Source organism: Polypterus senegalus, chromosome 17 (assembly GCF_016835505.1).
Source record: "Polypterus senegalus isolate Bchr_013 chromosome 17, ASM1683550v1, whole genome shotgun sequence".
NCBI classification, from domain to species: domain Eukaryota; kingdom Metazoa; phylum Chordata; class Cladistia; order Polypteriformes; family Polypteridae; genus Polypterus; species Polypterus senegalus.
In genome coordinates this window covers 97123886-97268064 of record NC_053170.1, presented here as the reverse complement: position 1 = coordinate 97268064, position 144179 = coordinate 97123886, and the positions used below count along the sequence as shown (strand labels likewise).

At 44.8% G+C, this 144179-nt stretch overlaps 3 protein-coding genes across 13 annotated transcripts; all 3 read left to right on the top strand.

Moving 5' to 3' along the window:
- The first annotated feature begins 12208 nt into the window (after positions 1-12208).
- Positions 12209-41197, top strand: rsad1 (radical S-adenosyl methionine domain containing 1). Of its 6 annotated transcripts, XR_005631100.1 has the most exons (11): positions 12209-12419; positions 18305-18438; positions 21627-21831; positions 24403-24768; positions 29118-29181; positions 29806-29953; positions 30506-30560; positions 33473-33576; positions 37452-37637; positions 40692-40885; positions 40997-41197. XR_005631100.1 is itself a non-coding variant. In XM_039740237.1 (9 exons), the coding sequence occupies exons 1-9, from the start codon at positions 12288-12290 to the stop codon at positions 37567-37569; spliced, it is 1326 nt and encodes a 441-aa protein (XP_039596171.1). In that variant the 5' UTR covers positions 12209-12287; the 3' UTR covers positions 37570-38394. The 6 variants fall into 6 exon arrangements, 4 of the variants coding, with proteins under 4 accessions (XP_039596171.1, XP_039596172.1, XP_039596173.1 ...); XR_005631101.1 differs by lacking the exon at positions 40692-40885; XM_039740237.1 differs by lacking the exons at positions 40692-40885; positions 40997-41197 and having other exon boundaries at positions 37452-38394.
- A 7333-nt stretch (positions 41198-48530) lies between these two features.
- On the top strand, positions 48531-99452 carry LOC120517737 (mycbp associated protein). Of its 4 annotated transcripts, none has more exons than XM_039740197.1 (19): positions 48531-48977; positions 60974-61095; positions 63820-63979; positions 65570-65676; positions 66704-66884; positions 67116-67231; positions 67774-67924; positions 73714-73820; positions 77438-77547; positions 79022-79130; positions 83376-83568; positions 89248-89435; positions 90899-91045; positions 93028-93126; positions 93228-93355; positions 94081-94196; positions 96485-96612; positions 97824-98000; positions 99119-99452. In XM_039740197.1, exons 1-19 carry the CDS (start codon positions 48629-48631, stop codon positions 99209-99211), a joined length of 2781 nt encoding a protein of 926 aa, XP_039596131.1. In that variant the 5' UTR covers positions 48531-48628; the 3' UTR covers positions 99212-99452. The 4 variants fall into 4 exon arrangements, with proteins under 4 accessions (XP_039596131.1, XP_039596129.1, XP_039596133.1 ...); XM_039740195.1 differs by having other exon boundaries at positions 96482-96612; XM_039740199.1 differs by lacking the exon at positions 48531-48977 and adding an exon at positions 53647-53808 and having other exon boundaries at positions 96482-96612.
- A 3548-nt stretch (positions 99453-103000) lies between these two features.
- LOC120517336 (epsin-3-like) lies at positions 103001-143359 on the top strand. 3 transcript variants are annotated; one of them, XM_039739571.1, is made up of 11 exons: positions 103001-103210; positions 106285-106531; positions 109191-109968; positions 126660-126778; positions 127017-127094; positions 129696-129770; positions 132871-133051; positions 135040-135234; positions 135679-135762; positions 140358-140558; positions 142269-143359. In XM_039739571.1, the coding sequence occupies exons 3-11, from the start codon at positions 109362-109364 to the stop codon at positions 142574-142576; spliced, it is 1848 nt and encodes a 615-aa protein (XP_039595505.1). In that variant the 5' UTR covers positions 103001-103210; positions 106285-106531; positions 109191-109361; the 3' UTR covers positions 142577-143359. The 3 variants fall into 3 exon arrangements, with proteins under 3 accessions (XP_039595505.1, XP_039595504.1, XP_039595506.1); XM_039739570.1 differs by lacking the exon at positions 106285-106531; XM_039739572.1 differs by lacking the exons at positions 106285-106531; positions 127017-127094 and having other exon boundaries at positions 103002-103210.
- The last annotated feature ends 820 nt before the right edge of the window (positions 143360-144179 follow it).

Genomic DNA, 144179 nt, shown 5'->3' with positions numbered 1-144179 from the left:
TAATCATAATCTGTGTCTTTAAGCTGCCCCCAATGCACGCGCGTGTGACACCCTTTATGGCTTTCACCTGTTTACCTGGCTCACTCTCAAGCCCAGTCTGCTTGTAGACATCACACTATTATAATAGCATTCTGACCTTTATCTGTTTTTTTGACAATGTCCCTACTCATTCCTGTTGTAGTTTTTTAATTTCTTGTATACGAAGTGTAGGGAAAATATTGTGATCGTCCAAAAATTCGACCTCGAGATTGTGATAAATCTTTTGACATTTTAGACCTCCCTGAGCCTGATTTACTTTCTGGTAGGGAAACTATTGGAATCGTACAAAATTTTAATTTCGAGATTTTGATGAATCTCGGCGTTTTAGACCTCCCTGAGTCCAAAAATATCATTTTTTCTTTCTCGTATACGAAGTATAGGGAAAGTATTGTAATCGTCCAAAAATCTGATGTTGAGATTTTGATGAATCTTGACATTTTAGACCTCCCTGACTTTCTTGTATATGAAACACAGGGAAAGTATTGGAATCCGGCAAAAATTCTATTTCGTGATTTTGATGAGTCTTGACATTTTAGAGTCTGAAAATACAATTTTTGGAATTATGTCTGTGCGTGTGTGTGTATAAACACGATAACTTGAGTTCGCTTTTACTTTGGTCAACCAAATTTTGTATACAAGTGTTAGGTCCAAAACATACATTTCTGTCGACTTTCAACTATTTCCGCTAACCGGAAGTGATACTTTTTTATTCATGTAGTTGCAGAATCCGATTTATTCAACTTTACCTTTAAAACAATTGTTCAATATATTATTAATTTGATTTGATTTGTTGTTGATGGTTCTTTAATGTACATAGTATAAAAATAGAATCATTGTCTTGCGGTTTACTCCTCAAATATCCATCCCCATCTGAGTATACGAGAAAGTTGAGGGGGAGACCACTCCTGATTTTTTAATTGTGTTCAGGTGGTTTATTCAGAGCGACGTTGCTTTGTTCCCATTGCCTGGGTAGCTTTTCTTGTCATTCAAGGGCAGGTCTCCCAAGTCCTTAATTGTAATGATGGGTTTAAAAGGTCACCCCTTTCACCTGTGGCTTTATCTGATAATAAACGTTTGTCACACCTTCTATGACAGTTCCTTGCTTTTGAAGTGATCTTTTAGGTTCTTGACTTTCACTTTTCATCCAGAGCTTTGACTGTGTTATTTTGGTTCTTTTCAATCTCCCGGTTTTGATCTTTTCCAGTTTTGTGTCCTGCTCCTGGTTTGCCCTTTAATTCTTTTGTCGGTTCGCTGGCATCATAGCCCTTGTACATATAGTCTTTACATTTCCTGGTGCCTTGAATCCCTGCCATCATAAAATGGAGGAGGACACTCCAGAGGTGAGATTAGAGAGCAATGGGGAATTTTAGGGAGGAGTGTTGGCAGCAAGCCATCCCATTAGACACACGGGGGACTATCTTGTGTATGGAGACTCTGAGGGGCACCCCGTTTATTGCTTCTCCATCTGTACATTATGTACATTGTGTTCTCCTTCTGTTTCTCTGTACCGTTCCCTAATGTTTTTTATTGTGTATCTTTTATTTTTACGTACTTTGCCTTCTTGGTCTTACTCTGGGTTCCAGAGAATTTCCCCTTGTGATTAATAAAGTATCTATCTATCTATCTATCTATCTATCTATCTATCTATCTATCTATCTATCTATCTATCTATCTATCTATCTATCTATCTATCTATCTATCTATCTATCTATCTATCTATCTATCTATCTGACCCCATTTTGTGCATCTCTGAGGTGGAGCACCACAAGGAACAATCCTGGCACCTCGGATGGTGAATATAACAGCAGGTTGTGTCATTTGCTGAAATTCTCCAATGATTTTGCACTAATGGGGTGTATTGATAAGGGTGGAGACGCCCGTACACACCATGCCCACACTCCTGAGTGGTCAGTTTAGAATCCCAGATTAATCTAACAGTAACGACTGTGTCTCTGTGCCCCTCAGGTCCTTAAAGCAGTGCTTCAAACAAGAATGCCATCTGGCAATCCCTTCCATCTTCAAATGGAGGAGGACAGTCCAGAGTTGTGATAAGAGAGGTATTAGAGAGGAGCCTGTGCTTGAAACACAAAGAGCTAACAAGTTCTTCATTTCAGTCGCAAACAGATCTTGCCGCCAAGTTAGACCACTAAAATGTAAACTTTAAACAAAAAGGGCCATAACTGGTATAACTAAACTTGCCAAATGTAGATTCCTGGGGCAGCTGAACGCCTGACTTTGTTTTCCCAATAAGATCTTCTATACAACAGCAAATGTATCTCTTTTATCAGAATAATAACTTTCTTGTGCGTCAGCGCAGTTTAATCTGCCAGCGAGTGCAAGTGAAAGTTCATGTCGTTCACATGGGTGTTCAGTTTCAATAAAAAGCTAACATACTGTACATGCGGCAAGCAGGCGACTGGAGAGCCGCTGGTAATGGCGACTCTAGCTGTTTGGAGGAGGTGATGTGTGTGGGGGGTAGGAATGAGGGGGCTGCCAGGGAATTTCAGTGCCGACCTGGCCAGGCAGAGGAATAAGAAGAAGCAGAGTAGAAAAAGATGTTGTTGTTGAGTTCAGCGCCGCTCTTAGTGAGTGGCAAATCACAGCAACACCTCGCCTGGCCATAAAGGTCAACTGTACCCGGCGCCTGTCGTAATATATATGTTTATATGTGTGTTTTGGGTTTATTTTTGGTTTGAAATTACCAGGAATTCCCTCCCGTGGTTTACTTTCGAGTCATGAAAATTTCAAAAAGTAAATATCTGTTTCGCGGACTTGCTTTCAATATTTGTGTGACCTCACATCATCGGACATGACGTTTACCTAGGCGTGCCATTCATTCAGTCGTGTAAGTAAATTCTACATTTTGAAATTCATTGGAGTATATGGCTGAATTTTACGTACAGTAGGTCACCGTGATAGGTTTCATTTTTGGGTTTTGCCTTTGCTTTTCATTTTGATTCAAATTGTTCACAAGTGCGTGATTAGGGAACAACCAAAGGGCCTGAATAAATGTAGTTCCACTCTGAACCAGGGGGTGGCGAAGTGCGCTAATTCTCTCTCTTAATTCCTTACAGAACATTCTCGAAAAATCCCGCCCTGTTCTGGGGCAGCCAATGGCTTCACCTCTCATTCCGGTCCTGATGACATCACTTCCCCTGCAAGGATTTAAAAGCCGCCATCTTAAGATGATACTCAGTTCTGTTTTGGACTCCATTGTGTGAACATATCTTTGTTTTTTGACAGATTTTGCAGCCGGGAAATACAGTCATATGGAAAAGTTTGGGAACCCCTCTTAATTCTTTGGATTTTTGTTTCTCATTGGCTGAGCTTTCAAAGTAGCAACTTCCTTTTAATATCTGACATGCCTTATGGACACAGTAGGAGTTCAACAGTGACATTAAGTTTATTGGATTAACAGAAAATATGCAATATGCATCATAACAAAATTAGACAGGTGCATAAATGTGGGCACCCCAACAGAGATATGACATCAATACTTAGTTGAGCCTCCTTTTGCTCCTTTGAGCCTCTCGACGCTGTCCTCCTGTAGCCTGTGATGAGTGTCTGGACTCTGATGGAGGGATTTCTGACCATTCTTCATACAAAATCTCTCCAGTTCAGTTCAATTTGATGGACAGCCTGCTTCAAATCACCCCACAGATTTTCGATGATATTCAAGTCAGAGGACTGTGATGGCCATTCCAGAACATTGTACTTCTCCCTCTGCATGAATGCCTTTGTAGATTTTGAACTGTGTTTTGGGTCATTGTCTTGTTGGAATATCCAACCCCTGCTTAAGTAACTTCAACTTTGTGACTGATGCTTGAACATTATCCTGAAGAATTTGTTGATATTGGGTTGAATTCATCTGACCCTCGACTTTAACAAGGGCCCCAGTCCCTGACCTGGCCACACAGCCACACAGCATGATGGGACCTCCACCAAATCTGACAGGAGGTAGCAGGTGTTTTTCTCTGAATGCGGTGTTCTTCTTCCACCATGCAAAGCGCTTTTTGTTCTGACCAAATAACTCCATTTGTGTCTCATCAGTCCAAAGCACTTTGTTCCAAAATGAATCTGGCTTGTCTAAATGAGCATTTGATACAACAAGCGACTCTGTTTGTGACGTGAGTGCAGAAAGGGCTTCTTTCTCATCACTCTGCCATACGGATGCTCTGAATTGTAGAACGATGTACAGATACACCATCTGCAGTGAGATGTTCTTGCAGGTCTTTGGAGGTGATCTGTGGGTTGTCTGTCACCATTCTCACAATCCTGCTCATATGCCGCTCCTGTATTTTTCTTGGCCTGCCAGACCTGCTGAGTTGGTTTAACATCAACTGTGCCTGTGGCCTTCCATTTCCTGATTCCATTCCTTACAGTTGAAACTGACAGTTTCAACCTCTGAGATGGCTTTTTGTAGCCTTCCCCTAAACCAGGAGACTCAACAATCTTTGTTTTCAGATCTTTGAGAGTTGCTGTGAGGATCCCATGCTGTCTGTCACTCTTCAGAGGAGAGTCAAAGGGAAGGAAGCACAACTTGCAGTTGACCACCTTAAATACCTTTGACCACTCATGACTGGACACTCCTGTCTATGAAGTTCAAGGCTTAACAAGCTCATCCAACCAAGTAATCAGCATTGAGCAGTGACAGGCATTCAAATCAGCACAATGACAAGGGGATCCACATTTGTGCACAGCCAGTTTTTCACATTTGATTTCATTTCATACAACTGCTTCACTAAAAATCTTTGTTCAGAAAACACCGCAGTACTCCTTCCTAGTAGTTCCTAGGAAATCAAAGACATACCACTGATATCTTTTATGTTGAAAGGAGAGTCAATTATTATGCAGGCCGAGAGGGGGTCCCAAACTTTTGCATATGACTGTATTATACTTGGTGGCTGCCCCAAGCCTTCCCAATGTCTCTGGGTTATTCTTGTTACAAAATATTTTGCTCATCTCACTCAAGGGATTTGCCGCTGCATGGGAATCAACTGGGATGACGATCAGCACCTTCAAGTCTGAGGTCATCGTTTTCCTTTTGGAAAAAAAAAGGGGGATTCCTCACTTGAGCTACAACTGACCTCAAGAGGAGAAGTTCAAGTATCTCAAGATCTTGTCCACTAGTGATGGGAAGAGGAAACACGACATCGACGAGTGGATTGGAGTCGCGACAGGTGTTCTGTGGGTGAAGCGGGAGCGGAGTCTACAAGAAAAGACTGTCGGTTTACTGGATGATCCACATCCCTGTCCTCCTGTCCCATGGTCAGGAGCTGTAAGTAATGAGCAAATGAGCGAGGCATGCGAGGACAAGGAGCCGAAGTGAGGCTTCTTTACAGGGTGGCTGGGCAGACACTCCATGATAAGGCGAGGAGCTCAGTGGTTCGGGAGAGTCTCAGAGTAGTGTCAATGCTCCTCCAGATCGAGAGGATCCAGTTCAGGTATTTATTTATTCATTTATTAAGCACTTGAAAAACGCGAAGATAAGATGAAGATCTTGACTTTGCGGACGATGCTGTGATCTTCGCGGAGTCAATGGAGGCTCTGATTGGGGCACTCGAGAGACCGAGTGAGGGGTCTGAGTGTCTCGGCTTGTGAGTGTCCTGATAAAAACCAACATCCAGGCCTTTAATGACCTCTTAGGCACGGCCATCGGCAGTGCGTCTGTCTGCGGAGAGAGTGTCAACTTCATCGAGAGGTTTACTTACCTCGGCAGTGACATTCATGTCTCTGGTGACTCTTCCTGTGAAGTCAGTAGACAGATTGGGAGAACATGGGGGGTCATGAGGTCACTGGAAAGGGGTGTCTGGCGCTCCTGATATGTATGCAAAAGGACGAAGGTCCAAGTCTTTAGAGTCCTGGTGCTCCCTGTTTGTGAGACATGGCCACTATCCAGTGACCTGAGACAAAGACTGGGCTCCTTCAGTACTGTGTCTCTTTGGAGAATCCTTGGGTACCGCTGTGTTGCCTTTGTGCTCACGGAGTCCTGAATTGAGGCACATGACCTGCATTGTGAGGGAGTGTCAGTTACGGCACTACGGCCACGTGGAGCGTTTCCCCGAGGGTAATCCGGCTCATAAGATCCTCATTGTTGGGGACCCAAGTGGCTGGACCAGGCCAAGAGGTCGCCCACATAACACCTGGCTGCAGCAGATAGAGGGTCATTTCCGGAGGGTGGGATTGGACCGCGTGTCTGCCTGGGGGGTTGTAAACCGGGGGGGCCGAGTTGTTTCGTCGTGTTGTGAGTGCGGCAACACACTGTACCAGTTCATGCTGCCCAGCTTGACTTGACTTGACTTTAAAAACGACATCAGGGCTGACCAAAGTGCTGTACAATAAATTCCAACATACAAGACACACAATAACCAAAAGGGTAAAAGAAACAGAAACACATAAGAAATTCATAATAAAAAAAGAACACAGATAGTCAACATCATACTTCAGCAGAATTCAAACCCTGCTAAAACCTATTTTTGTCTGACCTTTTTGTAATTCCTTTCTTTTCTTACAATAAAGTATTTAAATGTTAAGAAGCTTTTTTTTTTTCTTTTTTGATCCATTGGACCGTTTTCCCACTCCTCTCTAATAGCCTTTTTTTTAACCTTAGAAACCTTACTCCATTTCTGGGCCAGTGCAGGCTGAAAGTCTGGCTTTTCAGCTAAGGTTAGGCTGCCTGGGGTGAAGCCTATCCAGTAGGCCTGGACTTGTAAACAAGGCAGGTCTGGCCTTTTCTGTTTTTTTTTTTTTATCTTATTTCCCCTTCTTGTGTTGTGTTGTGATATTCAACAGCCCCTCATGCTGACCACTGCCTCAGCTAACTTGATATGTGTTCTGATTTATTATTGTCTGGCACTGGTGGGGTTTTACTAAGGTCACCAGTCAGTGGCAGATATGCTGGTTAAGAATTTCATTGAGTCCTGGACTTGTGACGCTAAACTTGAAATTATAGTTAACTCTTTCAGGGCTAATTTTTTTTTTCTTTTTGTCCCAGGGTCCCTGACTTGACCTGACCTGACTATCCCAGGACTGAGTTTTCTGAAAAGCTCACACAGCAATGGTTTCATACATAAATCAACATAAATGCTTATTTATGACAAATTTCACTGTTCCATGAGCCTCTACAGTATGTAAATTCACAGACTTTTTACATACCTGTTGGTCTCAGCACTCATAAGCTGAAAGGCCCTTCCTGGAAACAAACAGCTTGAAGTAGTCAAGTGTCTGGTAATCTGTAGAGTCCACTAGCACGCCATGTCGTTTGATGAAGCCCAGTGTCCAGCTTGGCTCCCACAGATCTATGTCTGCGAAGTCCTCCCGGCACTACGATTAGCTGGGGATCGATCACCTGATGCAGTTACCTGTTTCTTGTTTTCGATTTCCAGATTGTATGCATCAAAATCAGAGTTTGAGAAATGTCTGTGAAGTTCTCCCAGGTGAATGTTGCCATAGGGGCGTCAGCTACACGAGCTGGGGAGCGATCAGTTGCTGCAAGTGCCTGACTTTCGTTTTCGATCTCCACATCATTTGCATCAAAATCAAGAGTTCAATAAGTTAGAGTCTGACCCAGGAATAATACGCAACAAATACAAAATAAATGAATAGTACGCACAGAGTATTTCGCTTTGCACATTCACTTTGCTCTCTCGCCCGATGTCGCTGCCATTTTGTAGATGTTGTTTACGCTACTCACGCACACGCAGGGCTTTGACGTCAAGTCAACGAGTTGTGACAAAGGCGCTATATAGGCGCCGGACCCGACACAGACGGACACGGAGGCACACATATTTATTTTTCTTCAACTGGGGACACGTCTTCCCCATGTCCCTCAGCCCTATTACACACGCCCAATTACAAAGCAAATGCAGTCTTCATCACCACTCCTCCCGGCGAGCGTTCTCCTCCTCCTCCTCCTCCCGCCTCGAGTAGGGGCTGCTGGCTGCTCTTATAGCCCACCCGGATGTGCTCCAGGTGATGACTGACCTTATTCAGGTTGCACTTCCGGGTTTGGCCCACACAGGCTCAGGAAGCCATGCAGCTCCCCCTGGTGGTGGCGACGGAGCCCCACAGGGCTGAGCTCCAATGTTCCATGATTGTGGCCGCGATGCAACCCAGGGGGCTGCCACCAAGCGCTTTCCGGGGGCCGTAGTGTGCCAAAGGGGCATCCCGGCCGGGCATGGGTCCCAGCCGTCCATCACAGAGTCTAGCAGTCAGTCCTCTCAGCAAAGTTTCATCGACGTTTACAACTTTTATTGCTCTTTGCCCCTGGATCGTTGACTTTAGTCGCCCTCAACAGCAACAACAACAACATTTATTTCTGTCACACATTTTCATACAAACAGTAGCTCAAAGTGCTTTACATAATAAAGAATAGAAAAATAAAAGACACAATAAGAAAACAAAATAATACATTAATTAACATTGAATAAGAGTAAGGTCCAATGGCCAGGGGGGACAGAAAAAACAAAAAAAAACTCCAGACGGCTGGAGAAAAAGTAAAATCTGTCGGGATTCCAGACCATGAGACCCCCTGACCAGTCCCCTCTGGGCATTCTACCTAACATCAATGAAACAGTCCACTTTGGATTTAGGGTTCTCACGGAAGGACTTGATGATGATGATGGTCACGTAGGCTTCTGCCTTTTAATCCATCCATCATTTCTAGAGCATCATGAAGCTTTGAGTAGGTGGAGGTGGCCACCACAGAGAAACCGGAAAAAGAAACAGAAGAGAGAGTTGGGGTCAGTACGGATTTTAGAGCCACTATGAATAGTTATTATGATGAACTGAACATACAGAGTATCAGGATTAAGATAAAGTGAAGTTATGAGAAGGCCATGTTAAAGTCATGTGTTTTCAGCAGTGTTTTAAAGTGCTCTACTGTATCAGCCTGGCGAATTCCTATTGGCAGGCTATTCCCGATTTGAGGTGCATAACAGCAGAAGGCCGCCTGCCCGCCTCACCACTTCTTTTAAGTTTTGTTCTTGGAATTCTAAGGAGACACTCATTTGAGGATCTGAGGTTACGATTTGGAATATAAGGTGTCAGACATTCCGATATATAAGATGGAGCTGATTATTTAAGGCTTTATAAACCATAAGCAGAATTTTAAAGTCAGCCCTCAACCACTTGTGTTGACAAAAGCTGACATCCGCCCTAAAAGAGTCAACTGGTGTAGATGGGAGAAGCACACGGGAACACAGGGAGAACATTGAAACGCAACACAGACAGTAACCATGCTGGGATTTGAACCCAGGTGCCTGCCTGCTGCTCCTTGCAGATTACGTCTAAACCTGAGCTCTTGGTTTGCGCGCACAATCACGAGACTCTCCAACCACGGCCGCAATAGTAAATATCCCATCCGAAAAGAATTCAGAGACGCCATTTTGTGAGTGCTGAGACTTTTTTTTTTTTTTACTGTTGTGAAACTGGCAGCTGCTCCAGCATAAAACAGCAGGCACAAGAAATTATGGGATCTTTGTCAGTCACTCATGTAAGGAGCCATTTGTGCTGGCAGGGCAGGCCCACAGGAAGCAGCCAGGGGAGACGATCCATCTTGTGAGGAAATTCAACCTGCCTGCACAATAGCATTTGATTTGAATTATCTGTTTGATTTGCATTCCCTTAAGTAACTGTAAACTGCCACATCGCCTCTGCTGGCTGCCTCGTCTCGATAGTGGGCTGCTTTAACTCATGTAGAGGGGTTTCATTTGATGAAGAATGGGGGTCCTGGTGTAAACGCTCCCAGAATGAGGATGTTTCTGAAATATTAAAACCCTTTACAGTAACGTATACTAAACGTCAAATTAAAAAATGAAAGTCTCCAAATTTATGGTCATTTTTGGGACACACGGTATCAATTGCACCTTCGAATGAAGGCTGTGCTACTGTTTGTGTCTTTGTCTCTTAGTAAAATGTTCATAAAAATGGAATGCTGGCCATTTTGTCCCACTTTCAGTGTGGCCAACATTTCAGTTACTCTGCGGTGTATAAGAGTTATCAGTCGGGGCCATCACAGTGGCAGCGCTACCATAATGTGTCACACGCTCAGAACGCTACACAAATCCTCAAGTAAAATGGGTTGTGGATTTGGTGACCCGAGTTCACAGCCACCATAGAGCCGTGGATACAGAGGAATAATCTCGAACCCGGGCACAGACCCAAATACCCGAAGGGAGAGAGAAAAAAAAAACGGTTTAAGGCACCATATAAATGTGAAAGGGCACCATATGATACATTTTAAAAGGCACTATATGACAGATAAAAATGAAAGAAACCATAGCACATGATTCGTATTGTAAAGTACTACATGGCAGGTAGATATAAATGGCACAGTATGAGATAGATATGATAAGTATGAAACACACTCTAGGATTAAGTTAAAAGGCAAACTGTGGCAGATACTGTAGCTAGATATAATGAATACTATATGAGAGAGACACTGAATGATAAATTTGAAAGGCACAATGTGATTTTTTAAAATGAACTCTATGACAGGATAGATAGATAGATAGATGGATGAAAGGCACTATATAATTGATAGATAGATAGATAGATAGATAGATAGATAGATAGATAGATAGATAGGAAAGGTGCTATATAATGGATAGATAGTGTGACAGATAGGGGGCGCCCTTGAGTCCTCAGATCAGTCGCCAGACACCAAGTAAAAGTCCAAAAGTTGACTTTATTAAAGTAAATAAGTGCACAAAGCACCCTCCTGTCCACAGTACTCATATAATACTCCACAATACACAATAATACAATCCTCCACTCTCCCAGACGCGTTGCCACCCTGCCACCCAGCTAAGCTCAATATCTGGGATCTCCCACAGTCCTTTAATAGTCCGTGACCTGGAAGTGCTTCTGAACCCCTGTCCATGTGACTTCCTAGCACTTCCAGGTCAGATGAAATCTCCTTATTCTTCTTCAACCTGGAAGCACGACATTCCCTTTGTCCATGTGACTAGGTCGCACTTGCGGGTTGTATGAAAAATACTCGTTGCTCCTCCCTGCAGCTCCATCTAGTGGCCCCTGTGGTATCCAGCAGGGCTGTGGATGAAAACTCCATTGTCCATAATTCCCTGCTAGTATTTGGGGCACCACCATGCTGCAGGAAGGGCTCCACCTGGCGGCCTGGGGGCATTGGCCGGGCTGACTGGCCGGCCATATACAGCAATAGATAGAATTTGGTATAGTAGGCAGGATTAGATAGATAGATAGATAGATAGATAGATAGATAGATAGATAGATAGATAGATAGATAGATAGATAGATAGATAGATAGATAGAATTTGGTATAGTATGCAGGATTAGATAGATAGATAGATAGATAGATAGATAGATAGATAGATAGATAGATAGATAGATAGATACTCCCAGTGACAGCAAGTCATGCTCTAATGTTCTAAAACGTTTTGGGAGTTTTTTGTTTTCCTCTCCTCCGTGTCAGCTGGTCAGACATTCACATTCAAGAATCAAGAACTTCATCTTCATCCTAAATCAACAGCAAGCTGGACAGGACTGTTTTATTTACTTTTGTATCGTTTCATTAACTTTAATAACATCAAACTGTTTTTACTAAATGGGTTGTCTAGTTAAAATGTAGATATATATTAGATCTGGTTGTTCTATTGTCAACCTTTTTCCTAATAACAGTGAAGGTTTCTTTTGCACTTTAGTGATTAAATTTTGCTTAACAGTACCTGGTTGATTTCGTATTTAGTATGCTTACATTTATTACAAATGTTCAAAAATCGTAGTATTAATTAATGATAGTAATCCAAGTAAATGTGGTACATCTTTGTTTTTGTCGATTAATCTGTGGAAAGCACCTTGAGTTGCATATGAAGCTCATCAACTATAGAAAAACCTAGCATGTCACATCTTTCAAGTTACCTGTAATTAACAATCTCTAGATTCCATTTTTTCCTGATCTTCGCGTACACAATATTGTTTTTTTTTCACGAATCAACAACACATGGCATTTAAATCAGCAGTGGACCTTCTGCAAAGGGCTGAACAGTCCCGTAGCTCCACGAATGCTAATCCAGGTTTATAATAACGATCAGAATAACATCTGCAAAGTTGGTCGAGCGCGCCGCCCAGTGGCCGCGCTCTGAAAAGGCGCACATCGACGGTCACGCGCCTCGACTTCCGCGCCTCAGGCGGCACGTGGCTTACACGAGCACTAAGAGGCGCGGGAGAAGGAAAGCACGAGCCCGTCACGGCTGCCGCGACTTGACAGGATGGCCCTTTCTCGGGGGAGAGGCGCAGGAGGCTGGCCTGTTTCGCTCTGCAGGAGATTCATGACCGTGTGGCGAAAACTCGAGAGCGGCTCGGAGGAGAAGGAGGAGGCGGCGGCGGCCGTGTACGTGCACGTAAGTGTCAAAGCGCGACGAACGATCGAGAAGCTCGGCCGCGTCGGTTTAAACGACAGGAACGGCCGTGCTGATACGCGGCTCGGGGTGCAGCTGATCTGCTTGACATTTAAGGAGGCGGGCCGGGACTGTGAATTCGCCAATGTGTGGAAAGCTGGGCGGGACGAAGATTAAACCGGACGTGAAAATAGAAAAGCGAGGAGTTTTGAGAGGCGTGTCAATGGGCGTGTCAGCCTGACTCAGCACAGGGTGTTGCTCGGAACAAACGTGAAAGGAGGCGTCCCGACCGAGGAGGTGACCCCATGAACAAGGTTTTGAAATTGGCCTGATTACGTTGGGTGCAAGAGGGTAGTTGACGACTCATGCGGTGCTCTTCACAGCAGTTTTGGGGAGTTTGAAGTATATTGGCCATTCACTCTTTTCGAGCTACTTTGGAGGCCTCTTTTGAGATTTTGTAACACTGACGTCTCATCTTCTCGTCTCCCACAGTGCAAAGCTGCCTTATTGTAGGCAGAACACAGCCCTGCAAAGTGCCAGTCCATCTCAGGGCCTACTTACTCACACACTTATTCAAAAAGGGATGGTTTAGAGCAGTGATCTGTAACCTTTTTTGAGTCACGGACCCCTTTAAGAATCTGATGAGAGCTATGGAGCCCCCTACCCCAGAAATATCCACATAAACACAAATTAGCATGCCGTGAATATAATGAACTTTATTTATGGAGATCTGGTTGTCTCATACATGATGTTAACACTAATGGTACTGCTATGTATATACTTATTTTTGTGGACAATTTATGGCGAACAGGTTGAGACATTCCTGTAAATCAATTTGAACATATGAAGTATGTTTTGTGAATAATTTGTGTTCGGCATTCAAATGTTAACAGGGTAATTTTGACTCCCTCAAAGTGTTATTAAACTATCAAAAAAAAAACACTCCTTTTTTATGCAAAAAGTAATGGCCACTCATTATAATTCTGAATTACAATCCTCTTGTGCAAATTAAAACAGGTCTACTACTACTACATTTTCTACTACTGTTACTACTACTACATCTACTCTAACTGCACAGTGAATATACATTTGACTTTATATCTGACCCTCATGGACCCCCTGAAACCCGTCCATGGACCGTCTAGTGCAGGGGTCCTCAGTCCCAGTCCTGGAGGGCCGCAGCGGCTGCAGGTTTTTGTTCTAACCCGGTTGTTTCATTAGAAAGCCATTCTTGCCACTAATTTCATTTCATTGGCTTGTTGGTGCTTTAACTCTGCTGTGTCAGATTTTCTTCCCGTTTCTAAGGGGATCATCCACATGATTTGAGGGCCAAAATGGAGGAGTTATTCTCCGTCCTTCACTTTTTTCTCTTCGCTTTCCTTCCAAGTATTTCTTTAAACCCAATAGTGCCTGATAAACACACACCGGTGCAAATGGAAACCAGTGAAATGCTTTGGTCATTTGCATCTTATTGCTAATTTGAGCAATTAAAAACCAAGAATACAGCTGTTTATGACTAAAATAAGCAATGAGGGTTCAAAATCAAAAACGAGCGAGACCACTAAAGAGAAGCAGGAGTGTCACTTGAGCAATAAGGCCTTCTTATTAAGCAATTGGGTTGAAACAAAAACCAGTAGCCACTGTGGCCCTCCAGGACCGTCATTGAGGACCCCTGATCTATATCAGTGTTTCCCAAACTCGGTCCTGGGGACCCCCTGTGGCTGCAGGTTTTTGTTCCAAGCAGATTCCTAACCAGTGACAACACCTGATAACGCTCATCTCATTTAACTAGCTGGTCTTATTTGTCTTTTATTCTACATTCAGAAAAGCACAGCAGTGTGATTTTTACATTTATAAGACATTTAGAAATAATGTTGCTCTAGATTTTAATGTTTAACTCCCTTGTGTTGATTGAATTATATTTTGCCCTTTCTCTGTGCAGTTTTATCCCCTTCGTTGTATCTTATTAATGACAACTAAAAATGAGCAGAGCAGACAACAACAACAACATTTATTTCTATAGCACACTTTCATTCAAATAGCGTAGCTCAAAGTGCTTTACGCAATGAAGAAAGCGAAAAAAAGACAAAGTAAGAATTCAAATAAGACAACACTAATTAACATAGAATACAAGTAAGGTCCGATGGCCAGGGAGGACAGAAAAAACAACAAAAAAAAAAACTCCAGACGGCTGGAGAAAAAATAAAATCTGCAGGGGGTCCGAGGCCACAAGACCACCCAGCCCCTTCTAGGCATTCTACCTAACATACAGTACAGGCCAAAAGTTTGGACAGACATCCTCATTCAATGTGTTTTCTTTATTTTCATGACTGAAGGCATCAAAACTCTGAATGAACACATGTGGAGTTATGTACTTAACAAAAAAAAGGTGAAATAACTGAAAACACGTTTTATATTCTAGTTTCTTCAAAATAGCCACCCTTTGCTCTGATTACTGCTTTGCACACTCTTGGCATTCTCTCGATGAGCTTCAACAGGTAGTCACCTGAACTGGTTTTCACTTCACAGGTGAGCCTTATCAGGTTATTTAGTGGAATATCTTGCTTTATCAATGGGGTTGGGACCAGCAGTTGTGTTGTGCAGAAGTCTGGTTAGTTGGACGATCATTTATTTTTCAACAGGACAAGGACCCCAAACACACCTCCAGGCTGTCTAAGGGCTATTTGACCAAGAAGGAGAGTGATGGAGTGCTGGAAATGGTCATGAAAATAAAGAAAACACATTGAATGAGGAGGTGGGTCCAAACTTTTGGCCTGTACTGTACGTGATCTCAATCAGTCCTCATTGTATTCAGGGTTCACAAGGAAGGACTTGATGATGACGGTCACGTGGACTTCTCGCCTTTAATCCATCAGTGTAGGGACATCACGGTGCTTTGATCAGGTGGTGATGGCGCAGATCAACACTGAATAATCAAAGGCTGCAACTACTTCAGCATCAGACCCACTAATTAGTAAAATAGTAAAATTAGAAAAGTAAAATGAAAATCAAGATGAAAATATTGTTAAAAAGAAAAAATACATTATTCCCATATAACTGCTTGGAACATTTTAATATATATACTCAGCAAAAAAAGAAACATCCTCTGACTTTCAACTGTTTTTACTTTCAGTAAACTTAATGTGTAAATATTTGTATGAACACTAAAAGAGTCAACACCATAAGACATAAACTAAAAATGTTTCACAATATGTCCCTGAATGAAGGGAGGGTCAAAATCAAAAGTAACAGTCAGTATGTGGTGTGGCCACCAGCTGCTTGAAGTACTGCAGTGCATCTCCTCCTCATGGACTGGACCAGATTTGTCAGTTCTTGCTGTGAGATGTTACCCCACTCTTCCATCAAGGCACCTGCAAATTCCTGGACATTTCTGGGGGGAATGGCCCTTGCCCTCACCCTGCGATCCAACAGGTCCCAGACGTGCTCATTCCTTCGACGATAAACACGAATCTGTCCATCACCCCTGGTGAGACAAAACCGTGACACCTCAGTGAAGAGCACTTTTTGCCACTCCTGTCTGGTCCAGCGAAGGTGGGTTTGTGCCCATAGGCGGCCTTGTTGCTGGTGATGTCTGGTAAGGAGCTGCCTTACAACAGGCCTACAAGCCCTCAGTCCAGCCTCTCTCAGCCTATTGCGGACAGTCTGAGCACTGATGGAGGGATTGTGTGTTCCTGGTGTGACTCGGGCAGTTGTTGTGGCCATCCTGTACCTGTCACGCAGGTGTGATATTCGGATGTACTGATCCTGTGCAGGTGTTGTTACACGTGGTCTTCCACTGCGAGGATGATCAGCTGTCCTTCCTGTCTCCCTGTAGCGCTGTCTTAGGCGTCTCACAGTGCGGACATGGCAATTTATTGCCCTAGCCACATCAGCAGTCCTCATGCCTCCCTGCAGCATGCCTAATGCACGTTCACGCAGATGAGCAGGGACCCTGGGCATCTTTCACAGTCGGTAGACAAGTCTCTTTAGTGTCCTGCGTTTTTAGAACTGTGACCTTAAATGCCTACTTTCTGTAAGCTGTTAAGGTCTTAACGACCATTCCACAGGTGCATGTTAATTCATTGATTATGGTTAATTGAACATGCATGGAAAACATTGTTTAAACCGTTTACAATGAAGATCTGTAAAGTTATTTGGATTTTTAAAACATTATTGTTGAAATACACAGTCCTGAAAAAGGGACGTTTCTTTTTTCCGGGTGTCCCTGGTCTTCTTCCCCTCTGAGGGCCAGGGCTCCTCAGGCATTGGGGTGCCCCCTGGTGGTGACCACGGGTCCCTGTAGGGTTGAGTTTCTAAGCTCTGTTCCAGTGGTCCCCAAAGCCACCAGGGCGGTCGCCCCCTCGTGGTCTGGAGGAGGCGTAATCCCTCCTCCGGTCCTTCTGGGCATCCCGGCTGGGTGCCAACCCCAGCCACTTGCCACAATAGACAGAGGGGAGCCACTTGGACCACCCCCATTGTGTAGCTCCCACCTGGTTGATGCGACGGGAGCCATTATTATACGTTCACCACATAATAGCTATCATATTGTGAAGGGGTGAGAGAGAGAGAGTTAGAGACGGGGGGAAGATTAGGGGGCTAGAATAACCGACCCATGGTGGACAGTTTAGCCAGGACGTCAGGGTACTCCCTACGCTTTATGAAGGAGGCCCAGGGATCTTTAATGACCACAGAGAGTCAGGACCTCGGTTTTAAGTCTCAGCTGAAGGACGGAGCCATTTTTACAGCACAGTGTCCCCGTCACTGCACTGCAGGCATTGGGGTCCACCGGGTAAGTGCCCCCTGATGTCCACACCAACACCTCTTTAAGGGCAGAAACCCAAGCTTTTTTCCTAGATGGTCTCCCATCCAAATACTGGCAGGGCCGAACTTGATTACATGACCTGTTCTGGAGTGCAGGCGGTATGGCTGCCAACAGCAAATGTCACAAACCTGCCAAAATGACAAAGTCACAAAGAAACTTTAATGAAGATTTAAAGAGTTTCTGTAAATGAGATGTAAAAGAAATGATCTCGGTGTTTACTCTTCCATATGGTGCCGATAGGCCTTCATCTCCGACCCCAACTCCGATTTATGGTACCACACTGACTCCGACTCCTGCTCCTCTATTTCTAATTTAATTTCACTGTATTCTGTGCACCTGACCCTGTAAACCGGTACTGTGTGGGTTTTCATTCTATTAATATCAATTTAAGCAATGATTATTTTTCCATTTACTGAACCGAAAATATCACAAATACATCAAGTGTGCACCCACGAATCACGTGATTATCGTGTAATCCATTATAAAGCCATCAGTGAAATCCTCCCCAAGCCGAGAAACTCCTCATGTTTTCGTTGCACTTGTCTCTCCCTCCCTGCCGAAAACGAAATTCAGATTATTCATTAGGGTAAGGAAATAATTGGACTTTTGGATGAATTATTCCTGAGAAAGGCAGAAACGGGACAAAAGGAATCGGGACCAGGGCTTTCATACCGAAACGAGGACATCAGTAAGGAGCAGTGGTCGGCGTCTGAGTTACATTATCTGTTGTGAAGAAACCTGGGATGAGCAGCCCAGCTGGAGGGATGCATCACGCTCCACGACTGCCTGGATGGGTGGTGACCGACCTTATCTAGTGTGTGGGCTGCACGATAGTCTTGTGTGGCTCAAACATTTCACAAGCTATTAAAAACCTTAATGATTCATAAAACTGAATTGTCATCGCACTGAAAACATAAACGCAAAACTGATGCCTTGAAAAATTGTATCATGGGAACAAAATGTCTCACGAGCGGCACACTGAGGTTTGCTGGGTTGCCCACCAGTGATGCCCAAATGTGCTTGTTGATTTGTTGCCCCTCACCTTTTGTTTGCTGTTTTTTTTCAGTGGCCCTACTGCCAGAGGCGCTGCACATATTGTAACTTCAATAAGTATGTTAAGCCAGCGGTGGATCACGATTTAATGCAGCAGTGTCTGGTGCGGGAGTCTGAAACTTTGCTTCATCTCAGCCAGATTAAAAGGTGAGCCATGGTTTCCATTAACACCAGCCATCTTAGTAACCATAATTATAAATACACTAGCTGTGTAAGCCTGTTGTGTGTAAGCCCAGGGTCCTAGAAACGATTGAAATCGTCAGAAAAAAAAATGAAATGTAGAGATGTCAGGTTAATTGGAAGGAACTGCTAGGCGTCACTCTCCTAGGAGGACTCGTGTTTTTCTGATGTGCTCACCTCACTTGTGTACTAGCAACGGAAATGGAAATGTAACAGGGATACGGTTTTGCCGATGTGTAATGGCGGTTAAGCCACTGTCTTTCTTCAGAGGTTTCGTTTTGCCGATGTGCTGGCCTTGTTTGTGTATCCTCGGAGGTTGAAGCCCTTAACCCGACTCCACCCCTCACTTCCAGGCCGGACAGAGCGACAGACACACACACACACACTTCCACACATATAAGATAAGTGGGCTACTTTTTCCCCAAAGGCATGGACTCATTTAACAGTTGTGAAAGGAATAGACCTTGACACCAAACAGGAGGTTAGGGGCAGCCACCCGTATCTTATACTAATAAAAGGCAAAGCCCTCACTCACTCACTCATTCACTGACTCACTGACTCACTGACTCATCACTAATTCTTCAACTTCCTGTGTAGGTAGAAGGCTGAAATTTGGCAGGCTTATTCCTTACAGCTTACTTACAAAAGTTAAGCAGGTTTCATTTCGAAATTCTACGCATAACGGTCAACAACGTCCGCCATGTTGAACTTTCTTATTCATGGCCCCATCTTCACGAAATTTGGTAGGCGGCTTCCCTGCGCTAACCAAAACCAATGTACATACTTATTTCGGTGGTATGATGCCACTGTCAGCCGCCATATTGAACTTTACAACGTCACTAATTCTTCAACTTCCCATGTAGGTAGAAGGCTGAAATTTGGAAGGCTCATTCCTTACAACTTACTTACAAAAGTTAAGCAGGTTTCATTTCGAAATTCTACGCGTAACGGTCATAACTGAATCCTACTTACGTACATATATACGGCCATAGCCTGCAGCTCGGTCGCCGTGTGAGGCGGAGTTGCGTCCCCCATACCCACGCCTCCCACGTAATTGAGTGCCTGCCCATATAAGGCCGTCCGTCAGCATCAATCCAATAGACACGCTGCCGCTAAGTATTCGCAGGCAAATCAAAAAGTTAATACCGGGAATGCCTGTTAAACATTTTAGATTCACGAGTAACGATTTGGGTGGCGAGATTATGACCGTTTTGAGGCGTTTGTCATGCCTAAGACGAATACGATATCCGCAAGATACAAGTTTAATGAGAAGACGCAGGGTATAAACGAGACTTTTGATCACTTTGTAACGGAGTTAAAATTGCTGGTGAAGGACTGTGCTTCTGCAAACGAAGATGAGATAGTCAGGGATAGACTAGTGTTTGGCACAAACTCAGCGAAAGTGCGAGAGAAACTTCTAAGTGCCGGGTCTTCGCTAACATTAAATAAAGCCGTGGACATCGCAAGATCGCACGAGATAGCACAAGCACAGCTGAGAACCTTCGATGCATGTACTGCGAGCGGCTCACGCGAACTGACTGAACGCAGTACGCAGACAACAAGCAAGAGCTCCAAATAGCGCTGAACAAAAAACGCATTACACAATTGAGAAGGCAGCAAAAGAATACTATATGCTCGTGTATAAGTTGGGTCTTGAAACCCGAAAAAAAAAATCAATCATAAAATCACACCCCGACTTTTATGCCTGTTCAAAATTGTGACACTTAAATTTATTTTTACATCCTCTTGCCTTCTACAATCTGTCATCAGTTTCTCAGATGCATCAAATTTTGTTTTAGCAGCGCAGTTACCAATTTCTCTTGCTATTTCATCCATCCATTATCCAACCCGCTATATCCAAACCAAAGGGTCACGGGGGTCTGCTGGAGCACCCGGAGGAAACCCACGCAGATACGGGGAGAACATGCAAACTCCACACAGGGAGGACCCAGGAAGCGAACCCGGGTCTCATAACTGCAAGGCAGCAGTGCTACCACTGCGCCACCGTGCCAGCCTTTTGCTAATTCAATGACTTTTAATTTCAAACCAGCTTCATATTTTCTTCTGATTGAACGCTCCATCGTAGATAAGGGATGCTCTTACGATAAAGGTGTAGAAGGGTGTGAGACACAAAAAACACTAAACAGTGCAAATGTCACTTCGGAATAGTGTTGGGTATTACCGTGTGGTCACGTAGGCACAATATAGAGAGAGGGGGGTCAGGAGTGCCCACTGATACAGAGCATTGCCGCACCCACATAGAAAAAAAAGGCTGTGTGCCCGGTGGTTACTTACTCTCTCAGGTGTGCGTTGGCATATCATAAACTCTTGGACCAATAGCATTCGACTTATACGACCGACATTATAAAATACCAGAAAGTATACAGTAAAATTAAGTCCCGACTTATCCACAAGTGTATACGGTAGGTTATTTGTTATAGCTGCAGTATAGTTTATGGTTTGTTTAAACGAATACTCCACCAAAAAATGACATTTTTTATATGATACCTACCACATTTAGTTTGTAATGATGGCTGAGAAAAATTTTTAATCTCTTGTTTTCATGGAGTGGTGGCTCTGAGGGTAGAGATCTGCACTGGCAATCGGAAGGTCGCCGGTTTGAATCCTGTAAACGCCAAAAGTGACTCTACTTCGGGGGGCCCTTAAGCAAGGCCCTTAACCTGCAATTGCTCCGTCCTGGGTATGACGTTAATCTGCATGTAGGCAGGGAAAAACCTGGGGCTTGGTGGTAGAATTGGCACTCCAGCCACCATAATAAATCTCAGACTGGTTCCATTCCAACTGAACTAGCGTAGTGCTGAGGTGTCACCCGTTGCATGGCTGCACTCGAGTCCTAATCTGGGATCCTGAGGTGGTTTGTCATGTGGTGGGTGAGCAGCACCTTGAATCAACAAAAAATATTATATAATACAGTAGAACCAGTGCTGTACAACGTCCATGTAAAAAAGAAACCTCACGTTACTCACGTCACATAGTCCACTTGTCTGATATCCACTTGTATGCTGAAAATGTGTGAAACTGCACGTGTTTTTTTGCTAAAATGTCTCGTTTTAATGTAACCTTTTAACTGCACATAACATGAATGGATGTAAATGTCGCAGGAGCTCATTTGTTCTCTCCTGTGTTCGACTCAGGATCTCATCTGTGTACTTTGGAGGTGGCACACCAAGCCTGGCTAAGCCCGCCACCATAGCTAAGCTTTTGGAAACGTTTAGCAAATGTGCTCAGCTGCCCGATGATACGGAGGTGACGCTGGAGGTGAATCCAACATCTGCCGGAGCTTCAAAACTGGCTGAGTTTCGATCTGCAGGAGTAAACCGTTTTTCTCTCGGCATTCAGGTGAGATTCGGCCCCTCCTAAAATATTACTAAAGGGAACTCGTATCCATAAATTAGGAATTCTGAGCAAACTTTTGAATGTTGCTTTTTCCATGAATCTGTTACTAGATGACATTTATTTATCTAGCTGACACTTTAAGACAAAGTGGCAAGTGGACCAGGTCAGGTTAGAGTAAATATTTACACATTTCTACAATTGGAGTGCTGATAACTTAAAAGAATGGGGCACCCAGGGTAAACAAATTCAAAGTTATGTTAGTGCTTTGAGGAATGCCTGTGGGTGTCCGAGGAACTACATCGTGTTATGTAGAACAGGGTGACTTGAGGACAGGCTTGGGAGCCAAACTTGTGTCATTCTAGCCTCCTTCCGAGGTCTCAATGGGGGCTTAGGAAAACACAAGACCCTTATTATTTAAATTTTAATGATACTTATGTTTGCTGTAATCTTCTATATAAACGTCTACGCGTGAAAGTGTGTGTGTCTGTCTGTCCGGCCTGGAAGTGCGAGGCTACAGCGCGAAGCTCAAAGAGCTGGAAAGGCGGCCCTGAGGTAACGAGTCGGAAGAAGAAAGAAGTATGAGGCTGCAGCATGAAGCTGAAAGAAAGTGACTCCGTCGCCAAAGTTAAACCTCTGAGGAAAGACAAACTCGCTTAGCCGCTGATACATAAGGCGGGCGAGCACATCGGCAAAACGAAACCTCTGAGGAGAGAGAACCTCGCTTAGCCGCTGATACACAAGGGGGGCAAGCACATCGGCAAAACGAAGCCTCTGAGGAGAGAGAAACTCACTTAGCCGCTGATAGACGAGGGGGGCAAGCACATCGGCAAAACGAAACCTCTGAGGAGAGAGAACCTCGCTTAGCCGCTGATACACAAGGGGGGTGAGCACATCGGCAAAACGAAACCTCTGAGGAGAGAGAAACTCACTTAGCCGCTGATAGACGAGGGGGGCGAGCACATCGGCAAAACGAAACCTCTGAGGAGAGAGAACCTCGCTTAGCCGCTGATACACAAGGGGGGTGAGCACATCGGCAAAACGAAACCTCTGAGGAGAGAGAAACTCGCTTAGCCGCTGATAGACGAGGGGGGCGAGCACATCGGCAAAATGAAACCTCTGAGGAGAGAGAAACTTGCTTAGCCACTGATACACAAGAGAGGCGAGCACATTGGCAAAACGAAACCTCTGAGGAGAGAGAACCTCGCTTAGCCGCTGATACACAAGGGGGGCGAGCACATCTACAAAACCAAACCGCCGACTCTGCATTTCAATTTTTTTTCTGATGATTTCAATAGTTTCTAGGAGCCCAGGCTTTTTACATCACGGGCTTACGCAGCTAGTGTTCTATAATGTCTTCACAAACAAGTAAGCACATAATGCTTATGTAGGGTAACTTTGTTTACAATAAATTTTCTTGGTGACCAACGACTGGAAATAATTTATAAACTGTAACATGCATTATAATAAAACTACGTTCCAAGCATAATAAACATAATAACTCGTAACATTATTTGATTGTACAAATATTAATACACATACAAAGGGAGTAGATAGAAATGCCAGAGCAACAAAGTAATGACTTGTTTGTAACGGGTACTAAGATTCCAGCAGATAAACTGATTGAAAATGTGCAAGATAGATTAGTGCTGCTGTCCAAAAATAAAGAAAAAACAATTTGATCTTACTGTTTTAAAAACAGTGCTCACTTAGTAAGCCTGAAGGTTTGCTGTCTTTTTTGTGTTTAGATTTTTATCAAAATGTAATCTTCTTTATAAAAAATAAATCTTCTTCTTCTTCTTTCCCCTGCTTCTGTTAGGGTTCGCCTGTCCTCGTCATCTTGTTGTGTTACCCCCGTCACCTGCATGTCCTCTCTCACCTCATCCATAAACCTTCTCTTAGCCCTTCCTCTTCTCCTCTACCCTGGCAGCTCTATCCTTAGCGCCCTTCTCCCATAATACCCCTCATCTCTCCTCTGCATGTGTCCAAACCAACACAATCTCGCCTCTCTGACTTTGTCTCCAAACCGTCCCATCTGAGCTGACCCTCTAATGTCCTCATTTCTTATCCTGTCCATCCTCATCACACCCAATGCAAATCTTAAAATCTTTAACTTTGCCACCTCCGGCTCTGTCTCCTGCTAACAATAGCCAGAGGTCAAATAAACACAGAGCCAAAAACAAAGGCAATACCAGAATAAGAGGCTAGAAAAGACTCTCTGACAAAATGTCACTCTGTCAAAATCTGAGGGAATTTGAACAACACCAGCAGGCCTAAAGAGCCAATTCCGAGGCAGGCGGGTCTGTATCACAGTATTATTATGTCATGTGCATTCTTACAAAATGGTGGGCTGGGGTTATTAGTCACTGGATTTCTCATCATTTACTGTAATGACATTTTAAAGACCTGACAGCATCACCGTAATAATTTCTTATACCACTGACTTAGTAAAACTTCATTTCTCTACGTAACTGGCCTGTTTTTGTGATCTTTTGTTCTTTTATGTTGTTGTGATGATGGCACATTTCTGCTACACAATAGTTTAGCCTTATCTCTTTGACTTTTTGACCTTTTCAGACTCTAAATGATCAAGACCTTGTAACCTTAGGAAGAGATCACAATTCCCAGGATTCATTACGGACGTTACAAGAAGCCAAAGAGCTGTGTCCGGGGCGCACATCAGTGGATGTGATTTTTGGCCGTCCGGGCCAAAGCACAGACTTGTGGGAGAGGGAGCTGGAGGAGCTGCTGGTGGCCTGTGATGACCATGTATCCTTGTATCAGTTGACTTTGGAGAGAGGAACGTCTCTTTTTAAACAGGTGCACTCTGGGAAACTAGACATGCCTACAGAAGAGCAAACAGCTGTTATGTATGAGACGGCAAGGGAGATTCTGAAACAGCATGGCTTTCAGCAGTATGAGGTCTCCAATTTTGCCAGAAATGTAAGTGTTTTCATTGCATGAGTTTAATCGACCATAGTTAAAGTCCCTCTATTATTTTTTTTGTTCAGGTGACAGCATTATGATTTTAATCAGTGTCCTTGATTCAGGCCACGGTTCCTTTAAAAATGACTACAGCCGCGTCCTCTTAATAACTGAACATACTGATCTGATCTCTTTTTACACTCCACGTTCACACCCACTCATTTACAGACACACACACACTTGTGTAGGTGGTGATTTCATGAAAATATGAAGGGCTTCTTTTATTAGGATGAGCCCCGTGACTCAACACACAACACGGGGGGAGATGTTTATGAATCGACACCTGGGGTTTCGCAAGGAATTGGTGGGGGAAGGGGGGGGGACAATGACTTTACATGTGTGTGCTAAAAATAATGGAGCAGGATTTCAAAAGAGAATCTACTTCACGTTCTGCTCTTCAAGAGGAGGGTTGTATCTCGAATATGGCTTTAGATGGACGTGTTTGTGGCTTTCAAGCAAAATATATGTTTTACATACAATAGATACATTCTCAATTCTGCTTGAACTTGTTCAGGATTATGGGTGACCAGAGCCTATCCACCGATCACAAGGTAAAGTTTTATACAATGTAAGCGAAAATTATGATAACCGTTAAGTAATTGTTTTGGAAACATCAGACCAGTGGGCAATTATTCTGGTCTTTAATGATTTCTATTTCTGCTACCTTAGTAGTCAGCATTTTACTATTCACAATGTCAGTCAGTCAGTCATTGTCCAACCTGCTATATCCTAACACAGGGTCACGGGGGTCTGCTGGAGCCAATCCCAGCCAACACAGGGCGCAAGGCAGGAACAAACCCCCGGGCAGGGTGCCAGCCCACTGCAGGGCAAACACACGCCAATGCACCTAATCTGCATGTCTTTGGACTGTGGGAGGAAACCCACACAGACACGGGGAGAGCATGCAAACTCCACACAGGGAGGACCCGGGAAGCGAACCCCAGTCTCCTAACTGCAAGGCAGCAGTGCTACCCACTGCACCACCGTGCTGCCCTATTCACAATGTGTACTAATTAATTAATAACTATATAATATATATATATATATATACAGTATATATATATATATATATATATATATATATATATATATATATATATATATATATATATATATATATATATATATTGTGGTGGATTACTGACATTTCACTCCGGCCCTCAACCCCAGGCCGCCAGGAGGAGCTCTCCCGACAGCATGATCATGCCCGAGTTCCAGCAGGGCATTATGGACTATGTAGTGTTTGTACACAGCCCTGCTGGATACCTTGGGGGCCACCAGGCTTGCTGTAGGGGGCTCGTGGCTCTTATGTGCCCTATGACCGGGAGTGCGTCACGGTCACGTGACAGGAAGAAACGACGTGCTCCCGGGTTGAAGAAAGGGACTATTTACCCTGACCCGGAAGGAATAAGGACTTGTGGACTGTTGGGCAGGAACACCTCCGGGTCAGGGAGTATAAAAGGACTGTGGGAGCTCCCAGACAATGAGCTGAGTTGGGAGGCAGGGTGGCTAAGCGTCTGGGAGTGGAGGATTGTGATTTATTGTATTGTTATTGAAGAATAGTGGAGTGGTGGTGCTTTGTGCACAATTATTATTATAATAAATAATTATTGGACTTTTTATCTGGTGTCTGACGTGTGGTCTGAGGGTACAAGGATGCGAGTGCGAGAAAACCCTAATCTGTCACAATATACAGTATATATATATATATAGTGGAAGTCACAGGGACGTACAGCTCCCCAAAGCTGAACACAGACAGGCTCAGAGACACACAAGTGCAAAATAACACTCTTTTTATTTCTTCGTGGGGCAGCTCTATTTCCCCCTCCCCACTTCAGAGCACAGTACACAGTTTCTAAGCACAACACTATTGATCAGTTTCTTTCTTTCTTTCTTTCTTTCTTTCTTTCTTTCTCCTGTGCCACCTCCACTCCTCTCCATGCAAGCTTTGTCCTCCACCTTCCGACTCTGGCTTCTCGAACGGAGTGAGGCGGCCTCCTTTGTAGTACACCCGGAAGTGGTCCAGGTGCACCCGTCTCCTCTTCTGGCAGCACTTCTGAGCTTATTGAGAGGGCACAAGGTCAAAAACAAGCCCAGAAGGAGCACAGGGCTGTCATAGCGCTTACTGACAGTGGGCTCATTTACATTCACTGATCAACGTCTTTAGATTTGGGGTGAAAGCAACATCTCCATTTGATCATGGAAACAGCATTCAAACTCTGCACACAAGATTACCCCAGCGGAAAACTGCCATGGTTTTCGGGCTTTACAAAGAAACAGTGCCATCCTTGGCGTCACCATTCAACTCTGTATAAAGCTGTGTGTTTAATAAATATTTTTAATTTCATACATGTATTTAATGGCAGGGCTTTACACACAAAGTACAAATAAGCACATATATTAATCAGGTCTGAGAAGAGAAAATGCCTGGCCTCTCCGCTTCAGGATCTACTAAATGTCCTGGATTTTTAGTGCAGAAGACGTGTTAGTCCTTTCGTTTTTGGAAGTTGCTTCAGTCTCATCAATTTCAAAGTAGGCGTCATATAATACTGGCTGAAAGAAAATGTTTATTTTTCTAAATTATAGCAACAAATTCTGCTGAAAATATTTATGGTCTTTCCCGTAAACATTATACGATTTATGAGTTTACCAGTCAGCTAAATGTGTTCAAATAAATCTTTGGAAACTAGACAGTCATTTTATTGAGAGCATTTACTCAAACGGAAGATATGAAACTGCGGAATGAATTACATAAGTAGATATTTAATATAAATTGACGTGAATGAGGGACATAAATAGAATTAATCTGACAAGTATGCTACAGAGTACATGCCATACACAAAAGTGTGAATGATATTTCTTGTTTTCAGTCAGTCAGTCATTTCCCAACCCACTATATCCTAACTACAGGGTCACAGGGGTCTGCTAGAGCCAGGCCCAGCCAACACAGGGCGCCAGGCAGGAGACAAACTCTGGACAGGGCACTAGCCCACCGCAGGGCACACACACCAAGCACACACTAGGGACAATTTAGGTGCCAATGCAACTAACCTGCATGTCTTTGGACTGTGGGAGGAAACTCACACAGACACAGGGAGGACCCGGGAAGCGAACCCAGGTCACCTTACTGCGAGGCAGCAGCGCTACACACAGTGCCACCTTCTTGTTTTCTACTCCAAGAAATGTTTAAGTGAGTCTCGTATTTTGCAATTGCAAGGTTGCCTGCAAAATGGATTTTAGTGCCACTTTCAGTAAACTCTTTGTCCATTTCACTCCTCACTTGATATGACAGTATGAATACATAGCGATGATGATTTGAGCCATTAATTCAAAGTATCCGGATACTAAAAACATTGGCAAACTGAAATGCCTCCCTAAAGCTGATGTCACATTATGGGACCTCTAGTCGTGGCATATGTCAGACTTGCCGACTGCCGTTGCTGATCTTGTCACTCAGTCGTGTCAGTTTATGCGACTGAAAATCACTGGGCATGTCAGATTCCCTGACTGTGTGCCAATCTTCTAACACAGCCCCCTTTTTGTGACGTGCTGCCTGACGGAGCTGTTGCTGTGTAAAGGGTTAATAGGTACAAAGGTTTCAGCTGGAGACTTGACTTCTCTTTTTATTCCCTTCTGGTATGCAAAACACGAGACATCAGACAGACGAGCTTCTGTCCTGTTTGTGAAGTCCAAAACACCCCTGCCTCCCTTATTCCTATTTCCTGTATTATATGAAGTGTACCTCTGGATGAGCATTCATTGGCTGTCAGCTCTCATGCACACAGAGCCCACCCCTACGATCTAAAGATAAAAACATTTTATCGGAGCGGGTCACAGGCCAGTTGGAGTGGGTTGCAGAGCATGTCTGGCCATGTGTCTGCCCTGCACAGGAACGCGCCCCCGACTGTCGACTCCCCAAGATTAGGTAAGTGAAATGGCTGGAATAACCTTGTAATGTGACATGGCCTTAAACCAACAGTTACGTTCCCATTAAAATGCTCATACGCATCTCCGGAGTCAGAAAAATGATCGGAAAAATCTCACGCTATTACACTCTGGAATGAAGAGAATTGTCTGTCATGCTTGCTTCTTCTTCTTCTTGGCTGGCTGTCTCAGTTAGTTTTGTAGAAGCCTTTTAACTCTTTCCAAACCCCTCTATAAAATCTGATAAATTTCTTTTGCCGTTTGTGTGGATTTTCTGACCAGTAAAGAAAATGATCGTCCAAAAGCCTCTAGTGAGAGGGGCAGAGAGGGGAAGATGGAAGATGATTATGGATGTCATTTATGATTTCATTTTTTTCTCCTAGGATGCTGTCAGTAACCATAACTTGATGTATTGGAGAGGCAGGCAGTACATTGGAATTGGACCAGGTGATGAAGTTTCTTTGTTTTTCATTTCTTATTTGTTAATTAGTGTTGTTTTCCGTTAGTTGCTGTACAAGTCGTTAGGGATGTTCTGCATGAGGGGTACATTGGGTTTGTGACTTGTGTACTTTTCAGGCTGCTGCCTAATGCTCAGCAGCAGCTCACAACCCCGTATTAGAATGAGCGTATTCTCAAGGTGGAAGGGCGAATATTCATTGCAGGTTAAAGACGATTGACTTTAGCACATATCCGTTAACAATATCTACTGTCACAAAAAGCACGATGAGACATGAAAAGGTTTGGGGCAGCCACCCGTATATTATACCCTGGCTGCAGAGGGGTCAATGGTCAAGAGTTCTTTACTCATGCGAGTCTGAAGCAGAACTGAAATGCTGCCTTAAGATGGCGGCTTTTAAAGACAAGTGGAGGAAGTGATGTCATCGGCAGCGCCAGGACCAGAAGTGCCGTCATCTTTGGTGCCGGAACCGGGCAGGATTTCCCTAAAATGGTCAGTAAGGGATTGAGAGTGACAATTAGTGCGCCTCGCCACTCCCTGGTCGGGCATGGAATTACTATTATTCAGGCCCTAATCGCACGTGTGTGACACTACCTAATATTTTAATGTCTTAGGAGCTCATGGAAGGTTCCGTCCGAGCACTGAAGACGGGGCACAGAGGGAAGCTCGTGTGCAGACACTTGAACCGGATGTGTGGATGATGGAGGTAAAGAACTCCGGCCATGGAACCAGGAAGAGAGTTCGCCTGACGCAGCTTGACGTGTGAGTTATCGGTTCTTTGCTGTAATTAAATCTGTTGCCTTTTAGCTTCACTGCGTACTTCATTGTTAAGCCTTATGTTAAACAGCCACTGGCTGTCTTATGATTTGCGCTCTTTAAAATAACAAATTCTAATTTATGTCCTGAAATGCAGCGTACAGCACGTCTTCAATTACCACATTGGGAGAACCTGTGCCTTCGATTCTGAGTGATGATTAAAAATTGAAACTGCAGTCTATCTAAGCTTTACAATATTTGATTTTGCAGAGTAAATGCCTTAATTAAAAGAGCCGTCTTTTTTTTTGTGTGTGTGTGGATCCCAAGCTAAAAATAATGACTGTTGACTTTACAATCACTAGCTGGAGTGTAATATCCTGGTAAATGACCTTGGCTGAGATTGAAGATGTTATGTTAGGCTCTCCTAACACACGATAAACGTGACCACCTCAGGATGTGTTTGTAGTTTATGTTTGATTGAGATGGCTGATCTTTTCTAACTTGTGCTTCTAATGCTTTCTCTTATTTATTTTTTATTTTTTAATCTGGACTCTTAAGTCTAGAGGAAGCCTTGGCAATGGGCATGAGAATGACTCAAGGAATCACCCATGAGGTAATTCTCTTGTTGCTTTTTCCTCTCTCTAACTCTTAATACCATTTAATATACAGTACACCAAATTTGGGCAAGAAGTCATATGCTTCATAGCATCATTAATTTAAATTATTGTCAATTTGTGGGCCGTTCCTATAAAATGTGCTGCTGGGAACATCACACAGCAAAAGCCATATGGACATGTAGTGCATGAGGTTAGATCCATAATTATCCTGTGATCATTTTGTTTGGGTTGGCAGTGCAGCTTTCCCCGTGCGCTTGTGCACACATGGTGTGTCTATGCTGACAGAGGTGACATTTCCACCTTGATCAGACAGTTTGTCTTATTACTTTTTATTTACAGTGGTACCTCGGTATATGTCCTTAATCCGTTCCAGATCCTTTGACGTATACCAAACAGGTTCTCATAAGAAATAAAGGGAAAATGATTAATCCGTTCCTATTAAAAAAAATCCCATTGTTATTGGCATATTATACATTGATGGGGTTGTATAAAATAATTTAAACACTGCTTAATACTAAAATACATAAATACAAAAGCAATTAGATGAAATAAATGAAAATTTAACCTCAATTTACTTTTTAATAACGTTTTTGTTTTTCACAATCGTAGATACCGTCGTTCTCGGAATACAGTATGCAGCAGCCAAGTCCCGGATACGTATGCCACCTTCATACTTTTCAACAATCAATTCAAATTTACGCGAAAAAACACAAAATCACGTGAAAATTCACAGAGAGTTATAGCGCGGGTTGTTCACTGAATGCTAGCAACTGGCACACTGACGCTCATGGGCAGTCGTGGCTTTGTCTCGAGAGAGGTTAACAAGGGCAGCACACGAGTCGTATTCCAAACAAAGGTCGTATACCAAGCAAACTTTTTCATGTCCAAACAGGATGTATACCAAGTTGGACTTATTCCAAAGCGGATGTATACCGAGGTACCGCTGTATATGGAAAATATATTTTATTTTTAGATGCGACCATAGGGGGCAGCAGAGTGGTGCAGTGGTAGCATTGCTGCCCCACATTAAGGCCAGGTTTATACTTCATGTGACGCGACTCATACTGCAGTGGACACTCCTACTACACAAACGTTGTACCGTTTATACTCGCGCGCGTATTTTACGTAAATCTGGAGGAATCCACCAGGTGGCAGTGCGAGATACCATCACGCTGAGAACAGGTTCGGCTTCGCTGTGTTGTGAATTGCCTGGAACACCCATTAAATTCTGATGACACCTTACCGCAGTATCCCTGAAAAGGATGTTTAATGATTAAATCCATCAATCCAGGGATATGTCCATTCAAGCAAGCATTGGGCGCGAGGCAGAAACAATCCTTAGACGGGGCATCAGCTCATCGCACGGTGAATACAAGCACACACACACACACACACTAGCGTCATTTTAGTGTCACCAAATCTGCATAACTTTGGAAGGAAACCGGAGCCCACTGTGGAAACCCAGCAGGAAAACATGCAAACTCCTGGCAGGGAATACCAGCAACGTGACTCCCTGCGAGACAGCAGCGCTAACGCTCCGCCACCGTGTCACCCCCATCAAGTGTGTAATTGTTAACAGTGTTCATTATTTAAACGAAATTAACAATTTACAGTATCTGTAAAATGTAACATACATACTGTAGTGCCTGTGATATCAAGTATAAATCTAATTCTAAATATGCAGAGAGTTGGAATATCATACATGTAATGCGTTCTGTGTGCTGATCTATTGCTGTTTGCCGCTGCTGTCAGGTCAGGAGGAAGTCCCAGATAAAAAAGATGGCACAGTAGATGGTATGTGAGACTTTTAAAACGTATTGTGTCATTACGATCGGGAATATGCGACGCTTGAATATAAAAGCACAATGAATGCATCTGTATGTCGTTATTTTGCTTCACCACATCGAACCATTCATCAAACATCGAAGCGCGCACATCGATCCCGTAGGATCTGCATAGCGGCTTTCTGTCACATGTGGATAGTAAACAGAGACTCTGACATCACGTTACGACTTTTATCACACTGTGCCCCTGACTTTTTGCTGGTAATAATAATAATAATAATAATAATACATTTTATTTATATAGCGCCTTTCCCATGCTCAAGGCCCTTCACAGAGTTTAAGATAGAACAGGGTATACAGTATATAGCATTGAAAAAAACAGATAAAGAAGAAGATAAATAAAGAAGATTAAGACAGTAAATTCAGAGAATAAACCTAACAGACAACATAATTGGTGGTACAGCACACACACACACAGGTGACATGAGCTGGTACTGAGACTCGCCCATGCGTTGTGTTAAATTCTGAGGACCTGCTCAGGGAACGCGTCAAATGAACGCTGGGAACGCGTGGCAGCCATGATGTGTCCGTGTTCTGAGCATGAAGTATAAACGAGCCCTAAAGAGACTAGGGTTTGCAGCCCAGGTGCCCTCTGTTTGGAATTAGTTTCAGTACAGGTAGGCCATATTGCCAGAGATTATGAACTCCTTTTGATCTTTTGTTTTGGCTTTTGTACCTCAGTCTCCTTGTCTTTATGGTTTTGGCTTCTGCCTGCCTTTTGATCACATTTTTAATCTCCTGGTCCAAACTTATCACTCACAATTATTCAGACAGTTATATAGGGTAGCATGTTGGCACATTGTCTCATCCTGCCAGTCTTGTGCGTTGCCCTGTGTGGGGTTTGCTCATTTCTCTCCACGTCTGTGTCTGTGGTTTTTCCTCCCACCACACAAAGACGTGCAGACTTTATTAACTGCCAATTCTGATTTGGCCCCAAGTGTGTGTATGTGGGCACCGACCTGGACAGGCGCTTCATCCAAGGTTGTTTCCTGCCCTTTTTCTGATGTGACTAATGGATTGATTGGCCTCGACAGTAATGTATGTTTTATGTCTTGTTTGCTTAGCACTGGAAGAAATGTTGTGCAAGTTGGGGTCTCCAGGACGTTTTCATGCAGTCTCAGGAGATTCAGAGTTTAGCCCAACAGGGTTTGCTTATAATGGACAACAGGTATGAAAATTGTGAATCCCAATAAAATGTCATTGCCATCCACTGTTAGTTCATGTTACCTGAAGCCGAGAGAGGTTGTGCACTGTAGTGAAGATAACTGAATGATTTGCTGGAGATCTCGACTTAACAAAGTGTTTCTCAAAGATGACCATTAGGGCCTAACATTTAGATTATTGGATCTCATATGATGAGTGGACTGAGGGTCACTAGAGAGCTTGTGTATGAATTACAATCACGTTTGGACCCAGAGGGCATTCAGCACAGAAGGTGCAGGAGACACCGTAGAAGGAGACCAAATTACATTTGGCGCATAGACAGCTGTGGTAAACTCACACCCTTTGACGTCGGAGTAAATGGATTCAATCCCTGGCTCCTGGCGCCATTTCATCTGCAAGTGGGCAAACTTCACTGACAGTCTAAAGTTGTTACAGTGGTTGGGGGGATTGCCCAAAAACAATCCGATCAGATCTCGGTGCTGCCAGTCATTGCAATCTGACACAAAGCAATGCAAAGCAGACGTGCAGCAAGTCAACCAACGTGAACGTACCTCAAGCAAAATAGGCTTACGTTTGAGAAAGAGAGCATGGCCGGCAGAGTAAAACTTAAAAGCTAGTAAAAATAAGTAGATAGATGAATGAATAAATGAGTAAAGATAAATGGAGAAGAAAAAGAAAAGAAGAGAGAATCTGCTTCTTCAGTGCTTTATAAGCTTATTCTAAAATGTCAGTGATCAGATCCTGCCAGGTTTTGAAAAAGTTCTGCACAGATCCTCTAAGTGAGAAGTTGATTTTTTTCCAGTTTCAGATAATATATAACATCAGTTACCCGCTAACTCAGAACAGGAGAGTTAGGATTCTTCCAGTTGAGCAAGAGAGGTCTGCGTGCCAATAGTGTAGTAAAGGCCATTGCAGTCTGTTTGTCCTTCTCCACTTTAAGCCCCTCTGTGGGCCCACCAAACACGACTGCTAGTGGATTTAGGGGGATGGTGACACCCAGGCTCTCTGAGAGGCATTTCAAAATTTTGGTCCAGAATGATGTTAATTTGGTACACGCCGCCCAAAACATGTGGCCCAGTGAGGCTGGAGCTCGATTGCAATGTTCACAGGCTGGATCTCGCCCTGGAAACATTTTGGACAATTTTAAATGAGAGAGATGTGCTCGATGAACAATTGTATGCTTTGCACATATGGAGCTCCTGTTTTTTCAAGATCTCAAAGAAATTATTCCACTTTATCAAGAAAACAAACTAACAATATTGCATGTCCTCTCTCAGCTTCCGTACCAATTGTAATCTTGACGTTTTTTAGCTTTGTCGGTCTGATGCACATTTATTTTGAACTTCTCTGCATGTTTACCTTAAAAATAGAAATGTATTATCCTTACACTTACTGTAGTTGTTATCTTTATGTAAAGCTTGCAGAGTGCTGTGCTATTGTCTCTCCATCTCTACAATTCGAACGCTGGCAGGTGAAGTGAGAGTCAGATGTGGAGTTTGAACCAGCAGCCCTGCTCCTCTACGTGTCCATCGTGTAGTGCTGTGTTTTTCTCTAAACTGTGTCAGCTTTCTTTTTAAAATGAATTCAGCTTTAAAGCACAGCGCAGCAATTAAAACATAATTGAAATCAAAAATACAATATTCCCAACATCCTGTGTATAAATAATGGCTGTCTGGGCATCACATCGAGAACAACCCAAGTGAGTTACGTGAACTTTGGTTCAGCATATATACTCATCTTGGTCCCAGTCACCGTATATATAGAGACTTCTTTGAGAAATCTTGCTCTGCAGCACATTATTTTCTCAAATTTCATGTCTATCGTTCTTTCTGTAATGAAAAACTTCCTAATGTTTGTACGAAACTCCCTTAACAAGTCTCCAGCTGTGTCCCCGTGTTCTTGATGAACTCTTCATCATTTTAAACACTTCAGTCAGGTCTCGTCTTAATCTTCTTTTGTTTAAACTGTAAAGGCTCAGCTCTTTTAATCTTTCCTCATAACTCATCCCCTGTAGCCCTGGACTCAGCCTAGTCGCTCCTCTGTGGACCTTTTCTAGTGCTCTTATGTCCTTTAGATGTCCTGGAGACCAAAACTGCACACAGAACTCCAGATGAGGCCTCACCAGTGTGTTGTAAAGCTTGAGCAGAACCTCCTGTGACTTGAACTCCACACGTCAAGGCGCTATATAACCTGTTAGCCTTCTTAATGGCTTCTGAACACTGTCTGGAAGAGTCCACTATGACTCCTAAATCCTTCTCATGAGGTGGACTCTCGCTTTTCCGACCACCCATTGTGTATTCAGACCTCACATTTTTACTTCCTTTGTGTAATTCTTTACATTTACTGACATTAAGTTTCATGGTCCACAAATCTGCCCAAGCCTGTCTGCTGTCCAAGTCCTTCTGTGATGATATAACAGATTCCGAATTATCTGCCAATCCACCCATCTTGGTATCATCTGCAAACCTCACCAGCTTGTTCTTTATATTCCTATCTAAATCATTTTTTATTAATTAGCAATAGCAGCAGCAGCCCTAACACTGACCCCTGTTGGTCACCACTCTTCACATCGGACAATTCTGAAGAAGTTCCTCACGCCAATCTCTGATGTTTATTCACGTTGGGTAAATTTTATTTAAATAGCAGAATATTTATTATTTCAAAGTAATTTACTTGTGTCCATAAATATAATATCAATGTACATTATAAAGTGGAATACAGATGTATTTATTCTAGAAAGTAAATCAAATGCTGTTTATTCTTGTACAGTTTTCAAGTTGTAATCTTACCATAAACGGGTAACTCAGCTGGTTATAAATACAATCAACCCCAACTTAGCCAATTCAGAGAGTCATTTGGACCAAAATCCCGTTACAAGACGGGTCCTCATGAGGGGGTAGAGGCACGATGACAGCTCTGAAGAGCGCCAAGCCATTATTACTTTTACCCACTATAATGTGAAAAGAATAATGCGTTTTCTAAATCTGCTTTTGGTGGTTTTCGGTTGAAGCTGAACACAAGCTGAATGGCTCGTATTCCATGACGTTGACGCTTGTATTCTCACTCAACCCAAAAATGGATTTGAAAAACCCTGCGAGGGCTTTGGCTGAAACTGAGAGTCATTATACGGCATTGTGGTGGCCAGGCTTGGGGCTGGAGAATACATTTCTCACTATTATAATAAAAAGATCTTGGGACGAGACGTGACTCTTTGCGAGGCTTTTTCGAATGAAGTCCCGTGAGACGGAGACTTTTAACACGAGATTCTTTCAAGTCACGCCCTACTTATGACCATTTTCAAACAAGAAAGTCCACAGTCGTGTGGATGCTTTTGTCAGACACACTTCCTGCGCTCTCAGCTCTTATGAATTTTATCAGGACAATAATTGTATACGTTCTAGATGATGCGTCAGCGACTAAGTGAAAAAGAAAGAGCACGGACAAACATTCGAAAAAGTCAGATAATTTATTAGAGATAAATGATATTCACTCACACAGTTATACGTTACGTTGTCACGATGTAACTCCAAACATGGAATTGAAATTCAATGCGATCTTTAAGGAAAAGTTAATTCCAAATATTGTTTTTACTGAAGTTTTAAAGTAAAAGTGAAAATAATGCATATGAAACAATTCCCATGAAAATAACAATCTCTTGAAATTGTATATCCGGTAAACCAAACCTGGGGGTTGGCAAGCGAAGCGAGCAGGGGGCAGAGCTCCCTAGTAAATTTATATTTATGAATAAGGCTTCTAAGAAAATTGCTTTAAATGTCTATAGACTGTGTAAAGGAAGATTACATTGTGCATGAGTGGGATATTCCCTGAATAGATGTGCTTTTTTTTTAAGAATTTATTTGTACGTTTCTCTGTTCACAGGGGGCTCAGGTGCTCCTGGGAGGCTCTTGCTGTCCTTGACTGCCTACTCCCTGTGCTGTTAAATCAGTTGCACGTGTTTGCATCCGACAGACTTGTGAACAACTTTGAAACACCTTAACTCGTGGTGGACATATTGGTGATTCCACTTACTCTTTTTTAATGGCACTTCATCCTGGACGAACGTTGGTAAGTGCTCATACTCTTAAAAGTGGCACACGTTCAAGATTTTATCCTATGTAATGAAGGAGAGAGGAACAAGTTGTTGGGTTGGGGACCACCAAGGTAGCCCCATTTAGTTGAGGCAAATGAAAATTCTGCAAAAAAAGGAAACAAAAATTTTAGGATGTTCAGATGTCCAGGCATCCCAGTTCTCTGTTCAGGAGGCGCTGTTTGGAATAGCGAGATCGGCCTCATGTAGACATGACTTTCAGTCTGACGTTTCCTTAAAAAGACGGTGGGACAAAGAAGGTGGGATTTCCGGGACAGCACCAGAAGTGACATGGGACCTCCTCACAAGAGTCGTCTTCTGGTCTTTGGACAAGCTGTGTCATCCTTATCTCAGATTTCGGAGACAATCCCTTGGCGACTCTGTCACTTCTTTTTGTTTAAAATGGCGTATGTGGGTTTCAAAGGAGCAGAATGCACTGTTATGAAAGCACTCTGCACGTCCTGTGTTTTTGAGCACTCATTTTTGTCTTCATGTGATAATTGTGATGGACATGTCACAGCTGTTCGTCTGATGTAAAATATCAATAAATAATGGGGACAACACAAAGAAAGATTAGTCTCTTTAAAGGAAAACTCCACCCAAACTTGATGCTCTTTATATGTTACCTACCCCATGTGGGCAGCATGTTGGGCAGTGCCAGCACCGCTGCCTCACAGCAAGGAGACCAGGGTTCACATCTGCGTGGAGTGTGCATGTTCTCCTTGTGTCTGCGTGGTCACAGTGGCCACAGTCCAAAGACATGCAGGTTGGGTGAGTTGGTGATCCTAAATCGGCCCCCGTGTATGTGTGTGTTTGTCCTGTGATGGACTGTCCAGAGTTTGTTCCTGCTTTGCACCCAGTGCAAGCTGGGATACGCTCCAACAGACCCCTGAATCCCTGTTCAAGACTAAGAGGCTCAAGACATGTGGGTTAGGTGAGTTGGTGATCCTGAACTGGCTCTCGTGTGTGTGTTTGTGTGTATTCGTCCTGTCCAGGGTTTGTGCCTGCTTTGTGCCCAATGCAAGCTGGGATACGCTACAGCAGAATCCTGCAACCCTGTTCAAGACTAAGCAGGTTAGAAAATGACTGACTGACCTGCCCCATGCTGTCTGTAGTGTTGGGCGAGAAAAATGTTTTAATCTCACGCTTTCATATAAAACGGACATAAGAATATTTCTAACAGAATGGAAGCTAAGGGCGACCAATCTCATGGACAACATATTTCTGTTAATATATTGTTAATTACATCGGGCGACACAGTGGCACAGTGGTACCGCTGCTGTGTCGCAGTTAGGAGACCCGTCTGGGTTCGCTTCCCGGGTCCTCCCTGTGTGGAGTTTGCATGTTCTCTCCGTGTCTGTGTGGGTTTCCTCCCACAGTCCAAAGACATGCAGGTTAGGTGCATTGGTGATTCTAAATTGTCCCTAATGTGCACTGGTGCCCTGCCTGGAGTTTGTTTCCTGCCTTGCTCCCTGTATTGGCTGGGATTGGCTCCAGCAGACCTCCGTGACCCTGGAGTTAGGATATAGTAGGTTGGATAGTGGATGGATGAATAATTACATCTGGGGGTTGGTGGCAGAATTGGCACTCCAGCCACCTTTAAAAACCTCACACTGGTTCCATTTCCATCTGAACTAGCGTGGTGCTGAGGTGTCACCCGTTGCATGGCTGCACTCGGGTCCTCACCTGGGGTCCTGAGTTGGATTGTCATATGGTGGGTGCGGCAATGCGCTGTATCAACGTCTGCTCCTAACCTCCTCCTCTTCCTCTCAAAAAAATGTGATCGTCGTTGTCTCTTGAAAATCTGCCAGGGTGGCTTGGAGGAAAAAAAAAAAATCACCCAAATCAGGTGCACATTTGTAGAATAAATGCCAGAAACGCGCACTCGATCAGCTCGGCATGATGCCACTTGGTGGACTGACTAACCAGACTGTAGGCATACGACACCTAGTGGCATTTTGGAGAACTGCAGTCCCGTGCTATTGACCGATTCTGGCAACTTTTTGGTCCCCCCTCGTATTTGGATTTTTGAGTTTGGAATACGTTATGGGACTTCTTTGCTTTGGACTTCCTTTTAGCCTTCTTATTTTTTTTTTCATTTTTTGACTAACCAATCCTCAGTTGTAAAAATGACTATGTGGGCTGAGTGGGCTGTGTTTACAGGCCAGAGTTTTATCGTTTTCTCTCCCATGTTAGGGTGGAGTGGTGGCTCTCAGGCTAGGGATCTGCACTGGCGACCAGAAGGTTGACGGTTTGAATCCCGTAAACGCCAAAAGTGACTCTACATCATTGGGCCCTTTGAACCTGAAATTGCTCTGTCCTGAGTATGACGTTAATCTGCATCCAGCCCTGCATGTCGGCCCTCCAGCCTGCAGGGAAACACTTGAGGGTTGGTGGCAGAATTGGCACTCCAGCCACCGTAAAAAACCTCCCACTGGTTCCATTCCATCTGAACTAGTGTGGTGCTGAGGTGCCACCTGTCACTCGGGTCCTAATCTGGGATTCTGAGGTGGTGCCCAACATGCTGTATCAGTGCCTGCTCCTAACCTCGTCTCCCATGTAAGACATCCATCCATTATCCAACCTGCTATATCCTAACTACAGGGTCACGGGGGTCTGTTGGAGCCAACACAGAGAGCAAGGCAGGAAACAAACCTCGGGCAGGGCGCCAGCCCACCGCAGGGCCCACGTAAGACATTTTTGTAAGGTTTTGAGACTTTTCTTTACTTTTGAAACTTTTTAAGCCACATCTTCATTTTGGGCCTGAAAACCTGCAAGTAGTAGTTAAGGACTGGCTGCCTGGGGTTGAAGCTTCGTCAGGACAGGCCTGTGATTGTCCTGGCCTGCTTGGTGGGACTTTTTGGAGACCTCGCACCCCCTTACTCCATATCTGGACTACCTTTTCATAACAATGTCTACATTTTATTTTTCCCTAATAAAAATAGCTTTTGTCTCAAAGTTACTGTAGTTGAAAAATTTAAAGATAAATTCAAGGCATTTCATCTGGTGGCCTAACTTTGTTGGGTTTTCAGCTTTCTTAGTCACTGGTTTCAAGGTGATTGCCATTCCAGATGAAGCAAAACAGAAACCTTGCAGACGGACTGAAAAATCCCTGAATCACGATGGCCACGATTTACTTTGTTTTGAAGAATAACATTCGTTAGGTGTTTAAATAAAAGCAATGAGTCACTGCCAGCTCTGGGGCCTCTTCAGAAGGTCGGTGGAGGTAAGAAAAGAATTCATTCATTTCAAATGATTCTTGTGACACAACAATTACAAATATAATTTGAAAAGCGAGTGACATTGTGTAATTTAATTCAATCTGCTGCTCTTTCAGGATAATCGCAGAGAATGAACAGGAGAAGACGGAGTGAAGAGTGCAAAAGATGAAGGCCCGCAGAATCAGGAATGGTCCTCATGGTGTCCGTTACCGGGCCTTAATCACAATTCAAAACGAGAGAAGTGCTTCACGGATTTAGATTGGCTTCTTTTCATAGAATTTGCTTGAACATTCCATTTGATTTTGTGACTTCTGTCATCCCGCTAAGTGTCATAGTTCACTTGCAGGAGCGATGTATTCGCGCTAATCTGAGACAAAGGGAGGTGGGGATGTGTGACGTCAGGAGTGGGGCGGGGCCTCCTCACTGTCCTGTTTCACTAATATGTGGGCGGAGTCCTTAAATAAATTAGAGCAGGCAGGCCGTCAGGTGGGGACCGTCAACAGACAGGTAAGACTTAGCCTTCGATTTACAAAGGGGAGGAATGACGTTTTAAATCTTCAAATTTGGACTTGTCCTTTTTAGTTCGTTGTTGAAGAGTTTTGAATTTCTTCCTGTAGGTTTGGTGTTGCCACTGTGATGCACAGGGTCACTGGATTGGTCTCCTTGCCCTGAGCTCCACGTAGAAAGAGATACCTGAACACAATTGTGTTGTAAAACGCCTTTTGAAGATAGTCTTTTAAATGTCTTTCTTTATGCATATGGTTGTGAAAAAGTTTTTGCCCCCTTCCCAATATCCTCTATTTTTGTATTTTTGTCACAGCTTTAGCTAAGCAGACAAAATTTGACTTTAGATTAAGGTGTGGACACCTGGGGGCGCCAGAGAGCCACAGACACAGCAGAACATTCAAATGGAGGCTTTTTAACCTGTCCAGGCACTTCTGTCCTATCCTCTCTGCAGTAATAAACCACAAATATATACTAATAAAAGGCAAAGCCCTCACTGACTCACTCACTGACTGACTCACTCACTCACTGACTCATCACTAATTCTCCAACTTCCCGTGTAGGTAGAAGGCTGAAATTTGGCAGGCTCATTCCTTACAGCTTCCTTACAAAAGTTGGGCAGGTTTCATTTCGAAATTCTATGTGTAATGGTCATAACGGTCGACAACGTCCGCCATGTTGAACTTTCTTATTTATGACCTCATCTTCACGAAATTTGGTAGGCGGCTTCCCTGTGCTAACCGAAACCGATGTACGTACTTAATTTGGTGGTATGACGCCACTGTCAGCTGCCATATTGAACTTTTCAACAGTCTTTGTTACTTATACAATACAATACAATACAGTTTATTTTTGTATAGCCCCAAATCACACAGGAAGTGCCGCAATGGGCTTTAACAGGCCTTGCCTCTTGACAGCCCCCCAGCCTTGACTCTCTGAGAAAACAAGGAAAAACTCCCAAAAAAAACCTTGTAGGGAAAAATGGAAGAAACCTTGGGAAAGGCAGTTCAAAGAGACCCCTTTCCAGGTAGGTTGGGCGTGCAGTGGGTGTCAAAAGTAGGGGGTCAATACAACACAATACACAGAGCAGAACAAATCCTTAATACAGCATAATAATAAAAATTTTAGAAGTAGTAACAGTAGATGATATGACATAATAAGATTTGGATATTTTTAGAGTCCTGGAGACCTCATCCATCAAGCTGCCTCCCCATTTGGCCATTCCACGGCTGAAACGTTGCTCGCCAGCCAATCCAATGAAAGGACCCCTTTTCCCATGATTCCTGTGATCCTCCATCAGGGATGACTTTACCATAGGCAGGCAAACAACTTGGCAGGTGGGCGTGGCACCAATTGCCACATTTGAGTACCGAGAACAGAAACAGAATAGGTGAGGGTTAGTATTCAAATTATAACATCATGTTACTTATGTTTTAGTGCTAATGACTAACAACAGAGATGCAGTCTGTACAGTTAATCAGCAGCTCTAGTCAGGATATGCTAAACTGAAGTAGTGAGTCTTCAGCCGAGATTTAAAGGCTGAGACGAAGGGGCATCTCTTATGGAAGCAGGAAGACCATTCCACAGTTTAGGGGCCCTGTAACTAAAAGCTCGACCTCCCACTGTTATTTTATTAATCCTTGGAATCCTAAGCAGACCGGCATCTTGAGATCTTAATGTGTGCTCAGGTTTGTAAGTCATGATAAGTTCAGACAAGTAAGCCGGACCTTGGCCATTTAATGCTTTATATGTTAAAAGGAGGATTTTGAAATCTGCCCTAAACTTAACTGGGAGCCAGTGTAAGGATTTAAGAACTGGAGTTATGTGTTCATATTTTCTTGTTCTTGTAATAATTCTTGCAGCAGCATTTTGGATTAACTGGAGGCTGTATAAAGAACAGTTTGAACAGCCAGTGAACACCGCATTGCAGTAGTCAATCCTACTAGAGATAAATGCATGAATTAATTTCTCAGAATCCTGTTTATTTAGAAAGCGCCTTAATTTCCTAACATTTTTAAGATGGAAGAAACATGTTTTGGACAACTTTGTAATATGTGCTTTAAATGACATGCTAGAATCAAAGATAACTCCTAGATTGTGGGCTGATTCAGTAAAATTAATTGGGATTCCAACTGAGTTAAATGATGACAAAATATTGCTGTGATCAGCGTCATTCCCTCCAACAATTAACATCTCTGTTTTATCTGTATTTAAAGACAAGTAGTTCTCATTCATCCATTCCTTTAATTCACTAACACAACTAATTAAAGACAACATCGGAGAAACTTCATTTGATTTAAATGAAAGGTATAACTGGGTGTCATCTGCATACGAGTGAAAATTAACATTATGTTTCCTAATGAGAGATCCCAGTGGAAGCATGTAAAGTGAAAACAGTAAAGGTCCCAGTACTGAGCCCTGCGGGACACCATATTGAACTTCTGTGTATAATGATGGAGTACTGTCAGCACATTTCTGTACATATTGGAATCGATTTGATAAATAAGAACTAAACCAAGCGAGCACGGGCCTGTAAGCCCAACATCGTTTTCTAGCCTGTGCAGTAAAATAGAATGGTCAATGGTGTCAAATGCTGCACTTAAGTCCAACAACATAATTACAGTGGAGTTTCCTTCATCAGAGGATATCAGAATGTCATTTACAACCCGTGTTAGTGCCGTTTCTGTACTATGACTAGTGCGAAAACCAGACTGGAATTTCTCAAATAAATTGTAATGCATAAGGTGTGACTGAAGCTGACTGGCGACTACTTTCTCTAGTATTTTAGAGAGAAATGGTAAATTTGAAATAGGCCTATAGTTATTTAGTATGTGTGGGTCTAGGTCTGACTTTTTAAGTAAAGGTTTAATGACTGACACTTTTAGTGTATCAGGTACGGTGCCATGCAGTAATGAACTATTGATAATGGTTAGAATAGGCGGTGCAAGAATATCCATGGCACTTTTACTAGTTTTGTTGGCACTGGATCTAGGGAACAAGTAGTGGGCTTCATTTTAGTAATTAAAGTTAAGACTTCCTGCTCAGTTACAGGATTAAAATTATTAAAGTGCTGAATGCAATGTGAGGCAGGGTCTGCTAAGCTAGTATTTGGTTTGTACTGTGATGCTGAGATCTGGGATCTTATATTTTTAATTTTCTCATTGAAGAAGTTCATAAAGTCTGTACTGCTAATATCTGTTGGTATTTTGCACTGTTGATCTGAATTCCCATTTGTTAATTTAGCAACTGTTCTAAAAAGTACCCGAGGATTTGTATTATTGCTATCTATTAAGATAGATAGATAGATAGATACTTTATTAATCCCAAGGGGAAATTCACATAATCCAGCAGCAGTATACTGATACAAAGAAACAATATTAAATTAAATAGTAATAAAAATGAAAAGAATTCCAGGGAGCAATTCCACATAAAAGAAAGTGGTAGAAGTGATCAGTGAGATAGAGAAAAATAGAGATAAAAAGGTAAAAAGATAAAGTCGTATACTATCTATTAATGTAGAATAGTATTCTGAGCGAGCTTTAAAGAGAGCTTTTTTATATTTATTAACACTCTCTGTCCATGCAATTTGAAAGACATGTAGCTTTGTTGTTCTCCATCTGCGCTCCAGTTTTCGACACTCTAATTTAAGAGCTCGAGTATTTTTATTAAACCAGGGAGAGTTTCTATGCGCTTTGATCACTTTTGTTTTAAGGGGAGCCACTGTGTCCAGAGCATCTCTCAAGGTCACATTACAATGTGATATTAGCTGATCTAAATGGTTTTCCACAATTACACTCGACTTACTCAAGGTATCTATAAATTTTGAAGCAGAATTACAATCTAGATGTCGCACTGTCTTTATTTTAATCTGTGAGTGCGTTGGCAAGGACAGGACTAAATCAAATGTAATTAAGAAGTGATCGGAAATAACTACATTTAATGGAGTAATATTTAAATTTTAAATTTCAACTTTATAAGTTATAATTAAATCTAATGTGTGGTTATGATTATGAGTTGGACCTTTGATAATCTGACAAAATCCTACTGAATTTAACAAATAAGTAAAACATTTGCTAAAAGTGTCAGTTTCCACATCAATGTGTACATTAAAATCCCCCATCAGAACTACGTGATCATAATTTATAGCCAAATCAGGTAGAAGGTTGCTAAATTCAGTCATGAACAATGAATATGGCCCTGGTGGTCTGTAGACTAGCACTATAATTGTGTTGGAATCTGTTTTAATATTTAAAATGAATGCCTCAAAGGATGTAAAGTTGCCTAAATTTTTAGAAGTGATTTGCATTTTGTTACTTATAGGCCCATCTTCAAGAAATTTGGTACGCGGGTTCCCAACGCTAACTGAATCCTACTTACGTACATATATACGTCCATAGCCTTCAGCTCGGTCACCATGTGAGGCGGCGTTGGGTCCCTCATCCCAACACCTCCCACGTTGTTGGCTGCCTGCCTATATAAGGCCGTCTGTCGCTCCGGTCTCTACATTCCCTTCCTTGCTTTGCCACGGGATTCACGTCTCCCTGCTGATAACTACAGCCTTTTTATTTAATCCACGGCTTCTCTGCTGTTTTATTGTTCGTTTATTACAATTATAGTTATTGTGTAGGTATTTTAGACTTACTTTACATTGTTCAGGTCCCCATTTCCTTTATCGTTCCAACCGTACCCCCATTAACATGTCTATCGAGGTGATCACCATCGATCAAAGAACTGTCACATACCGAGTGGTTTCCATGCCCGGTGATGGCGCCTGCCTTTTCCATTCTCTTTGTTACATATTGCGCGGCCATATCAGGCTCACTCTTGATATCCATTGTGTCTTATGTATTGAATGACTGGGACAGGTTCAAGGTGTGGACTGATGACGGTACAGGAGATAATTAGACTACACAGGAGCACTAGAAGAGTGAAATGCTTAAGCCCTTCACCTATGGATCTGCATGCGAGTTGATGGCTGCCGCTGAATTGTTCGGTTGTCGCTTTCAAGTGTACCGAAATGGCCAAATATTTTACACCTTTCGACAACTGCCAGTGCCTCTTAAACATCTTAGATTGACAGGTGACAATTTCAGTAGTGGACAGTTTGATGTTTATGAATGTTTAAACTTTCAAAAGCTGGATGTGAAGTTATCGATGAAACCGGTTGTATACTTACAATGCTTGACAGATGCCGAATGTCACTTCAACACAAGTCCTACAAATACTGTCGTCATTGAAACAAACCGTGAAACTCAAACCGATTATGACAGCAGCAATCCAAGCTGTGAGATTTAAGACAAGATTACTGTTCACATGGCCGACTGTACGTTGCATGCTCAAGAGTAAGCTCAGCGCACAGCTTGGTCAGATTACAACCGGAGGGCCGAACTCACAATGTGGTATACAAAGAGATCCTTAACAAATAATTATTGGGATATTTTCCCTCAGTTTAAAAAGGTTTAATTTTCTACTTAATTAAGGCAGTACTTCGCCGCTGTGAAGCACGGGTATTTTGCTAATATACAATAAATCAACAATTCTTTCTCCTTCTCTCCTCCAGCTGAGTGTTGCCCGCTGCCTCCCGACTCTGACTTGTCCGTGTGTGGCAGTGGGCTTCCTTTTATGCCTCACCCGGGAATGCTTCTGGGGCCATAATGAAAGTGGCGAGGTCCTCCCCCGACAGTACCCTCTATCGCAGTGGTCTCCTAGAGGGCTGCAGTGGCCACAGGTTTTCATTCTAGCCCTTTTCTTAATTGGTGACCAAATTTGGCTTCTGATTAACTCCTTTTCCTTTCATTTTTATTGAATTCCTTTTTTAAGATTTGTTCCCCCGAATTTCTTTACAGTTCCTCTGAGTTGCTTCATTTCTCTCCTTAAATGGCACCCAAACAGAAATGAAACGTGAGGCGAGGGAGCCAACAGAAGACCACCTAAGTAAGGGCCTCAAACTCCAACCAGTTGCTTCATTAGGCGCCGAGTCTTGTCGTTCATTAAACCCGTTCTTTAATTCCGTGGCTCGTTGCTGCTCTCATAGCAGACATTTAAGTTTTGTTTATATTGTGTTTTTTATTTATTGTTTGTTCGGTGTCCTTGAGTGCTTAGAAAGGTGCCTTGTATAAATAAAATGTACTATTATTATTATGTCTGAAAATGCGGATTTTGTCATTTTCTCAGAGGGGACCTGAGCAGATCAGCATTCCTGAGACCTCCATCTTTCTTCATTTTCAGTTATTGCATGATGGACACCAGTTGTTTTGGCTCATTTTCTATCTCGTTATTGTTTGGCCGCTAACAATTACAGTAAAGGGTCTGAGTCTTCAAGAGCAAGCCAGTTATAATGAATTCAAAAGACGTCAATTAGCAGGAAAAACAGGTCACTAATTAAGAGAAGAGTTAGAATGAAAACCTTCAGCCACTGCAGCCCTCCAGGACTGGAGTTTGAGACCACCGCTGTATTGGAACGTAAGGACCCCGACAGGGCAGCACTTCAGGGCTCCAACTACAAGGACCACTGCCACCTAGTGCATGGGGAATGGGACCACTCCCAAGTTCCGGGTCCCATTGGTCCATCCATTATTTTAATACCAGCTGGGCACAAAGTTATCTTTTCGTCCAGCCGGGCAATTCCTACCTCCCCCCCCAGGTCATATGCCATACTCCTCCCTGAGGTGTATTCTTCGCCCACAGAGTAAACATAGAACACCATATTAATATATTTTAGTCATAAAGCTATCCAGTGCCTGCATTATTAAGTTTATGTACATTGTGACAAAGTGGCAATTAGAAAGACACAGAATGGTGACGGTGGACGTTCACACTGAAAGACACACAGTGAGCCGCTTCCTTCAGCAGTACATCTAAATGACTTTATTACCATGATAAAAAAAAATCAAATTGCAATAATGTAATTAACACAATTATCATGTATAAAAATACAAAACATTCGGTCTTCTCACATTGGATGGCTTGTTTCAATTTCAGGACCAGCCCAAATGCCAGTTACTCTTGTTAATAAATCACTAACTCGACACACTTGTCTAAAGTGTCTTATGTAAACACAGAAGCCCACCGAGCCGCTGAGACTCCCATCCACAGCCTCACTTCTTTCTGGGCCTGCCGGACCCCAAGACCCGCTGTAGATCACTGCTGAAGCTCGGGCGCACGGCACTGGGGTACAGCACGCCACACGGTGCCAAGTCTCGCTGGCACCGTGCCTGAAAGGAGCGAACGGAGACCTTTCTGTGATGGGAGGGGGCAGCTTCACTGGGCAGCCCCGCGTGATCCACCAAAGCCTGGTACACGGCGTCCATGTTGAAGTCATTCTTGGCGGACGTCTCGAAGTAGTCGGTGGCCTTTCCGGCGAGGGCCTGCAGCACTTCTTCTCGGCTCACGGCCCTCTGGGATGTCTGCCCGTCCACCTTATTTCCACACACCACGCTAGGGACATGAGGGCACCAGTTGGATTTCATGGCTTTGCTTTTAGCCTCGTTGATCTCGTCGAGAAGGGAGCAGACCTCTTCAAACGACTTGCGGTCATCGAGGCTGAAGACCAGCAGAAAGACGTCACCTGCGAGGAGGGACAAATGGCACAAGGTAAGCATCAAAAAATAGAACAGCGACAAAGTCAAGAAAATAATGCAAATATAAAGGGTTTAAAGTCTCTAGTTTATATAGTGCCTTGCAGGCAGTTGGTCTTCTGTTTAACTCGATTGGAAACCAATTTATTCTTGGTACTTAATTTTTTTAAAACCCTAATTATGTTTTTAAGCACCCTGCCATCCCTTCGTAATTTAAAAGTGGAGAAATGTTACACCATTGGAGAATTCTTGATTCAATATAGCGCCTTGACTAAGCAGACTTTTACCTGTGAGGTTTATTGTGTTATTAGTGGAGTAACTTAAGGGCCACTCATAAGCAGCCTGCTCTGGTTTGGCAATTTAAAGTATAAGATATGTGACAGTAACCAAGCTTGTTTATTATATAGCGCCTTGCAGTTTCTGTTTAATATGACTGTTTGTTTTTTTGTGCTGCATGTTATTAAAGTGTAAAGAAGTGCATTCATAAGGAATTTGCAGTTTTGTAAAGTGAAGAACTAGCCGGTCATACATCCATCCATCCATTTTCCAACCTGCTGGATCCGAACACAGGATCACAGAAGTCTGCTGGAGCCAATCCCGGGCAGTGGTGCCAGCCCACCTCAGCAGGGACAATTTAGGATCGCCAATGCACCTAACCTGCATGTCTTTGGACTGAGAACATGCAAACTCCACGCAGGGAGGACCCGGGAAGCAAACCCAGATTTTCCGTACTGCAAGGCAGCAGCGCTACTACTGCACCACCGTGCCACCCACCAGTCATACAAGTGACCCTAATTCAATATAGCGCCTTGGACTTTTGTCTAACATGACTAAACTAATTTTTCCTAGTGAACCGCATTGTGCCATGACATAACGTAAAGTCGGTTCATAAGTAAGATTCTCTCTTGATAATTTAAAGTTGAAGATAAAAACAATAATAATGCACCTTTCCTATGTGCAAAGTAATATAGTGCCTTGCAGTTTCGGTTTATCTTGACGATTAAGTCGTTTTTTTTATGCTGCATTTTATTATAATGTGAGTCAAATCCCAAAAAAGATGCAGTTTGTTAAAGTGGAGAAGGATCAAGTTGATATAGCGCCTTGCATTCTTGCCTAACTTGTCTCATTTTTCTGTGCCCCCTGCATTGCTTTATGGCTCATAAGTAGCCTGCTCTTAAAGCTTAAGATGTACACTAATTTAGCGAGGCATTTGAATATAAAGTGCCTTTCGGTTTTTGTGGAAATGGAGTCGTTTAATAATAATAATAATACATTTTATTTATATAGCGCCTTTCCCATGCTCAAGGCACTTACAGAATATAAGAAGGAACGGCAGGGTATACAGTATAGTCCTTCATATGCCACGTTTTATTATAAATAAGCAAGTCACAGACTGCTGGTAATGTGAGAGTAAAGAAACATTAAATCATAAATAAATCTTAATGTTATATAGCGCCTTGCAATCTTCTGTAACATAGCTAATTATGTTTTTTTTCTCGTGGGCTGCGTGGTATAATCGGTTCTAGGCAACCTGTTCTCGGTTGATAATTTAAAGCTTAAGATGTGCAGTAAAGCGGTGAGCCCTTTGATGATATGGTGTCTGCTATCAGTGTCTCTTTAACATGGCCGTTTATTAGTTCCGTTCTTCGTGTCCATATTTTACCGCAGTGTGACCCATTGCTAATTCTACTGGCAATCTGGCAGTAGAGACGCGTCAAGTGTTTAAATAGAAAGCGATTCGATATAGCGCCTTGCAGCTCTCATTTGCGCGTCTAAACGCGGCGTTCCTTTTGAGCCGCTCTGCGTTGTGGTGTCGCTTGGGTTCATAAGCAGCCTGCTACGTCCTGACATTTTAATTCTTTAAAGACATAAACCAAATGAATCGAGTGTGTTTGCTATATAGTGCCCTGCGAATTCTCTTTGAATAACGGTTAACAAGTCCTGTCCTTTCTGTGCCGCGTTCAGTTATAATATTCCATTCCTAAGCAAGCTGTCGTTTTTTAGCTGCGGCCGGTCGATACGCACCCCGTTACATCTTAGGAACACGGTGCTTGACGTATAGACCAACTTTTTTTTTATACTGTATAGCGTCCTGCAGCACGCACCGCACCCCTAGAAGGCAGAAATGTGGGAAGCGGCACACGCACCTGTTAAAATGGACAGTCGTCTCCTGGCCGGAAAGCCCCTCTCCCCGGTCGCGACCAGAACCTCCAGTTGGTACCGCTGCCCCCTGATTTGGTACAGCATTCTGTGGAAGTCCTCTTTGGTCGGGACATAGACGTCCTCGAAGGTGCCCCTCAGGAATCTCCCTACAATGGACGACTTGCCCACCCCGGGGGCCCCCAGCACCACCAGCCGGCGGCACCTCTTCGGCTTGACTCCCCCCGGGGAGGACTCGCTTTGCGGGCTGGGGTCGGTTCTCCGCAGAAGGCTCGTCTTGTCCAGGTGTTTCCAGTTCTCCGAGAAGCCCCTGAGGATGGTCATGCTGCTCTTGGACAGGACCCCCCAGCTTAGCGCCGGAGCATTCCTCCCAGAGCCCAGCTTCCCGTTGCAACCCTTCTTGAGGTTCTTCGGAGAGCTGCCGCCTCGAGCAAAGAGCAGCCTGCTAAGCGGCACGACGGCAGAAGCGCTCAAGTCCTTCACGTCCAGCATGTCGGCGGGCGTCCCTCTGGTGTGACTCTGCAACGCTTGGCGTTCGGCGCTTTATATGGGAGCCAGAAAGCGCGCGTCCCCGGCTCTGTGAACGCGCACAGTGCCAGTCACTCACATTGGAGGTACACAGCCATATAAGGGAAACGTTGGGGGGGCTATAGACGGGCTGTTCTGTAGAGGCAATCAGACCCACTGTTTTTATAAGGAGATCGTATTAAAAACGAAAAAATTTAAACAGAATTAGAGACGCCATCTCTGCGTTCACTTACACCGCATGGTACCGAGCCCAGAGTCAGGGGGACTGGGGATGGACGTGCTGCAATGAGTCACCCGTGGCTTCAGGTACACACGAGCCGCTTCATCCTTCAAGAAGATCGTTCGGATTCAGAACGTGCCGGGGCGGAGGGTTGTATCTGGGGAGAAAAACGAACGGTCATAGGTGGCGAATCGATCCCGTTACAAATATATATTGCCTCTCCTAATTTTTAATCATGCGTTACCTTTCATATCTGTCACATCGTTCTTCTTTCATCTATACATAATGTAATTGTACTTTGTGCACATGGCAATAAACTCTGCGGGCGGCTGACGCCATACAACACGGACATGCGGTTGGTTTCATTTCTTTTGTTTTTCCTATCGGAGCCCAGGTAGGTGAAGTGGCCTGCTCAGGGTCACACAGTGGCAGGATGTGAACCCGGGGTTTTAAGTCCAAAGCCATCATCACTACGCTTCACCGAGTAAACGAACACTTTTAAATGGGAGTCTGAATGTACCCTCAGTAGGGTGTACAGTCCAAGACGTAAGAGTAGTATATATAGCGCCTTTCATCCATCTTTGTCCGTCTGTCCGTCTGTCTGTCTGAGTATGGTAGCTTCTTTAATAATAGCCTTAATTGAATATTTGGCATCTTTTAAACGTGATGAGTTGAATTTCCAAGCCCGTTTATGAGTTAAATATGTTCAGATTTGCTTTAGTTGTGATGAGGATGGACAGGAATAGAAATGAGGACATGAGAGGGTCAGCTCAAGTTGGGAGACAAAGTCAGAGAGGCGAGATTGTGTTGGTTTGGACCTGTGCAGAGGAGAGATGCTGGGTATATTGGGAGAAGGACTTTGATGATATGCTGCCGGGCAAGAGGAGAAGAGAAAGGCCTAAGAGAAGGTTTATGGATGTGGTGAGGAAGGACATGACGGTGATGGGTGTAACAGAAAAAGATGGAGCGGGCAGGAAGATTTGGAAAAAGATGATCCGCTGTGGTGACCCCTAACGGGAGCAGCCGAAAGAAGAAGAATTTTTGAAGCTTTTCCAGACCCTCACATCCATTCAGTTTACCTGCATACGGTTTAATGAGGACACCAGGAGCACTGAATTACTTGAACATAAAACAATTCATTGAGGACATGTAACGTTCACTTTTCAAATTTTCCTTTTGTTATGATCGGGGCCGGACTTGCTGTATAAAAGCGTCAGGTTTTCGGCCAACCGAATTGATCAAATGTTTTTAATTTAATAAATGTAAACTGTGTCTTGTGTGAGTAATGCAGCACCTCACATGATGCGCGTTGTCACCGAATTTATTAATTAATAGTAATTATCATTTATTATATTTTTTTTAATTTATTATTTTTCATAATATATTATGTCTAAAGAAATGGCAGAAGAAACATTTTGGGTAGAGAGAGATTCACTCTTACTCAGTTCCAAGCAAAAATATTTTTTTTTCCTCAGAAACGCATATAATCCCTAGTAGCAGATTTAAATGCTGCAGAATGTTAAATGGAACAAATAGCAGAATTTATTTAAACAATTATTAATAACTTTATTTTTTTTTAAAAAAGTTTAGCGACTACCGCTCACGAGTTTTTGGGTGAAGATCGAACTCGACTCAGACTCAGACTCCGCTCGCAGGACACCAGAGAGGCACACGAGTGGTGGGAATGAACAGTTAAAGCCCCGCCCCTTTAAAGAACGCGTTCCCATTCGCCGTGCGGCCTCCGTATGTTTACAGCGGTCGCCATGGAGACTCGAAGCGCGACTTTCTGTCCAGACGTGACCTGCAGCGGCGGTGCACTGATTTGTGAGCCGATCTGCGAACCGGGCGTCCGGCTGGAGGGTCCCGATGATGGCGAATGCGGGGAGAGGAGGCTCGCAGAGACCGGGGAAGAAGGAGGCGAGAGACGGGACGTCTGCAGGTGAAAGTCGTGAGTGAAAGTGACGACTGCTTTCCTTGTTGTTGGGGGAGGGGGGGGTCTAGGGGGCTGTGTTATTCGCTATTCCGGTGCTTCTTGTCGTGAAGTACCATGAATTAAGGTGGGGGTGGAGTGGGGGGCTCTGACAGGGCTCAGAGTCCTCAAGACGTGAGTCAGGGTCAATAAGGTCCACCAAGTCCTGCTGTGTAACGTACTCTTGGGGATTATAAAGACCAGATGGGTGACTGAAGTTCCAGTTTAAAGAGAGTGTAAGACACCCATTTATCCATCCATCCTTCCATTCATTCATTTTCTAACCCACTTGTTCATTTCTGGGTCATAGGGAACTGATGAGAACACCCAAAGGCAGGCAGTATGGCGTAGAGGTGAAGACACTGAACTTCAAACCTTGAGCTTGTCCAGGGATCAGAACTCGCAACCTCTACTGTGTGACCCGCACCAGGTCACCTCACCTGCCTGTGGTCCAGCTGGACAAACATAAGAAACGTGACCAGTTGTATCTCAGATGTTGTAAATCACCTGGGAAAAAGACGTCTGCCAAATAAGCAATGTGGTTGTGGGATTACATCAGGCTGCTGACAACACTGGAGATAAAATAATATCATCTTAAAACATAACATAAATTAAATAAATAAAGTAAATGCTACTTAAAAATTATGTTAAACCACATGTGAATAATTTCATCAAGATTATATTCAGGTCACTTAAATGCATCTTGTGTAATTTACATCCAAACTATATCGATACTGCTCTATTTATCAAGTGTGTAGTGAGTAGTGTGTCTATCTATTAGATAGATGTGAAAGACATTACTATCTATCTATCTATCTATCTATCTATCTATCTATCTATCTATCTATCTATCTATCTATCTAATCCTGTCTACTATACCAAATTCTATCTATCTATCTATCCAATCCTGCCTACTATACCAAATTCTATCTATCTATCTATCTATCTATCTATCTATCTATCTATCTATCTATCTATCTATCTATCTATCTATCTATCTATCTATCTATCTATCTATCTAATCCTGCCTACTATACCAAATTCTATCTATCTATCTGTTATATAGTGCCTTTCAGATCTAACTACAAGAATAGGCCATTCATCTCAACAAGCCTGACAATCTTCTTCCTCTAATTTCTTCAGAATTGCACTAACATAAAAAGGAAAACAAAAATCGATTTCAAACTTACATAATATATAAAGGCGGCACGGTGGCGCAGTGGTAGCGCTGCTGCCTCGCAGTTAGGAGACCCGGGTTCGCTTCCCGGGTCCTCCCTGCGTGGCGCTTGCATGTTCTCCCGTGTCTGCGTGGGTTTCCTCCGGGCGCTCCGGTTTCCTCCCACGATCCAAAGACATGCAGGTTAGGTGGATTGGCAATTCTGAATTGGCCCTAGTGTGTGGTGGGTGTGTTTGTGTGTGTCCTGCGGTGGGTTGGCACCCTGCCCTGGATTGGTTCCTGCCTTGTGCCCTGGGATTGGCTCCAGCAGACCCCCGTGACCCTGTATTCGGATTCAGCGGGTTAGAAAATGGATGGATGGATGGATAATATATAAAACAAATGCCAGTCATAACAAGGTAACACCTTATGAAAGACCCTTTTGTCCTAGCTGGTGATTAAAGTGAAGAAGCCGAGTCAGAGGTAAATAGGCTACAACCTCTGGTCTAAGTGGTGCAAAAAGGAGGCAGAAGACCAGCAGGCTCAGTCCATCCAGATTGTCATGCACTATGTGTCCCAAAGCACAAAAGTCCCAATAATTTGCAAAAGCACTTACAAAAATGCCCACTAGTGGGGGATATCACTATCAAACCCAGGCAGGATCATTATACAACATAAAACATTTATTCTTAACACACAGTGCTGTATAACAAAGGAAAGCTCTGCAGAACACAAAAGGCAAATTGTCTGAAGCAAAGGCAATCCACGTTGAACAAAGTCTGAAAACGAGATCCATGGCAAGGTCAAAAAAATAAAAAATAAAACCGTGCAAATAGGTGAAAAAATCCAAATAACTTACAATAAGCACCGGAAAAAAGGCACAAACACCTAGCGACTCCAGGGTACAATCACAATGAATCATCAGGAACTGTGAGGGACCCTCCGTGCTGTGATTGGCAGGTGGCTTTGCACCTTGGAGGTCCACCTGGGAAATAAGAGAGGCTTAGAGACAGATATATTAAATATTTAGAATTGAATAAATCATAAACAGAAGAAATAGTAACACATACAAGTAATACAAAAATGGACAACAAAGACACAAACCAAGCCTGTGAAGCCCCCTGGCGGTGCTACGACACAGGGGCCGGTCAACTTATTAAGAAAAATGGCCACCTGGTAGTCAAGTGTAAGTTTATTGAACGCTTCTAGCGAGATGAGCTGTCGCCTATCCAGGTTGTGATGGTCGTTGTTATTTTGTCTTTTTTGGAGGAGTTTAAGTTATGAGTAGCAGCGTAAACCTTCTGCCCTGCTCGTTGCTTGGGGTCCAAGATATAAAAAGAAAAGGGGGGCATATGTGGCTACTGTAGCAGCCGACCCTGACGGTGACCCGCTGGTCAGAGTGAACAAACGAGGGCAATGGTTGAGATTCAGGTCTACGTAATAAAGAGTCTGAAAGTGGGAATAGTTTACCACAATAGCAGAGGTGTCCGGCAGGAAATCTGGGTTGCCATAGAAAGAAAAAATGGAACTGCACCAGAGAGAGGAGCAGGCCGTTCAGGGCGAGGTGGACTTGACGTGCAGGTGCTTTACTGGAAAGGGGGGGCTTCACTTGTAATAGAGAAGAACATTTTCAGGGGGGTTGACAGATTGCAGGAACACATCACATACAGACGTCAGGTTTTATGTTACGCGGGTGACTTTGTACAGAACGCTTAGTAAATATCAGGCAGGCATCGGAGAAGAGCACAGGCTGCCTCTCCTGTGGCCATTGTGTTCTTTCTCTCTTTGTGCGGCTCGCTGCTGTGGTGCGTTTATGAGGACATCTGCCTTTTGATTCGAGAACAATCGGGTATAACAACACCGGGACTTTGTGCGAAGGATCGGCCAGCCATCCACATTCCCAGCAGGACCACACCAGCCTAACTAAAAGCACGCAGCAGACGCAGCAGACGCCGCAGTCGGGGTCACCTGGGAGGGAGAACGTCGCGCTCTCTCCATTCCAGCACGGCGTGTCCTCTGAGGCAGACGAACAGACAAAAGGCGGGAAAGAAAACAAACGGACCCCCTTTGTAGTTATGGAAACCCCCGGCCTCTTGAATGAATCGAGGCGGCCCACGCAGATTCCCGTGCCGTTTCAGGTCCCATAGTCTCATGGCAGAGAGTAACTAATTAGTTTATGCAAATGCATTTTACAAATGAGAGCCACCTGGCCCTCTAATGAGATAAACTGCCTGGACGTCGGATCGAGCCGTGATGGTCGTGACCCGTGTGGAGACTCACGACCCTTTAAATCACATTTGCTTTGAAGTTTTTCCAATCGGCATTGTGCACGAATTTCAACTCAAGTGATTTTTAGCAAAACCTCTGAGAATTTTGACGACTTGAAGAGGACCCCCGCGGTGGTGCAGTTCCCTTGGTCCGTCTGAGCAGGACAGGCCCTTTGGTCCAGGGATGCACCTGCTAGCCCTTCTGTGCAGGAATTCAGTTGTGAGCTGTCGATGGTGAATGAGGCCCACTTTTGACCGCATTCAAAATGGCCGTCGATGGCGCTCGTTTCTTAAATGAAGCCAACACACGTGATGAGGTGCAGATCAGTTTTCAAGCAGGCGTTGTTTTATATTTGTTGGTGGGCAGGAGGGTGCCTTTCGTAGCCATGTGACTGGCTGCTGTTTGAAGAAGTGGGTGGGTGTAATAAATCCACCCATCCGTCATCCAACCCACTATATCCTAGCTATGGGGGTCTGCTGGAGCCAATCCCAGCCAACACAGGGCGCAAGGCAGGAAACAAACCCCGGGCAGGGCGCCAGCCCACCACAGGGGTGTAATAAACAACAACTACAACAACATTTCTTTCTAGAGCACGTTTTCATACAAAGAGTAGCTCAAAGTGCTTTACATAATGAAGAATAGAAAAATAAAAACAAAATAAGTCAACATTAATTAACATCGAATAAGAGTAAGGTGGTCCGATGGCCAGGGGGGACAGAAAAAACAAAAAAAAAACTCTAGATGGCTGGAGAAAAAAAATAAAATCTGAAGGGATTCCAGACCATGAGACCACCCAGTCCCCTCTTTATTATTACCGAATAAAGTGCTCGGTAAAGCCGGAGGTGACATTACACGACTTGTGGCGGATTTCCCGAGTGCAGCCGCTGATCTTGTCATCGGACCAAGTCACTTGAAATGACTGGGAAATCGCAGGCCGTGTCTGCTTCTCCAGTAGTGTGCTTCCTGGTGGAGCGGCTGCCGTATGAAGGGTTAACAGCGGCCGTCTCAGCTCTTTTGTGTTTATTTTAATTCTTTCATTCCATACTGTCGTGGTACGTAAAACCCAAGACGTCAGAGAGACGAGCCCCTCTCCTTTCTGTCCAAAGACCCCTGCCGCCTTCCTGATTCTTCATCGCTGCCTTCTGTGCAATGCGTTACACTTCATTGGTCTCACGTGCACGCAGAGACCCCTCCGTACGACTAAAGACCTGTTTGATTTTATCGTATCGTGTCATGGACTAGCTGGACCGAGTCTCCGGTTATGTCACATTAGGTGAGTCCACTGCCGACCACCTTTGACTCACTAAGACTACAAACTGAAAAATTACTGGAAAAGTCCCCTAATGTGACACGGCCTTAAGCTCACTTTTATCTGTCTATGACAATTAGGGGGGTCCGGAATGGAAAAGGCTGATGTGGGCAGTTTAATCTGGACATCAGGAAACACCTCACTGTCTTTTCGAAAGATGTCCGGGGACCGAGTCAGGACCTGAGTTTTACAGTGTCCTCGTCACTGCACTGGGGCATTGGGGTCCACACACAGACCACAGGGTAAGCGCCCCCTGCTGGGCTCACCCCACACCTCATCCAGCAGCACCCCAAGCTGTTCCAAGATGGTACTGGCCGGGGCTGGACATGCTGAGCGCCAGGTGGGTGAGCTCTTCTGAAGTGCAGGTGGTATGACTGCAGACTTATACTATAGCGGGGGGTCCAACGCTGGTCCTGGAGGGCCGCAGTGGCTGCTGGTTTTCATTCTAACCCTTTTCCTAATCAGAATTCGCTGCTAATGAACTCCTTTCCCCTTCATTTTAACCGCCCTGTTTCCAAGGATTCAGTCCTCTGCATTGATTCGTTTCTTCGTTAAATGGCAGCCAAACAGAATTGAGACGTAAAACGAGCCGACAGATGAACGTCAAACTCCTGCCAATTTCACTCCAACCAGTCCCTTAATGAGAAGCCCATTCTTGCTATTCATTAAAAGCCGTTATTGAATATCAGGACTTGTTGCTGCTCTCATTTCTTTCTGAGACCACCGTCCAGATGTTTTGGTGACCTGAGCAGACCAACATGACCGAGACCTTCACCATTCCGTATTTTCAGGCGGCAGCTCGTTTTGTGTCTCATTATTGTTTGGCTGCTCATTAAGGAGAAAGAAACAACTAAGGGGGTCTGAGTCATGTCAAATGAAATCTGAGGCAAAGTAAGTTAATGGGCAGCAAAAACGGCTCACCAATTAAGAAGACTGGGGGGCTTTGCCCCCTGCTTGCTTCGCTTGCCCAACACCTCCAAAGGGGGGCGCTACGTGCCAGCCACTTTGTGTCTCTGCCGCTCGCATTGTGAAGTGGGGGGCTGAACGCACGCTAAGGAGATGTGGTCGGATCAGCTGCTGTCTTGCTGCGTGTTCTGCTTGTCATTTAAAAGCCTGTGTAGCAGCCGTCCTTTTGTCTCACTGCCTTGATGCTCTGCATATTCAATTAATTATCATAACTATCCATAGTGGTTCCAAAATCCGTACTCACCCCTACTCTCTCTTCTGTTCTTTTTCCGGTTTTCCTAATCAAAGCACCGTGATGTCCCTACATTGATGGATTAAAGGCCAGAAGTCCCCGTGACCGTCATCATCAAGTCCTTCCATGAGATCCCTGAATACCATGAGGCCTGATCATTTATGTTAGGTAGAAGGCCTATAAGGGGCTGGGTGGTCTTGTGGCCTCAGAGCCCCTGCAGATTTTATTTTTTTCTCTCCAGTTGTCTGGAGTTTTTTTGTTTTTTCTGTCCTCCCTGGCCATCCGACCTTACTTTTAGTCAATGTTAATTAGTGCTCTCTTATTTTAATTCTTACTTTGTCCTTTTTCTCTTTCTTCATCATGTAAAGCACTTTGAGATACATTATGTGTATGAAAATGTGCGACAGAAATAAAGGTTGTTGTTGTTGTCTCGCGGGACGTTAAAGTGTCTCAGAGAAAATCACGTCTCCTCTCCTTCCAAGCCTTCCAAGACTTTTTTTATAATAGAGAGGTGGTTAGAATAAAAACCTGCAGCCACTGCGGCCCACCCTGCTCTAGACATACCAATCATCACGTAAAACAGTCAAGTGATGCCTGGACAGACAGACAGACTGACCGACCGACCGACAGACAGTCAAACAGACAGACTGACCGACCGACCGACCGACAGACAGACAGTAATACAGACAGACAGACAGACAGACAGTAATACAGACAGACAGACTGACTGACAGACAGACAGAAAGACAGACAGACAGACAGACAGACTGACCGACCAACCGACAGACAGACAGTAATACAGACAGACAGACTGACTGACCGACCGACCAACCGACAGACAGACAGTAATACAGACAGACAGACTGACTGACAGAAAGACAGACAGACAGATATACAGATAGACCGACTGACCGACCGACAGACAGACAGTCATACAGACAGACAGACTGACCGACCGACCGACCAACCGACAGACAGACAGTAATACAGACAGACAGACCGACTGACCGACAGACAGACAGTAATACAGACAGACAGACAGACAGTAATACAGACAGACAGACCGACTGACCGACCGACCAACCGACAGACTGACCGACCGACAGACAGACAGACGGGCATCTCTTAACTTAATTTCCACAGGTTTATCTCTAGGCAGTATCTAAATAACCTCTCTCTGTATTTCTTTGTTTCTCTTTTCCAGATAATAAACTGTCCGGTGTGTATAACGTCTTCCCTTCTGTCTGGGAGGAGCAGCCCAGAAGTTCAACAATCAAAGGAGACGAAATCCAAGCCCTTGAAATCCGAGACAAGGACTTAGAAGAGGTAGAGCGATGGCCTCCCTGTGTCTGCCGTTCTGTTTATTAATAACCGCTGATTGGTGTTTAGCTGTTTATGACCTCAAACACGTAACAAGACAGCATGGGACAAAGCAGGGGACCGAGCAGCGAGAACTCAATTGTGAGCTGTCGACGATGAGTGCGGCCTACGTTTGAAAGCAAAACCATCTGCTAGACAGTGGCCGTCGATCGCATCCGTTTCCTAAATGAAGCCAATACATGGTGGGGGTTTTGCGGGTGGTGGTTGGGAGATAGTCTTTATTTGCTTTTGAACCATTTTAGTACTGGTACTGGGATACAAGCACTGGTATCGATATGGAAGTGAAAATTTGACTACCAGACCCACAGACACTAACCAGCATACAGATAAATGGTACACACTTTGACACACCTAAATATTTGGCATATCTGAAGGCCCCCAAAATAGTTACAAGTCTTTCTAAGCAGAACCTTCTTCTAAAGAGGAACTTCTTATTTACAAATACAGGACTTTACAAGAGTCCTGGTGCGTCCTGCCTTGCTATATGGTTGTGAGTCATGGATGCTATCCAGTGACCTGAGACGAAGACTGGACTCCTTCATGTGTGTCTCTGGTCCCACTGGTTGTTGCTCATGGAGTCCTGAATGAGGCACATGACCTGCATTGTGAGGGAGCGTCAGTTACGCCACTACGGCCATGTGGTGTGATTACCCGAGGATGATCCCGCTCGTAGGATCCTCATTGTTGGGGGCCCAGTGGCTGGACCAGGCAGCCAGGCACGTGTGGCAGATGGAGGGTGGGACTGAACCGCATGTCTGCCTGGGGCAGGTGGGTGCGGCAACTAATACAAATACTAATTGTCATCATCTCATCATTCCCTTGGTAATGTCCAACCACCCATTATCCAACCCACTATATCCTAACTACAGGGTCACAGGGGTCTGCTGGAGCCAATTCCAGCCAACACAGGGCGCACAATAGGGACAATTTAGGACCACCAATGCACCTAAACTGTGGGAGGAAACCCACGCAGACAAACTCCACACAGGGAGGACCCGGGAAGCGAACCCAGGTCTCCTAACTGCGAGGCAGCAGCGCTACCCACTGCGCCACCGTGCCGCCCCTTGGTAATGTGCTGGGTACAAATGGTCCAGAAGGTCACAGTCAGAGGCTCTTTACAAATTCATACAGAACGTGAATTCAAGTTGCTCGAGTCCAGCGCCTGCAATGGTTTTATTGTCCAGGATGCGATTTCTGAACTGCATGCGCTCTTTGCCAAGCCCCAGATAGCGGGTTGCTTTCTAAATCAGGGCATGTAAGCCGTCTGTTTTTGAGGTGGGCATTTAGAGGAGTCTCGAGATGGGGCTCAATATGCATAACATGAACATACAATAACCGGAGACCGCATAGCCGTGTGGCCTTTCGCTTCTCAGTGCTGCCCCCTAGTTAACTGGCATGAAGTTAAGCGGCTGCTATGACAATTCCTGTCATTTGTACGAGTTACTCTTTGTTTCTCACTTCCTGATTTGCCAGGTCATTCCAGCACTGAGACTTGGTACAGGAAATCACCCGTCCATCCATCAGCAGAAAGCGATGAATCCAATTCTGGGTCACCGGGAGTCTGAGTCTGTTATGACAGCACTGAGCACCAGGCAGAGACAACCACATACTGTATGGGGTTCCAACTTTTCAAGGAGAAACCTCACGCCAGCCCACGCAGTGCTAGTGCTGAATCGCTAATCAGCCTGATCTGTACGTCTCGGAAGTGTTGAAGTAAACACCATGTAGACGTGACGGGAACACACAAAGGCGACCGAGCAAGAAGTCGGAGCTGTGAGTGAGGCAGGCAGCAGTCAAACTGTTCATTAATCTTTATGGCTCAGATTACATCATAGCACCATGAGAAGTGATGATCCATCCCAACGTAGGCATTTGCACGGTGGTAACTGCCAGCGGCTGCCCACAAACCCACCGTGCCCGGATTACAATAGCAGGCTGCTGGAGGACCTTTGCAATGTGGACATTGTGGGTTTGCAGCTGGCAACTCACTTGTCGTGGTGCTATGATTTCATCTCTCATGGTGGCGACTCCGTGCCAATTACAATCCAGTGTCAAATATACAAAATGAGCACCTGGGTAAAAAAGTAGGGCTAATCCAAAAAACGAGTTTCAGTGATGGAGACCAGACGTAGCCCAGATGCATTGTGGACACTTGCTTGGGTTTAGGTGCATTTGTTTAAATGTCGGGGGCTCTCAAGGGTTAACGCTACATTCTCAAAGCCTCATGGGAGCGGAGGCGAACCTCGGTGCACGGCAGGACACTGAGCCAGACTGGGGGTGCCCCTTTTATCCCCACCCGGATGTGCTCCAAGTGCCTCCCAATAATCTTCCGCTGGCACTCCCCAGTGTGGCGGAAGTACCGGCTGCGCACCTGGAAGCACTCTGGGTGTCCCTGGTCTGCAACCCCCCCCAGCACTTCTGCCACACCCGGAGAGGGCACCAGGGCTCCTCAGGCATTGGGGCGCCCCCTGGCAGTGACCATGAGCCCCTATAGGGTTGAGCTTCCAAGCTCTGCTCCCGTGGTCCCCAAAGCCACCAGGGTGGTCACCCCCCTTGTGGTTTGGTTGAGGCGCAAGCCCTCCTCCGGTCCTCCTGGGCGTCCCGGCTGGGTGGCACCCCCAGCCACTCACCACACATGGTATCGTTATAACAGTTTTGTTGTTTCTGTAGCTTCATGCACCCCGTCCTCCAAAGGAAAACCAGAAACCTGCTGGGGTCACCAGATTCGTCGTTCGCAAAAGCAAACCCAAAGAGGAGAAGAGGACCGTGCACCTGACGGTGGCGAGGCCTGCACCAGAGGATGCTGCAGTTCAGACTCTGGACTACACAGGTACGGCGTCATGAGGGCATCACTGCGCATTCACGGTATTGTATGTGGGTGTCCAGTATGGCACAGGCAGCACTTTGTTACATTTTACAACACTGACATTTTCTCAAAGTGAAAAAATAATGCGGCAGACTGGCAGGCAGACTCGTCCATTTCATCGCAGCAACTCCAAATCGTACTCAGTAGTTTGTATGCCCCCCACCACATGCCTGACAACGTCCTAATGAGACGATGGATGGTGTCCTGGGGGATCTCCTCCCAGATCTGGACCAGGGCATCACTGAGCTCCTGGACGGGCTGAGGCACTGGATGGACCAAAACATAATGTCCCACCTAGAGATGTTCTATCAGATTGAGGTCAGGCGGGTGAGCGTGGTGGGGGAGTGGCAGTCAATGGTATCAGTTTCTACATCCTCTCGCCAAATGAAGCTGGGCATTGTCGGGCACCAAGAGGAACCAGCATAGGGTCTGACAATGGGTCTAAGATTTCATCCTGATACATAATGGCAGTCAAGTGTCTAGCCTGTAGAGGTCTGTGCCTCCCTCCTGGATATGCCACCCCAGACCATCACTGACCCACCACCAAACCGGTCATGCTGGATGATGTTACAGGCAGCATAACGTTCTCCACGGCTTCTCCAGACCTTTTCTTGTCTGTCACATGTGCTCTGGGTAAACCTGCTCTCATCTGTGAAAAGCACAGGGCACCTGCCAGTGGTGGACCTGCCAATTCTGGTATTCCTATGGTAAATGCCAATCGAGCTCCACAGTGCCCACTAGAGGATGTCAGGCCCTCAGGCCATCCTCATGAAGTCTGTTTCTGATTGTTTGCTCAGAGACATTCACACCAGTGGCGTGCCTGCCTGCTGGAGGGCATGTTGTAGGGTCCTGCCAGTGCTCTTCCTGTTCCTTTTTGCCCAAAGGACCAGATACCGGTGGGTCCTGCTGATGGGTTAAGGACCTTCTACAAGGGGCCCTGTCCATCTCTCCTAGACGAATGGCCTGCCTGTCTCCTGGAATCTCCTCTATGCCCCTTGAGACTGTGCTGGGAGACACAGCAGACCTTCTGGCAATGCCACGTATTGATGTGCCTGCATTCCTGGAGAAGTTGGACTACCTGTGCCACCTCTGTAGGGTCCAGTAGTGACACTGAGCGTAGCCAAATGCGAAACGAGTGACAAAACGGTCCAAAAAGATGTCAGTGGCCTCCCCTCCACCTGTTAAACCATTCAATCCTGTTTTGGGGGGTCGTCTCAATGTTGCCCCTCTAGTGCCCCAAAGCAGCTGAAACTGATGAACGAGCCCCTCTGCTACTTCACTGAGCAGATCAACAGCCCACAAGTGTCACTGACGTGATGCCATACTCGGATCATAAAGTGGTCCGTTCATTTTCTTGAGCAGTTTATATAAATACGCCGTACACCATGAACGCCGTGCCTTTTGTTGGCACTCTGGTGTTGTTGTCGCTTGCAGGTAAGAATTTCACAGCACGCAGTACACGAGGCGACACACTTGAACAAGTCTCTCCTTCCGGGGGGCCGATTTTGGGTCCCTCGGGTTCGGGTTTTAATCGTCTCTCTTTCCTGATTTCAGGTGCCTGTGGTGTTCGCTTCGATTCACAAGGAAGGCTCTTAGTGCACAGCTTCCTGGGGACAGTAGAAGACCTGAGGAAGGAGGCAGCGAGGAGAGGCGACACAGAGGTTAGCAAATTAGGGCAAAATTGGACAAACGTCAGTCTCCGTGACAGTGACTGGAAATGCACAGCTCCTCGTGAATTTCTTTTGCCTGTTGACCATTTTTTATTTTGGTCTGCTTTCGAAACGCAAAGTCAGGTGGGATCTCCTGTGACTCACAGGACCTGCTCTGCGCTCGCGGTGCCCGTCCTCCATTTTCTGACTCGCCCTCCCTCACTGTTCAGGGTGTTAGGGGCGACTTTAGTTGTCAGGCGGAGCGTCATGGGAATGCTGGGTAGTAATTCATTTTGTGATATTGCGTCCTGTCACAGATGTAATTCCATTGGATTTCTTATTGCTTTTCAGTTTTTGTGTTTTGCTGTGGGTACCTTGAGGCTGCAGATGTGGCACAAGGACCTGAGGCGCCATGGTGTGAGGAGGATGCCAGCCCAGTTTCTGACATCACAAAGCATCCGAGCGTTGACCCGACTGCATGAACGTCCTAGCGAAGGGTCGCCGCACCAGAATTTTAGAAGTTCAATAGTTAGATAGAATGAAAAGGCCGCCCGCTGTTGGCGCTGTAACCACAGAGGACCCCACAATAGCGGTGAAGAGTCACATGGCGCTTCTCTTCTACCCTCGTGCAAAATTTAACAGACACCCCTGGAGAGGACTGTGCTGGTGTTTGGTACAAAAATGAGACTGAACTTGTAAACCAGTAGACACCCAGTAAATTAAAAAGCGGCCTCCCCTTCCACTGCTCCTTCATTCTAAAGCGTAATGGCTGCAGTGGGCCGCACGGCTACACACAGATATCCTGGACAAGACAGAGATAAGAATTTACAATGGCGGACGTGTCGGGCAATGAACAAGAGTGCAAAAACGCTCCGCTCCTGGGACGTGTCATTCACCCAATGGTGGAGGAGCCGAATAATTAAACTGGGAAACGGCAAAGCCACGTGCAGCAGCTCTAACTGGTCCCAGTGCTAGCACTGAGTTTTCTTTGGGTGGTCTTATATAACATGAAAACGGACTTACTGGCTCATATGTGTAGTTACTGCAGATGATCCCAAGGCCTACGGATCCAATGCACGACCCTCTGGATTTGATCGACGCAGCGCCAGAAATCCCAGCCTGTGACGGCTGCCAAGGAGAGCCCGCCGGTCAGACCCTCGCGTTGGACAACTGGCAGCAGCACATGGCAGAGCGGAGGAAGCAACAAGAGTACATGTCGAGTAAGTCACTTGTGGACGCGGGTGTGTTTTGAAGGAGGACGATTGTCCTGTGGAGCGTCAGGGACACAATGCCAGTCACCTTTTACTGCCTTATGTCCCGTTCTGTTGCTTTACAGCGGCGTCTCCTCGGGATAGAAAACGCCCAGGAGTGGGCATGTCTGATCTTTGAGTTTAAAGGGCACGCCGAGTAGCTGGCGTTGTTGAACTGTGTGTTTTTTTGTTTTTTTTTAGGGGCGCTTCAGAAGCCCGTCACAGAGCTGATTATGAACAAGTCAGAAAACTACCGACGGATTCAAGAAGAGAGACACCTTATTGACCGCAGCCTTCCCAGAATGCTCAACGGCAAAGTAAGTTGTTGGCAGAAAGGAGAAGCTCGGAGCGGGTGGCATTCTAGCGGGTATGTACATGGCAGGGCATAGTGGCACATTAGCTGGCGCTGCTACCTCACAGCTCCGGCAGCAGAGGGTTTATGGTGTGGGACCCATTTTGGTTTTTTGCCACCGTTTCCTCCCATCCATTATCCAACCCGCTAGATCCTAACTACATGGTCACGGGGGTCTGCTGGAGCCAACACAGGGCGCAAGGCAGGAAACAAACCCTGGGCAGGGTGCCAGCCCACCACAGGGCACCCATACACCAAGCACACACCAGGGACAATTTAGGATGCGCCACCAATCAAATCGTCTTCATCACTGGCTTAATGGCCATTTCATGGTTTTCCAAGTTCACGTCCTTTGATGTAAGACCCTTTCTTTTCATATCATCTGACGGCACCGCCCGCCGTATGTTTCACAGAGCGCTGCATTTCTATTATTGTGAGTTGCATTTCACTATAAACATTTAAAGGCTTTTGTTTTTTGTTTTTTGTTTCTTCTTCTCTGCTGCCCAGGGCTATCGAGTTGGAAGTGAGTTCTGGAACCAGCCGCGGCACATGGGAGACGAACTGTGTGGCATCACCATGACGCTTACCCAGACCGAGCAGGGCTATCCTGAGCCACTTGCCCGCATTGGGCAGCCTTTGTGCGTCCGCTCTGAGACAGGTACTCAAATGGGCACCGGGACAGGAGGAGCAGCCTTGACGTTACGTTACAGCAGGGCGGCCTAAATCTCTGTCTATCCAATAGGGGGGCAAACGCGCCATCTCTGGTGCAGTATGTTGGTCAAATGTCGTAGCCCTGCTGGTAATACGTAATAAGCTCCTTCTCTCACACGCCCAGTCCACAGCATTGAGCAAACATAACGGAAACAAGAATACACTTTGAGAAGGCCTGCACTTTTAATATCCCTGACCGTGTGTTGGTTAGCACTTCGGCTTCACCCATCCAGCATCCCGTGTCCCGGTGTCACATCCAGTTGTTGTCCATGTAGGGTCTGCGTGTTCTCCTGGGGTCTGCGTGGGTTTTGTTTTCTCATTTTCCTTCCACGTTTTTAAAAGGCCTGCCTGTCAGTTCAACTGGCGTCTCACAGAGTGCTGCTGGGATAAGCTGGACCTTGACTTGTGTTAAGTGGTGTGGCGGACGGGAGAGGACACGTGAGGGCAACCCCCCACCCTGGGTTACATTGAGACCACGGGTTTGGAGCTTAGAAGCTTACCCAGCTGGGGCCCGTGACCACCACCAGGGGGCACCTGGACAGTTCTGGAGCCCTGGACTGTAGCACTTCCACCAGACCAGGAAGAGAATCCGAGGGCAGCATAAAGGAGGCCAGTCGGAGTGGAGGGAGGAGGGAGGTGGCAGAGAAAAACAGAGAGAAAGGAAGAAGAGAGAGAGAGAGAGAGAGAGAGAGAGAGAGAGAGAGAGAGAGAGAGAGAGAGAGAGAGAGAGAGAGAGAGAGAAGGGGCCCAGCAGTACTGCTATAGAGTGTTGTGTGGCACTTGTGGGAAACGGGGAAGGCGTTTGACACGACGGAAAAGGAAAACAAAAGTGTGCCCTTGGAGTTGAGTCTCTGTGCCTGTCTGTGCCCTTGGAGTTGAGTCTCTGTGCCTGTCTGTGTCTGTGCCCTTGGAGTTGAGTCTCTGTGCCTGTCTGTGCCCTTGGAGTTGAGTTTCTGTGCCTGCCTGTGCCCTTGGAGTTGAGTCTCTGTGCCTGTCTGTGCCCTTGGAGTTGAGTCTCTGTGCCTGTCTGTGCCCTTAGAGTTGAGCCTTTGTGCCTGTCTGTGCCCTTAGAGTTGAGCCTTTGTGCCTGCCTGTGCCCTTGGAGTTGAGTCTCTGTGCCTGTCTGTGCCCTTACAGTTGAGTCTCTGTGCCTGTCTGTGCCCTTGGACTGTGCCTGTCTGTGCCCTTGGAGTTGTGTTTCTGTGCCTGCCTGTGCCCTTACAGTTGAGTCTCTGTGCCTGTCTGTGCCCAGGTTTGGGGAGCGGTACAGCCTCGGTTTACCGCAGTGGGTTTACAAATGTTATGTTATATACAGAACACAAGTAGTACGAGGGTGTTGTGCCATGTTAGCCATTATGGATGTGGTGAGATGTCAAGGAAAGCCCCTTTTGTCGGCCAACTAAAAGATTACAATATGCAGGCTTTTCGAGGAAACTAATGATGACATCCTGCCTGAAGTAGGGGCCTGATTTGCCTCGAAAGCTTTCATATTGTAATCTTTTTAGTTGGCCAATAAAAGGGGTCGTATTGCTTGACGACTCACCACATGCTGAACACGAGAAATGCGAGGAGACCACTCAGTCCACATGTCTCGTAATCCCTCAGCCGTCCCCATGTCTCCTCCAGGTCCGTCTTAAAGGTTGGCAAGGTCACATGGAGGGTCATTTCCGGAGGGTGGGACTGGACCGCGTGTCAGCCTGGGGGTTGCCACGCAGGATCTCGAGTACATTACCAGTGCGTGCTCCCCAACTTGACTTGACTTGATGACTTCCCCATGTGATGTCCTCTGCTCGAGACCTAACAGGCTTAATTCTCCGAGTTTGTCCCAGTAGGACACGTCCTAAAGTCCCATGATGCTCCTGGTTGCTGTCCTCTGCACGTCTTCACTGTGTCTTTCTTGTAGTGTGGTGACCACAACTGGACACAACACTCCAGATGTGGTCTCGTTAGTCCGTTCGACAGTCTGACCATAACGACCCTTGATTTATATTCAACAGTTCTATCTCCCTAACCTAACATTTGCCTTTTTAAATCACTTCTATGCATTGCTTAATGGAAATCTTGTGTCAACCCAAAGCCCTAAATCCTTTTCAGAAGCTCGGTGTCTCCCATCTTGTATTTCTTATTGATGTTCGTCGCGCTCGGCACTTTCCCACACTAAACTCCACTCCCTGCTGCTCTTCCAGTTCTTACGCTGGTCCTGGTCTTTCTGAATTGTTTGGCTGCCACTTCAATGTCTGCCATTGCTCCAGTTGTGGTGTCCTCTGTGAAGAAGATGTTTACTATAATCCAGATAAAGTCACCGTCCTGGGACAGACCCCCGAGGGGCTCTCCTGATGACCTCATCCTCCTCGTACCTGTGCTCTTTGTCTCCTCCTGGTTACCCAACTTGGGCGCCGGGTTCCGTCAGCTACCTCTGAGCCTACAGCTTCAAGTTGCAGAATTCATCAAAGGCTTTTTGAACGACGAAGTCGATTCTGTCAAACGCATTTTGCTTTTTGTTAACTACCGCATGCGCCCTCTGCTGGCGGCCGTGTCCTCTTTTGGTCCAGTTAATTACAAAAAAAAAAAAAATCCTAATGACACACAGGAGATCAAAGTTAATTCCACAACTCAGATCATCGATACAAGGTTAGCCTTATGGCGTCTTGTTTCCAGGAGACTGGGGTTGAATTTCTGTCCCGCTGCCTGTTGCCTGCACTTTCCCCCTGCAGGTATTCCATGTTGTTCTCTTACTTTCTAAAGGTATGTGTGGCTGGCCAAGTTGATCGATTGCAAGTGACTGTGGTTGTGTGCCAAGTGATGGACCGGGGTCTGGTGCTGTCAGTTCCCCATGTACTCCAAAAATTTCATCAAGTGGGTTCAGTAAAACAAAGGATGGCCTTCTGATCTGCCGTGGAATATTGATAGGATTTGAGGCATGAAACGCTCAGGGACGTGCGGTCAGGGGAGGCAGGTGAGGCTCATGAAAAGTAAAAAAAAATAATAATAATGAAAACATAAAATAAATGTGTCCACTGGTCTATGCTATTAATTTGTTTTCTGTCCAAATCACAGAATTGGCGCGTTTTCTGTTCAAATACAGCGGAGAAACGCGAGGTGCGGCAGCGACGAGTCTCACTTCAGCTCGGACTGCGCGCTCCCTCACACACGGGGTTGATGCCTGCGATTGCGCGTGCCTGTCGCTGTCTGTCTGTATGTCACCAATATAAGGTTTGCAGACACGTTTATTACACACCGGACTTTCCACAGTCTGGCTAATATCCTTAATGAATGTGTGTGACATATTTAGTCTTGATGATCGGGCATAAAACCGCAGCGAAAAGACACTCGGTGAGTGAAGCCGACAGTACCGTACCGTCCTGAAGGGGGCGCATGTGAGCCCAGCAGGCACTCGTTGCTGTGGTTCTTCAACGCAGAGTCGCCGATAAGTTAGCGACATCAGAAAGTCAAGTGCACTGCAGCAGGCCGGCTATTTTTATTCTGTGTTCCGACTGAATGGAAGATTCAGATTTTTAAAACTAAAGGAAAGTAAGGCGGGACTTTTACAAGCAAGTGACGGAGATTTTCTTGGAGACTTCAATTATAAATAAAGGTGAGACCTTAAACGATTTTCAATTTTTAACATTATTCGAAGTTATTGTCTGTTATACCTGCATTTTATCACTCTTTAATATTGTTTTTGTATCAGTATGCTGCTGCTGGAGTATGTGAATTTCCCCTTGGGATTAATAAAGTATCTATCTATCTATCTATCTATCTATCTATCTATCTATCTATCTATCTATCTATCTATCTATCTATCTGTCTGTCTGTCTGTCTGTCTATCTATGTAATCCTGCCTACTATAACAAATTCTATCTATCTATCTATCTATCTATCTATCTATCTATCTATCTATCTATCTATCTATCTATCTATCTATCTATCTATCTAATCCTGCCTACTATAACAAATTATATCTATCTATCTATCTATCTATCTATCTATCTATCTATCTATCTATCTATCTATCTGTCTGTCTGTCTGTCTGTCTGTCTATCTATGTAATCCTGCCTACTATAACAAATTCTATCTATCTATCTATCTATCTATCTATCTATCTATCTATCTATCATGCCTTTCACGTCTATTTATCTATCATATAGTGCCTTTCTATCTATCATTCTATCTATCTATCTATTGTATTAAAAAATCGGATCAGACTAAGAAAAATAAAAACAATCCAATATTTTAAAACTTCATTTTGACCTGCTGCCTCGCAGTTAGGAGACCTGGGTTCACTTCCCGGGTCCTCCCTGCGTGGAGTTTGCATGTTCTCCCCGTGTCTGCGCGGGTTTCCTCCCACAGTCCAAAGACATGCAGGTTAGGTGCATTGGCGATCCTAAATTGTCGCTTGGTGTGTGTGTGTGCCCTGCAGTGGGCTGGCACCCTACCCGGGGTTTGTTTCCTGCCTTGCGCCCTGTGTTGGCTGGGATTGGCTCCAGTATACCCCCGTGACCCTGTAGTTAGGATATAGCGGGTTGGATAATGGATGGATACAATATTCTTTAGTTTTTCTTGTTATCCTTTTCTTGAACAGTCTGCATGGATTAAAGCATCAGAATTGAAAGCTTTTAAAAACATGTAAATATTTCAATTAAGGTCAAAACTGAAATCCGTTTTGTTTGTACACTACTCTGTACTTTCATATTTGTTTTGAACGAGTAGGAATTGTGGAATTTCAACGGCACATTTAGAACACATGGAGGGTGAGGAGCAAACGCGCTCTCTCCGCTCTTTCTCGCCGCTATAAACGTAACGTTCTTTAATACAGGTCCGCTTTGGAGTAAGTCCGACTTGGTATACGACTTTTGTTTGGAACAGGACTCGCGTGCTCGAACACTGCGCGTGCGCTGCCCTTGTTTACCTCTCGAGACAAAGCCACTACTGGCCACGAGCGTCAGTGCGCAATATAACAGTCTGTGAATTTTCACGTGATTTTGTGTTTTTTTTCGCGTAAATCTGAATTGATTGTTGAAAAGTATGAAGGTGGCATGCGTATCCGGGACTTGGCTGTTGCATACTGTATGCCGAGGACGACGGTATCTACGATTGTGAAAAACAAAGACGTTATTAAAAGGTAAAGTGAGGTTAAATTTTCATTTATTTCATCTAATTGCTTTTGTATTTATGTATTTTAGTATTAAGCAGTGTTTAAATTATTTTATACAACCCCATCAATGTATAATATGCCAATAACAATATGATTTTTTTTTATGGAAACGGATTAATCATTTTCCCTTTATTTCTTATGAGAACAATTCGTTTGGCACACGTCTTGTTTGGTATAAGTTAAAGGATCTGGACCAGATTAAGGACGTACACCGAGGTACCACTGTAGTCAGATGTGCGCCTTACCTGTCTGTGTGTGTAAAGAGTGCTGATGAGATATGAAACATAACTAGTAGTCGATGTGCATGACGGCTGCCAGTTGATTAGTGAATAAGCGACTCTTTGGGGTTCGCGGATTTGTAAATCTGACTCGGAAGGAGTCCGCGCCTCACCGCACATCCTGGTAACCCTAAGGTTTCAGTTGAATTAAAAAGGCAGGCTGTGCGTCTTGACTTGTGCGTGCTGCCCATTGTGACTCAGTCCCTTATGTTACTGTGTCTTTCACAGCGAGTACAATGAAGACGTTACTAATAAATGAAAGTCACTGCGAGTGCTTTACGACGTCTTTCCTCTTTTATCAAGGTAGCGTTTCTCCAAGTCGTCATCACACCTGGGAAAAGAGCTCATACCTGCAGCGGCGCCGCGAGGACCTGAAGTCCGTTCTGAAGGATCTCGACCTCAGTCAGCCGGTAGGTGTAAACTGGAGCTGCAATCTGTGCTTCAATGAGGTCCATTACTGAGTAATTTGCCCTTGTGTGACCAGGGAGGCCATCTTATGAAGAAAACAACTTGCCGGAAATACTTAGAAACTGAAAGCTGCAAGTCAGACGCTGGCATTTTGTTCATTTTATCCATCCATCCATTTTCTAACCCGCTGAATCCGAATACAGGGTCACGGGGGTCTGCTGGAGCCAATCCCAGCCAACACAGGGCACAAGGCAGGAACCAATCCCGGGCAGGGTGCCAACCCACCGCAGGACACACACAAACACACCCACACACCAGGGCCAATTTAGAATCGCCAATCCACCTAACCTGCATGTCTTTGGATTGTGGGAGGAAACCGGAGCGCCCGGAGGAAACCCAGCAGACACGGGGAGAACATGCAAACTCCACGCAGGGAGGACCCGGGAAGCGAACCCGGGTCTCCTAACTGCGAGGCAGCAGCGCTACCACTCGCCCGCCTGTTCATTTTTATATTTCAGATTTTCGTTTTAAATAACATGGGGTGGCACGGTGGTGCAGTGGCTAGCACATTCTTTTTTTTGTGTGTGTGTGTTGCAAATTCAGATCCCAGCCTGAAAACCGTGTCTCTGACACCCGCGTGCTCTCCCTGTGGCTTTTGTCCAGGCACTCAGACTTGTGCCAGCTAGGCTAACTGGTAACCGTGAGTGTGAGTGTGTTCACCCAGTGATTGACTGGCACCCCTGTCCACAAGTTGGTTCCTGCCTTGCACACAGTGCTGTGGGCATTAGATTAAGTGGCTTTGAGAATATGTGAATTTGTTAAACCATTTTGGGGAAATAAAAAAAAAAATCTTGGCAGCACTCGTTTGAGAAGGGAGTGTAACAACCGCAGGAAAACGCAAGTACGTTGGGAATTTGTATTTTTGAACAAGTTCAGTAAAACAATGGGTGGCTTTCTGATCTGCTGTGGACTACTGAGGCATGAAACGCTAAGGCTGCAGTTGAACTTATGAACCCCCTAAGTAGAAAAGTCCCCTTCCTGTTTAAAGACTTGTTTGGCTGACGCCAATTGGTGACATTTGATGAGGTGCCACATGAGAGGTGGCAGTCCAGGGTGTAGGTGGGTGTAGAATTGGCTCAGACGCAGTAAGCAGAGGGTGATGGCGCGAGGAGCCTCGTCAGAAGTGACCAGCAGGGGGCAGTAAGGGGGCTGCTGCTATTTTTAATGTCTATAAATGATTTAGATAGGAATATAAGTAACAAGCTTGTTAAGACGGCAGATGATACCAAGAGAGGCGGATTAGCAGATAATCTGGAATCTGTTGTATCATCACAGTGGCGCAGCGGGTAGCGTACTGCCTTGCAATTAGGGTTCGCTTCCCGGGTCCTCCCTGCACTGAAAAAAAAAATGTGATGATTCACACTTCATATTTTCAATCTGAACCAATATAATTCTTTTTAGCTTATTGATCCTACAATTTTGAAGTTGAGGCAAATCATTTAGAGCGATTGGGTGCAATTCACTTGTTTTTTTTTAACTGAAGTAAATCTATTTTTTAAGTTGTTCTTCTTTTTTGGCAGTTGGAAAGCCATCAAAACTGGAAAGATCGACCGAAAGAATATACAAACGGCCCCTCAGAACAACTTAAAATATTAAGTTAAATGAAATAGGATTTTTACGTTTATTCCCTCCACCATAACTTAATTGGGTATAAACAATTTTTCTTACTTTGATTGAGATTTGAAACCAAATATTTCAAGCTGCAACACTAAACGACTAATCTTACGTTGCTTGAAAGAGAAAATTTACGTTGAATGAACAACATCAATGTTAGTCTTGTTTTCAGTGTGTGTGGAGTTTGCATGTTCTCCCCGTGTCTGCGTGGATTTCCTCCTGCAGTCCAAAGACATTCAGGTTAGGGGCAATCCTACATTGTCCCAAGTGTGTACTTGGTGCGTGGGTGTGGGTGTGCCCTGTGGTGGGCTGGCGCCCTGCCCGGGGTTTGTTTCCTGCCTTGCACCCTGTGTTGGCTGGGATTGGCTCCAGCAGACCCCCGTGACCCTGTAGTTAGGATATAGCGGGTTGGATAATGGATGGATGGATCATTACAGAAGGACTTGGACAGATTTGTGTCCGATGAAATTTAATGTCAGTAAATGTAAAGAATTACACATAGAAGTAAAAATGTGAGGTTTGAATACACACGGGGTGGTCAGAAAATTGAAAGTCCAACTTATAGGGAGGAATTAGGAGTCGTAGTGGACTCTTCCAGACAGTGTTCAGAAGCCATTAAGAAGGCTAACAGGTTATATAGCGCCTTGATGTGTGGAGTTCAAGTCACAGGAGGTTCTGCTCAACCTTTATAACACACTGGTGAGGCCTCATCTTGAGTCCTGTGTGCAGTTTGGGTCTCCAGGTGACAAAAGGACATAGCAGCACAAGAGAAGGTCCAGAGAAGAGCGACTAGGCTGATTCTGGGTTACAGGGGTTATTAATGCTTGCATTAAATTTAGGTTTTGTTAGATCTGAATGCACAATGCGAGGTCTGAAAATCGAACGTATGCCTTATGAGAAGGATTTAGGAGTCGTAGTGGACTCTACACTGTCAACTGCTAGACAGTTTTCAGAAGCCATTAAGATGGCTAACAGAATGTCAGGTTATATAGCGCCTTGATGTGTGGAGTACAAGTCACAGGAGGTTCTGCTCAACTTTAAAACACACTGGTGAGGCCTCATCTGGAGTCCTGTGTGCAGTTTGGTCTCCATAAAGACATAGCAGCACCAGAGAAGGTCCAGAGAAGAGCGACTAGGCTGATTCAGGGCTACAGGAGAGGAGTTATGAAGGAAGATTAAAAGAGCTGAGCCTTTACAGTTTAACATAAAGAAGATGAGGAGGAGACCTGACTGAAGTGTTTAAAATGATGAATTGAATTAGTCCAGTGGATCAGATGGTGACTTTAAAATGAGTTCATCAAGAATACGGGGACGCAGCTGGAAAGTTGTGAAGGGGAAATTTCGCACAAAGATTAGGAAGTTTTTCTTTACACAAAGAACAACAGACACTTGGAATAAGCGACCAAGTCGTGTGGTGGACAGTAAGACCTCAGGGACTTTCAAAACTCGACTTGATGTTATTTTAGAAGAATTAAGTGGACAGGACTGGCGAGCTTTGTTGGGCTGAATGGCCTGCTCTCGTCTCGATTGTTCTAATGTTCTAAGTTGTTTTTGGTTTTCCAGTTGGAGTGCAGGCAGGTCACACACTGGTGTCAGTAGTGGGATTTGAACCCACAGCCTCAGGGTTTGAAGTCCAAAGCCTTCACTGCCTGTTAAAGTAAAGTAGAAACTCTCATTCTCGCACGTAGTAATCGGAGACACAAAGCGTCAGAGTAGATGGTGCCACCCTGTGCATGCTACACTTCTCTTGTATGTGGATTTTACTATAAAGTGGCACCGACTTTGCACATTTCAGGTCATTCTGCAGTCGAACTCAAAATCTTAAAAATCACCGAAGAAACGACCGACTGATTTGCCTGCCATTGACTCCCTGTGTCACCCGCCCGGCCCTGCACTTTTCAGGACCCACAGCCTTGTCCATTTTTTTTTTTTTTTCCTTCTGTAGGACTTTGATGGCCTTGAAGTTCTGGGCTCAGGATTTCCGTTGACGTCCGTATCTGTGGAGCACTACCCACTTACTGAGGAGATGGAGGATGAAAACGAGAAGGAAAACACGTAGGTCTCTTTTCTAAAATGGCATCTGCTGTTTTTGTGGCCAAAGAGGGTGAAAATCGGCCTGTCCAAGGTGGACTCAATGACAAGTGGGCCAGGAGGTAGAAAACCAAAGGGACTGAGCAGAACGAATGGGGGTCCGAGCTACAGTGTAGCGGTCCGGTGATTTATTGATTTTTCTGGTGGAGATTCCAGGGACGCCCCCCGGCCTTGGCCCGACCCTCACACACTCGCAAGCTGAGACACAAAAACAACTGGTAATAAAACAGTGTGACAGATAGGGGGCGCTATCGCTCCCTTGAACCCCTGTCCAAGACCCCAGACACCAGGAAAAAGTCCACAAGTTGACTTTATTTATATGCCACAGTGCACAAAGCACCCTCTCCTCTACTACACTCATCACAATAAGCCAATCGTCCACTCCCAGACGCGTTGCCACCCTTCCACTCCACCCAGCTCAGCTCGCCGTCTGGGAGCTCCCACAGTCCTTTGATACACCCTGACCCGGAAGTGTTCCCAATCCCCAGTCCATGTGATTCTTTATCACTTCCGGGTCAGGTCCAAGTCCTTTTCTTCACTTCTGTTGTCGCTCTTCCTACGACTCACTTCCGGGTTATAGGGCACACATAAGTCTTCGGTCCTCCCTGCAGCTCCCTCTTGCGGCCCCTGTGGTATCCATATAAAAACTACATAGTCCATGACTCCCTGCTGGTCTTCGGGGCACCTCCATACTGCAGGGAGGGCTCCATCTGGCAGCCTGGGGGTATTGGCCGGGATGACAAGCCGGCCGTATACCACAACAGCAATTAAAGAATGGATTAAACAATAATAAATGAAACAAGGATCCCACCCCAGTTCCCGTTACAGCGATGTACAATAAACGCGAATTCGACAATAACAAACCACACACGATGAAGTCCATGAAACGACCACTGGTGACATGAAGTGATGGAGGTAGACAGTCGCGAGATCAGCTCGCTGTACGTGAAGGTAAAGGTCAGGCCTACCGGTATTTCCTGATGAGATGATGGCGTGTGAATGAGATCAGGAGCGCTCCCTTTTTTGCCTTTTCTTCGCAGGATGACGACAAATCCTCAGACAGTCCATACATCCAAAACAGGAGACGATCCACGAGAAAAACACAAATCCACAGGGCGGCAGACAGACGGACAGGCAACTCCAGACACGAAACACAAAAAGACTGGCCTCCTTTTAAATCTCACGCCCGCCTCCTTGTCCCCAGCAGCCCCTGCACCCTCAGCAGACGACCAATCAGAGCCACTGCAGGGACTGCTGGGAGTTGACGTTTCAATCCCCATTAGCGCCGCTAACAACAGAAACAAAAATGAGCCGGTGAACCAACCCAGAACATAACTCAAGTGTCAGAAGGTCCTTAAACTAACTCGGAGGTCCTCAATCACTGTCCTGGAGGGCCGCAGTGGCTGCAGGTTTGAATTGTATGTGCTTTTTATTTCAGAGACCCCCTTCAGGACTACCCCGATGTAATGATGGAGCCCATCCTTGGCCCGTCTCTCTTGATTGGTGGGAAGCGAGCGCAGTGGACTGGAAACGCCTCCTCCCATGAGGTACTGGTTTTTTTTTGTAGCCATATTGTAAATACTTTGAAGGGGTGGGGGGGGCAAAAAGCTCAAGGCTGATACCCCCCACCATCTCCTGGATCACGGACTACCTGACAGTCAGTATTGGTGGTGTGTGACCCTGGAGCACCTCAGGGGTCTGCCCCGTCTCTCTTCCTCTTCACCCTCCACACCACAGACGTCCAGTGCTTGCAAGCTACAAAAAGTCTCAGATGACTCGTCCATCACAGGCTGCGGTAATAATGGAGATGAGTTGGACTACCGGAGGCTTGCGGAGGACTTTGTCTTGTGGTGCAGCTCAACATCAGCCAGGGAGGCCAGGGAGCCTCTGAGAGGAGGAGGACGTGGTGGTGGTGCAGAGCTACAAGCACCACCAGCTGACCGGACTGGTCTGACAACACAAGACGGGCCCGAGCAGGCTGGACTCCCTGAGGAGACCCCGTTCTTTTGATGTGTGCAGCAAGCTGCTGGAAATGTCCTACCAGTGTCCATAGTACAACAACAACATTTCTTTCTAGAGCACATTGTCATACAAACAGTAGCTCAAAGTGCTTTACATATTAAAGAATAGAAAAATGAAAGACACAATTATAAAACAAAATAAATCAACATTAATTAACATCGAATAAGAGTAAAGTCCAATGGCCAGCGGGGACAGAAAAAACAAAAAAACTCCAGATGGCGGGAGAAAAAATAAAATCTGTAGGGATTCCAGACCATGAGACCCCCTGACCAGTCCCCTCTGGACATTCTACCTAACATAAATGAAACAGTCCACTTTGGATTTAGGGTTCTCACGGAAGGGCTTGATGATGATGATGGTCACGTAGACTTCTGTCTTTTAATCCATCCATCATTGTTGGAGCCTCATGAAGCTTTGAGTAGGTGGAGGTGGCGCAGGCCACCACCACAAAGAAACCGGAAAAAGAAACCGAAAAGAGAGTAGGGGTCAGTACGGAAGGCAGCCTAATGTTCACTGCTATGGTCTCTCCTGGGAGAAGCAACTTGAGTTCAAACGACGTAAAATCTCTGAAATCTGCTCCATCACAGGCCCAACCCCTGGACACGCCAGGCACTACAACACTGGAGGAGGCCATCTTGAAAAATCCCCTCCAGGAGGCGCAGGCTCAGTCCTCTACTGTGTGCTAAGAAGCACCTCTGGGGGTCTTCACTGCCCACCGCTATCACGTAATTCACTAATTCCTCCTGTTTTCTCCGCCTAGGTACCCTCTTTAGGTTCACTTGTATTCATTTTACTATTTCTGCACGATATTTTTTAATTATTTGTCGATTGAGTGATTGTATTATTTGTCCTGTGAGTGCGTATCCTCTACTGCTGTACACTGAAAAAAGTAGAACCTCCATTCAACTTAAAACAATTAAGGTAACGATTCACACTTAATATTTTCAATCTGAATCAATATAATTCTTTTTAGCTTATTGATCCCACAATTTTTATCCATCCATTATCCAACCTGCTACAACCTAACTACAGGGTCACGGGGGTCTGCTGGAGCCAATCCCAGCCAACAGAGGGCGCAAGGCAGGAAACAAACCCCGGGTAGGGTGCCAGCCCACTGCAGGGCACACACACACACCAAGCGACAATTTAGGATCGCCAATGCACCTAACCTGCATGTCTTTGGACTGTGGGAGGAAACCCGCGCAGACACGGGAGGACATGCAAACTCCACGCAGGGAGGACCCGGGAAGTGAACCCAGGTCTCCTAACTGCGAGGCAGCAGGTCAAAATGAAGTTTTAAAATATTGGATTGTTTTTATTTTTCTTAGTCTGATCCGATTTTTTTATACAATAGATAGATAGATAGATTGATAGATAGAAAGGCACTATATGATAGATAAATAGACGTGAAAGGCATGATAGATAGATAGAAAAGTCCACACGGGGAGGACATGGGAAGTGAACCCGAGTCTTCTAACTGTGAGGCGGCAGCGCTACCCACTGCGCCCCCCCAAAATTTTTAAGTTGAGGCAAATCATTTAGGGTGCAATTCACTTGTTTTATACTGAAGTCAATCTATCTAATTTAGGTAGAATGCCCAGAGGGGACTGGTCAGGGGGTCTCATGGTCTGGAATCCCTACAGATTTTATTTTTTCTCCAGCTGTCTGGAGTTTTTTTTGTTTTTTCTGTCCCCCCTGGCCATTGAACCTTACTCTTATTCGATGTTAATGTTGATTTATTTTGTTTTATAATTGTGTCTTTCATTTTTCTATTCTTTAATATGTAAAGCACTTTGAGCTACTGTTTGTATGAAAATGTGCTATAGAAATAAATGTTGTTGTTGTATTTTTTTAAGTTGTTACAATTTAAAATGTATTTTTGGCCGTAACCTGTTTTTATGCTATTAGAAATATTCTGAACATCTCACGTTCCAATGCTGTACTTTTTACATTTATTTAAAAATTCACATAATCCAGCAGCAGTATACTGATACAAAGAAACAATATTAAATTAAATAGCAATAAAAATAAAAAATGAAAAAAAAAAAAATTTAATTAAATTAATTAATGCATTTACTCCCCCGGGTGGAATTGAAGAGTCGCATAGTGTGGGGTCTCCTCAGTCTGTCGGTGGAGCAGGACGGTGACAGCAGTCTGTCGCTGAAGCTGCTCCTCTGTCTGGAGATGATCCTGTTCAGTGGATTCTTCACGATTGACAGGAGTCTGCTCAGCGCCCGTCGCTCTGCCACAGATGTTAAACTGTCCAGCTTTACTCCTACAATAGAGCTAGAACAGGGCTACTTACCAGAAGTCCTCCGTTATTAAAGTCTGCTGCTGAAAATGACCAGCCCTGGATCACCACGTCCACCCCATTCGGGAAAGTCTTCTTCTTTATTGGCAGTTGGAAAGCCAGCACGCTGGAAAGTTCAACCAGAAGAACATACAAACGGCCCTCCGACACAGCACACGAACAACCGAAAATATTAGGTTAACTGAAATCGGATTTTTACGTTTTTTTCCCTCCACCATAACTTACTTTGGTACAAACAATTTGTTTTTACTTTGATTGAGACCTGAAACCAAATATGTCAAGCTACAACACTAAATGAGTGATCTTAAGTTGCTTGAAAGAGAAAATTGACATTGAATGAACAACATCAATGTTATAATTGTTTCAGTGTATGCTTCTAAATCCCACCCAAGATGAGTCTAATCCAGGGGTCCTCCATCCCGGTCCTGGAGGGCCGCAGTGGCTGCAGATTTTTGTCCCAACCCAGTTGCTTAATAAGGAGCATTTATTGCTCAAGTGACACTCCTGCTTCACTTCAGTGGTCTCACTTGTTAAGATTTAGACCCCTTACTGCTTATTTTAGTCTTAAACTGCTCTATTCTTGGTTTATTGGTTAATTGCTCCTAATTAGCAATAACAAGCAAATGACAAAAGAGAGCAGCATTTCTCCATTTAGCGGGTTACCATTGTGTGTTTATCAGGCACTACACTGTATTGGGTTTAATTAAATACTTGGAAGGAAAGTGAAGAGAAAAAAGTGAAGGACTGAGAATTACTCGTCCATTTTGGCCTTCAAATCATTTGGATGAGATCTTTTAGGCTACGAGAATGAGCTGACACAGCAGAGTTAAAGCGCCAACAAGCCGTGAAATGAAATTATTGGCAAGAATGGCTTTCTAATTAAGCAGCCAGGTTAGAAGAAAAACCTGCAGCCACTGCGGCCCTCCAGGACTGGCATTGAGGACCCCTGGTCTAATCTAATGTGTACAGAGAACAGTGAAATTCTTACTTGCATATCCAACCAACATCTAACATGTCGCCTCCCTCCCTATGGCCGTCCCCTGTTCCAACGCTTCAGCGAAGCTCGGTGGGCTCGCACGGCAGAAGGGGGCACCCTGGCCCTAACAGCGGGGGCACGGGGCTTTGCCTGAAGACTGGCGACACGAAACTCAAACCAACCGTGAGAGTCTTCAGCGTGTTTCAGTACACCAAGCTGGCTGATGAGGGGGTCACGGGTGGTCTTCCTCCTCTTCCTCCTCCTGAGGTGGGGCACATTTGTTACGTTCGAACAGCGTGACTTTGTTCAGAGCGCCTTTTTTTGGTAAATATGTGTGATTTCATTTCAAGTTTATCAACCCCTTTGCCTTCATTAATGGTTTGAAGCACACACTCGTTTTTTGCTGCCCATCTACTAAGATTTGTACATCTGAGCTTGTCCAGTTTAAAGAAAAATACAAAAAAGCATGATTTTTTTTTTCAGGGAGAGGTTGGCATTACCGCCCGACTCACATTTGAAGCTTTAGCTGAAATGCCAGCCACGTCGTCGCTGGACGTCACCAACAATGGCAGCGCGTCGGTGTATTTCAGCTGGAAACGTCTACCTCACGTGGTGAGCTTTGAAGACATCCAGGGCGGCCAGAAGACTCAAAGGTTTTACTTCGACACGGGCTCAGGTGAGTGGAGCTGCTCGGCACGGTGGTGGAATGTGACTAGTGATGATGTGTGCCCACAGAGTAGGCAGTGGGTTGGCACCGACGGTATATGGAGACATTTGTGAGGGTTCCGTTGTAGTGCTGCCACATAAATAAAAACAATATGATCGGGTGTTGTGGGGATTGGATTTACAGACTGGGATTGACAGCAGTGCCCCATTTTCATTTTCGGGGAGCGATTTGCATAAAGCGCGCCATTTAAAGGGAGAGAAGAGAGCCAAGAAGAAGACGGGGGGGTTGGCGGAATAATCGAAAAAAGCAGATCAACTACTGCATGGGCCATGCGACGAAGTCCAGGAGCTTCTACAGTCCTGTCGGTTATGTGGAAGGGTGAATTGAACGTTCCGCTATTTCCCACGGACTCGGGTGAGCTTGTCGAAGGACTTACTGTTCTGCATCATGGCGCAGGCTGACTGTATAGCTATGGCGAAGATTTGACTGCTGCTAGGAGTCTGCAATTGCTAGAAGTCCTTGTTTCGCCTGCTGGCATCAGGGGTCAGAACTGTGGACTTATTTATAAGTTCTGGAAGGGGAACTGGGGGAGGAAGATTAGTACATTAGAACAATCTGGACGAGAGCAGGCCATTCAGCCCAACAAAGCTCGCCAGTCCTGTCCACTGAATTCTGCTAAAATAACATCAAGTCGAGTTTTGAAAGTCACTAAAGTCTTACTGTCTACCACACGACTTGGTCGCTTATTCCAAGTGTCTATCGTTTGTTGTGTAAAGAAAAACTTCCTAATGTTTGTGTGAAATTCAACCTTCACAAGTTTCCAACTGTGTCCCCGTGTTCTTGATGAACTCATTTTAAAGTCACTGTCTCGATCCACTGGACTAATTCCCTTCATCATTTTAAACACTTCACTCACGTCTCCTCTTAATCTTCTTTATGTTAAACTGTAAAGGCTCAGCTCTTTTAATCTTTCCTCCTAACTCAGCCCCAGTAGCCCTGAATCAGCCTTAGTTGTTCTTCTCTGGACCTTCTCTTGTGCTGTTATGTCTTTATGGAGACCCAAACTGCACACAGGACTCCAGATGAGGCCTCACCAGCGTGTTATAAAGCTTGAGCAGAACCTCCTGTGACTTGTACTCCACACATCAAGGCGCTATATAACCTGACATTCTGTTAGCCATCTTAATGGCTTGTCTAGCAGTTGATGGTGTCGAGTCCACTACGGCTTCTAAATCCTTCTCATTACGTGGACTCTCGATTTTCAGGCCTCCCATTGTGTATTCAGACCTGACATTTTGACTTCCTATGTGTCATACTTTATATTTAAATTACATTTTATTTTCTTCTGCTTAAACTGTAAAGACTCAGCTCTTTTAATCGTTCCTCATAATTCACCCCCTGTAGCCCTGAATCAGCCTCGTCGCTCTTCTCTGGACCTTCTCTTGTGCTGCTATGTCTTTATGGAGACCAAAACTGCACCCAGGACTCCAGATGAGGCCTCACCAGTGTGTTATAAAGGTTGAGCAGAACCTCCTGTGACTTGTACTCCGCACGTCAAGGCGCTATATAACCTGTTAGCCTCCTTATTGGCTTCTGAACACTGTCGGGAAGTTGATAGCTTAAGAGTCCACTACGACTCCTAAATCCTACTCATAAGGTGGACTCTCGATTTTCTATCCACCCATTGTGTATTCAGACCTCACATTTTTACTCTCTATGTGTAATTCTTTACTTATTGTGAGGGTGTGAGATACAAAAAGCACAAATCAGTATAAACGTTGCTTCGGAATAGTTCGGGTATCACCGTGTGGTCACATAGGCACAATACACAGAAATAAAAGGGCCGTGTGCCCCGTGGTTACTCTCTCAGGTGGGCAGGTGTTAGCTTATCATAACCTCTTGGACCAATAGCGGGTGTTTTCCACATTCGACTTATACGACCGATATTATAAAATACTGGAAATTATACGGTCAAATCAAGTCACGACTTATTCGCGAGTATATACAGTAATTATTTACCGCTCTGATGCATTGGCTCCAGCGGACCCCCGTGACCCTATTCGGATTCAGCGGGTTGGACAATGGCTGGCTGGCTGGCTCTGATGCTGACCTTTCTGATCATAAAATCATTATAATAGCGACTTATAAGAAGAATTCATAATTAATTGCAGAATTCCGGTATTTGAGGGTTCCTCTTGAGTGCCTCTTTCTCTTGTGTGATTTGGCTCAAAAACTAATCGTCACGTCGTCATCTCATAACAGGTTTCAGTTTCGAGTTTGTTATTTTTCCGTCCAGCCGTCCTTGAGAAACTGTAACAACCATCATTGGTTCACCGACAAATCCGCGACGGACAAATGAGCGCCGACAAACTCCCTAACTGGTTTTCAACAAATGCGCACCGACAAAATCGCAAGAGAGGCCAAGAGAGTGGGACGCGTACGTGCGCATTATGTACACATTAATTAATGACATAGGTTATAACTGTAGTCAAAGATGCTAATTGCACTGAGTTTCGTTCCTCCGGAAGATGTTGGGTCGGCTTTCAATGAACTGGCGAGTAGACCCGACAATCTCCAGAACGTTTATGATTACTGGGAGGACAATTATGTTGGTCGATTGAGACGCAATCGACGAGCCAACCCGTTGTTTCCTATCACCGTGTGGAACAGGCGAGAACGTGTTGCTGATGGCATGCCGCGAACAAATAACTCAGTCGAGGGTTGGCATAACACGTCGTATACAAAGCGGAATTATCAGCAGTCAGGCAGCCAGCAAGTCTAAATACGCTCAACTATCAAGACGTCTTGCTGCAATTCTTCCTACATATGCAGGGCGTGATCTTAAGGACAATCTGCGTGCCGTGTCTCATAATATTGACTTCTAAAATAAACATTATTATATATGCTTTAAACTAGTAATTCATATTTAATGACACTTTCGCGATTTTGTCGGCGCGATTTTGACGCCGCGTTTTAATGGCCGCTTTTTTGTCGGGTCACAGTTTTGGGTATCGGGGGACCCTAAAATGTCGAGATCTGTTGAAAACTGGCGATCGGAACTTTTGACGAATCTAAAGCTTTCACTTCTCCCCCATAGACGATAGGCGGATACGATGAGGGGAGGACGCAAAGAAAAAAAAAAAAGTGCATTTATAGGAGGTTTTCAAAAGGTTCCACTGTCTTAATTAGCCTGGCATATCTCCATCGGTAAAGTATTCCGGATTTTTGGTGCATAACAACAGAAGTTCAGCTCACCGCTTCTTTTCTGCTTGCAGTCCGCTATTAGAAGGTTAGGGGAACAGGCCCTCCAAAATATAGTGTAGCCACTAGGGGGCGCTCTGCCACCACAACCCACACACAGACAGGCGGGAGACAAGTTTGCCACACACCACCCGTTTATTTACAGAATCTACCTGCACAACGCAAGGCATCGCACCAACGCCATTCAGTCCCTTCTTGCCAGTCCTTTGCCCTCTCCTCCCGACTCTGGCCCCTCATGGAGTGAGGCAGCTCCTTTTTTATAAGGCACCTGGATGGACTAAACATAGACATAGAATTACTAGACGCTGCATGACCAGCAGCACCGTACGTCAACGTCGCCGCCATATTGCGAGTGGCACTGCTGTGGAGTGAAATAATGGATAATGTGCTGCTCGGGATTGTACAAACCGCTGTCCGCTCCAAACCAGATCCCGGGGAAGGGATTACATTTCATAGGTAAGGCTAACCAATTGTTTTGGTTATATTTAGCCATTAGAAAATCCCATTTTATAATATTAACTTTAGCTACGCCAGACTAAGCTAGTAAAGCTATGTATTTATGTGCTCAAGTGAGCCTCCAAACAACGTTTTGACCAAACGTATTTAGTCACTAACTATGCAGATTGTTGTTAGCTGTTAACATTTCTCAAACTTTGAAGGTTTCCCCAAGAAATTCACCTCTGGAAGCAGTGAGAGGTCAGGTAACCCTTAGACAGGATTTGGAGAAAGCTGTCCTGTGATGTGTGCCGTGCTAGTTTGGTAAGAGACGCTGTACCGTCATCATATGATCAAAGCTACCACTCGCTCACATTAAAAAGCAAAGGAGGTTTGATGATTCCTTCTGAGGGTCCAGTCAAGGTGGTCAAAGTAGCTGAGCGTGTTATCTGACGGTCGACATTAGGGCAAGCTGTCAGTGTATTTTTGATCAATCAGTTTGTTCGGGCTGAGATTGGTTCAGAGATCGAGGAAACACAGTTTGAATTTGACAACCATCATTTCATGCTCATGTCTTTAGTTGTGTGTGTCTTCCACAAACTAAGGCTGCACCGTATTGACAGACTGAATACTCTGAGATTACAGGATCTGAGTGAGCGACGAGACAAGTGTCAGTCTGTAGAAGATCAGTGAGGTGTGGAGAGCTTTAGATATTAAGAGCGGTATTTAGTAGTGTAATCGGTAGTGAACAGGGAGCTAGTGAAGTTGAGAGAGAATCGGTGAGACGTGTTCAGTGGATTTAGAACAGCAGGTTATCATCCTGCAGCAGAATTTTGAAGACTTTGTAAGCGATGGATACGTTTTTGTGGGATGCCAGATAGAATAGCATTACAGTAATCTATACGTGAGGTGACTCGGGCATTAACGGATACATCAGTACTGTGTTGCGGGACGAAGTCTAGAAATGTTTCGGAGATGGTAGAAGGCAGTCCGAGAAATATAAATTATATGGGAGGAATTATTTAATAATAATAATTATTATTATTATTTAATAATTGCCAATTATTAGTGTATAAATAGATATAAATAATTGCATGTAAATGATTTGCCAAAATCTGTTGTATGTAAACGATACTGTTTTAAACGTTATTGTTTTTTCATCAGAAAACCCGGTTTCCATGTCCACCTGTATTAGTTTAAATGGCTCTTTTGCCACTCGCAATATGGCGGACGCACTGACGTATCGTGTCAACTGGGCAACACAGTGAATGCGCCGTCTACCTATATATGTCAATGAGCGTGACCAAATAAAGCCCTGGAAAGGTCCATACGGCCCCTGGCTGAAAACAAAGGGGGCTGCCCTCTATCGGCCCAGGCAAGAAACTGTCCCGGCAATCCTTTTTCTCCGGTTCCTTCCATAGTTTGGGTGTTCTGGCCAGGCAAGGGTCCCGGTCATCTGCCACAATAGGAAGGTGCAAAGATTATATAAAGCTTTACGGGTTAGGATTCTTGCCGTTGCACTCGGAACTTTATCTATCTATCTATCTATCTATCTATCTATCTATCTATCTATCTATCTATCTATCTAATCCTGCCTACTCAGTCACTGAGAAAACTTAATGAATGACCGGATAAGTAGAATGCCAGTGTGGACCAACGTCATCTTGGGGATTTAGATGGACTGAAAATAAGAGTCTGCACTGATGCTGTACATGAAAGATGGTGGCACAGCTGCACTGTGATCAGGTGGCAGGTTTAGTTCTGCTCACGTTCCGCCTTGGCGTCATACTTTTCCTCCTGACTGCCTGAAGACGGGCAGATTAGTACCACCAAACTGGACTGCCCTTAAATTAACAATTACCATCTGTAGATCTGTATAAAAGCTCTGAGGCGGTCTTCAGTGACGGGCACTAATTATGAATAATTTGTATTGAACGGAGGGCACAAAATGAGCCTCAAAATGAATTGATTGTCCTTTTTTTTCAACACTAGGTGTGATCCTGCCTGGAGACAAACAGCAGTTCCTCTTCACCTTTAAATCTCCCAATGCTGGCATCTTCAGTGAGACGTGGGAGCTCTCAACCCATCCGACTTTGCTTGGCGGCGCGGGCATACAAGTGACTTTAAGGGGAATTGCGCTTCACGATGACAGAACAGCTGAAATGAGGCAAACTATACAGGTTAGTCTTCTTTGACTTGTAATAGACAGGGGGCGCCACTGAGTCCCAAAACCACACTCGACTGTCCCAGGTGTAAACTAAAAGGGTTTTTATTGCACCAAAATACCTTCTTTTATAACCAATCCACAGCCTTTCAATAAATGAGGCCACCTTTACCTCCTCCAGGTGGGCTTCGCCTTATGCCTCCCGACTCTGACTCACTGGAGGCTCCTGGGCAGTTTGATTTTATGTCAGACCCGGGAGTACCTCTGGTACTGGGCATCACCTGACGGAAACAGCACTTCCGAGTCTGATGAGAGTCTCCTGAAACCGGGGTGTCCGTCTCCGTGCAGCACCCCATGGCAGCGCCCAAGGACCCCGACAGGATTGTCCCTCAGGACTACAACTCCCATATATCCCTGTGGGCCTCCCTACTGGGTCCACACCAGCAGAGCCCTGCCAACTATGAGACTGGGGGAGGAACTGCCCCCCCCCCCTTATCCATTCATTGTTCCCTTTTTTAGGGATGTTGCTTCAGTCCCATCACAGTTATTCCTGCTTCCATATTGTTCTTCTATTATGGCTTCCCAGCTGGGAAAGGGTCCGGCACGGCAACGTCACTCTGCTTTTCGGAGACAATCACTGGCACAAGTGCAGCTGTCTTTTGGTGACACCCTGGCGCAGACTCGATTCCTTCAACTTACAGTATATTAGGGTGTGGCACCCCATGAACCATATGGCCATATAGCCATCGTTTCTTAGCCCACCAGGATAGCATTGGGGAGGAGAATGGAGTCTGAAGCACTGGGTACATGAAAGGTACAAAAGTACAAAATATACTTCATACATCCATCCATCCATTATCCAACCTGCTATATCCTAACTACAGGGTCACGGGGGTCTGCTGGAGCCAATCCCAGCCAACACAGGGCACAAGGCAGGAAACAAACCCCGGGCAGAGCGCCATGGATGGATGGATGTACATTGTGGGTGGTCCAGCGGGTCTTCCTTGGCAGTTCATTTTGAAACCGCGACGGAGTCCATGAGGTTCTTGTGGTTTTGCTGTGCTTGCACTATTTCTGATTTTCGATATTTTTTGACCTGCTGCTCTGTGTTTTCAACTCTTTTTGGGATTTCATATTTGGGATTTTGCTTGCTTTTTGTATGCATTGTATGTCTCTTGTGCTCTGACGAGCCTCACAGTTTTATTCTTGTGAAGAATACGTTTGTATTTCTAAAGAGTCGTCGTTTGTCCGTTCTAGCCAAGTGTCTCCCTCTAGTGGGCATTTTTGGGAACTACGCGCTTTGGAACTCTTTAGTGTGTGGGGCCTCGTCATTCTAGACGTAAAATAACCCAAATCAGCGCTGCAGAGTGTGAATGACTGACTGACTGACATATCCATTTATATTTATGAACTCACCTGGTGGGATTGTTACACATACTCACATCTCACACATCATCTGGTGTCTTGTTCATTTTTCAGCAAGAATTAGAAACCAAGGAAACTCAGAAGATCGTGGGGAATATTTTAGATGGTATATTAGATGGGGTCCGGACGCCAGAACGGCCTTCTACACCTGCAGATGCCTACCTGACTGAAGAAGACATTTTTCACCAGCAAAACCCAGAGGTAAGCTATCTATCTATCTATCTATCTATCTATCTATCTATCTATCTATCTATCTATCTATCTATCTAATCCTGCCTACTATACCAAATTCTATCTATCTATCTATCTATCTATCTATCTATCTATCTATCTATCTATCTATCTATCTATCTATCTATCTATCTGTCTGTTGTAACCAGTGGGGGCGCCACTGTGCCCCAAGCCCCAGACACAATCACACCCAAGCAGCTCCTTTTACCTTTGACCTGGTAGTACTTCATGGCTAGGATGTGGTCCATAGGAAGCACTTCTGGGTCAGACAAGAGTCCCCCAAAGTAGGGACCATATCTTCCTGCAGTGCCCCCTGGTGGCAGCCACAGAACCCAACAGGGCTGTGTTCTGGAACTCAAATTCATCTGATGGGGCCACAAATACCAGGGATGCTGCCCTCTAGTGTAATGGGGTACATAGTACTCAGATGCTGGTGTCTCTCCTAGTCTTCCTATCATCCTGGCCTCCCTTTCTGGGTAAGAATTCTTGTACCCATCCGGTCGGAGAGCCTGTCCTTTCATTTTCTTTTCTCATGGCATCTCGTCCGGGTAAGAAATCACCCTCTGGGATGCCCGTCCATCTCCTGCAGCACTCATACTATCCGTCTCCTAGGGCGATTTTGCGAAAAATCAGTGGTCCTGTAGCATTAAAAAAAGGTGCCCGGTTGCCAGGTCAGGGCTGGCCAAAAAGAAAAAGCCGGCGTCTGACATTTTGTCAAGCTAATAACTGCGCCCAGTTTCAGTCAGACGGAGTGATTTGCTTGTTTTGCGGGATCACATCCGGAGACGGAGAGCATGAAGGAGGTCACGTTGTCTACTGGGACGCCGACGGCACTGAGATCTGCTGACACGGAGGAGCGTCGACCCCATCACAGCGCCTCTCTTAGTTGTGCGCACCTGAAATTAAAAACGGAGCTGCGGCTTCAATTCTCCCAAGTGGAGTCTCTCATTGAAGTTGGAGAATGAAGGAGAAGCCTCCATTTTTAAATTCTGCTGGCTTACACCCAGTGAACGTCTGTCTGCGTCTCTCAATTTATTGCACTTTTCCTCTCATCTTTAATGTCATTTGATTATTTCATTACATATAAAGTGATTTACCGAGCACGAGTCATTACCAGTGCCACCCTGTTTAACGGCCATTTTCTGGCTTTGCTCAGGTTAGCCTGATGCCCTCCACTTTAAAGCCGTCCTGGACGTCCCTTGCGGCGGGCAGGCTGGGCAGGGTGGGGTGTAAAACGTCTCGAATGGCCCCCTCATTTACGACGCCGCTTGCTTTTATTCCCTTCTGAACACAAACATCACGTCTCGGGGCTGTGAGCTGCGGTCCCGTCTGTCCGGTAACCGAAAACGTGTGCCGTTGGTGCAGACGAAAGAAATATTTGAAAAGGGTGCCAACGATTACTCAGCCTTTAATAATGCCTGGGGTCTTTTTTTTTAACTGTAAAAACCCAATAGGGGGCGGCACGGTGGCGCAGTGGTAGTGCTGCCGCCTTTCAGTATGGAGACCCGTCTGGGTTCGCTTTCCAGGTCCTCCCTGTGTGGAGTTTGCATGTTGTCTGCGTGGGTTTCCTCCCAAAGACATGCAGGTTAGGTGCATTGGTGGTCCTAAACTATCCCTAGTGTGTGTGTGCGGGCGCCCTGGAATGACAAATGCAATGCCTACCGTATGCTCCATATGCCATTTGATATGGGATAAAAGCTGTATTAATGTTTGTGATGCACCATCTGTTGGAATGACAAATGCAATGCATTTTACTACAACAAATGTTTGTGATCTGCAGTGGGCTGGCGCCCTGCCCAGGGTTTGTTTCCTGCCTTGCACCCTGTGTTGGCTGGGATTGGCTCCAGCAGACCCTCATGACTCTGTAGTTAGGATATAGCGTGTTGGGTGATGGATGGATGGAAAAACCCAATAATAGAAGAATTCATTGGACTTTGTGAATTTTTCCTCAGCTTCACTTTGTACATTCGGCCGTGGAGGGTCTTAAAAACCTGTGGAATCAATGGCTGCAGCCGGCAGAGTGGGACCTGAACGCACGGAGCTTTAGAGAGGTTAGTGGTGCCCAGGCAAAGCGTGAAAAGAGACGTAAAGTGCCACTGTGCCCTGATGGTGTACTTCGGTTTAATGTACAAAATAAAACTTAATTATTTAGGTGGTCCTCTCTGCAAAACTGGAAGACCAGGCCTGGCAAGAGGAAGCCCTCGCTGAGATGAACAGGCTGGTTTTGGAGATGAGCAGACCCCCCTACAGGCCGCGTGCTGACCTCCTACACCACGTAGGGTGAGTGACCTCGGGGACACATTGGAGTCCATCAGGTCCGCATCAGAGCACGGCGGCCCATTTCACTCTTATTGCAGAACAAACCTTCTTGTGTGGCGCGTGAAGCAAGTGGCAGCGCCGCTGGCATCAGTTGAGGTAAGCGTCAAGTACCCTTTGTGTTTGCCATGCTCCAAAGTACGAGAGCAGCGGCCCCATCATCATCTTAAGTTATGGTGGTCTGCACACAGCTTTGAGGAGGAAGCCAGCCATCACTCCACAGACAGACATCGGGGCACACGGAAGTCCAAACACCTGCTGTGTTATTTGTCTTTCTGCCATCTTTACAGCACCTGACACCGAGCGCCAAACGCCACAATAAGCGCAGTCCTTTCCTTCTCCTTTCTTGATTCTTCCGCCACCTTCACTCCTCTCCGTCCTCTGCCTCCCGACTCCGGCTCCCCGAATGGACTGAGGTGGCGGCCCCTTTTATATTGATGTGCTCCCTGATGGCCTTCCTGCAGCTCTTTCCATGAAATCCAGGGGGGCTGCCCTCTTGTATCCCGGTGAAGATACTGCCCCTCTCCCCGACCTTCCCTTCTCCAGGCGATACGGTGGGGCAAAGTCCCTGGTCGTCTGTCACACCGGTCAAACGTAAAGTGACATCTGGCACGTAATGAGTGTCCCGGTACTCGGTGGTGTCCTTCTGTAGTGTATGACATTTTGGCTTTTTTTTTCTCCAACTGCAGGCTTCAGCTGTGGCGAGAAACAATCGATGGCATGGACACTCAGGCGGCATCGCTCAGGCACCTGCTGGGCATCACTGAAGGAGACACCTGGGCCCTCGATCTGCAGGATGACATTTGTAAGTCACCTCCACTTCTGTATGTATCAGTGTGTAATATGTGGCTTTGTCAGGGCTGTGAGGGGCTCAGATATGGCAGACCCCAGGAGATAAAAACTCGAGTTCACATCTACATGGATAGCAAGGGGGTTATGTCTACCTTACTGAGGTGAAGCAGGGTGGCAACTTTCGACCACAATGACACCAGTGAAACAGCAACACTTCACAGTTTACTTCCAAACAGCCGGCAATGAAGAAGTCCTCACTCTTCATCATCACCCTCATCATCTTCATTCTGCTTTACTAGCCTTTCTTTAAACATGGCTTCACTTTGTCATTATGGGTTATTAAGTGCAGAGTTCAGGTTTATGGGCAAAAAAAATGGCAAATTCTCCATTCAAAATGAAATCTACAACACAATAAAGTGTGCAGGAAGTGAAGGGGTCTGAAGACTTTGTGAGTCCCCCGTGTTGGCCTTTGAGTGCTTTCAGGCCTTCATATTGAGTAGAGCAAAGGCATTAAGAGTTGTGTCCACCTTAATAAAAGGATAACTGTCTCTGCCATTCATCACAAACATTAACACTGTTTTCATCCCATATCAAATGGCATATAACAGAGACATACAGTACAGTATGGATTACATTTGTCTTTCCAACAGATGGTGCTTCACAAACATTAACACTGCTTTTAAAAATCGCATACCAAATGGCATAATACAGGGACCTATACAATGCATTTGTCATTCCAACAGATGGCGTATCACAAACATTAATATAGCTTTTATCCCATATCAAATGGCATATGAGGCATATAGTATGCATTGCAATTGTCTTTCCAACAGATGGTGCATCACAAACATTAACACTACTTTTACAAATTGTATGCCAAATGGCATAATACAGGGACCTATACAATGCATTTGTCATTCCAACAGATGGCGCATCACAAATATTAACACTGCCTTTACGAATTACATACAGTATCAAATGACATACAACAGAGACCAATGCATTGCATTTGTCATTCTAACGGATGGCACATCTCTAACATTAATATAGCTTTTATCCCATATCAAATGGCATATGAGGCATATGGTATGCATTGCATTTGTCATTCCAACAAATGGCACATTGCAAACATTTGTAGTTGTGAAATGCATTGCAATTGTCTTTCCAACAGATGGTGCATCACAAACATTAATATAGCTTTTATCCCATATCAAATGGCATATGAGGCATATGGTATGCATTGCATTTGTCATTCCAACAAATGGCACATTGCAAACATTTGTAGTTGTAAAATGCATTGCAGTTATCATACCAACAGATGGTGCATCACAAACATTAACACTGCTTTTACAAATCGTATGCCAAATGGCATAATACAGGGACCTATACAATGCATTTGTCATTCCAACAGATGGTGTATCAGAAACATTTGTAGCAGTGAAATGCATTGCATTTGTCATTCCAACAGATGGCGCGTCACAAATATTAACACTGCCTTTACGAATTACATACAGTATCAAATGACATACAACAGAGACCTATGCATTGCATTTGTCATTATAACGGATGGCACATCGCTAACATTAATATAGCTTTTATCCCATATCAAATGGCATATGAGGCATATGGTATGCATTGCATTTGTCATTCCAACAAATGGCACATTGCAAACATTTGTAGTTGTGAAATGCATTGCAGTTATCATTCCAACAGATGGTGCATCAAAAACATTAACACTACTTTCATCGCATACCAAATGGCATAATACAGGGACCTATACAATGCATTTGTCATTCCAACAGATGGTGTATCAGAAACATTTGTAGCAGTAAAATGCATTGCATTTGTCAATTCAACAGATGGCGCATCACAAATATTAACACTGCCTTTACGAATTACATACAGTATCAAATGACATACAACAGAGACCTATGCATTGCATTTGTCATTCTAACGGATGGCACATCGCTAACATTTTGCTGCCTTTACAAATCCCATAGCAAATGCATGTAACAGAGACCTAAGCATTTTACGGTGCTGAAGTTAACACTGAGGTGTACGTTGACCACTCAGATTTCAACCCGTCTTGGACAGCTCGTGCCAGTATATTATTACAGGTCATACAAACATGGGCCTATCAGTCCAATTTAAGGGCCAGCAGCCTTACCTTTTTCTACACGCATCTTAGCAAACTTGAGGATGTCCTGTAATAATGGCAAAAAGGCGGAGCTCTCGTAGAATGTACTGTTACAGTAGATGGTGACTGGGAGAATAAAAGACTTTCTCTGGCATCTTCAGCAGACAACTCACGAGGCACAAAGCTGAAGAAGGGAAGCACTCAGAAGGAGGACAAGAAGGGAGCAGTGATGAAAGAAAAGGAGGAAAAGAAGCCGGCAGGCAAACCAGGAGCCAAAGAGCGTCAGCTGGAGGTGAGTTCAAATAATCTAACGGGTTCAGCTCCCAGTCGTGACCAAATGTACAGAGAGCTGGCAGACAGGAAGAGGTGACAATTGTACCCTCAGGATGGTGCCGGTACCTTCAGTTCAAAATGATGCTTCTCCACATATTCTTTAGCCTAGAATTCATACGGAAAAGATCCTCGCCCAGTTTCTGTGTGCTCTTTACCCCGATTCACAGCTTTATATGGAAACAATGTTTATTATTAGAAGAATGTTACCCGTATGTGTGTACATATACACCTTAATAAAAGGATAAGTGCCTGTGTATCCATCTGGTTGCTATGTCTCTGTCATTCCAACAGATGGCGCATCACACACATTAACACTGCTTTTGCAAATCCCATACCACATGGCATATAACAGAGACACATGCACTGCAGAATCATTGGGACAGTTTCTTAAGATCTTGCTATAGCAAGGATTTTGATTTTGCCAGATTTGCAATCATAGCAAACGGTTTTGCGGTGTAAACAAGGATTAGAAATGATGGACTTCAAAAGACAACAGGAACATATGCATTACTTTTGTCATTCCAACAGATGGTGCATCACAAGCATTATCACTACTTTTATGAACAGAGACATTTGCATTGCACGCTGCATTTCAAACATTAACGCGGAGGTCTATTTTGACAACTGAGATTTCAAACCATCTTAGATGGGTAGCACAGCTAGTTTGTTTGCAGTAATAAAATCAACACAAACATAAGCACTGCTTTTATGAACCCCATTCCAAATCCCCCTTAGTAAAAGCATAAGTGACTGTGTGTATGTCCAGTTGTTAGGTGTCTGTCATTCCAGCAGATGGCGCAGCGTAAAGAGTTTTAGTAATCAAATGCATTACATCTGTCATTCCAACATGTGGTGCATCACAAACAGTTTGGTAATGCATTGTGTTTGTCATTCCAACATGTGGTGCATCACAAACATTAACACTACTTTTATTAATCCCATTCCCAATGGCATGTAACAGAGACACACACCTTGCATGCTGCATTGCAAATTTTAACGCCGACCAGTCAGATTTCAACACATCTTTAGACGGGTATTACGGCCAGTATGGTGCACTTTGACAGTGCAATTAAAATATCAGACAGCAGACATGCAATCTTGATGGACTTTCCCACCATCTGTGGCTCCTGTTTTATAACAAACTTTTTACACTCGTTTTCTTAAAATCAGGAGCGGCCACCCAGCAAAAAGGGGAAGCAGAAGGAGGAGAAGAAAGCCATCAGAGGACCGATGGCAGTTGGCAAGGAAGCAACATCATCGAGTGACAGCTTTGACAGCGAGCGCTCTGATGGAAGTCCGGTAGACCCAGTGCTGCAGGACACGTACCGCAGAGAGCTGCACATTCGGGTCGGTGCCTCCCTTATTTGTTTTTTGATGATTCAGGTGTCTTTGTTTTCTGGAGTGCCGGCCACGGCAACCACACCAAGCCAACATGCGTTATATGCACGGATTCCACAGCACCTTCAGGGGTCTCTGTCGCCTCCCTCATGAGGTGCCACTTGCGTGCCACTCGCTGTGATCCCTCGGGAAGGCGGTGCCAAGAATCTGCGGTAATTGGTGTGGATTTGTGCATCTTGATGATTGCCAACTTCATTTTTGTGTCATAAAAAGCAAAACTTCCAAAAGATGTGTGGAAGATGTTTATTGTGAGATTGGGACCTTTGCCACTTGAACTTGACATATTGGTTGACTTTGAAAGCTTTTGTTATGCGTTATTATTCTAGTAGCATCAGTGCAGATGAATACAAACTGGAAATGTTCTTTAAGGTCTGTTGCTAGGAGTGAAATCTATAAAAACACAGGCGGCGTCTCTTTAAGCAGCTGCAAGCAGGCCGAAGATGAAGACCGAGACCTGCTGCTGTTTTCAAGTTGAGTTCCTTCTAATTGACAACAAACTCACAGCCTGATGATTGTCACGCACTAGGAATTCCAAAGCAGATTGGGATGTACTTTGTAATGCGCTGCATTTGTCATTCCAACAGATGGCACGTCACAAACTTTAGTGCTGTTTTTACAAATTCTACACCAAATGGCATGTAACAGAGACACACAGCATGCATTGCATTTGCCATTCCAACAGACGACGCATCAGACTTTAATAATGCTTTTACAATTCCCATACCAAATGGCATGTAACAAAGACACACAGCATGCATTTGCCATTCCAACAGATGACGCATCACAAACAGTGGTAGTAATAAAATGCAGACTCCTCAGAGAGTCGTGTTAAGACGGTGCTTACGCGTTCAGTCGGCCCCCTCAGCCATTTGACAGATTCTAGGGGCACATCAGCTGCTCCACTGCTCCTTTAAAATGGCTTGGGATGGTTGTGCTTGTGAAAGGCGCTATATGAAAGTGCTTCATCACGATTAACAGACTTAATTGATCATTAGTCTTAATTAGCCTACCCGCTGATTGCAGTCGCATTTACGCCGCTGTTTCACTTTCTTCGTCTTCTTCTTTAGGTTAATGAACTGCTGGAGTCGATGGTTGAGAACATGAGCGACCTGTTTGAAGAGGTGAAGAGCAGCGAGCCCTCCGGTGGAATTCTTAAGTGAGCCGCGGGCTTGACACCTGAAGACCACCCGCTGGCACTGTGCTCCTGATTAGCTGTTTTATATTTTGAAACGTCAGCACTGTCTTTTGAAATTATGTCAATATACTGTACACCATGATAAGCAAGAGTAAGCTTCATGAACGCATAATTGTGAGCTGATTTGCTTTTATTATTTGTTTCTTTTTGCAAAGGTAATGTATGACTTAAATATTTTATGTGCAATATACAGTATGCATATGCGGTATTGTATTCATTTATTGCATCTGTGGCCTGTAGGGGGCACCACTGAGCCCCAAACACCAGGCACAACCACACAGCACAGTCATGGGTTCAAATACACAGTTTTATGTGCGCCAGTACCTTCGCACGAGTCCAGTGTCCTCCTTATCACACAATATAACAAAGCCACCAGCTCCCACGTGGTCTCGTCGGCCTCCTCCCGACTCTGAGCCCCGAGGCAACTTCCAGTGCCACAGCAGTGCATGTCGGATGCCCTTCAAAGAAGGGACAGCGCTCCCCCTAGTGGGACCCAAGGGCCCCAACAGAGCTGTTCCTTATGGGACTACAATTCCCATCCTGCCTTGCAGGTATCCATATGGGGGCTCTGCCATCGTGTGTACTGGAGTAGACCACGACCCCGGGAAATGGCTATCATCTGTACTTCCTAACAGGCCTCCCTTCCAAGAAAGCTACAGGCACCCATCCCAGTCCCATCTCTCCATCTTTCCATTCTGGACTCCCAACCCGGTAAGGAATCAGCCTCCATCCCAGTTGGCGTGCCGAGCCTGGCGCTCACACATCTCTCTTTTTAATTAAAAATTTGTATTCATGTTGTACTAAACTTGGTGGAAATCCTGGGCCGGTCGCTGTCTCAGTTTCTGGATCGGTCTAACCGAGTGTGCCATGCAATGGCCGGGCACCAGCAGAGGCTCTGCATGGCAGGATGGTCCTACACTTACGTTACAACAGCGCCCTCTGCTGGTGGTCAAAAGTATTTAAGTAAACTCGGGAGCCCGCAGTGACGGCGGAATGTAGTTCTGGACACGGAGCTCAGTGGTCCACACTGCCGCTTCACAGACGTGACCCGTGATCCGCCACGACAGGTAAGGTGCCCGCTGTCCCTGTGCCTATCTTGGTTTCCTCTCACATCTAAAACTGGCAGGTTTATTAGGAGTTCTAAGCCGAGTGAGTGCTTGCGTGTACCCTGTGATGGCGGGTCAGGGTCACTCACTTCACTGTCACGCTCGCTTTATGAAGCTCAGGATCTCAGGGGCCGGTCCGAGTGGCAGTGCCCGCCTAGCACAAGGCACATTCAGACACACACACACCCACTGCGCCAATTTAGAGTCCTCAATTAACCAAATGCTTTCATTTTGAGAAGTCGGAGGGAAATGCACAGCAGCACGGGGAAGAACGTGCAAACTCCACACAGTCAGTCACTGGGCTGCGGTTCAAACCCGGCTCGCCAGAGCGATGAGGCACCGACGTGGACCACTGCGCCCCCAAGCCCCAGAGAAAAATATCCACCCTACTTCTGACGGGTACTTATAAACGGCCACAGACCAAGACAATGAGCAGGTCATGAAAGAACAATCGGGTCTCTGGCCTGTGAGGGGACACCTGATGAAGACCAGACAGTCACGTCAGCGTATCCGCAGGACGATCTCCACACCGGGAATGCAGCAGAGCCAGACTGGCGGGCTCAGGAATGAAGTCTCGCTTCATGCCACAAAGAATTCCGATGAAAGGCTGGAATTTGAAAGTGGTGTTGTAAAGTTCAGGCGCTTGTGTTAGAAGTGAGGCGAGCCGCAAGAAAAGACGGGAATGCGGGTGTGCCCTGAGAATGGCTTGAGTCCCATCAACGCCTAATGGCTCCTGGAGAAGCACCAGAGATTCCGGAGATAGGCTGTGGCTGTTAGCGACACAATGCGGGAAACGGGGGCTCAAAATATGAGCAGACGGAAAGATGAGACTTCACGTAACCGATATGAAAGGCACTATATAATGCGTAGCTAGGGAGCAAAGGCACAACATGATGGATACATAGATAGGGCATTGGAAAGGCACTATGTAATACATAGATAGATGTGAAAGGCACTATATAATAGATACACTATGAATGGAACTATATCACAGACAGATAAAACTTTGTATAACTGATATGAAATGCACTCTATAATACATAGCTAGATTGCAAAGGCACTATGTAATAAATGGGAATGGAACTATAAGACAGACAGATAGACAGGAAAGACACTATATAAAATAAATAAAATAACCCGATCTCAACAGTCAAATCTCACAAACCTGTTTAACAAGTAAAAATGACAAAAAGCAGTGAATATCCTGTAGACAAAAATATTCTGTCAAATGTTTGTTGTGCGCCATCTGTTGGAATGACCAACCCAGTGCATTTTATTACTACATGAATTACAAAGTGGGTGGCACGGTGGCGCTGCTGCCTCGCAGTTAGGTGATCTGGGGTTCGCTTCCCGGGTCCTCCCTGTGTGGAGTTTGCATGTTTTCTCCGAGTCTGGGTGGGCTTCCTCCCACAGTCCAAAGACATGCCGGTTAGGTGCATTGGCGATTCTAAATTGTACCCAGTGTGTGCTTGGTGTGTGTGTGTGTGTGTGCCCTGCGCTGCGCTGGCGCCCTGTGTTGGCTGGAATTGGCTCCAGCAGACCCCCGTGACCCTGTAGTTAGGCTACAGCGGGTTGGATTAATTACAAAGTACCTTCTCATAGATTGAGCATTGCATATGTTAACGCTAAATATGCGGAAGTCTCTGCGGATTACTAAGATTTCAACCCCATCTTAGACAGGTGGCACAACTAGCAAAAAATAAAAAATAAATACAAATAAAAAATAATGGGGTCCACTGTGGAAATTATGCACATCTTTTCTTTTATTATAAAGGCAGACGCTGTTGAATGGCTGATTATTCATCATTAAATATAATTATGTCATGAACATTTAATAAAATGTGATAAGAGAGCAGAATAAGTCCAGTTATTACTGGAGGTCCCTAAACTGATCAACGTTTTTAAAGTATAATTTTCGTCAAGTAAAAATACATATTATTGATTCTATTATTAGAAAATGTACGTGCATGAACTGATGTATTAATTAATTCACATTGGTCAGTGCAACATTGTGCACGTTAAGTACTCGGCCTAACCACAAGGCGGCGCCACAACACGTAGCGCGAGCACGTGGCCAGGTGCTCTTGGGTCCTGGCGCGCTGATCGGCTCATTTCTGGATTCTGCCAGATGCATTAGACTAAGCTAAGCATCCCCCTACTCAAATTCACGTGAAGTGCAGAGGTGAACCTTCGAAATCAAAGACCCGGTTAAGCCAACTTTACCCAATTTAAAGGATCCAGATTTAAGGCGTGTATTGGCTTTTAGATGAGATAATATTGATTGGATTATTAGTTTGTCCCTCATGTTGGTTTTCCCATTAGCGTCGGAAAACGCTGCTCCTCAGGTCAGACTTCATGGTTTTTTGGTGAAGATCGGTTTCAGCATTCGCGTCAATCGATTTGAAGTTTGACTTCAGTAAAATGAAAACGGTGGGGTGGGGGTTTACCACATCCCAGTTAAAAATAGTGGCGAAAAATGAATAGCAAAAAACGAGAAGTTCCGATTAGATCTGTACTCGTTCTGATTATAAAGAGGGCGTGGTTTATGCAAATGACCCAATTTTACTTCTAGCAGTCGTTTCTGGACGTAGAAAAGAGCCAATGGCGTCATTTCCTTTATTATGATGATTCAGAAACCAACCCGTTTGAGCTCAGTTGTTCACCCGTGGCAGAAAGAGTAATCTTGGGCCTAATTGACAAAGCTAATAATGAGTGACAGGTGGGATTCCCCAGGGGCGCCACGCCACGCCCATCAATCCCGTCTCCACGCCCACTGCGGACTGTCCTTTTTCGCTAGGCTGGCTGAGTCAAGCGGAGTGCAGGTGAGCTGCGGCGAAAAAAAGTGGAGTCGGCAGCAGGTCAGTTCATTTTTATGGAATTTATGTGTCGATGGAAACGCTGCTTTTTGTTTTGTTTTTTTTTTGACTTGACATAAGCGTCTGTCTTAAAGTTACAGCCGAATGCGTCTGCGCTTCCCGTAGACTTTTAGATCATCTTGGGCCGGGATTCATTGCACTGTGCCGCCGTGCTAGAAACTTGCCTGTCCGCGGATCCAAGCGAGAGGGATTTGCTTTGTAACCGAAGCAACCCACCCCCGGGGAAAACAACTCCCCTCACTTGGCCGCTCGGCGATCTCTCGTACTTTCTCGAAATGTGTTTTTGAAGCCGCGGCGTGAACACCTGCAGTGTAGCCTATGAAGGTCAGTCCGGCATGCGGTGAGCTCACGTGAACCGGCCCGGGGTGCCGCTGGTATTGACAGAAGGATCGATTTGAGGCGGAGGATGGCACCTCGTCAGCCGGGTGTTCCCAATCGGAATACAGTAGTGCTGCTGTGGTCGCTGCGGTATGTGGTCTGTTTACATTCGGTAACCGACACGTTTCATTTGACATGAAGTTCCAGGTCAAGCCCCCTGTGCCAGTTTCCCAATGCCTAGCATGCCACTTTTGCCTGTCACCCGACCGGCTTTGCACCTGAGTGGCAGCCTCATGACATGCCGGGGGGATTTTATTTCTCGACTGTCCTGCTTACGTCTGATTTATTTATTTATTTTTATCCACCCTAAAATAGCACTAAAAAAGGGGTCAAGATAACTAGATATGAACCGCACAATTTAATATGTTAAAGAAAATGACCCATGAAATAAATGCATGAGGATTCTGAAAGGTAGATGTTTACCATGAGGGACAAGTGCCAGCATGGCCTAGATTAGACTCGCTCCGTGACACATTTGTACTCAAAGTATGGTGTGTGTGATGGCGCAGGGGTTGGCATTGCTGCCCAGCAGCTCCAGGAGACTGAGCTCAAATCTGCCGTTTTCTGTATGTCGTGTGCCCCTCATATTTGCATTCACTTTTATTTTTTTTTTTTGAATCCCCCAAACGTGTAGATTGCATCGATCAGGTGCACTAAAAGTGCCATCCTGAGTGACACCTGCACAACTTGTGATAGACTGGCACCTTGTCGAGGTTGGCTGTCTGCCATACCCTCTGTTCAGTTGGAATGTGTGCAACCCCTAAAATTTACATTAAGTTGAGGTGAAAATACTAAAAGTGGCTCCTGCATATTATAATATGTGATAACGACAATGGATGGATGGTTGGATATATTAATATATTGGGTGGCGTTTTGGCATATGATGTGCTTGGACTACTTTTAATGAAGGCATGTAGGTAGACAGAATTTTGTCTCCGTCTTTTTACAGAATCTCTTTAAATACACAGATAGATAAAGCTCTATACACAAACACACACCAAGCGACTGAAAACAAAGGAGACACTGAGGCACCATATTGGGCATATTGCTGTTGGTATAATAATAATAATATGGGCTGGCGCCCTGCCCGGGGTTTGTTTCCTGCCTTGCTCCTAATCCAGCCATTATCCAACCCGCTATATCCTAACTACAGGGTCACGGGGGGTCTGCTATTGCCAAAACAGGGCACAAGGAAGGGTGCCAGCTCACCACAGGGCACACACACCAGAGACAATTTAGGATCGCCAATGCACCTGACTTGCATGTCTTTGGACTGTAGGAGGAAACCGGAGCACCCGGAGGAGAACATGCAAAGTCCACGCAGGGAGGACCCGGGAAGCTCCTTACTGCGAGGCAGCTACCCACTGTGCCACCGTGCCACCCGAGTTGGATAATGGATGGATAATAATAATACATTTTATTTATATAGCGCCTTGAGCATGGGATATGTAACATTGGATACAAATGTTTTCCTGAATAGAACAGTGAAACATCTAACAAAGCATTTAAATAGAATAAAGGACAGTAAACCAGAGTAAAATACTAAAAGAAAAACCTAACAAATAACCTCATTTGTGATATACGGCAACAGACACACAAATTATCCTGAGTACCCGCACAGAGAGGTAAACTAAAAGAAATGTTAAGTTAAAAGCCTTCCTGAACACGAGTTTTGATGAATGAATGGAGTCGGCTGACCTGATTAATTTCGAACTCTGGGCACTCGCTATGGAGCTCAAGGCAGGTTAGTGTGGGCACAACAAGACTGGCAGAATCGGAGGACCTTAGTGGGCGGGCAGGCGCATCGTGATGGAGGAGGTCACTGATGTCGGCCATTTAAAGCTTTGTAGGATTTTACATTCGGTTCTGTAAGACGCAGGGAGCCAGAGAAGGCAGAGCAGGATGGGTGTGATGTGCCCGCTGTTGTTGGTTTGAGTGAGGAGCAGCTGGGTTTTGAATAAGCTGGAGCTGCGATGTAAGATTAGAAGGGGCACCTGCCAGCAGCGAGTTACAATAATCGATACGGGATGTGATAAAGGAGAGGAAGGAGCGAACACGGGATACGTGACGGAGGTGAAAGGAAGAAAGTTTCTTAATGTGATTTATGGGGAGGAATCAAAAATGACACCAAGGTTCCTTACATCAGAAGAAGGTCTGATGAGCTCATTTTATTAAGTTGCCCTTTAGTCCCAATTTACAGGAGTTCGGATTTGTTGCAATTTAATTTTAAAGAGTTCTGCTCCATCCAGGTTTTAATTTCACTGAGGCAGGTAGTGAGCTGTGAAAGCTCTGATGAAGTTTGCCTTTTAACACTGAAGTATCGTCTGCATAAAAATGATAACCCAGTCCATAGCTGCGACTAATATGGCCGAGGGAAAGCACATAAACAGAGAAGAGAAGAGAAGAGGGCCGAGGACGGAGCCCTGAGGAGCTCCTTGTGTGATTGGCACCGAGCTGGATCTCCTATCAATCGGATAAAGGAGCCCCCTTAACATTTCATGATGCGCGTCTCCTGAAAGTCCTCAGTGTTGGTGTGCCACAGGGAGCGGACATGCAGCATTGTTCATAATGGCACTCGGGTTTTGTTTTTATCCACTCGTAAATTTATCCCTGAAACAAATCCATTTGGCGGGTCCATGAACCTGAAACTTGAAGACTTTCTTTACCTGCTTTTTCAGGGTAGTGTTGCCAACCCAACAAACGGGAACAACCCCTGGTTAGGCCATCACAGGGGGCACGGACCCCCCGTGTGCACTGCAGGACCAGCACGTCTTTGGACTGTGGAAGGAAACCCGTGGTGGGCACAGAAAGGACAGGAAAGCAAACTCAATGCAGGGCGGCCCTGTGATGTAACCCTGCTCTTCTCACTACCACTGTGCCCCCGAAGCTGTGCTCCCAACTTTACTGGTTCTTTCCTTGAAATTTGTAAGTGTTTTTATTTAATCAATGACATTCTACACAATTATGAAGATTTATCAATTAAGAATATGAATAAAAACACAACGCTACTGTGGCTTAGGGCGGCACGGTGGCGCAGTGGGTAGTGCTGCTGCCTCGCAGTTAGGAGACCCGGGTTTGCTTGTTCTCCCCATGTCTGCGTGGGTTTCCTCCCACAGTCCAAAGACCTGCAGGTTAGGGGCATTGCTGATCCTAAATTGTCCTGTGTGTGTGTGTGTGTGGTGTGTGTGTGTGCCCTGCGGTGGCCTGGCACCCTGCCCAGGGTTTGTTTCCTGCCTTGCACCCTGTGCTGGCTGGGATTGGCTCCAGCAGACCCCCGTGACCCTGTAATTAGGATATAGCGGGTTGGATAATGGATGGATGGTTTCTTTCTCATTATCCGTTCCTCTTTTGACTTCAAAGCCCGTGTCATCTCTGACAGTGGGTATGTCCTGTCATTTAAATCAAACCAGGGGCACAGGGTGGGCGGTGGAGCACTGAAGTCTGTCCCTGCCAGCGCCATGTGTACAAGGCATTAACTCTGCTCGACTACCTTATCAAAACGGGTACTGACAAGGTGACCCAACAGTGCAAGGTGAACATCGTCACCATCCAGACACTCGGGGTCTGTCATTATATTGACCGAGGTGGGAAGACCGGGGCATCAATGTGAGAGAAAAGACCATCTCGGGCCAAATTAGTGTCTCCAGCGGGAGAGGAGCCACGCAGACACGGGGAGGACATGCCAACGTCCTGCAGCAACACCCCTGCTCTCCTAACTGCAAAGCGGCAGTGCTACCACTGTGCCCGCCGTGCCACCCATTTGTGGGTAGGCGTTCCACAAATCTTCAAAAACTCCTCCTTTGCTACCCTTGCCAGACTCGTTCTCTCTTAGTAGCGCAGGCTTTCAGGCTCTCCTTCTTACCTTTCTATGTGAAATACATTAAGTGAGAAAAAAGGAAGGAAGGAAGGGTTACGAAAATCTTTCCTTTCAGCTCTTTACCCACATGATTACGTAGTGCAGGTCACTACCCATTGCCCATTGCTAGCTGGCACGTGTACCAGAATGAAGTTGACAGGCAACGCTGGCAGACAATTCTTAACATCTTGGCTGAAGTGGAGGGCGGCTTGTTGGCGCTTTAACTCTGCTATGTCCGCTCATTCTCGTACCCTAAGGATCTCATCCAAATGATTTGAAGGCCAAAATGGAGGAGTAATTCTCAGTCCTTCACTTTTTTCTCTTCACTTTCCTTCACTTAAGTATTTAATTAAACCCAATAGTGCCTGATAAATACACACCGAGGTGTAAACGGTAACCCGCTAAATGGAGAAATGCTGGCATTTCAGCTAAAGCTTCAAATGTGAGTCGGGCGGTAATGCCAACCTCTCCCTGAAAAAAAAAATCATGCTTTTTTGTATTTTTCTTTAAACTGGACAAGCTCAGATGTACAAATCTTAGTAGATGGGCAGCAAAAAACGAGTGTGTGCTTCAAACCATTAATGAAGGCAAAGGGGTTGATAAACTTGAAATGAAATCACACATATTTACCAAAAAAAGGCGCTCTGAACAAAGTCACGCTGTTTGAACGTAACAAATGTGCCCCACCTCAGGAGGAGGAGGAGAAAGAAGACCACCCGTGACCCCCTCATCAGCCGGCTTTTTGTACTGAAACACGCTGAAGACTCTCACGGTTGGTTTGAGTTTCGTGTCGCCAGTCTTCAGGCAAAGCCCCGTGCCCCCGCTGCTAGGGCCAGGGTGCCCCCTTCTGCCGTGCGAGCCCATCGAGCTTCGCTGAAGCGTTGGAACAGGGGACGGCCATTGGGAGGGAGGCGACATGTTAGATGTTGGTTGGATATGCAAGTAAGAATTTCACTGTTCTCTGTACACATTAGATTAGACCAGGGGTCCTCAATTCCAGTCCTGGAGGGCCGCAGTGGCTGCAGGTTTTTGTTCTAACCCGGTTGCTCAATTAGAAAGCCATTCTTGCCAATAATTTCATTTCACGGCTTGTTGGCGCTTTAACTCTGCTGTGTCAGCTCATTCTCGTAGCCTAAAAGATCTCATCCAAATGATTTGAAGGCCAAAATGGACGAGTAATTCTCAGTCCTTCACTTTTTTCTCTTCACTTTCCTTCCAAGTATTTAATTAAACCCAATAGTGCCTGATAAACACACAATGGTAACGAGCTAAACGGAGAAATGCTGGTCTCTCTTGTATGTTATTATTAATTAGGAGCAATTTAAAAAACACAAATACAGCAGTTTAAGACGAAAATAAGCAATAAGGGGTCTAAATCTTAACAAGCGAGACCACTGAAGTGAAGCAGGAGTGTCACAAAGGGCTTCTTATTAAGCAATTGGGTTGAAACAAAAACCAGCAGCCACTGCAGCCCTCGAGGACTGAATCTGCTCAGCCCTGGAAACTCGACCTGCTGCAAAGGCTTGTGGGAGTCGCCTTGGTCATGTAACAGAATGGGCTGATGGGCGTGTCTTTGTCATTTTGGTGTGGCGTGTGTGTGTGTGTTTCATCCTCTGTCAGCTCTCACATATTTTCCCTAAAGCTAATAGATGCACACGTGTCTTTCCTCCATTTGAGTTTCCTGTTTGTTTTTTTTCCTTCATTTTCTCTCATTTTGTCTTTTTTCAGGTTTCTCGAGCGCCACAAGCTGGAACTGCAGAAAAACGTTTAGAGTTTTTTTTTTTTTGCTGTTGTTCATCTCCCATCTCGAATAATGAACAGTGGGCTCTTGGAAATCTAACGTTTGGCCCCTGACTATTCTTGCCGGCTACTGAATTCCACACGGGACAGGTTGTCAAAATGACGACCTCCGCTCTGCGACGCCAGGTGAAGAACATCGTTCACAACTATTCAGAGGCAGAAATTAAAGTACGGGAGGCCACTTCCAATGACCCATGGGGTCCCTCCAGTTCACTGATGTCCGAGATTGCTGACCTGACCTTCAATATGGTAGCCTTTACGGAAGTGATGGGCATGATTTGGAAACGGCTCAATGACCATGGAAAGAACTGGCGCCACGTGTACAAGGCATTAACTCTGCTCGACTACCTTATCAAAACGGGCTCCGATAAGGTGACCCAACAGTGCAAGGAGAACCTCGTCACCATCCAGACACTCCGGGACTTTCAGTATATTGACCGAGATGGGAAAGACCAGGGCATCAATGTGAGAGAGAAGGCCAAGCAGCTTGTGGCGCTCATCCGGGATGAAGAACGCCTGAGGCAGGAACGCGGCCATGCACTGAAGACCAAGGAGCGCATGTCTACTATGGCCATGAGCATTGGTGGTGGTGGTGGTAGTGGTGGTCATACCAGCTATCCGAGTCGGCGTTCCAGCCAGCCCACGATGTCATCCCTGTATGGAGAGGAGTTTGGAAGGTCAAGAGGTTCACCTTCTTCTTACAACTGTAAGTATTTTGCTTTATTTATTTATTTATTTTTTAGCCCTGGCTTCACAAAGCAGAGGGTATGCAGTTTGAACCTTTAAATTGTTCCAAGGGTCTTCAGTGCTTGATGTTGATGTTTAACTAGGAAGTTTGCCCCCCTTTTATTAGAAATTTCTGGATGCCAAGAACTTTCTCTGTGTCTCTCCTAGCAGATCCTAAGAAACCCTTTGCTTCTGCAGGAATAGATAGATAGATAGATAGATATTTTATTAATCCCAAGGGGTAATTCCCATACTCCAGCAGCAGCATACTGATAAAGAACAATATTAAATTAAAGAGCGATAACAATGCAGGTATAACAGACGATAACTTTGAATAATGTTAGCATTTACTGACCCCGGGTGGAATTGAAGAGTCGCATAGTTTGGGGTCTCCTCAGTCTGTCAGTGGTGCAGGATGGTGACAGCAGTCTGTCTGTTGCTGAAGCTGCTCCTCTGTCTGGAGATGATCCTGTTCAGTGGATTCTCCATGATTGACAGGAGTCTGCTCAGCGCCCGTCACTCTGCCACGGATGTCAGACTGTCCAACTCCGTGCCTACAATAGAGCCTGCCTTCTTCACCCTTTTCTCCGGGTGTGAGGCGTCCCTCTTCTTTATGCTGCCTCCCCAGCACACCACCGCGTAGAAGATGGCGCTCACCACAACCGTCTGATAGAACATCTGCAGCATCTTATTGTAGTGCAGATGTTGAAGGACGCCAGCCTTCTAATGAAGTATATTCTGCTCTGTCCTCTCTTACACAGATCATCAGTATTGGTAGTCCAGTTTATCATCCAGCTGCACTCCCAGGTATTTATAGGTCTGCACCCTCTGCACAGTCACCTCTGATGATCACGGGGTCCATGAGGGGCCTGGGCCTCCTAAAATCCACCACCAGCTCCTTGGTCTTGCTGGTGTTCAGTTGTAGATGGTTTGAGTCGCACCATTTCACAAAGTCTTTGATTAGGTTCCTATACTCCTCCTCCTGCCCACTCCTGATGCAGCCCACCATAGCAGTGTCATCAGTGAACTTTTGCACGTGGCAGGACTCCGAGTTGTATTGGAAGTCTGATGTATGTTGGCTGAACGGGACCGGAGAAAGTCCAGTCCCTCTGCGGCTCCTGTGCTGCTGACCACAATGTCAGACCTGCAGTTCCCGAGACGCACATATTGAGGTCTGTCTGTAAGATAGTCCGTGATTCATGGCACCAGGTGTGAATCTACTCCCATCTCAGTCAGCTTGTCTCTAAGGAGCAGAGGTTTGATGGTGTTGAAGGCGCTAGAGAAGTCCAGAAACATAATTCTTGCAGCACCACTGCCTCTGTCCAAGTGGGAGAGGGATCAGTGTAGCATATAGATGATGGCATCCTCCGCTCCCACCTTCTCCTGGTATGCGAACTGCAGAGGGTCAAGGGCGTGGTGGACCAGTGGCCTCAGGTGGTGAAGCAGCAGCCTCTCCATGGTCTTCATCACATGTGACAGGCCTGAAGTCATTCAGCTCACCAGGATGTGATACCTTTGGGACTGGGGTGATGCAAGATGTTAGTGAAAGCAAAAACCAAGAATGTATAATTAAAGGAAAAGCAAGCACTGTTATGAGAGCACATCCATCCATCCAACCCGCTATATCCTAACTACAGGCTCACGTATTTTCTGCGTCTCACGTATTTATTTAATTTATTTTGTAAATGACCACACTTGATTTAAGTTTTACACATCGTGAAAATGTCTATAACAAGCACTTTATATAGCAAAACATGCCAATTAAATTCAAACACAGTTGTAAGCAGGACAGGACATGAGCACACCACGAGAAAACATGAAATGCTCCGAATAAAAATAAGGACGCACCTTCAGAACATAATAAAAGAAGACATCTTTATAATCAAACTGGCCTGCTTCCCAGTTAGTTAATCACAACATCCAGCCATTTTCCAACCCGCTAGATCCTAACTACAGGGTCACGGGGGGTCTGCAGGAGCCAATCCCAGCCAACACAGGGCGCAAGGCAGGAAACAAACCCCGGGCAGGGCGCCAGCCTGGGCCGGTTCTAGACAGGCATATATGAGGGGGCAGACAGAAATGTGAAGGGGGCACATGGTGGCGACGGAAGCGGAAAAGGGGTGGGGTGGTGGTGGTGGTGTGGGTGCTCTGGATTACTGTTTTTGTCATGTCATTGGATTGTACTTTGTCAGGCCTCTGCCCTAAGACCTGTCCAACTTGGGTGCCCCACCTGAAGACTAAGCTTCTGCTGGTGTAGCTCTTAGGGTCACTGAGGCACGCAAACCCCCTGACCACAAGGCAATCCCTCAGGAGGAAAACTGAAAAATAAAACAACAAAAAATAAAATAAAATATTCCTCATCAGATTATAACAACTAAAAACAAAACATTTACCTTAATTGGATGGCCTAATTCTCAAATATATTTGCAAAATAAGGTAAGAATAAAATAAGACCTCTCAATATAACCAATATTTACAAAACTAAAAGGGTTGGCATAGTAATTAAAAAAAAATTCATCATGTCTTTTCCTACAATTCTCAAACTAATTTGTAGAACACAACAGATTTAGAAGAGAACATTTGAACTTTTTATCTTGTTTTCAGCTTGTTTGTTTTGTAAGCCACTGAACTCTCTGTTTGTAACTCAGCAGCTCCGCTCTCCTTTCTCCTCAATCCACTCTACAACAACAGTCTCCTGTTTCCCTTTGCAAAACTCTTCCAAATTCATCATATCCAAGTTATTTGCTATGGACTTCTCATGGGCCAAGATCACCAAATTCCTCTTTCTTTTATGTAACGTGGTGTGACGATAGGGGGTTAGGACCCGTGACAAAGTGGAGAAGGAAGTCTCACACGATGCTAAAGACACACCAATGACCAGGGCTGTTACATGCAACTCGGGAAAGGCTTCGTTGTACTCCTGCAGGACTTTACACACAGTGGACAGGTCTGTTTCCTTTGAACATTTTTGAGCAGCATCTGTTTTGCCACAAGAACTTCATTTTCAGACTTACAACATCTGCTACAGTGCCAGCCATCACAGCCAGAGGGTGCAACAGGGTGGGATCTAGAAATGCTAGATTTGGGTGCAAGACTAGATATGGCTCTCATCAAGGTCAATATTCTTGTGTGAAAATCTAGTTTCCATTTCTGAAATGGCCCTGTCAAGGATGTTGAGCAGGGATCTTTTCAGAGACTGATGGGGGGAAATGGTAGGGTCACCAGAGTCTGTATGGCCCAAAGTTGAGAGCACAACACTTTGACCCAGGTGTTTGCTCATTGTTCTCCTTCTCTTTGTTGGATGTGACTCATCCTCAGCAGGAGATGACACTCCCCAACAGTCATCCTCACGGATGTTTTTTAAGGAGTCCAGTGCTGCACTAACAACCTCAGAAGCACTGCACAGATCAACTGACTGAGACTGTAGAATAGCATTTGCTGGTTTCAAGACACCAAGCACCCGCACTGGGAACTTTCCAATCTCAAAGAAGTGATGCCTCTTAATTTGGCATAGCAGGCCTGATGCCTCGGTGCACAGGTCAACTGCAGCATCATCATCCTCTGTCATCTCAGATAGGATACTAAGGATTTGTTCTTGATTGTCCACAGTGCACCTTGTCACCTCATAGTGGCTTGTCCATCTGATCTCAAGCAGCCTTTTTAGACAAGGTGCATCATGTTTATTGAGCACATAGTGGTGGTGAAAAAGTTGTAGAGTGAACTAGATAGGCTAAAAATTTTTGCACACGGCTCACTCTGCATGGCATGCACAACCACTAAGTGCAGTTGGTGGTTGTAGCAGTGGATGTATGGGACATATCTGTCAAGCCTCTTTTGGAGCAGAGCTTGTACCCACCTCTAACCCCACTCATCACAGAAGCCCCATCATAACACTGGCTAAGTATACTGTCAGCACTGTAGCCAGCATCAGAAAGGTGTAACAGGATCTCAGAGGTGATGTACTCTGCATCAAGTTGTTGCAAGTCAAGCAACCCAATAAGATGCTCCTCTGGCATGGAATTTCTGACAAACCGTATTATCACAGACACATTTTCCACATTGCACCTATCCCTGGTCCCATCACTTTTGAGGCAAAACCCTGCAGAATCAGCACTTTCATATTTTTCCTGACCTCTCCAAGCACCATGTCAGCCAGTGTTTGGATAATTTCATTTTGGATATCCTTAGATGTGTATTTTGCATTTTTGGGATACCCTTAGCAATGCTTGCTAGCTTCTCATCCTTCTCTAAGGTATATTCCATCAGTTTTAGAAAAATACCTGAAGCAATGTCATCATCATTACCCACTGCATCATGTCTCAAGGTTTCTGCAGTCCCACGGAGCCCCAACTCATTTACACAGAGAAACCTTATAGCACTACCAATACTCTTGACATAGTAATGTTTTTTTTCAAGTTGTGTTTTACCAACCAACATTGAATCCACAGTCCCCCTGTGGCCTCTCTGCTTTATGCTCAGTCCAGATGGTTGAAGCATGCACATGGTTGTGGCTGGACACATGCTCTGTAGCCCCTTGTCTCGATCAAGTGCTGCTTTCCAGTTGTTAAAACCAGTTAAGGTAAAAACTACATCCCTCTCATTAACAGTGCTGCCATATTTCCGACAGGGGAAACAGAAGCATGCATCCCGCACAACAGAGTACTCCAGCCATGGTCGTGTGCGGTACCAGGCAGGATTGAATGATCTTAATGTTGTACCACCAAATACACGTTTGGGGTAACTACCCAGTATTGGCTGGGATGGGTATTGCCATTTAAGTCACTGGGTAGCTGAGCGGGTTGTTTTGGGGCAGCAATTGTTGGCAGAGGTACAGGAGAAGCAGTGCCTGTTGATGCCACAGGAGTAGACATGCCAGCTGATGTCTCTGATGTACCAGCAGCAGCATCATTGCTACTGCTATTGGTACAGGCAGGAGCAGCGCCACACTTTTTAAAAGCTTGGAAAAAAGGATGCATCTCACAGCATTAACTTTCCCTTTGTGAGCTGCTGGAAGCTGGGGAGGAAAGTGAATAATCTTTACTAAAATCGCTGGGATTACATCAGCATATGAAACGAGAAAACTGTTGAGTGCAGACTAGTTGAAAGCTGGGGTGGGGCTTTGTGTCGGGGTCTGACAGACAGACACAGGTCCTCCAGTCGGCTCTATGTAGCAGACAGGCTCAGAGTGGTGCTTGTGGGATCGAGAAAGAAACACTTCTCTACCAGACTGAAACTGTGAGAAGAACACTGGACTAGTCCCCCATTGACTGTACAAATATAGATGTATTTTTTAGTTGTTGTTAATTATCTCACGAGTCGCTATGATTGATGACAGAGATTTGCTGCTTCCTCAAAGCCTCCCGCCGTTGCGCAGCTCATTTTGCTCTGCCCTGCCTACTGAGAAACCTGACACCGGGTCATTTGCATACTAACAGTGATTGGATGTTTAGCTGGGGGGAGGGTGAGTGGGGGATCTCTGCCGAGTTCTGTGTGAGCCTGCGGACAAAAAAAGCACGGAGGGAAAGAGCGAACAAGAGGTGAAACCTACCATCTCATTTGTGCCTTTTCCAGTGGATTTTTCAGCTACTGTAGTAAATCTTGTCCATATTCAGTTTGTGGCAATCTATTATTTTCTTTCTAAACCTCTAAAAGTTTGATAAGGGGTTAAGGGGGCAGGACGTTTATTTAAGGGGGCATTGCCTCCTCTTGCCCCAGCGTAGAGCCGGCCCTGGCACCAGCCCACCACAGGGCACACAGTAGGGACAATTTAGAATCGGAAATCCACCTAACCTGGATGTCTTTGGACTGTGGGAGGAAACCCACGCAGACACGAGGAGAACATGCAAACTCCACGCAGGTAGGACCTGGGAAGCGAACCCTGATGGGTCTCCCAACTGCGAGGCAGCAGCACTATATGAGAGCACATATCGGAAGAAATAACGAACATATTCTAAATGAAAGAGTGATATTTCATGAGCATATCAGGAGCTTATTGAATACTCGGCCCATTGTTATAAAGGTTACTGGAGATGAGTTGTAATGGAGATCGGCACAACCTTGTGGACCCCAGTCGCACTCTGATACAGTCATGTGAAAAAGTTTGGGAACCCCTTGTAATGCTTTGGATTTTTGTTTCTCATTGGCTGAGCTTTCAAAGCAGCAACTTCTTTTTCATATCTGACATGCTTTATGGACACAGTAGGATTTCAGCAGTGACATTAAGATTAGTGGATTAACAGAAAATATGTGATATGCATCATAACAAAATTAGACAGGAGAACCCCAACAGAGATATGACATCAGTACTTAGTTGAGCCTCCTTTTGTTCCTTTGAGCCTCTCGACGCTGTCCTCCTGTAGCCTGTGATGAGTGTCTGGACTCTGATGGAGGGATTTCTGACCCCATTCTTCATACAAAATCTCTCCAGTTCAGTTCAATTTGATGGACAGCCTGCTTCAAATCATCCCATAGATTGTTGATGATATTCAAGTCAGAGGACTGTGACGGCCATTCCAGAACATTGTACTTCTTCCTCTGCATGAATGCCTTTGTAGATTTCCAACTGTGTTTTGGGTCATTGTCTTGTTGGAATATCCAACCCCTGCTTAAGTACCTTCAACTTTGTGACTGATGTTTGAACATTATCCTGAAGAACTGGTTGATGTTGGGTTGAATTCATCCGACCCTCGACTTAAACGAGGGCCCCAGTCCCTGAACTGGCCACACAGTATGATGGGACCTCCACCAATTTGACAGGAGGTAGCAGGTGTTTTTCTCTGAATGTGGTGTTCTTCTTCCGCCATGCAAAGCGCTTTTTGTTCTGTCCAAATAACTCCATTTGTGTCTCATCAGTCCAAAGCACTTTGTTCCAAAATGTATCTGGCTTGTCTAAATGAGCATTTGATACAACAAGCGACTGTTTGTGGTGTGAGTGCAGAAAGGACTTCTCTCTCATCACCCTGCAATACAAATGTGCTGAGTTGTAGAACGATGTACAGATACACCATCTGCAGCGAGATGTTCCTGCAGGTCTTTGGAGGTGATCTGTGGGTTGTCTGTAGCCATTCTCACAATCCTGCTCATAGAATCCGCGGGTCCTAGAAACTAAATTGAAATGTCGAGATGTCAAGTAATTGAAAGGAACAACTCTGGGCAAGGGATGAGGGTCTATCTCTGAGAGTTTCTGTTTCTTTCATTTTGCCGACGTGCTCACCTGTGTTGTCAGTCGGTGGCTAAGCGAGTTTCTCTCTCCAGGAGGTTTCGTTTTGCTGATGAGTTTGCATCACTTGTGCATTAACACCGGGAGGAAAAGTCAAAGGGATTTGGTTATGTTGTTGTGCTCACCTCACTCGTGTATTAGCGGCGAAGCGAGGGACTCTTTCTTTGAAGATTCCGTTGTGCCGATGTGCTTAGTCGCTAATAGACAAGCAAGGCGAACGAGTTTGTTTCCTCGGAGGTGGAGCCCTTACCCCCGACTCCATTTCTCACTTTCTGGCCAGACAGACGGACACACACACTCACTTCCACATGTAGACGTTAATACATAAGGTAACGTTACACTTGTATCCTATTTCTAATTTAAAGTTCAACTATAACTTGCCAGTTTTTAATTTACCTTTTTTGTGACTTCTCTTTCTTGGGATACCCATATTGACTGAAGCTGACTAAGCCAATATAGAATTTCTCTCATTCTTAAGTTATTTTAAAAACTAGGGGGCTCTGCCCCCTTCTCGCTTTGCTCACCCACCCCCAGGCGGGCGCTGTGTGCCAGCCACTTCGTGTCTCTGCCGCTCGCGTATGTGGATTTCACTTTCACCAAACAACAAATTCTCGTGGAAACACCTCTTCATTGGGAAGAAACACTGATGGCCACATGAATTAGACGATCTACAAGTCTTCAAGTTTAAAGCCGAACAATACATACAACTACCTACTTCTGTCATATCACCCATGTCCATATATTCGATCTCGTTTCGCTGATCTGTTATTTCACAGAGTAATTTTCGCTTGTTTGTGCTAATGCGATCTTTACTATCAGTTTATTGAGACTTTTTTGAATTTTACTACTTTCATAATCTGATTGTGTTTCGCACCAACGTTTTTGAGCCTCTTTACGACGTTCTACTTTGTCTTCTACTGTTGGTCTTTTATTTCTGACCCCGCTTGGAGCTGAGAGCTCAGGAACTGTGTCCGACAGTAGCATTCACACGAATGAGAAGTGAGTGGACCGTGGGCAATGTGTGTCAGCCACTTCGTGTCTCTGCCGCTCGCGTATGTGGATTTCACTTCACCAAGCAACAAATCTTTTAATTCTCGCAGATACGCCTCTTCATTGGGAAGAAGCACTACTTGTCCCTGATGGCGACACGAATTAGACGATCTACAAGTCTCTGACTTAAAGTTTAAAGCTGAACGAAATCTACATACTTCTGTCATATCGCCCATGTCCATATATTTGATCTCTTTTTTGCTGTTCCGTTATTTTACGAGTAATTATTTCTGTTTGTTAGCGCTAATGCGATCTTTTTACTATCAGAGACATTAGAATTTTAGTACTTTCATAATCTCTAACCTGCTCTGCATGTGTATCGCACCAACGTTTTTGAACCTCTTTACGATGTTCTACTTTGTCTTCTACTTTTTGTCTTTTATTTCCGACCCCGCTTGGAGCTGTGAGCGCAGGAACTGTCTCTGACAATAACAATCACGCGAATGAGAAGTGAGTGGACCGTGGGCGTGGCTGTCAATGTTTGAGAGGAGGGCGGGACTTGTCAAAATCTTTTGGCAAAAAGCCTCATTTTCACGGGACCTGAAATGATCTCCGAGAGTCTCGTCTCAGGATTTCCTTTTATAATAGAGAGATTATATATTCTGTGTATGTATATGTAATCATCTTGCATATAATATGCGTGGGTGTGTGATCAAGCATATACAGGAGTATATGTCTCTCTATTATAAAAAAAAAATCTTGGGAGGGAGACAAGACGTGATCTTCTTGGAAGACATTCTGAGGTCACGTGAGACAAGGCAGTGAGACAACATTTGAAATGAGTTCATGGACACCTAACCCAGCAGTTGTTGGAATGCTTTTGGCAGACAAACTTCATGTGCTCCCAGCTCTTAAAACAGAGACAAGCAAGTCAGCAGATGATCCGACCTCTTCTCCTTCGCGTGCGTTAAGCCCCACCCCCCTTTTACAATACGAGTGGCAGAGACGCGAAGTGAAAAGGAAAGCTGCTGTACAGGCTTTGAAATAATCGACACACAGCGTACCAGCAGCAGCAGAAAGACAGCAGATGATCCAACTGCTTCTCTTTAGCGTGCGTTTGGCTGCCCCCCCCCCCACTTCACAATGCGAGCAGCGTTGAGATGTAACCACACCTGGGGCCGGAAATAAAGTATTGTTTTTACAAAATTTTTAAATTGAAAATAATGCATATGTAACAATTCCCAAGAAAGTAACAATCTCTTTAACATGGGGGTAGACGAGCGAAGCGAGCAGGGGGCGTACATAAAATAAATGGTAATACTTTAGGTGCTGCAAATGTGCATCTAATCCTCCTCTACTGTTATGTAAGAAGTCCCTGACGGAGGCTTCTTTTCATCTCAATTGCTGTTTTTAAGGCCTCCGTAAGTCTGTGCAGTTTAGAATGTGATCTGCTGGTCAAATGATTTCTGAATATGAAGGAGTCGCAGGTTTTACGCTGAAGTAAGCAATCTCAAGAGAACTACAGCAGGTCTCACTTAAGCCACTTTGGACCGTTTCAGAGTGAAGTTATTTTTCGTAGGCCGTCTTGAGCGGATGAATCGCCACTTTACTGAGACTTGTAAGTGTTGTGTTATTAACGCCGAAGGAAGCTTTTGTTAGGAAACGAGTAATAAATGTATTTTTGCAATACATAAAGTGTCACCAAATGAATATATTACAAAAAACAATTTGTAAAATCCCTGCAGAGGGATCTCTGTGGATTTTTGATTTGGACGCAGCTGAGATGATTTTTAAGTTTCGGACGCTCCTCTGAAGGCCTCTGAAAACGAACTTCACTTCATCTGGGAGAGAATAAAACAAACGAGTGAGCAGGAGCAGCTCTGGATCTGCTGAGTCGGTTGTTGTTTAGAAGGCTGACGTTTTGCTGAAATGAAAGAAAAAAAATGATGGCAGATGACATTCCAGGGTCACGGTGGCACAGCTCAATAGCTTTTTAGGACGGATGGATGTGGGCCTCTGCAGGGCTGTGCAATTCAAATCTGCACTTGATGGCTGCAATTTTACAAATAAAACTAGTTGGGCTGTCATGCCTGGTGGTGATTTATTTGGACCTTTTTGTCTGTTCCTCAATATTCGGCATCTGTTTAGGGAAAGCCTAAAAGCTAGCATGCACATGTACGTGTTAGATAGTGTGGCAGGCCCATGCCCAGTCAGGACGCCCCTGCACATCTACCCTGGAGGCTAGATGGCCGCCCCCCTGGGTTGGAGCAGTGCCTCGGTTTCCCACTGGGCTCCATGGGAATTGGAGTTGAGTACAGCCCAGTGTTTGGGACTCCATGTGGGCAGCACGTTCATCACACCTTGGTGACCAAGCACCTGGAGCACTTCTGGGTGAACTATAAGAGGAGTCCGTGACCACCACTCAGGGGGCCGGAATCGGGTGGTGGAGGATGGCAAGGTTGCCTGGGAGGAGTGGTGGTGCCAGAAGAAGAAAGTGCTTCATATTTGTGTGTGCTTGGGATTGTGTATTGCCTGTGGGGTTCACGGAGAAGACGTGCCCCACTGGTGAAGAAAAAATTAAATATTGGTACCCAGCCACAGAGGATGCACAAACCAGTGTGTTTCTTTGCGCCAGTCCCAAGCCCGGATAAATGGGGAGGGTTACGTCGGGGAGGGTTACGTCAGGAAGGGCATCCGGTGTAAAATTTTGCCAAATCGATATGCGGACAGATGAGCAGCTGAAAGAAGAAGATTTTACACGTGCCTCAGTGTGAATCTGTGTCGGGTCGGGCGCTATATAGTGCTCTTCCTACAATAGATAGATACTTTATTAATCCTAAGGGGAAATTCACATACTCCAGCAGCAGCATACTGATAAAAAAAAACAATATTAAATTTAAAGAACAATAAAAGCACAGCGCAAGTTAAAAAGTGGGTGGTGTGGAGAAAGCGAGGTAGGTATAACGGACAATAACTTTGTGTAACGTTAACGTTTGACCCTCCGAGTCGCATAGTGTGGGGTCTCCTCAGTCTGTCACTGAAGCTGCTCCTCTGTCTGGAGATGATCCTGTCCAGTGGATGCAGTGGATTCTCCATGATTGGCAGTTGCCCGCTCAGCGCCCATTGCTCTGCCACAGATGTCAGACTGTCCAGCTCCATGCCTACAATAGAGCCTGCCTTCCTCACCAGTTTGTCCCTCTTCTTTATGCTGCCTCCCCAGCACACCACCGCGTAGAAGAGGGCGCTCGCCACAACCGTCTGGTAGAACATCTGCCGCACTTTATTGCAGATGTTGAAGGACACCAGTCTTCTAATGAAGTATAGTCGCAGTATTGGCAGTCCAGTCCAATTTGTCATCCAGCTGCACTCCCAGGTATTTATAGGTCTGCACCCTCTGATAATCACGGGGTCCGGGAGGGGCCTGGGCCTCCTAACGTCCACCACCAGCTCTTTGGTGTTGCTGGTGTTCAGGTGTAGGTGGTTCACATCGCACCGTTTAATCACACCACATTCTGTTAAGATAAGAAAAAGAAAATCTGCACTGCATGCCATGAAAGTACAGCAAGCAATCAATGCAGAAGTTTATTTAATAAAAGCAAAAATCCAAACATGAAGGTGGTCCCTGAAGTAGCGAGTGTATTCAGATTACCAAGAAACGTCCAATACTGAAACTGCAATATCACGACTAGAAGTTACATTTCTAGCCTCACAGCTGCTTGACAAGTGATGTCCCCGCCATCGTGTTCTCGCTGTGGTTTCAAAAACATGCAATGACTGCAAAAAGACTAACTGGCATTCATGTCTGACCTTGGCAAACATTGTAGAGATGCCTCCATTGGTGCTAGCAGTGTCGGATGACGTGTACCATCCCTGCCAATCAGCCCCTGCTGTCTTTAGTACAGGGGTGTCCAACTCTGGTCCTGGTGGTCCGCAGTGGCTGCAGGTTTTCATTCTAACCCTTTTCCTGATCAGTTTTCTCTGCTAATTAACTCCTTTTCCCTTCATTTTAATAGTCCCGTTTTTAAGGATTCAGTCCTCTGCATTGATTTGTTTCTTCATTAAATGGCAGCTGAACAGAAATGAGACGTGAAACGAGCCGACAGACGAACATCAAACTCCATCCAGTTCCTTAATGAGAAGCCGATTCTTGCTGTTAATTAAAGCCGTTATTGAATATCAGGACTTGTTGCCGCTCTCGTTCTGCCCCAGCGGACTGTTGATTTTCTGTTTTTTCTGAGACCACCGTCCAGATGTTTTGGTGACCTGAGCAGACCAACATGACCGAGACCTTCGCCTTTCTTTATTTTCAGGTTAGCTGGTCTTGTTTAGTGTCTCATTATCGTTTTGCTGCTCATTAAGGAAAAAAGAAACAATTCGGGGGGTCTGAGTCACGTCAATCAAAACTAAGACAAAAGAACTTAATCAGCAGCAGAAACGGCTCACTAATTAAGAAGATGGTTAGAATGAAAACCTACAGCCACTGCGGCCCACCAGGAGCGGAGTTGGACACCCCTGCTTTAGTAAGTGTAACAAAGAAAAAAAAAATATTGAGCTCCGCCAAGAAAATGGTGTGCAAAATATCAGTCGAAACGAGAAATGTCTCTCCATGGTCAAGCAGCTTAGCCTTGCCAGCCATTTGAGGCGGGTGACGTTGGTTTATATTCTAGTGTGAACGGGACAGCCAGATATAATATTCCACATCTCGATATTGTAGTGCATACGTTGGTGATTTCAATATACGGGTGTAAGTATGTTTATGGTAAATCGAGCTGGACGTCTGCTCTTGTCGCTGTTATCGAGTCTGGATGTTCTCTCTGTGACTGCACAGAATTTTCTCTGGACTTTAACCCCCCCGCCCACATGCTAAAGTCCTCATTCGCTTGTTTTTCTGTCCACTCGTTTGTTGTATTAAACGTTCCGGTGACATTTCTCTGAGTGGGGCACTCAAGTCCACCGTCTGCTCGGCCTCAGTTTAGTTTCTCTTGGGGAATTTCCAGGCTCAACTACGAGATCGGCGTTTAATAATCTATGGGTACAGTGTGTGTGTGTGTGTGTGTGTGTGCGTTCGTTCGTTCGTTTACTTGCATAGCTTGTTAGCAGAGTTGATGAGCACTGAGCCATATTTTATAGACTCAATTAAAAAAAAAAAAAAAAAGAATCGATATTGGTGTTGAACTGAATGGAGAACAAGCACAATGAAATAACTTTTTCTAACCTTAAGGAACATTTACTGGGACTTTATTATTTCAGCATATAAGAGTTTGATCTCAACCTTTCAGTTTAGCTTCGCAGTTCTTGAAATATGTTACAGAAGGATTTGGATAGCATACAAGCTTGGGCAGATTTGTGGCAGATGAAATTTAATGTCAGTAAATGTAAAATATTACACATAGGAAGTAAAAATATTAGGTTTGAATACACAATGGGCGGTCGGAAAATCGAGAGTCCACCTTATGAGAAGGATTTAGGAGTCATAGTGGACTCTAAGCTATCAACTTCCCAACAGTGTTCAGAAGCCATGAAGAAGGCTAACAGACTGTCAGGTTATATAGCACCTTGACGTGTGGAGTACAAATCACAGGAGGTTCTGCTCAACCCTTTATAATGCACTGGTGAGGCCTCATCTTGAGTACTGTGTGCAGTTTTGGTCTCCAGCCTACTAAAAGGACATAGCAGCACTAGAAAAGGACCAGAGAAGAGCGGATTCCAGGGCAACAGCGGATGAGTTATAAGGAAAGATTAAAAGAGCTGAGCCTTTGCAGTTTAAGCAAAAGAAGATTAAGAGGAGACCTGACTGAAGTGTTTAAGATTATGAAGGGAATTAGTCCAGTGGATTGAGACTGTTATTTTAAAATGAGCTCATCAAGAACACGGCGACACAGTTGGAAACTTGTTAAGGGTGAATTTCGCACAAACATTAGGATGGTTTTCTTTACATAAAGAACGATAGACACTTGGAATAAGCTACCAAGTAGTGTGGTAGACAGTAAGACGTTAGGGACTTTCAAAACTCGACTTGATGTTTTCTTGGAGGAAACAAGTGGATAGGACTGGCTCTTGGTAGTTGGTGGTTTGTTTCATGAAGCCTGCACGTTCTTCTCGTGTTTACGGGGGTTTCCCGTCCACATCTGCACATAAAATGTGTGTTAGGCTGACTAGCAATTCTGAAACTGGCTCTGTGATAGACTGACGGATTTTACAGGGATGGTTTCTGCCATGCACTGGATGCTGCCAGGCCTGAATTGGATTAAGCAGACTGGAGTACAATAATAATAATAATAATAATACATGGTGCCTTTTATGTTGTGTCGTGTTATCCTCAAGTACAGTCGTATGAAAAAGTTTGGGCACCCCTCTTAATTCTTTGGATTTTTGTTTCTCATTGGCTGAGCTTTCAAAGTAGCAACTTCCTTTTCATATCTGACATGCCTTATGGACACAGTAGGATTTCAGCAGTGACATTAAGTTTATTAGATCAACAGAAAATATGCGATACTAGGCTGACCCGACTTTAAGGCGACCGACTTTTAAGTTGACCACTTCTTAAGTCAATTCAATATGAAGATCAGTTTGATATTTTATACAAACTCATTCATTTGGTTATATTGCATTTGAGCGGTATTACTTTAATACTCGTACTTTCTGTTATTTTTGTGATGAAATGTAAACTTTTTTTCTATATTGAGGTCGCCCTTTAGAACCCCCCTGATATTTACTACGCGGTGAGGCATTTGTACTCCATCAACATTAATTATTTCCAGAGACATAATTTTGTCTATTTTTCCAGCGCATCGCACAAAAAAGCAAGGGAACGATGGGAGCACCAGAGCTCTGCTCACATCATGTCGCTTCGTACCGCAAGCTGCAAGTAGTAAGTCTGTGATAAGCGGAATACCGCTACGCTCTCCATTCACGGGACGGAAGGACAATCCTGACCGCTTTTAAATAGAAGGATGCATCATAGCAAAATTAGACAGGTGCATAAATGTGGGCACCCCAACAGAGATATGACATCAGTACTTAGTTGAGCCTCCTTTTGCTTGTTTTTTGATCCTCCAGACGCTGTCCTCCTGTAGCCTGTGATGAGTGTCTGGACTCTGATGGAGGTATTTCTGACCCCATTCTTCATACAAAATCTCTCCAGTTCAGTTCAATGTGATGGACAGCCTGCTTCAAATCATCCCATAGACTGTCGATGATATTCAAGTCAGAGGACTGTGACGGCCATTCCAGAACATTGTACTTCTTCCTCTGCATGAATGCCTTTGTAGATTTCCAACTGTGTTTTGGGTCTTTGTCTTGTTGCAATATCCAACCCCTGAGTAACTTCAACTTTGTGACTGATGCTTGAACACTATCCTGAAGAATGTCTTTATCAGGTTGAATTCATGCAACCCTCGACTTTAACAAGGGCCTCAGTCCCTGAACTGGCCACACAGCCCCACAGCATGATGGGACCTCCACCAAATTTGACAGGAGGTAGCAGGTGTTTTTCTTGGAATGTGGTGTTCTTCTTCTGCCATGCAAAGCACTTTTTGTTCTGACCAAATAACTCCATTTTTGTCTCATCAATCCAAGGCACTTTGTTTCCAAATGAACCTGACTTGTCTAAATGAGCATTTGATACAACAAGCGACTGTTTGTGGCGTGAGTCACGTGGTCACTCTGCCATACAGATGTGCTGAATTGTAGAACGATGTACAGATACACCATCTGCAGTGAGATGTTCTTGCAGGTCTTTGGAGGTGATCTGTGGGTTGTCTGACAATCCTGCTCATATGCCGCTCCTGTATTTTTCTTGGCCTGTCAGACCTGCTGTGTTGGTTTAACAGCAACTGTGCCTGTGGCCTTCCATTTCCTGATTCCATTCCTTAAAGTTAAAACTGACAGTTTAAACCTCTAAGATAGCTTTTTGTAGCCTTCCCCTAAACCAGGAGACTTAACAATCTTTGTTTTCAGATCTTTGAGAGTTGCTGTGAGGATCCCATGTTGTTTGTCACTCTTCAGAGGAGAGTCAAAGGGAAGGAAGCACAACTTGCAGTTGACCACCTTAAATACCTTTGACCACTCATGACTGGACACTCCTGTCTGTGACGTTCAAGGCTTCACGAGCTCATCCAACCAAGTAATCCGCACTGAGCAGTGACAGCCATTCAAATCAGCACAATGACAAGGGGACCCACATCTGTGCACAGCCAGTTCTTCGCATTTGATTTCATTTCATACAACCGCGTCACAAAAAAATCTTTGTTGGGAAAACTCCGCAGTACTCCGATGTTCCTAGGCAATGAAAGACATACAACTGCTATCTTTTCTGTTGAAAGGAGAGTCAATTATTATGCAGGCCGATAGGGGGTCCCAAACTTTTTCATATGTAGTTTTTACGTCCCTAAACTGTTTTTTTAAAAAGAAATCTGCAGAGGGCGGCACCACATTTCCTTAATGCTTGCAATGTTTTACAGCTTCATCGTCCTCCCCGCGGTTCATCTCCGAACTGGAGCAGTCGCGGCCACAGACCACTGGAGAGGAGGAACTCCAGCTGCAGCTGGCTTTGGCGATGAGCAGAGAGGAGTGTGGGAAGGTAACGCTTGTCCCTTTTTTACTTCCTGTTCTTGCCAGTGACTGTTAGTTAGAAGCAGCGGAGTTTGTATCTTTTAACGATAAGGGTATAGCATTCTTTTCATTTTTTTTTTTTTGTATTGTTTCTGCCCTGAGCTGTCAGACGGGAATGAAACGACTGGCGTGCTTGTGACTCCGTGATTTATGCCCCCCTTCCGTTCCAGAGGTGCTAACGCCTTCCCTTTTCTGATGCATTGTAGCCGCAGGGGTCTGTCGAAGTGGATGAAGACACTCAGCTGCAGATCGCTCTGAGCCTCAGTAAGGAGCAGCACAAGAAGGTAGAGTCCGTCTCTTGGTTAGTAGCCGTGTGCTTTATGATGGCATCCCTTCTCTCTCCCGCTCTCTTCACTTCTTCTTGCTTTGAGTTGTGCACAGCCGCCACTACTAACCATTCCTGTTCATTTTACATTTCTGACATTGGTAAGCTGCACCTGTTGGCTCCGGATACTTAAAAAGCTTTCCTTCTCTTCTCATTCCTAGAGGCTGTCTACCTTTAGAAGGTGTAACTGTGGTGACTACTAATTTTTATTATTAAACATATTTATTCCCCCCCCCCAAACGTTTGTTGGATTTTACTTTTGCTTGCTCCTCCAGTTCCTAATTGACTTGTGCACGTTTTCAGTTGGTCCTCACAGGACATGTCACCTGTTCACTGCGGTCTCCAGTGCTTGCAGAGTTCAAATCGTCGCACCCTTTAACTCTATTATAATGACCGGGGGGGTTCTAACCAGCTGCTTCTCATTCTTTTTACATATTGTGCCTTCACTGCTTTTTAGTTCTAGATTCAGGAGCTTGGTAATGCTCACATGGATCCCTTGCCATTTTTAGATGTACGTTAAGTTGTACATATCTTCTTCTTTCGGCTGCTCCCGTTAGGGGTCACCACAGCGGATCATCTTTTTCCGTCTCTTCCTGTCCTCGTCATCTTGCTCCATTACACCCACTACCTTCAAGCCCCCTCTCACCACATCCATAAACCTCCTCTTAGCCCTTCCTCTTCCCTGGCAGCTCTATCCCTAGTACCCTTCACTCATTATACCCCTCATCTCTCCTCTGCACAGGTCCAAACCAACGCCATCTCGCCTCTCTGGCTTTGTCTCCCAACTATCCAACCGGAGTTGACCCTCTAATGTCCTCATTTCTAAACTTTAAATTGTAAATCAGTCATTGATTATTTGCATTATAAGTTCAGGTTATACTGTATGGACTATACGTGATCCGACGGCAGTTTTGCGGAAATAATCTTGCAGGTCTCTAGCATATCAGATATCATTAATTGTATTTGTGGGTAAATGTAAAGAGGAGAAGATTATGTTCTCGAAAGCGAGGACGCTGGAAATGAGTTCTTCCTTTTTTTTGCTTTACTGACCAATCATCTTCCTGCTTTTTCCCTACAACTTGAATTCTCCCTATAGATGACTAATTGTGGGGGAATGACAGACGGTTCTCTCTTTCAAGATGTCCTTTCTTACTCATTCTGTGTATTTTATGATGTCAAGTACCAATCAGATTAACAACTTTATAAACATCCATCCATCCATTATCCAACCCGCTATATCTTAAATACAGGGTCACATGGGGGGGTCTGCTGGAGCCAATCCCAGCCAACACAGGGCGCCAGGCAGGAAACAAACCCCGGGCAGGGCGCCAGCCCACCACAGTACACTTCATTCAAGGCCAGCTTCAGGACACGAGCACATCTTTGGGACGTGAGAGGAGAGGAGAACGTCAAAGAAGATTTCATGTGGACATGGCTGACTGTGACCAGGCCAGGACTCGAACCCGGGACCCTAGAGCTGCTGAGTACGCGACACGTGTTTGGCCCTTATTTGGGCTTATCAGGCGTACACACTCCACTGCTCCCCTGGCGGGGATCGAACCTCGGACGTCGGAGACGGAGACGAAGTCCCTTTACTCTGCGCCACGGCGTGTGGTTCATTTTCCTCAATAAGAAAGTCCTATACTCTATTTTGTAGTTCTTTCTTTTTATTGTACGTCTTTTCATGACTCTCTTTTAATACTTTGCCTAAATGGCATTTGTCATTCTATATAATGCCTCGGTATTACATACAATGCCTAGGGAAAGTATAACCATCCATTTTCCAACCTGCTGAATCCGAGCACAGGGTCACGGGGGGGTTCTGCTGGAGCCAATCCCAGCCAACACAAGGTGCCAGGCAGGAGCCAATCCCGGGCAGGGCACCAACCCACCACAGGACACACCCACACACCAAGCACACACTGGGGACAATTTAGGATCGCCAATGCACCTGACCTGCATGTCTTTGGACTGTGGGAGGAAACCCACGCAGACACGGGGAGGACCAACCCGGGTCTCCTAACTGCGAGGCAGCAGCGCTACCCACTGCACCACCGTGCCGCCGGGAAAGTATATATAATACTAAAATAATTCGGATATTTCATGCTTTGCGCAAAAGCGCCAGGAATTCCATATATTGCCTAGGCATTCTATACAATGCCCGCGTTTCATACATTGCCGGTAGCATATATGTTGAGTGTTGGGCATTTGATTACTTTACAGATATGCTGGTTATTTCTTACATTTCTTTTTTTTAATAAGTTTCTTTAGACACTTGAGAATGATAAATTCTATTAATGAAAATGTGTCCCCCAGGAAAAGTGAAGCATAGAATATTTTACTTTAGAAGCCACCATCTATGGATCAGGAGGTGATAGATTGTGTTGTATTCAAATTCTTTAGAATTGTGGCCGTAGACTCGACGTGTGGCTATAAATGGGTTGTGTGACGTGACGGGGTTTGCGTTTTCTTCTCCCTCCCTCACCGCTGTTTTGGTTTTGCACATTCATTTAAACAAGTCGGCTGCTTCCTGTCACCTTTTGCTTTTCTTGTACTACAGGAGGTATCGTCAAGGCAGAAGGATGACCGTCATTTGCAGAAAGCTCTTGAAGAAAGCCAGCTTGACGGCGGAGAGGTAAAGCAGCAGCAAAAAATGAGTGTCTGTTCTATAGTCGCTTAAGTTTGATAAGATGTTTTTAATGGATTATAAAAGTTTAAGTTACACTTTCATGGCAGAGGAGTTATCCATTTACAGCCATTTTTGTGCTGGTTGGTTCTTTTGTCCTTTATTGGTCACCAGCAAAAACAACAACAACATTTATTTCTAGAGCACATTTTCATACAAAAAAATGTAGCTCAAAATGGAAGAATAAAAAAATAAAAGACACAGTAATAAAATAAAGTAAGTCAACATTAATTAACATAGAATAAGAGTAAGGTCCAATGGCCAGGGGGACAGAAAAACAAAAAAACTCCAGACGGCTGGAGAAAAAATAAAATCTGTAGGGATTCCAGACCATGAGACCCCCCAGTCCCCTCTGGGCATTCTACCTAACATAAATGAAACAGTCCTCTTTGGATTTAGGGTTCTCACGGAAGGGCTTGATGATGATAATGGTCACGTAGACTTCTGCCTTTCAATCCATCCATCATTGTTGGAGCCTGATGAAGCTTTGAGTAGGTGGAGGTGGCGCAGGAAAAAGAAACCGAAGAGAGAGTTGGGGTCAGTACGGATTTTAGAGCCACCATGAGTAGTTATTATGAAGAATTGAACATACAGAGTATCAGGATTAAGTTAAATTAAGATTAAAGTGAAGTTATGAGAAGGCCATGTTAAAGTAATGTGTTTTCAGCAGTGTTTTAAAGTGCTCTACTGTATCAGCCTGGTGAATTCCTATTGGCAGGCTATTCCAGATTTTAGGTGCATAGCAGCAGAAGGCCGCCTCACCACCACTTCTTTTAAGTTTTGTTCTTGGAATTCTAAGGAGACACTCATTTGAGGATCTGAGGTTACGATTTGGAATATAAGGTGTCAGACATTCCGATATATAAGATGGGCGAGATTATTTAAGGCTTTATAAACCATAAGCAGAATTTTAAAGTCAATCCTGAATGACACAGGTAACCAGTGTAGTGACATCAAAACTGGAGAAATGTGTTCGGATTTTCTTTTCCTAGTTAGGATTCTAGCAGCTGCATTCTGCACTCATTGCAAGATTTATGTCTTTCTTGGGTAGTCCTGAGAGGAGTGCGTTACAGTAATCTAGTCGACTGAAAACAAAGCGTGAACTAATTTCTCAGCATCTTTCAGTGATATAAGAGGTCTAACTTTTTGCTATGTTTCTTAAGTGAAAAATGCTGTCCTAGTGATCTGATTAATATGCGATTTAAAATTCAGATTACAGTCAACAATTACCCCTAAGCTTTTTACCTCCGTCTTGACTTTTAATCCTAATGTATCCAGTTTATTTCTAATAGCCTCATTGTATCCATTATTGCCAATCACTAAGATTTCAGTTTTCTCTTTATTTAACTTGAGAAAGTTACTATTCATCCATTCTGAGATACTAGTCAGACATTGTGTTAGTGAATCAATAGAATCGGGGTCATCAGGTGCTATTGATAAGTACAGCTGTGTGTCATCAGCATAGCTGTGGTAGCTCACGTTGTGCCCTGAGATAATCTGACCTAACGGAAGCATGTAGATTGAGAAGAGCAGCGGACCCAGGATAGAGCCTTGTGGAACACCATATGGATATCATGTGTCTTGAGTTGTAATTACCACAACTAACAAAAATTTTCTCCCTGTCAGGTAGGATTCAAACCAATTTAAGACCGTGCCAGAGAGGCCCACCCATTGACTAAGGCGATTTCTAAGAATATTGTGATCAATGGTGTCAAATGCAGCACTCAGATCTAAGAGGATGAGAACAGATAAATGGCCTCTGTCTGCATTTACCCGCAAGTCATTTACTACTTTAACGAGTGCAGTTTCTGTGCTGTGATTTGTTCTAAAACCGACTGAAATTTATCAAGAATAGCATGTTTATTGAGGTGGTCATTTAACTGCATAATGACTGCCTTCTCCAGAACTTTACTTAAGAAGGCAGGTTAGAGATGGGTCTAAAATTTTCAAGAGCGAGGGTCAAGATTATGTTTCTTAAGAAGGGGTTTAACTACAGCAGTCTTAAGACAGTCTGGGAAGACCCCGTATCTAATGACGAATTTACTATGTCAGGAATATTGTCAATTAGCACGCCTGATACTTCTTTGAAAAACCTTGTTGGTATCGGGTCAAGGGCGCAGGTGGAGGTTTTAATTGAGATTTATTTTTGTAAATCAGGTAAATCTATCCTAGTGAAAGAGTTTAATTTGTTTATAACAGGATGCTGGGGTTTAGGAGGATCCTTAGTGTTGGAGGGATATACTATGTTATTTCTAATATCATTAATTTTTTGATTGAAAAATACAGCGACAGCCTCACAGGTTTTACTGGAAGTACTTAGGAGGCATTCCTTTGAGTTACCTGGGTTTAGTAGGCGATCGATTGTAGAAAATAAGACTCTGGGATTTCTAGCATTGTTATTTATAATCTTGGAGAAATAACAGCGCCTCTCAAGACGGACTGTGTTATTGTATTCTGTTAATACATTAAATATGGCATTATTAAATGTTAGAGCTTTAACTAACAAAACGTTTTTTATCAACGATCTTATTAGTGATAAAAAAAGAAATTTTCTTGCACTAAGTGAAACGTGGCTTAGCTCGGACGGCGTGGCTGTTTTAATCGAATCTGCGCCTCCGGATTACAGTTTTACTCGTGCAGACCGCCAGGGAAAAATTGGTCTTATCAAACATTTACTCGAGCTTTTTAAAATGTAAAGATGTCAGAGTCAACAGTTACCCCTAAATTCTTTGCCTCCGTCTTGACTTTTAATCCTAATGCATCAAGTTTATTTCTAATAACCTCATTAGATCCATTACTGCCAATCACTAAACTTTCAGTTTTCTCACTACCATGGCATTACCTTTTTATTCTGAACCAGCATCTTAAATTGATTTTTAATACCCCTTTTTAAACAATGATAGAGTATTTATACTTTTTTTAATTTCATACCTAATAATTATTACATTATGGTTTTAAACTTTTCTACTTACAAATTAGTTTCTTAACTGTCCCTAAATGTGTCTTCTTCTTCAAATAACTCCCCATCTTTCCTTCTCTCTTCTTACAGTCCTCTCTGATTGATCTCGTGGACGTTTTTGGGCCTGTATCCTCGTCCTCCGCTTCAGGAGATCCTTGGGATGTCCCATCTACCAAAGGTCTAGACTTAATTTCGGACCCCTGGACAAATTCCCAGAAGGTTTCATCACCTGCATTGTCTCTGTCGGCACCAGACCCCTGGGCAATAGATGGTAGGAAAGGAAATCGCTATCCGCTCATTAGCTCAAAATATGACAATGTTTTGTGAATTGTTAGCTGTTGTCCGAACAAGACTTTACACTTCCAGCTTTACGTACCACGCGTGCGCTCCTGTGCAAGGTGCACGCAGCATTCACAGTACGGTGCCCACCTATCAATGCATTTTATCTGCCAAGCAGCTCACGGGGAGCTAATAAGCAATTGTAACAGATTTTGGCAGGAGTGCCTCCTTGACTGGACGATGCACTTGCCAGACCACCCAACTGTAGCACTTTAGGCAGTGAGAGGACCACACATCCAGACAAGCACATGGAGAATTTGTGTTATTGGTACCTCTAGTACTATTTTTCTGGATGCATTACTAAATTCTAGTGATTAATAAGAAATGAAGCCTTCTTACTGTTAATGTAAGTTTTTTTTGCATTGTGACCGTTGCCTTCATTGATGCCAACATGTCTGTGAATGTCACCGTTATTTTAAAGCACCTGACAACTTTACTCCAAAGAAGTAAACTTTGGTGACGCAATTTTGAGCGGCATTTATTATTACCGTTCATGTTTCAGATTAGTCCATTCAGTCTCCTCGTTTAGGATAAATTCCAAAGTCCTCCCAGAAAATATTCAAATGTCGGGTGTCGTGGATGCCAGGGGCGATGGCCCGGCCAGGATGCCTTGGAAGACCGGAAGTGGGCGTGCGCCCATCTGGGACCACGTGGGGGCTGCCTTCCTGGCTGCTTTGGGGGCCACGGGTACAGGGCATGGAAGCTCCACCCTGTAGGGGCCCGTGGTCACCGCCAGGAGGCGCCCCAATGCCTTGGGGACCTGTTGCCCCAGCACTTCCGCCACACCAGGAAGACTTTGGGAGACACCCGGGGAGCTACCGGGAGGACAGCCGGCAATTCCGCCACGCTGGGGCGTGGCCAAGGGAGGAATGCCGGGAACACCTGGTGCTCATCCGGGAACCATATAAAAGGGGCCGTCTCCCTTCATTCAGGGCTGGAGTCGGGAGGAGGAAGGACGAAGCTCAGGAGAGGTGTGGAGGCGGCCCGAAGAAAGGCATTGTGAGGCCAGGACTTTGTATTGGGGTGAAGGTGTGCACTACTGGGTCTGAGTGACCAGAGAAATTATTGTAAATAAAAACGTGTGGTGGTATTGAACAACATGTCTGCCTGTCTGTGTCCGGGTTGGCTCCACACGGGGAAGACCACCGAGTCAGGAATTGAGCCAGAGCCAGCACCATTTTGACAGCTTTGGTCAGCAAGGGCCTGAGAGGGACAGTTGGTGCTCCCCGTCGTCTCCTGGTCGGACGTGGAATTGTCATTATTCAGGCCCTTTAGTTGACTCCTACTCGCACGTGTGTGACGAGATATATGTGTGTGTCTGTGTGTGTGTGTGTAACAACACATACAAAATAGCCGTTTGTATTCAAATATTACTATAATAAATGTAAGCAACTGTAAACAAGTTTGTAAAACCCAATACTTGTGTCCTACACTGAAAAACAAAATGTGACGATTCACACTTCATATTTTCAATGTGAACCAATATAATTCTTTTTAGCTTATTGATCCCACAATTTTTAAGTTGAGGCAAATCATTTAGAGTTATTGGCTGCAACCCACTTGTTTTTTTTTACTGAAGTAAATCTATTTTTTAAGTTGTTCTTCTTTTTTGGCAGTTGGAAAGCCATCAAACTGGAAAGATCGACTGAAAGAATATACAAACGGCCCCTCAGAACAACCTAAAATATTAAGTTAAATGAAATAGGATTTTTACGTTTATTCCCTCCACCATAACTTAATTTGATACAATTTTTCTTACTTTGATTGAGATCTGAAACCAAATATTTCAAGCTGCAACACTAAACGACTAATCTTACGTTGCTTGAAAGAGAAAATTTACGTTGAATGAACAACATCAATGTTAGACTTGTTTTCAGTGCATTTAATGCCCTTGCTTTAACATTAATGGTCTCCCTGCAGGGGGTGCTAATGAGAGTTCCTCAATGGCCAGCTCGTGGCCCGTATCGATCCCAGCAGTGCCCACTGCGCCACCTCAATCCTTGCCTTCCAAATCCTGGAGTTTCAGTCCGTCCTCCTCTGCCCCCTGGCATTCTGCTGGAGGTGTCGCCAGCCCTGCGTCAAGTGACCCCTGGAAATCTCCTGCTCATCTGCCTGGTACGTTTTTGCCAACCTGCCAAATGCACGTGTATTGTGTTGCCATCTAAGCTTTGACTCCATCCTTTTTATTGGTCAGACGATCGCAAACTTCTGTCATTTTTCAGTTTTTATGACTTTAGGCGTATGATGGCCACATCAGGACTAGCTAGTAGTGAAAGTATAAAGTATACCAACAGTGGATAACTAAATGAAAATGTTTCTATTTTTTTTAACTCTCCATATTTTAATAACAATACACCGTACTCTGCTGTGGGGTTAAACGACTGAAGTTCAGGTAAGAAATAACGACAGAAACTTTAAGCTCGTCTGACTTCTGTTAGAGAATCATTTTGGACGATTGTTGCATAAAGCAGGCAGGGTATATGAATGTGTTTATGTGTCTTGTGTTTCTTATCCCCGCTTACGATCCTCACTATTAGGGAATTATGTGGTGTTTTTTAGGAGGATCCATCATTGATCCCTTTGCCAAGCTACCAGATCTAAAAGAAGAAGGGAATGACAAAGACGCAGATTCTGTTCAATCGGGTGAGCAACTCGCCTCACTTCCTCCGCAGCTCTCAGAACTGTTTTTGCTGTTACAGAGAACGTTAGTGGAGTAGACGTGTTACGGAGTTTCTACACTGGCAGACTGACTGTGGATCTTTAAGGAAACTTTAAGGAAACTGAGGTTCTCCTCATTGGCACAAAAACCACATTATCCAAAACTGATCATTTGTCATTGATAATTCCTCTGTCTCTCCCCTTCCCCACCGGTTAAGACATCCTTGACAGTCCTCTGTCTTTCCAATCTCACGTTAATAACATCACCGGGTCTGCTTGCTTCTACCTAAGTGACGTTAATCGCATCCAGCCGTCCCTCACTCCCCACACCACCGCCATTCTTGTTCACAGTCTTGTTACTTCTCGGCTGGACCCCTCGTTGGTCTCTCTAATAAATCTCTCCATAAGCTTCAGTTAGTCCAGAATTCTGCAGCTCACATCATCACTCGAACCCCATCTATTGCACTGATGAGGCCTCATCTTGAGTATTGTGTGCAGTTTTGGTCTCCAGGCTACAAAAAGGACATAGCAGCACTAGAGAAGGTCCAGAGAAGAGCGACTAGGCTGATTCAGGGCTACAGGGGTTGAGTTATGAGGAAAGATTAAAAGAGCTGAGCCTTTACAGTTTAAGCAAAAGAAGATTAAGAGGTGACCTGACTGAAGTGTTTAAGATTATGAAGGGAATTAGTCCAGTGGATCGAGACTGTGACTTTAAAATGAGTTCATCAAGAACACGGGGACACAGTTGGAAACTTGTTAAGGGTAAATTTCGCACAAACATTAGGATGGTTTTCTTTACACAAAGAACGATAGACACTTGGAATAAGCTACCAAGTAGTGTGGTGGACAGTAAGATGTTAGGGACTTTCAAAACTCGACTTGATGTTTTCTTGGAGGAAACCAGTGGATAGGACTGGCGAGCTTTGTTGGGCTGAATGGCCTGTTCTCGTCTAGATTGTTCTAATGTTCTATTCACCATATCACTCCGGTCTTGCAGCAGCTTCATTGGCTCCCGATTTAAGTTTTGAATTGATTTTAAGATTCTGCTGTTAACATTTAAGGCCATCCATAACCTCGCCCCTCCATATCTGTTTGATCTTCTTCATGTTGCCATTCCCTCCCGTAACCTTAGATCCTCTTCCTCCGTCCATCTGACCGTCCCTCTCGCCCGTCTAACCTCCATGGGGAGCGGAGCGTTCAGCCGTTCTGCTCCCGAGCTCCGAAATATCAAATCCTATTCATCCTTCAAATGTAAACTTCAAACGCATCTGTTTAAAATGGCTTTTCCTTTATGATTCCTGTGGTTATGTTTGGTTTTAATTTTAATATTTTCTGATGTTTTTAGTTGTTTATAATTGTGTAATTGTGTCTTTTATTTATTTATTGTTTGTTCGGTGTCCTTGAGTTGTCAGAAAGGCGCCTTGTAGAAATATTATTATTAAGCGTCTGGGTGTCATCCTCGACTGTACTCTTATCTTTCAGTCCCACATCGATAACATCTCCCCGGTCTGCATATTTCCACTTGCGTAACATTCATCGTATTCGCCCCACACCACTGCTATCCACGTTCACAGCCTTGTCACTTCTCGTCTCGATTATTGCAATTCCCTTTTCTTTGGTCTTCCTTGCAAATCTCTTTATAAGCTTCAACTGGTCCAGAATTCAGCTGCCCACCCGCATCATTACTAGAGCCCCCTCTATTCACCACATCACTCCCGTCCTGCAGCAGCTTCATTGGCTTCCAGTTCAGTTCCGAACTCCATTCAAAATTCTCCTCATAACTTTTAAGGCTCTCCACAACCTCGCCCCTCCATATCTGTCTGACCTCCTCCATGTTGCCATTCCCTCCCGCACCCTCAGATCCTCTTCCTCCATCCACTTGACCGTCCCCTTCGTCCGTCTTGCCACCATTCAGTTGCTCTTCTCCCCAGCTTTGGAACTCGCTACCATCTGAGCTTAGAAATATTGAATCATTCTCACTTTTCAAATCTAAACTTAAAACTCATCTGTTTAAGACGGCTTTTTCTCTTTGATTACTCGCCAAACCCCGTGTTTGGTTTTCCGGATACACATTTTTAAGATTTTTTTTTTTTTTTCTTTGAATTGTTGCTATTTCATGAGTTTCTCTTTTATTTCAGACCTTCTGTAAAAACAATGTTTGGAATCTTTCGAGTCGCAATGTGCTGAATCTTTTTAATGAGGTCCGTGAGACACGTGTGTTTAATGACTTTGTACCCTAATTCAGGATAGGCGTCTCTGTTTTGGAATTTCAGCACAGACAATGCGATCTTCATCATCAGCAGTTCATCATTTTTTTTAAGTAACCAATAAATGCATGAGAGGTAAACTCCGTTTTAGAAGTTCTCTTGACTTAAACTTCAAAGCCTTACAATATTGACGTACATCTGACATATCACCATATATTTATATACATTTTCTGTATCCTGCTCTGCATGTGTTTGGCCCCCTTGTTTTTTACCCTCTTTATGACGTTTTACTTTGTTTTCTGCTCTTTGTCTTTTATTTCTGACCTCGCTTTGTCCAGCTTTTGTTTCAAAGACACCTGACCCGTGGTGATTACTTTCCCTTTTTTGAGTAATAATTTCCATTTGTTTGCTCTACTGCGATCTTTACTTTCTGGTCGTCTGCCACAACGGTTAACAATGGAGTTCTTAAGGGGTGAATATTTATTTAAAAAAACACAGTTTCTGAAAAGCGATGACTTCACACACAAATCGACATAAAACGTCTGTTGCTGCATGCTGTGGCTGCCAGTTTGCCAAGAATGTGCAGCAGGTTTGCTGCCAGGCTGTCTTTGTGTGGCTGGGCCAAAATTGTGGTGTATTTCAATCTGGTTTCTACCTCTTCTCATTGTTAAGTGGCCGTCCTCCCTGGCAAACATTGTCAGTACAACGATTAGCTGGGGACCAATCAGCTGAAGCTGGAACCTCCGAGTCCGACAAGTCATAGTCCAGTTCAGAGATAATAGGCACAACGTCGTCCACGGAGTATTTTGCTTTACGCATTCGCTTTGATCTCTCGCCAAATATCGGGGCCATTTTTGCCGCCGTTTGCGCCTCGCTACTCACAAGAGCGCAGGAAATCTCGGTCAAACCGGTGAATCTACTTCTGACATCTCACCATATATTCGATCTCTATTTGCCTTTTCGGTATTTCTCCGAGTAATAATTTCTCTTTCTTTGCGCTAATGCGATCTTTACTTTTTCTTTTTTTGACCCTGTCATTTATTTCTGCTTTCATATTCTGTATCTCGCTCTGCGAGTCTTTTGAATTCCACTTTTCATTTTCTCTAACCTGCTCTGCATGTGTTTGGTCCCCTTGTTTTTTAACCTCTTTATGACGTTTTACTTTATTTTCTACTCTTTGTCTTTTTATTTCTGACCTCACTTTGTCCTGCTTTTGTTTCAATGACACCTGGTCCGTGGTGATTCTTTTCCCTTTTTCGAGTAATAATTTCCGTTTGTTTGCGCTACTGCGATCTTTACTTTTTTTTTTTTTTTTTTTACTTTCTAATTTTCCTACTTTCATATTCTTTAACTTACTCCACATGTGTATGGAGCCTTTCGAATTCCACCGCTTTCATAATCTCTAACCTGCTCTGCATGTGTATAGCGCCAACATTTGTGAACGTCTTTATGAAGTTCTGCTTTGTCTTTTAATTCTGAGCCCGATTGGACCTGCTTTTTTTTTTATTTTTTTCAATTCCGCTCGTTCCGGGCTGATGATTACTTTTCTTATTTTCTGATTTTGCACCTCGATTATTCTTTTTCTTTTTTGTCTCTCCAACACTTTTGCATCTCTCTTCTCCGCAATGCTTTCTTCTTCGCTTAGTCGTCTACATTTCATTTATAACGTATTGTCCTTGTACGCTTTATATGCGCTGAGAGCCCTGGATCTGTGTCTGCTCAACGTCTTTACACGACTGAGTGTCTTGTTGGCTGCCTGGGCTCTTATTTGGTTGTAAGTGTAGGACGCGTCTTGCAGGAATCTCATGTTCTACGTCATCGCGAGACGGTCCTGGTCAATCTCTGGACACAAAGTCTCATGTTTAAGGTCCCCCCGAGACGCTCGGTGGCCAATCTCTCTAGTCTCGCGGGTCTTTTACGTGTCTTCACGTGATCTTAACATGAAGATCGCATCTCGTCGCCCTACTGTTTCTCTCCAGGATTTTTTTTTACAATAGAGAGACATTTGCTCTGTCTGGTTTTAACTTTTGTATTTTACTTTTGTTTATTATCTGTGTTTTTTCTATTGTTCAGTGTCCTTGAGTGTTTAGAAAGGTGCCTACAAATAAATAAAATGTAGTATTATTATTATTAGTACCAACTGGGTATTTTAGTAAATTTTAAAAGATGAAAAGGCACAAGTGGATTCTCCATAACGTATGTATGAATGACCACAATCAGCTTTTATCTTTCTGTTTAATTATGATGGATGGTCATCAAGCCACTACATTATTAAAACAAGAGCACTTCCAGTCTCTAGCACCACATTATCACACTTTTCACTCCTTCTTCTGTTACAATAACTTTTGCTTTTCTTCTCCCCCCTTACTACAGAACAATATTTTGATGAGCCTGGGCCCCTCCGTAGCTTGGACCGGCCTGCCGTGTTTGAAGAGATGTTGGATACTGACGTGAGAAACTGTAGAACCCCAGAATCCTTTCTTGATCCCAGCGCTGCTTCCCTGGTTAACTTGGAGTCTCTCATTCCCACTTCAGGGTCATTGGCCGCAAAGAACAAAAATCCATTCCTTTCAGGTAAGCTTATAACTTGGAAAATGCAACACGTCACGTGTAAGGGTGGACTGTGTAAAAGATGGACACGACACCAAAATGTCCACAACACACACGTTTGTTTTACACTATTTACACGTTGGTCCTTTCAGCCGCCTCTGTCCTCTTCCACCCGACTCCGGCTCCTTGAATGGAGTGAGGCGGCCCCTTTTTATAACGCCCCACGGATGTGCTCCAGGTGCCCGATGAAGAACTTCCAGCAGCACTCCCCAGCGTGGCGGAAGTGCCACCCTTGCACCCGGAAGCACTCCGGGCGTACACCATCCCTGGGGTGGCGAAAGCGCCAGGGAAGAGTAGTGCTGCTCTCCTGGTCCGTTCTTCCTCCAGGCGTCTTGGCGGGGCAGGATCCCTGGTCGTCTGCCACAACTGTTAACCATGGAGAAAACATAGTTGCTGAAAAGCGATGGTTTCAACATAAAACATCTGTTGCTGCATGCTGAGGCTGCCAGTTTGCCAAGAATGTGTAGCAGGCTTGCTGCCAGGCTGTCTTTGTGTGGCTGGGACAAAATTGTGGTGTATTTCAATCTGGTTTCTACCTCTTATTTGTTAAGTGGCCGTCCTCCCTGGCAAACATTGTCAGTACAACGATTAGCTGGGGACCAATCAGCTGAAGCTGGAACCTCACACTCGCTTACAATCGCTTCAAAATCCGACTCCGACAAGTCATAGTCCAGTTCAGAGATAATAGGCACAACGTCGTCCACGGAGTATTTTGCTTTACGCGATCACTTTGATCTCTCGCCAAATGTCGGGCCATTTTTGCCGTTGTTTGCGCCTCGCTTCTCACACGAGCGCAGGAAATCTCGGTCAAACCGGTGAATCGAGAAACGAGAGTCCACCTAAAACAGAACGGTTGGTTTTGTCACAGTTTACAGTCGATTATCGTCGTCCACTCCTCCTTTTGACACAAGTCGACAACAGTCCTGAAAGAGTTCAAGTTGTTTTGTTCCACGAGGATAAAGCCGGATCTCGTGGGCTTAGCTCCATATCTGTCGACTTTCATGAGCCAAACAGCTGTGGTGTTGGAACAACGCCCGAGTTAGAGTGTTTGTTTGAATGCCCGGTGTCACTCAAATATCTGGGAGTGCAGCTGGATGATAAACTGGACTGGACTGCCAATACTGATGATCTGCACAAGAGAGGACAGAGCTGACTATACTTCCTTAGAAGGCTGGCGTCCTTCAACATCTGCAATAAGATGCTGCAGATGTTCTACCAGACGGTTGTGGTGAGCGCCTTCTTCTACGCGGTGGTGTGCTGGGGAGGCAGCATAAAGAAGAAGGGACAAACTGGTGAGGAAGGCAGGCTCTATTGTAGGAGTAAAGCTGGACAGTTTGACATCCGTGGCAGAGCGACGGGCGCTGAGCAGACTCCTGTCAATCATGGAGAATCCACTGAACAGGATCATCTCCAGACAGAGGAGCAGCTTCAGCGACAGACTGCTGTCACCGTCCTGCTCCACTGACAGACTGAGGAGACCCCACACTATGCGACTCGGGGGGGTAAACGTTAACATTATACAAAGTTATTGTCTGTTATACCCTCCATTGTTATCACTCATTAATTTAATATTGTTCTTTATCAGTATGCTGCTGCTGCTGGAGTATGGGAATTTCTAAATAAAGATTAATAAAGTATCTATCTCTCTTAATCATTGCTGTCTTGTCTTTGCAGGTTTAGCAGCTCCTTCTGCCTCAAATCCTTTCCAAAGTGAGCGACCCCGTCTCACCTTGAACCAGATGAGAACACCGTCCTCGTCTCTTCAGCCAGGCTCCATGTCTTACAGCGCCTCTCTGCCTCTTCCACTTAGCAGCCTCCCTGCTGCCATGATCATCCCTTCTTCTTTCACTCAGCTTCCAGCTCCAGGGGTAGCAGGTTTCAATGCCCCGCTCAACTCGAGGGGGGCGCCACTCGTGCCCCTCGGCGGCACTCCCCCTTCCCAACAGATGCTGGGTGGGTACGGGCAGAATCCGTTTTTATGAGGTGCCCCCTCCTCTTGGACAATCGATTCTAAGCTATAAGCGTTTTCAGCTGACATTTGCCTTCTTTTTAAAGAATTGCATTTTTTTGCAAAGCTTTTTATAAGCATGAGTTCTGTAGCAAGTGATGATGGATGCCTCCGTTACCAACTATCCTATACTGAAGTGAACCTTAGGACAGCCTAGAATATATATTTTTTAAAAAAAAGAAAAGGCTGGTATGTGAATATTTACGAAGTTTATTTATTACATTTTTAATCTGCTAAAGGGGAAGCTTTTTTTAAAATCCTAAAAGACAAGACTTTTTACTATAAGAGATTCCGCAGTACCAAAGACCTCAAGTGTGATATTTAATGGGAAAGACTGGACTGTCGGTGAGGTGTGCAGCTTTATTTTAAGTGTCTGCTTAAAGTACTGAAGACGGCAATTTCTGTTTTACTTGAAATGTATGAGAAATGGTTGGAGGATAATTGAACCCAGGCATTGCTGTTAATGCGCAATGCTAAGAACATCCTGGCGAGAGTTTTGGTGCCGCTCTCGTTTCATACACGCCACAGGATAGCCTTTAAATGGAAACTGGAGAAACTAAAGTCCAGTGCTGTAGTGAATCAGTCCGTATATCAAACTTTGAGCCCACCAAAGCCGTATCTGCCATGATGTCTGCTCACATTCATAGCCACGTACAGAAATGTGCTTTCACTAAAATGCTTTTGTACGGAACTGATAACAAGTGCAATAATGTATAGGTTTTACTGTTAATAAATGGCTACTGACCTATGACTGATATTCTAACGTCCCAGATTGTGGTGTCTTTTTAATCAGCAACTCTCAGCTTGTTGAAGGCTTTTAAGAATTATAATGAGTTCTGCGGTAGCATCAGCTTCTCCCACGGGGTATTAGTGGTGACTTTTAATGCAAATTTCTCTTATATTGTTACAGATGGAGGTCCAAACAGTTTGAATTATAAAATCATATGAAAAAGTTTGGGAACCCCCCTCAGTCTGCATAATAATAATTGACTCTCCTTTCAACAAAAAAAGATAACCGTGGTATGTCATTTAATTTCCCAGGAGTACTGCGGTGCTTTCCAAATAAAGATTTTTTAGTGACGCAGTATTTAGTGGTATGAAATGAAATCAAATGTGAAAAACTGGCTGTGCACAAATGTGGGTCCCCTTGTCATTGTGCTGATTTGAATGGCTGTCACTGCTCAGTGCTGATTACTTGGTTAGATGAGCGCGTTAAGCCTTGAACTTCACAGACAGGAGTTTATAGAAAAGGTATTTAAGGTGGTCAACTGCAGGTTGTGCGTCCTTCCTTTTGACTCTCCTCTGAAGAGTGACAGACATCATGGGATCCTCAAAGCAACTCTCAAAAGACCTGAAAATAAAGATTGTTGAGTCTTCTGGTTTAGGGGAAGGCTACAAAAAGCCATCTCAGAGATTTAAACTGTCAGGTTCAACTGTAAGGAATGGAATCAGGAAATGGAAGGCCACAGGCACAGTTGATGTTAAACCAACTCAGCAGGTCTGGCAGGCCAAGAAAAATAAAGGAGAGGCATATGAAGAGGCAGGATTGTGAGAATGGCTACAGACAACCCACAGAT

Coding starts and splice junctions, on each gene's coding strand:
- rsad1 (XM_039740237.1), top strand. CDS start 12,288: ATGGCCCTTTCTCGGGGGAGAGGCGCAGGAGGCTGGCCTGTTTCGCTC. Junction 21,832..24,402: donor GTTTTTCTCTCGGCATTCAG/GTGAGATTCGGC, acceptor TGACCTTTTCAG/ACTCTAAATGATCAAGACCT. Junction 29,954..30,505: donor CGCCTGACGCAGCTTGACGT/GTGAGTTATCGG, acceptor TGGACTCTTAAG/TCTAGAGGAAGCCTTGGCAA.
- LOC120517737 (XM_039740195.1), top strand. CDS start 48,629: ATGGGAGGGGGCAGCTTCACTGGGCAGCCCCGCGTGATCCACCAAAGC. Junction 77,548..79,021: donor GAAAACGAGAAGGAAAACAC/GTAGGTCTCTTT, acceptor TTTTTATTTCAG/AGACCCCCTTCAGGACTACC. Junction 98,001..99,118: donor GCAGAGAGCTGCACATTCGG/GTCGGTGCCTCC, acceptor CTTCTTCTTTAG/GTTAATGAACTGCTGGAGTC.
- LOC120517336 (XM_039739570.1), top strand. CDS start 109,362: ATGACGACCTCCGCTCTGCGACGCCAGGTGAAGAACATCGTTCACAAC. Junction 127,095..129,695: donor GTAAGGAGCAGCACAAGAAG/GTAGAGTCCGTC, acceptor CTTGTACTACAG/GAGGTATCGTCAAGGCAGAA. Junction 135,763..140,357: donor CGCAGATTCTGTTCAATCGG/GTGAGCAACTCG, acceptor CCCTTACTACAG/AACAATATTTTGATGAGCCT.